The sequence below is a fragment of the Phacochoerus africanus genome, chromosome 13, assembly GCF_016906955.1.
Source record: "Phacochoerus africanus isolate WHEZ1 chromosome 13, ROS_Pafr_v1, whole genome shotgun sequence".
NCBI lineage: Eukaryota > Metazoa > Chordata > Mammalia > Artiodactyla > Suidae > Phacochoerus > Phacochoerus africanus.
Genome location: NC_062556.1, coordinates 1,285,641 through 1,417,893, shown reverse-complemented (window position 1 = coordinate 1,417,893; position 132,253 = coordinate 1,285,641). Strand labels below are relative to the sequence as shown.

The 132,253-nt window shown below is 47.5% G+C and overlaps 4 protein-coding genes across 7 annotated transcripts; 2 read left to right on the top strand and 2 right to left on the bottom strand.

The window, feature by feature from the left end:
- Window positions 1-14,515: 14,515 nt before the first annotated feature.
- On the top strand, window positions 14,516-87,522 carry ZDHHC20 (zinc finger DHHC-type palmitoyltransferase 20). 3 transcript variants are annotated; one of them, XM_047756367.1, is made up of 13 exons: window positions 14,516-14,742; window positions 43,400-43,426; window positions 48,045-48,148; window positions 54,632-54,752; window positions 61,088-61,157; window positions 62,256-62,288; window positions 63,153-63,273; window positions 73,129-73,261; window positions 77,310-77,436; window positions 82,585-82,674; window positions 84,506-84,621; window positions 85,665-85,742; window positions 87,033-87,522. In XM_047756367.1, the coding sequence occupies exons 1-12, from the start codon at window positions 14,625-14,627 to the stop codon at window positions 85,700-85,702; spliced, it is 1,098 nt and encodes a 365-aa protein (XP_047612323.1). In that variant the 5' UTR covers window positions 14,516-14,624; the 3' UTR covers window positions 85,703-85,742; window positions 87,033-87,522. The 3 variants fall into 3 exon arrangements, with proteins under 3 accessions (XP_047612323.1, XP_047612325.1, XP_047612324.1); XM_047756369.1 differs by lacking the exons at window positions 85,665-85,742; window positions 87,033-87,522 and adding an exon at window positions 84,118-84,162 and having other exon boundaries at window positions 14,546-14,742; window positions 84,506-84,549; XM_047756368.1 differs by lacking the exon at window positions 85,665-85,742 and having other exon boundaries at window positions 14,547-14,742.
- A 3,841-nt stretch (window positions 87,523-91,363) lies between these two features.
- Window positions 91,364-97,654, bottom strand: MRPL57 (mitochondrial ribosomal protein L57). Of its 2 annotated transcripts, none has more exons than XM_047755847.1 (3): window positions 97,571-97,654; window positions 96,979-97,456; window positions 91,364-91,860 (listed from the first exon to the last, which is right to left on the bottom strand). In XM_047755847.1, the coding sequence occupies exon 2, from the start codon at window positions 97,449-97,451 to the stop codon at window positions 97,143-97,145; it is 309 nt and encodes a 102-aa protein (XP_047611803.1). In that variant the 5' UTR covers window positions 97,452-97,456; window positions 97,571-97,654; the 3' UTR covers window positions 91,364-91,860; window positions 96,979-97,142. The 2 variants fall into 2 exon arrangements, with proteins under 2 accessions (XP_047611803.1, XP_047611804.1); XM_047755848.1 differs by lacking the exon at window positions 91,364-91,860 and adding an exon at window positions 91,868-92,027.
- On the top strand, window positions 97,451-113,183 carry SKA3 (spindle and kinetochore associated complex subunit 3). Its single transcript, XM_047755846.1, has 9 exons — window positions 97,451-97,881; window positions 100,826-100,887; window positions 100,978-101,143; window positions 102,905-103,283; window positions 104,153-104,238; window positions 107,584-107,669; window positions 109,636-109,842; window positions 111,651-111,789; window positions 111,928-113,183. The coding sequence occupies exons 1-8, from the start codon at window positions 97,767-97,769 to the stop codon at window positions 111,783-111,785; spliced, it is 1,236 nt and encodes a 411-aa protein (XP_047611802.1). The 5' UTR covers window positions 97,451-97,766; the 3' UTR covers window positions 111,786-111,789; window positions 111,928-113,183.
- Window positions 113,184-119,725: 6,542 nt separating this feature from the next.
- On the bottom strand, window positions 119,726-124,794 carry SAP18 (Sin3A associated protein 18). The gene is made up of 4 exons (XM_047755978.1): window positions 124,213-124,794; window positions 124,006-124,115; window positions 120,120-120,242; window positions 119,726-119,954 (listed from the first exon to the last, which is right to left on the bottom strand). Exons 1-4 carry the CDS (start codon window positions 124,339-124,341, stop codon window positions 119,798-119,800), a joined length of 519 nt encoding a protein of 172 aa, XP_047611934.1. The 5' UTR covers window positions 124,342-124,794; the 3' UTR covers window positions 119,726-119,797.
- Window positions 124,795-132,253: the final 7,459 nt, after the last annotated feature.

Below are 132,253 nucleotides of genomic sequence, written 5' to 3'. Positions count from 1 at the left end.
AATTTACATTAAACGTTGGATGGCATGTTTTAAACATGACACACAAAGATGATTTTTCATATGCTTCTCAAGTATATTGCATATATTTAATGCATGTTCTGCTCTCTGCATAAATAGCTGCTTCCAAGACGGGGGCAGAGGAAGTGCAAGAGGAGCCTGGAGCACCTCGTGCCTACAAGGATGGACAGGTGCTGAGAGGACCTGCCCAGTCTGGTACAGTGCGGGCGTCACAGCAGTTCACGTAGTGGTGGATTAATAAGGATTCATGAGCTTACACCACAGGCTGATTGATGAGGCAGAGGAAACCCTGCTTACTCCCCCCCACACTCTTGTTCAAGGACGAGGACGTGAGATGTGTTCATGCTGATGGACTAAATCGGAAGGTTCTCTTAAAATTGAATGGTTGAGATTGACAGGTGGTAAAACTTTTGTCCAGTTATTATTTAAAAAAAAAAAAAAGGCAGCATTTCTGGGGCAGTTCCCTTGTGCAGCAGATTCAATCCCTGGCCCAGCAACCTCCACATGCTTCAAGCATGGCCACACAAACAGAAGAATGACCATACAGTCCAGCCGTTCCACTCCTAGGACCGCAAGCAGATACTCACGTACCAGTGTTGATCACATCCTTTGACTTGGCCACAGGACACGCACCGTCCATCCGCATGGCAATGAAGAAACAAACCCGGTCCCTGCAAACAGTGGAATATTCCTGAGTCATAAAAGGAATGAAGTTCTGACACAGGCTGCAATGTGGGTGAACGCTGAATCCCGTGTGCGCAGCGAAATAAGGCAGATACAGCAGGACTGACATTGCACGATTCCCCTGGGGCGGATGCCTAGGACAGGCAACTTGTTAGTGACAGTGGCCTCAGGTCACCAGGGCCTGGGAAGGAGGGAGACGGGGAGGTTGTTGCTCATTGGATACAGGATTTGGGTTTGGGGGGTGGAAACTTACGGAAATGCACAGTGGACATGTTTGCACATTTGTGGATACAATTAATGCCACTGAATTGTACATTTAAATGGTAACTTTTATGTATATGTTTTATATCTACGTAAGCATATTTATGTGTGTATTGTGTATGTACACAAAATTTTTAGGTCAGTAATGTAATACATCAGTAAATGCTGAATTGTACCCCTTACAGGGGTAAACTGTCTAGTATATAAAGAAGCTGTTTAGAAAGCCAAGCTTAATCAGTGGGTAATAGGTTGAGAAAAAGCATTTGGAAATGTCAGAGCCAAGAAGGGTTTCATATCTAGATCTCTATTCTCCGCAGAGTGAGGCCTGATATCCTCTCCCACCACCACCTGTTAAAAACACTTCACAATGCCCTTTGACCACCCCAGAATGAAATTTATATGTAACATAACCTTACACACAAGTTTTTAATAACATCAAGCACTAAATTTTTAAAATCTATAACATGTAATCAACATGTACTACTATGCATGTTAAGTACTACTATACTAGAAGATTGAAAACCCACTGCATGGAAAAAAGACAGTCTTTTCAGCAAGTGGTGCTGGGAAAACTGGACAGCTGCATGTAAATCAAACTGGAACACACCCTCACGCCATGCACAAAAATAAATTCGAAATGGCTTAAAGACTTAAGACAATACACCATCAAACTCCTAGAAGAAAATATAAGCAAAACATTCTTTGAAATCAACCTTACAAGTGTTTTCTCAGGTCAGTCGCCCAAGGCAACAGAAATTAAAGCAAAAATAAACCAGTGGGACCTAACCAGACAAGACAAGCTTTTGCACAGCAAAGGAAACATGGGGGAAAAAAGACAACCTACAGAATGGGAGAAAATAGTTTCAAATGATGCAACTGACAAGGGCTTAATCTCTAAAATATTCGAACAACTTACACAACTCAACAGCAAAAAAAACCAACAACACAAATGAAAAATGGGCAAAAGACCTGAATTAGACATTTCTCCAAAGAAGATATACAGATAGCCAACAAGCACATGAAAAAATGCTCAACATCACTGATTATTAGAGAAATGCAAATCAAAAGCACCACGAGATACCACCTCACACCACTCAGAATGGCCATCAGTAATAAGTCCACAAATAACAAATACTACAGGGGGTGCGGAGAAAAGGGAACCGTCCTGCACTGTTGGTGGGAGTGGCAGCTGGTACAACCACTATGGAAAACAGTATGGAGGTTCCTCAGAAAACTATACATAGAACTACCATATGACCCAGCAGTCCCACTCGTGGGCATCTATCTAAACAAAACTTTCCTTGAAAAAGACACATGCACCCGCATGTTCACTGCAGCTCTGTTCACAATAGCCAAGACATGGGAACAACCTAAATGTCCATCGACAGATGACTGGATTAAGAAGATGTGGTGTATATACACAATGGAATACTACTCAGCCATAAAAAAGTACAAAATAATACCATTTGCAGCAACATGGATGCAACTAGAGACTCTCATACTAAGTGAGGTGAAGTCAGTCAGAAAGAGAAAGACAAATACCATATGATACCACTCATATCTGGAATCTAATGTATGGCACAAATGAACCTTTCCACAATAAAGAGACTCGTGGACGTGGAGAACAGACTTGTGGATGCCAAGGGGGAGGCAGAGGGAGGCGGATGGACTGGGAATTTGGGGTTGATAGACGCAAACTAGTGCCTTTGGAATGGATAAGCAATGAGATCCTGCTGTGTAGTACAGGGAACTATATCTAGTCACTTATGATGGAGCAGGATAATGTGAGAAAAAGGAATGTATACATGTACGTGTGACTGGGTCACCTTGCTGTACAGCAGAAAATTGACAGGACACCGTAAACCAACTATAATGGAAAAAATAATCATTTTAAAAAATAATCAAAATCACAAAAAAAAACCCGTTGTATATTCCTAAAATACCTCCTAAGTCAGTACTGTCCAGAAAATATGTAAAAACAAAGGAGGAACTCGGTAGAAAACCCAGCAGTTACTACAGGTTTGGTTCACTCACCAAGGGGAGTTGGAGGAGCAAGGGCTGGACCTGAGAGGCTCAGCAAACACGTTTGCCCACAGCAACCAGAGATGCAAATTCAAACACGGTACCAATGTGCAGGTGGCAGATGGGCGCAAAGTAGAAGTCTGGTAGTACCGGGTGCTGAGGTGAGACTCGGCCCAGCTGCTGGCTGGGGAACAGCCTGGCCGTCCTCAGGGAGACTGACCAGTGCGGTCACCTCTCAGGTAGGGGACAAGCTCTCATCTCCGCAATGCTCCCAGAGAGGGGAAGAGGAGCCAGTGTCCGTCCCCGGGACAGGTGTCGGCGTGTGCTGTGAGACACGGCAGGAACTGCAGCTGCAGCAACATGGACACAGCCTGGAAATGTCTGAGCTTAAAACACAGCAAGATCACAAGCAAATACAACGTATGTGCATTAAAAATACGTACATACCGAAACAGCACTCCCGGCAGAAGGAAGGAGGAAGGGAACAGCAACGGGAGGAGGACAGAAGGGGAAACAAACCATAAGGAGATGAGAGGCATCGCTCTGTGGTGGTCACCTCAAAGTCAGGACGGGCCTGAGGCCCAGCATCCGACACAGCAGCCGGAATCACACCTGAGGCCTGAACACCTAGCAGGCTCCACATCCCAGTGGAGTTGACTGCGTTAGTGTAGCCAAAGGAGGGTGTTTGAGGAGCTGTCGCTGCCCTTCTCCGAAACCACCCAAGCAAGGAGAGGGTGGAGTGAACCACTTAAAAGAGTCCAGAGGAAAAAACCACCAGCGTGGAATTCTGCACCCGCAAATTACTCTTCAAAAATGACGCGTGAGGAGTTCCCGTCATGGCTCAGTGGTTAACGAATCCGACTAGTATCCGTGAGAATGTGGGTTCAATCCCTGGCCTTGCTCAGTGGGTTAAGGATCCGGCCTTGCCACAAGCAGCGGTGTAGGTCACAGACTCGCCTCCGATCTGGTGTGGTGGAGGCCGGCAGCTGCAGCTCCAATTGGACCCCCAGCCTGGGAACCTACATGTGCCTCGCGTATAACCCTTAAAAGGAAAAAAAGAAAAGGGTATAGCTAAGAAACTTGGCTCAACACGAATGAAAGGAGAGCATTAGAGAAAGAATAAGTGAAGGTAAAATATTTTGTTTTCCCTGGGTTTTTTTTTCTTTTTTTTTTTTTTGGTCTTTTTGCTATTTCTTTGGGCCGCTCCCACGGCACATGGAGGTTCCCCGACTAGGGGTCTAATCGGAGCTGTAGCTTCCAGCCTATGCCAGAGCCACGGCAACGCAGGATCCAAGCCGCGTCTGCAACCTACACCACAGCTCACGGCAACGCCGGATTGTCAACACACTGAGCAAGGGCAGGGACCGAACCCGCAACCTCATGGTTCCTAGTCGGATTTGTCAACCACTGCTCCACGACGGGAACTCCTGTTTTTCCTGTTCTAAATTGATCTATGGGGAGTTCCCGTCGTGGCGCAGTGGTTAACGAATCCGACTAGGAACCATGAGGTTGCGCGTTCGGTCCCTGCCCTTGCTCAGTGTGTTGACAATCCGGCGTTGCCGTGAGCTGTGGTGTAGGTTGCAGACGCGGCTTGGATCTCGCATTGCTGTGGCTCTGGTGTAGGCCGGTGGCTACGGCTCCGATTGGACCCCTAGCCTGGGAACCTCCATATGCTGCGGGAGCGGCCCAAGAAACAGCAAAAAGACAAAAAAAATAAAAATAAATTTAAAAAATAAATTGATCTATTGGGTAGCAGTGTGTTCAAAATAATAATAGCAGCAACGTATTGGGCGAGTACAGCCAGCGGTTAAGTGGTCAGTGAAATGAACAGCAGCGGGGCTGTGAGGGACAGGAGGCAGGAACTGGGAGTAAATTCTCTGTTCCGAGAACTGCGCTCACGAACTGTGTATCGTATTACTTGAAAGAGGGTGTGGATGAGTGGTAAACGTACATTGCAAGCTCTAAGGCAGCCACTGCAGAAGTAAACAACCTATTGCGGCTGCTTCACAGGCTTCCCGTGACAATGACGTAGACACCCTTACCATGGCCTTGAGGTTCTTCCTGCCCCATCGCTGACACCCCAGCCCCACCCCTATCCCTGTGCTCGCTCAGCCACCGTGGTGGTCCTGCTTTTGCTGGCACCCCCGCAAGCTCGCTCCTGCCTCAGGATGCTTGCCTGGGACGTGCGTGCCCGCAGGTCCCCCTGGGCCTCACCCTCCCGCAGACACACTCTCCCGCCTGACTCTGCTCTGCTGAGTTACTCTGGGCCCAGAGACTGCCACAGGCCACTGTCCATCCCCTTGTGGCTGCCAGCCCCCCTCCGTCCTCTTGCTCAGTTTTGTTTTTCCTCATGGAGTTTTGTCACCCTCTCAAAAGTGCATATGAATATGGTTTTTTAACTCGGATTCTCTCTCCTACTAGCGTTTCAGTCCCCAAAGAGCAGGGAATTTTTCTTGCTCGCTCTTTTCTTAGTACTTGATACAACGGACACAGAACAGATGCTCAGTAAATATTTCTGCATCACAGTAAATGAGAAAGAGCCATGGGTCGCTCATGAAGACACTGAAGATAAACCACAGAAGCAGCCAGTGCAGAACTTCCCAGAGGAGGTTACCAGTGGAGTACTCTCCTGTCAGACATGTTCGTCCCTGTGAGACAGGCGCAGAGCCTGCTGCCACCACATCCTCTAGTCACGGAGTCCCTGCCCCTTGCTCTGGTGGTATGCTCGCCAAGCAACTTCAGATGATCTGGTTCCATAGCGTGTGCTCGCAGGGAGGGAACACTGGCCAACCGTGCTGACCACGCTGCCACCCTGATGTGGGCCTTCCCGTGTGCTTTCAGGAGGATCCTTGGACACAGCAGTGGGAAGCTACTCCAAAGCAGGCGAGACAAAGGAGGTCATTGGAAGAATAGAGAGCTGTGTCACACAAGCCCACCCTGGGAAGGAAAGGAAGGAGGAGCAGTTGGGAGTTAGGAAAGCTCCAGCCAAGGACTTGAAAACATCCAGAGCCTTCACCTCCGTTTTCTCTGCCTCTGTGCATCAACTCCGTCCGGTTTCACCGCCAGAGCTGGGGAAGAACTAACCCTGCTCCTCTGACAGCCCTCAACTCCTGGGGAAGCGCTGACTGGCTGCCTTCGGGATAATGTTCCATCCCTCACCTACCACGTGCGGCCGGGAGGGTGGGGTCAACAAGAACACAGGGCGGGCGTGGGGAGGAGCGTGTCTTTAAAAGGCGGGTTCTACTCCCAGAAAGGTGTGAGGGGGCTCCCTCCTCCCCACGTGGAGAGCCTAAGGCCAAGACCAGTTTGGGGGGTCTCCGGGGCACTCAGGGCTCTGAACGCAAGAGGATCAGGTCAGGTGACAGGTTTCAGGGGAACTTTGCAAGCGGTTGCTGCCCCGGGAAGAAGGGTACCACTGAGCGCTTGCTCCCAGAATCCCTTTGTAACCACGGCACTTGAGGGTGGGCAGCAAACCCACGGCCATGGAAAAGATGCATTTGGTTTGTGTATTTGGTTTTCTCCTCCGTTTCCTGGGCCGTGTTTTCGACTTTTATTTGGAGCCAAGCGGTGAGACGTGGGTCAGCGGAGAGGAGCCGGTGCCCGCCTTCCCTCCCTCCGCCCCGAGACGGCGAGCAGGGGGAGGAGAGGCAGAAGCCGGGCGCCCAGAACCCTCCTCTTAGGGACCGGGAGGCCGACCCCTCCGCCAGCATCGCGGGGAAGCAGCGCCCGCACCAGCTCGCGCACGTGGTGACCTGTGGACAGATGTCTCCACCTGGAGGGAGGTTCCTGACTCCGCAGGGCTGCTCAGCTCCACGCGCTCTCGGGTTTCCGCCCTAGTGGCAGCAACGTCCCTCTAAATTACAGGCTAAGTAGATTTCTAAAGAAATGTCCCCGGTCTTCCCTGGGGAACCGCAGGGCAAACACCAAAATCAGAGTTTGATGCTAATAAGGAAACAGACGTAGGCACGAGCAGCACAGAGCGGAGGCGGAGTAGGATGTATTTCATGGAAATGGCTCGTCCTCAAAAGCTGGGGACAAATTGACACCAATAGCATCCCAGTGCCATAGAACAAATGGCAGAAAATGGGAAGGTGCCAGGGAACAATCACACGGGGGAAAATGCAGAGACCCCTGCGCATCGTGTGTGGAAGCGGCTGCCGCTCCTCCAAAATAAAACGACTGCAACGCAGATGTTCCGCGAGATGGCGCTCTTGCTCTTCCGAAGCGTTTTCTCTTCCTTGGGCACCAGGCAGGATTTTTTTTAACAACAACAAAAAAAACAACTAGAAAACTGCAGAGGTGTTTTTTGGAGGTGGTTTTTTGTTTTGTTTTGTTTTTTAATGAATGGTTTTGTTTTCCGATTTTAGGGGATGGGTTTGTTTTTTTTCAATTTGAATTCTATTTTACATTGGAGTACAGCTGATTTACAATGTGTTAGTCTCGGGGGCACAGGAAAGTGATCTGTGCCCATTCTTCTTCAGATTCTCTTCCCATATAGGTGATTACAGAACACTGAGTGGAGTTCCCTGCGCTGCACAGGAGGGCCTTCTTGATTACCCAGAATATTTGAAAAATGACTTGGTTATTCAAAGAGGACCACAGGCGACTAGACTGATACCTCGGAGCTAAACATCCCCAGCTCTCAGAGAAATGAGCACAGGGCACGGCCACAGTCCCTGTTAACGTGGGACTTGTGTTCCGTTGCATTCAGTGAGGAGGGAAATGAATCCTGGAGCCGTCCAGGTGGCATGTTGTCGTGTGGGTAGGTGATTTCTTCAGCACTGTCAGTATCAAACCCCTGTGGAACCTCTTCTGACCGGTGCATTCCGCGGGGTGCTGGTCTTCCATGGACTCAGGCTTTCTTTCCCAGAGAATGAAATGGGAGAAAATATTTTGCTTAGAACCCACATAACATCTGGATCAACATAATATTTGGAATTCAATATTGAGAAAATAGTATCAATAACTCCTGGAGTTCCCACTGTGGCTCAGTGGGTTAAGAATTAATATCCAATTAATATCCATGAGGATGTGGGTTCGATCCCTGGCCTCGCTCAGTGGGCTAAGGATCTGGTGTTGCCATGACCTGTGGTATAGGTCACAGGCATGGCTCGGATCTGGTGTTGCTGTGGCTGTGGCGTAGGCCGGGAGCTACAGCTCCAATTGGATCCATGGCCTGGAAACTTCCATATGCCCAGGGCGTGGCCCCAAAAAGACAAAAAAAACCCAAAACACTTTATGGTTTGCAGGATGTCACACACCCTCTCCCCCACGACAGTTTGTCAATCCGGAGAGAATTAAAGGAATTTTCATTGCAGCATCATTTCCAATGATACAAATTCGGAACATCCAGCACCATGAAAGTGGATAAACAAGCTGTGCTAGAGCCACACAGTGCGTTCCAGGCAGCGGGTAGCATGAGGCATGTGTCACATTAAGTTCCGTGATTCTCTGCTTGCTAAGCTATTGTCTGTCTGTCCCACCCCCTCTCTCTCCCACTCACTCGGCTTTGTGATGCTGGGACAGACCGAGCTCCCACCCACTGCTGTCCTGCCAACATCCCCACAGCTGGCACCCTGGCAGCACTTGGTACCAGCCTCCCTCTGTTCTGGTTGTTGTGCAGTTTTGGCCTCCGGGAGCCAGCTCACTGTGTCCTCCTGGAGAGGCAGCACCGCTGGCAGGCGTCCCTCCCTGAGCGCCCTGGGCCTTCCCTTCGAGCTTCTGGATCCTGCCACTGGAACCCTCTTCTTTTTGTGTCCGGGCTCAGGGCCGGGCTCTTCCTGCAGGTGCTTCCTCTGCAGGACCTCAGTGACCTTTTCCGTTTCACCCTCTGATACCTGCGTAACCAAATCGTTGTACTCCGCTTTCTCTGTGGAAATACTTAACATGGACCCTGACTGATAAAATGACCATTGGCCGGGAACTGTAGGTACACGAGACGGAGACAGACAGATGAGAGACGATAAAATAAACACACAGGTATTCACACCAGAATATGTATACACACACACACACACACACACACGTAGGTGTAGGTTGCATATGTACACACAGGGACAGGCATACACACTTTTACACATACTACCTATATACCTGCATGTACATCCCTTGTACATAAAATCTCATCTCATCCTCCCAACAAGTGCTAAGAGATTGATGCTATTTTCTGTTAGACAGAAGGAGAAGCTGAGTCTCAGGGAAGTTAGAGAAATCCTGCAATATCACGTAGCGGATAAGTGAGGAAGCTGGAGCTCGAGTCCAAATACTATTGACGGCACAATCTGTCTTTTTTCCTCCAGGTCCAAAGTCAATTTCCCCTTAAGAGCATCTCCCACATCGTGGTCCCGTCCCCACGCTAGTTCACGGTGCTTTTCATTTCATGATAGAAATAAGCCCTGACGAAGACTGTGACCACTGCACACAAGACGGCGTCTGTGATCAAAGTTACGGGGAACTCAGAGTTCCCACTGTGGCTCGCAGTAACGGACCCGACTAGGATCCATAAAGGATGCAGGTTTGACCCCTTGTCTCGCTCAGTGGGTTAAGGATCCAGCATCGCCGTGAGCTGTGGTATCGATCACAGATGCTGCTCAGATCCCGCGTTGCTGTGGCTGTGGTGCAGGCCGGCGCCTGCAGCTCTGATTCCACCCCTAGCCTGGGAACCTCCATATGCCACGGGTGCAGCCCTGAAAAGACAAAAAAACAAAAAACAAAACAAAACAAAAAACCTGTGGGAAAAGCATGGACACCTCTAATTCCAGGTCACTTGTCATTCATGTATCCAGTTCATATGATTCAGAGCCTGTTACGTGCCTGGCCAGGTAACAACGGAAGCGAAAGAGACCTAGTCCCTCCTTCCGAAAGTTCACAGTCCAGGGAGATTTGCTTTAATCAAATAGTCGTACACAGGAGAGGTACGTGAGTGTATACACAGAGATGTAGCTTAACCGCCTGAGCCCGTCACACACACACACACACACACGCACAGTCAAGAGCTTGGCCTGTGCCCCTCTCCTGTCTGGAACAGCTCGTTCACTCTGCCTTTGTCGGTCTCAGTCCACAGGGATCATACAGAAGACACAGCAGAGGCACAGCTGAGCTCTGTGATGTCTCCTCAAAGCCCTCTCTTTTCAAGCCAGGAGTCAGTTAATGTTTCCGGCAGCAGCAGCCAAGCCCAGACTCCCCCTGAAGCCCAAGTGTGATCAGTGACACACGCCTGGACTGAGCAGCAAACAGGAGGCCAGGAAGCTTTCCCGGGACAGCTTCCAGATGTGCAAACCCAAGTCAAAGGAACCCAGACCCTCCTGCAACCTTCAGGGTCAGCGGTCCACACACCAGCACACCTCGACAGCTGCATCTCGGGACTCCCTCTTCGGCTGCATTGCATCCGTCACCCAACAGATCATTAATCAGCCAGACAGCCCAAAGTTTTGCTGGAGCCAAGGGCCACTGATGGATGTTCAAATTAGTGGGAGAAACTCTACGGAACAGCAGGATATTTGCACAGCCTCAAGATACCTCCCCCCAAATACCTTCTCAATGCTATAGCATTTGAACCCCCGTCCCCAAGTTCTTTGACGCTCCTCTCCAGGACGCAAAATTGAACACCTTTCCCTCTGCATGTGGCTGGACTTAGGGACGGTTTTCTAAGGTGTGGTTTTCTAAGTGGAGGGAGAGGGAACTCGTGGCTTTACAGTGGACACGAGTCCACTTTTTTTTTTTTTGTCTTTTGTCTTTTCAGGGCTGCTCCTGTAGCATATGGAGGTTCCCAGGCTAGGGGTCAAATCGGAGCTGTAGCCACTGGCCTACGCCAGAGCCACAGCAACACCAGATCCGAGCCGCATCTGCGGCCTACACCACAGCTCAGGGCAACACCTGGATCCTTAACCCACTGAGCGAGGCCAGGGATTGAACCTGCAACCTCATGGTTCCTCGAAGGAGTCATTTCTGCTGCGCCACAATGGGAACTCCCCCTTACACGTAGATATTTTTCAGCAGTAAATTCTACGTTACCACCCGGTCCACTGTCTTTGTGTGCAAAGGACCCTCAGCTACGGAGGCGTGACTTTAGCTTACATGTGGATTAACCCCCTCATTGAACAAGGGTCAGCTGTGTTTGTCTTCTGGGGCCGGGCTTGTTTTACGGGCTTAACGTCTTTAAGATGCACCCCTATTGCCGCCTGCGATGGGATATCCTTCCTTCTTAAGGCCCAGTCACGTCCCATTGTGTGTGAAGGCCCCGTTGGTTTATCCGTCCTCGGACAATGCACACGTGGTTTGCTTCCACCTTTTGAAGGTCGTGAATAGTGCTGCAGACAACATGGTGAACAAACAGCACGTGAGTTCCTGCTTTCATTTCGTTTGGGTGGATACTAGCAGTATAACTGCTGGGTTGTGGGCTTGTTCTATGGTCAGTTTTGTGGGGGGACCGCCGTATGTTTTCCACAGCCGTCGAAGTTTTATATTCCTACCAGCAAGACACAAGGGTTTCAAATTTCTGGATTTCCCGTTGTGGCGCAGTGGAAACGAATCCGATGAGAACCATGAGGGTGGGGGTTCGACCCCTGGCCTCGCTCTGTGGGTTAAGGATCTGGTGTTGCTGTGAGCTGTGGTGTAGGTTGCAGACACCGCTCAGGTCCTTCATGGCTGTGGCTGTGGTGTAGGCTGGTGGCTGTAGCTCTGATTCCACCCCTAGCCTGGAAACCTCCATATGCCTCAGGTGCAGCCCTAAAAAGACAAAAAAGACACATTTCTCCATATCCTCAACGCTCGTTTTCTGCTTTGTTATTGTTTTATAGTAGCTGTCGTAATGGGTGTGATGTGTGCTTACTGCATTTTTTTCTTTGGGGCCACACCCACAGCATATGAAAGTTCCCAGGCCAGGGTCTGAATTGGAGGTATAGCCAACAGCCTGTGCCACAGCCACAGCAAGGCCCAGATCCCAGCCTTGTCTGCAAAAACAGCGCTGTCTTGGCAATGCCGGATCCTTAACCCGTGGAGTGAGGCCAGGGACTGAGCCTAGTCGGGTTCGTGACCCCCGAACCACACTGGGAACTCTCTCGCTGCCGTTTTGATGTGCGTTCCCTAATGGTCAGTGGTGTGGAGCATCTTTTCCTGTGCTTATTGCTCATTTACATATCTTTTTGGAGAAATGTATATTTTAAATCCTTTGCCCATTTTAATTTTTATTTGCTTTTTAGGGCCGCACTTGCAGAATATGGAGGTTCCCTGGCAAGGGGTCAAATCTGAGCTGTAGCTGTCGGCCTACACCACAGCTCATAGCAACGCCAGATGCTTGACCTGCTGAGCGAGGCGAGGGATTGAACCCACAACCTCATGGTTCCTAACTGCGCCGTGGTAGGAACTCCCTTGGCCCATTTTTAAAGAGTTGTTTGGGTTTTGTTGTTGAGTTGTAGGGATTCTTTATATATTCTGCATAGCAGTCCCTTACCAGCTATGGGATATGATCTGCAAATATCTCTCAATTCCATTGGTTGCCTTTGCTCTTAAGTGATCATTTCTCTAATAAAATTTAGGGGTATGAATTATTTTCTCTCAGCACTGAAAACACTACTTCCTTGTTTTCTGGCACCTGTTATTGCTGATAGGAAGTCAGCTGTCAGTCTAACTAATGTTCCTCTGGTAATCTGACTTCTAGCTCTGGAACCTGAAAACTCCTCAAGATTTTTCTCTTTATTCTAAATGTGTAATAGTTTCACTCCTTGTGTCTAGCTTTTAAGGACTTATGTCTTTCTTCAATTCTGTATTATGCTCATATTTTAATTTCTTCAAAAACTTTGGTTTTTTGGAGTCCCCCTCGTGGCTCAGTGGTTAACGAATCCAACTAAGAACCATGAGGTTGCGGGTTTGATCCCTGGCCTTGCTCAGTGGGTTAAGGATCTGGCATGGCCGTGAGCTGTGGTGTAGGTCGCAGACGCAGCTCAGATCTGGTGCTGCTGTGGCTGTGGTTTAGGCCGGTGGCTACAGCTCCGACTCGCCCCCTAGCCTGGGAACCTCCATATGCCACGGGAGCGGCCCAAGAATGGCAAAAAGACAAAAAACAAAAAACAAAAAAAACAAAAAAGGTGGGATCCAAGCTGTGTCTGTGACCTACACCACAGCTCAGGGCAACACCTGGATCCTTAACCCACTGATCAAGGCCAGGGATCCAACCCGCAACCTCATGGTTCCTAGTAGGATTCTTTTCCGCTGAGCCATGATGGGAACTCCTGCCATATATTGTTTTTATGTTTTTGTGAGATTGCTTCATAAAATTAATTTCAGTGAATTCAAGTCCTTATTGTTTTTATTGGCATCCTTTCTCGGTAGTAGATTCCACTGTGTTTTGGAATTGTGGTTTAATTCTAAATTTGTGAGTCTGTGGGTTTTTTCCTTCTTCGCTCTTTCCATATCCACAGCTACATGACTTCCGGAAGTGGAAACCTCGTCTGAAGTCTTCCCACCTACCTCTAGTGGCCTTTTTTCTCCCCCGGCTCTCAGCTGACAACCAGAACTTTTAAAAGGGCATTTTGAAGTTCCTGGCTGGCAGTAAAAATGGGGATTATGCAGCTCGAGGCCTCAGGCTGCCAGCACTGCTCCAGTACCAGGGTGGAGACCTGCCCCATGGTCTCCAGTCTCTGTTAAAAGCCACCATCCTGAAGGAAGAAATGTTCTCATACTGCAGTGGGGAAGCATTTGGGCTTACTCATGATTTGGCCAGTAACACATGATTTGGCACTGGAGCAGCCTGTTTTATGGCCTGTCACACATGTTGTCCACTGCGGTTTGCATGCTTTAACATGAAAGCATTATCCAGAGGCGGAGAATGTCCACTCCGAAGGTAGGGTAAATGCCTCCCCTTCCTGGGACACCAACACTTCAGCCGAGATAAGGCCCGTTCCAGATGCGGTCACGGACGCAATGTGTGCAGGCAATCTGTCGCTTCTGGAACCCGGAAAGGATACTTGTAGGTTCCTCCATGATTCCAGGCATTATTTATAAATGATTTTCCAGTTTAAACGAATTCTGGAAATTTCAGCCGTCTTGGGGGGGGGGGTGGTTAGGGAGAGGGTTGTTGCCCCATCACAATTCAATCCCAAATGTGGGTTTCACATCACATTGGCTAAAGGCTTCTATCTTCGAAAACGGAGGGGTTCCGCCTGAATCGCGAGCAAACGATTTCAAAGCGCGGGAGTCCTAATCGGAGAGGCACGTGCAAATCCCAGGGTTTGCAGCTCGCGCGGCTCGCGGGTCCCCGCCGGGAGCCTCCAAGCCTGAACCTCTGTTTACCTGGGCCTCGCCGGTCCCCGCGAGCGGCCAGGAGGCGGGGCGCACCACGCCTGCGCGCCCCCTCCGCCCACTTCCGCCGTCCCCTGCCCCGCCTCTTCCGCTGCAGACTCCCGCCCGCGCGGCCCCGCCTCCAGGCCGCGGCGCAGACGCAATGCGGAACTGGGGCGGGGCCGGGCGCGACGCGGCGAGGGGAGGGGTCGCGGCGGGGACGGGGGCGGGGCGCCGAGCAGGGCGCCGAGCCTCCGGGAGCGTCCAAGTCGCCGCCGCCACAGCCGCCGCCGCCGCCGCCGCCGGGGGCTTGGCGCGCCCCGCCACCCCGGGCCGCTGGGTGCCGCGGCCGCCGGCGGAACATGGCGCCCTGTACGCTGTGGCGCTGCTGCCAGCGCAGCGTGGGCTGGGTGCCGGTGCTCTTCATCACCTTCGTGGTCGTGTGGTCCTACTACGCGTACGTGGTGGAGCTCTGCGTGTGTGAGTACCCGGCGGGGCCCCGGAGTCGCCCCGGGCGTCGGCCCCGCAGGCGCGCTCGGTGGGCAGGGCGCTCTCAGCGTCCGCCGGGCCGTGTCCGCCCGAGCCCGGCGCACCCGCTTGCGACCCGTTTGTTCCGGGAGGCGGCGGGCCTGAGTGGCGGCAGCCGCGGCTCCTCCGCGCCGTCCTTCCTGGAAACCCATCGGGTCCCGGGACCCCGCGGGGACCAGTGTGGGCGACACCGAGGGCAGTTCTCTGGAGGGGAGGGGACGCTTGGGGAGACGCGCGCCGTCGGGGCGGAGGACGCGCCTACGCGGAAGTGCCGCGGCGGGACCCCCGTCCCGGGCCCGCGTGGGCGCAGCCCCCGGCGAGGGCTCCACGAGGAAGGGAATGCTTTGCTCAGGGTTGAGGGGACGTTTTCAGACGAGAATTTTTAAGAAAATTGTTTCGAACCTATGGAACATTTAATTTCGAAGAAAGCTATCCCTGCCAGAAGAAGTTAGTTGCGGAACACATTTTCACGTCAAAATGGGGCGTTAGTCTGTTGAAGATTGTTTACTTTCCTCCGTTTTGATACCAAAACATGCGTGAGAAATGTTTGAATCAGTTGAAGCTGGCTGGCTTTAGGTGTTTCTTAGTTTCTTAAAGCTGCTTCCAGAGATGGTCAGAGGAAGGTCCTCAGCTTGTGGTGATACTTATTTACTCGGAAGTCAGTGCCAGTCCTATTTAATTCTGTCAGGTTATTGTACCCTCCCTCTTCTGAGTCCGTAATGCTTTCGAAGTAAAGCCTCTGCAGGAACATTGCAGGGTGCACTTAGGTTGAAATCGCACGTTTAACCTGTAGATGGTCGTCGGAAGTATCAAAGGGAGACAGGGAATCGGATGGGAAAGGACCGTGAATGCGCTGGTGGGGACGGAGGGAGCATCTCGTCTTGCTCACGTCTCTGAGCAGATGTAGGAAATGAGTGTGACTAGGTCACACGGTTGTTGAGTGGCTACGGGAACATGACTCACGTCTTTCCACCCAGTGTTTACCTGTTACTGAGGCGGAGGGTCGGCGCAACTCATTGTTTGGTCCTTAATGGGGGGGGGGGCGTGGCTAAGCGGTTGTGCTCTTGGGAGGTTAGTCAGGCTTTAGGCCCAGCCTTTAGAGAGCACACCCCAGGATTTAAGTTAAAACAGTCTGCAGCAGTTAAGGCCCAGTGCTTGTCAGAATTTTAAAAACACAGTGGTGAAAGATCGTACACAGAGCCTTCATCTACTGTTTGTAAATTCTCAGACTTCAGGTCAAATTGGAAGGTCTGCAGTGTCACTGGACTGTATATTGGGGCATAAAAGCTCATTCACTCATATGAAAACTATTCTTTAAACTACTTATGTGTAATTTGTGTTTTCATAAGCACAGACCTTCCTACTGAGATATATCAATGTATATAACTTTATAGGGGCTTTAAATGAGTGAGGTGTGAATTTTTACTTAAAGTGCTGCTTCAATCGTTTTTATAGAATTTTCTTAGTTTCTTGTGTTTATCAAACTAGATCACTATTTGTATAAAGTAACTATTTATGCAAGGTAATATTCTCTTGAAAGGTAACAGCCGAAGGCTCCTACATATCTCAGACTGCAAAAATTCATGGCCCACCGTAGAACATTTGAAAAAACAAATTGTTTATGAGAGGCCCTTTATCCATCCCAGCATCTATGACTTCTCAGTTATTTAATTCCATACAAGCATGTGTGCAGAAATGCATATAATCAGCACTTCCTATTACTGGTAGGAGTAATATTGAAGACAAAATTGAGAAGTAATTTCATCTAAAACAGCTGTCTTGGGAGTTCCCGTCATGGCTCAGTGGAAACGAATCTGACTAGTATCCATGAGATTGCAGGTTTGATCCCTGGCCTCACTCAGTGGGTTAAGGATCCGGCGTTGCTGTGAGCTGTGGTGTAGGTAGAGGACGAGGCTTGGATCTGGTGTTGTTGTGGCTGTGGTGTAGACTGGCAGTTACAACTCTGATTTGACCCCTAACCTGGTAACTTCCATGTGCTGCGTTTGTGGCCCTAAAAAGACCAAAGTTGGGAGTTGCCTTTGTGGCTCAGTTGTTAACGAATCCAACTGGAAACCATGAGGTTTCAGGTTTGATCCCTGGCCTTGCTCAGTGGGTTAAGGATCTGGTGTTGCCGTGAAGTGTGGTGTAGGTCGCAGACACGGCTCGGATCTCGCATTGCTGTGGCTCTGGTGTAGGCCGGCTGCTACAGCTCCGATTGGACCCCTAGCCTGGGAACCTCCGTATGCCATCGGTGTGGCTCTAAAAAGACGGCCCAAGAAATGGCAAAAAACAAAAAAAAGGGGGGGGGGAGGGGGAGAGAATCAGACAGCGGCAGCTTGGGTCACTGTGAAGGCATGGGTTTGATCAACACCCAGCCTGGTACAGTGGGTGAAAGGATGTGGTATTGCTGCAGCTGTGGCTGGCATTCGATCCCTGGCCCAGGAACTTCTGTATGCCTTGGGTGCAGCCATAAAAATAAAAAATAAAATAAAATGGGGTGATAAGCACAGAAGTTAACAACTGAGTAATTAGTAATATTACTCCTTGATTTTACATTAAACTGAAATTCTTCCATTTCCCCTCAGAATTGGTATTTAAATGTATGCGTTTAGTTGTGGGTGGATTGCCCACCTTGTCCTCTTTGGTCGGGCTGGTTGTTTCGAGGGCGCGTGCCAGTGCAGGTTCCCAGGCATCTATTTACCAGGTCGTTTGGAGCTGTAGGTAGCAGATGTGTCCCTCTTATTTGGCCTTTAGAGGATGTGAGAGCTTGAAGGAGCTTTAGAGAAGATCTAATGCAATTCTTTGATTTTACTTCTGAGGAAACTAATACTTGGAAGAGCTCTGCGGCTTGTCCGGTGACTGATATATGTCTTTTAGCTTTTTTTCGGAGAGAGTTTGTAGGGTAGAACTGTAACCCGCGAGTCTGTATATCTAATCATTCCTGTGTCTCCTGCATCATTTATTCGTATTTAGAGACAAGATAAATAACTTAAACATCAGCACTGAACACAGTCCTGACACATTTGATTCCTATATGTTTTATTGATTTCAAAAGAACCAGTTTTTGATTTCACTTACTTTTTCTCTTTTTCTGTTTTCTATTTCACTGATTTCTTGTCTGATATTTTGTCCCTTTTACTTTGGGTTTAACTTGCTCTTTTTCTGGTTCTTTAAGGTGGAAACGAAAGTAATTGATGTGGTGTTTTCTTTCTTAGGTGTTTGCTCCTGTTTTTACCCCTAAATACCACTTTGTTCACATCCCGTGAATTTTGATATGAGGTGTTTTCATTCAGTTCAAGTTATTTTCTAATTTTGTTCTTCCTTTCATCTGTGACCCATGGGTTATTTTCTAAGTATGCTGTTTCGTTTGCAGTCACTTGGGGGTTTTTTTAGATCTCCTTTTGCCACTGGCTTCAAATTTAATTCCATGTGGTCCCAGAGCACGCCTTGTCTGACTCGTCCTTTAAAATGTGTTCAGGCTTGTTTCATGGCCCCGAATGTGGTCTCTCTTGGGACTATCCCATGTGCGTTTGAGAAAGTGTATTCTGTTTTCAGCAGTGTGTTTTGGTGTTTGTTGTTGGGTATTCTGTTACGTCATAATGCTCCATAAGTGTCAGTTCCGGCGGGTTGGTTGATAGTGTTGACGGAGTCTGTGTTCTTGCTGATTTCCTGTTTGTCCTGGTAGTTAATTACTGAGAGGTGTCTAACAGTAGTTGCGGATTTGTCTGCAGCTCCTTGTCGTTCTCTCCGTTTCTGTGTCGTGTGTTTCTCAGCTCTGTCATTAGGGACGCAAGGTGTTTTAGGATTGTTGTGTCCTCTTCAGGAACGGGCCCTTTTTTCTTACAGAGTTACCTGCCTAACCTTGGTACTGGCATTTGCTTTGAAATCTAAATCTACTTTGGCAGATGTTAACATGACCACTATCCTTCCTTCTTTCTTTCTTTCTTTTTTTTTTTTGGCCTCATCTGCAGCATGTGGAAGTTCCCGGGCTAGGGGTTGAACCTGTGCCACCGCAGTAGCCCAAGCGCTGAAGTGGCAACCCTGGATCCTTAACCCACTGTGCCACAAGGAAAGTCCCATGTCCTCTGGTCTTCCTTTGGATGAGATTAGCGCAGCGTGTCCTTTAACTTGTTTACTTTAACCTTTGTATTTAAGCTGCTTTTCTTGTAAGCAGCAGATAGTCGGGTCTCGTTCTTTTAATCCAGTCTAAAGATACCTTTCCTTTTTTTAATTGAGATCTAATTGACATATACTCATTTCAGGTATACAGCATAATGATTCAGTATATGTATATATTGCAAAATGATTGCCACAAGAAAATCAGTTAACATCCGTTACCACACATAGTTACAGTGTTTTTTGCTTGTGATGTGAACTTTTAAAATTTACTCTCAGCAATTCTCTTTTTCTTTTTTCTTTTTTGTCTTTTTAGTGCTGTGCTTCTAGGTTCCCAGGCTAGGGGTCGAATCGGAGCTGTGGCCACCGGCCTACACCACAGCCACAGCAGTGCAGGATCCCAGCCGTGTCTGCTTTACAGTCTCTGCCTTTTATTTGGCATGTTTTGACCATTTGCATTTAATGTGATTGTTGATGCGTAGGTTTAAGTCTTAACATTTCCTTTTTTTTTTCTTGGCCTTTAAAGGTTCTCAGGCAAGGGGTCGAATTGGAGCTGTAGCTGCTGACCTGTGATGCTAGTCAGATTCGTTTCCACAGAGCTGACGACGGGAACTCCAACGTTTGCTTTTGGATGATTCTGTTTTTTCTCCTTTGTTGGCTTATTAGTTGCGACTCCATTGTTTTAGTGGTTGCTTTAAGGTTTATAGCATACATATTTATCATAACTTATCATAGTTCACATATAGTTCCCTACAAAAACATCGTTCAGTTTCTTCCCTCCTTGTTATTGCTGTTATGCATTTTATGTTATAAAGCTCAAATTACATTGGTGTTATTTTGTGGAAACAGTTTTTTAATATTCAAGTCATAAGTACACAGATATTTATGTACTTACCTATGGAGTTATCACTTCTGGTGTATGTCATTCTTTCCATAGATCTCTATTTCCATCTGGTATCGTTTTCTTCTTCCTGAGGCTTCATTTTAACGTTTATTTTAACGCAGGTCAGTCGGTAATGAATCCAGCTTTTGCATGTCTAAAAGTTTTTACTTTGCCTTTTTTTTTTTTTCCTAAAGCAACTTTAGAGAGTTCCCATTGTGGCTCAGCAAGTTAGGAATCTGACTAGTGTCCATGAGGATGTGGGTTCAGTCCCTGGGCCCACTCAGTGGGTTATGGATCTGGCATTGCTGCAAGCTGTGGTAGGTGGTAGGTAGCTGTGGTAGGTCGCAGACGCAGCTCAGATCTGACGTTGCTCTGGCTGTGGTGTAGGCCGGCAGCTGCGCTCTCATTCAGCCCCTAGCCTGGGAACTTCCATATGCTGCGGATGCAGCCCTAAAAAGCAAAAAAAAAAAAAAAAAAAAAAAAATTTAAGGCAAAATTACCGAGATATTATTTACATACCATAAAATTTATTCTTTGTGATGTACACTGCAGTGATTTTTGTAAACTTACCAAATTATGCAGTCGTTATGACTGTCCATTTTTAGAACACTTTTTATCACCCCAGTCAGATCCCTTGTACCAGTGTGTGGTTAATTCCTGTCGCCACCCCGTTCCCAGGCAACCACCAGGCTGCGTTCTGTGTGCCTTTTCTGGACATCTCATATGAATGAAGGCTTATAGTAAATAGTCTTCTGTGTCTGGTGTCTTTCGCATGTTTTTGAGGTTCATCTGTACTGTGGCATGTGTCGGGACTTCTCCCCTTATTCCCTACTTCACCTCTTAGTATGTATTTTTCTGTTTCTAAAATGCAGTTTTATTTAAGATTATGTTTCTAGAAAGCCTCCGTAAATCACCTGTGCATCGAATCAGGATATAAATAAACATTATACTGTACACTTTATTATAAGTATTTTAAAAATTCTGCTCTTTAGGTTTATAGTATGATTGGATTCATTTTTGTATCTACCAGAGAATCTAGTTACTGGTAGAAACTAATTAGTACTAGTTTCAGTAAATATATGTGGAATTGAATAGAATCATACTCCTGTAAACTCACTTGAATCATGTTTGAGTATGTTGAACATTTGTAGTAACCATTACATTATAACTACCAACATATGTTTCAGTTTTCTTTGGAGTTAAAGGCTGCATGATATTGCATATTGGTTCTGCAGTCTTTATTTTGGATAGAGATTCTTTTTTTTTTTTTTTTTGGTCTTTTTAGGGCTACACCTGCGGCATATGGAGATTCCCAGGCTGGGGTCAAATCAGAGCTGTAGCTGCCAGCCTACACCACAGCCACAGCAACGCCAGATTTAAGCCATGTCTGTGACCTATACCCCAGCTCAGGGCAACGCCAGATCCTTAACCCACTGAGCGAGGCCAGGGATCAAACCTGCATCGTCATGGATGCTAGTCAGATTTCATTTCCACTTATCCACGATGGGAACTTCTGAAATAATTATGCTTTTAAATAATGCAGGATAAAAAATCTGGCTCCTTAAATCTCATCCCCAATAGTTGATGTAATTTTAGAAGTTAAGACGAACTATTTCTTAAAAATCTTTTAATTTTGTTATTTCATATCTGTTTTTAAAGCTCAGGTGTAGTCATTTTCTCTATAACTTGCATTTTGAAAGCTGTAGGGTTGTGCAGACTTCATTGTTTGCATTCTGCAATTATCCTGCCTTACTTCCTTTCCTTCCTTCTTCCCTCCTTCCTTCCTCTCCCTTGCTTCTTTCTTTCTTGCTCCCACCCTCTCTCTTTCTTCACCCATGGCTTGCGCAGTTCCTAGGCCAGTGGCCACAGCAGTGACCACACTGAATCCTTAACCGCTAGGCTGCAAGGGAACTCCCTGGCCTCTTTCTTTTCCTTTTTGGGAGAACAGGTTTTTTTCCCCTTATGACTAATAGTGATGTAATCAGTTCTTGTGTCATTATCTGTTGATACCAGAAAGCAAATAGGTCTGTCTGCAAGAACTCTTTGGTCATATCCAGAAAAAACCAAAACCACATGAACAAAAAGAGCTTGTGTGTTTTCTTCCATATAAATTGGACCTTCTTTGGGCCTTTACTGCTTTCTTGCAGGACGAGAAATGTGGAAGAGGTGTTGGGCAACCACAGGTCAGGCCGTTTGGAAGCACAGCCTTTTGACCTAGTCACGCAGATAAAACCTTCCTCCTGCCCTGGTCCCTTCCCCTTTGCGCAAACGAGACTCCGCTCCGCTCCCGCCTCTGCTCTCTGTCCATTTGACACCTGCCCGGAGGTCTTACTGCGGTTCAGACTTAGCAGGTCCCAAACCGTACTCTTTTGAGTTTTTTTCCTCTCCTGGTCCTGCGCCTTCTAGCCTCGTGATGCCGCAAAGATGGTCCCGGAACCCGGGTTCTTGTTCACAAGCAAAGTCTTTATTAAAGGAAAGCAGATGGCTCCCAGGCTTGCTGGGAGGGGGGAGAAGAGCCCCCTTTCTCTATTGTCCTGTCGGGGTTTTTATTCCTTAAAGTCGGGGGGTGGGTATCAACGTGGGCTCCAGAGAGACGTGGTCTTGTCCCATGGGCCTTGCTCAGTTCCCATATCAGTCCTTGTCCAGTAGGGTCCGAGGGGTGGAGCTGTCCCGTAAGTCTCCGAGTTTCTTTGACCTTTTCCTCCTGTAAACTGAGTCACAGGGGATTAGGGATGAATGTCCATCTGGGCGAGGCCCACTCCCTACAGTCGACAAGGCCTGTGGGGATGTTACTCCCTGGAGCCCTTAAGCCACAAATGCTCATCGGTGGCCGTGTCAAGGACTGCATCGAGCCCCTGCTCCTCCACTGACGCCCTGCGTTGGTATTCGGCCTCACCAGCTCAGGTAGTGACAGTCTCATCCGTTCAGGTCCCTGGTTGAAGAGTCATTCTACATCCCGTTCATCAGCAAATCCTGTTGTCAAGTGTACCAAACTCCCCCCCACCACCACTGCAGCGTAGCCACTGTCCGCCTTGTGTCGTAAATTGAGAAACAGCCCACAGCTATTGGCACTTCCTTCCGAGAGGTGGAGTCAGTTTACCCCCCACTGACTCGGGGTTGGCCTTGTGCTTGTTTTGACCCATGAGCTTGGTGAGAGTGCTGTGTGCTCGAGATCTGGAGGCTAGACGTCAAGACAGCAGCTGTCTCCCCCCTTGGCTCCTGGGGAACCCTCTGTCGCCACGCACGGGAGCCACGCACGGGAGTCCAGGCTAGACCACGTGGAGAGAGGCCCAGCCAGGATGAGCTAAGCACCAAAGCCCCTGCGGTGGATGAGCCCATCTGAGACTCTCCTGCCCCAGGCGAGCTGCCTGTGGACTGCAGCTCATAGGAAACCAGCCCAGTGGATCCTAGCCTGATCTGCTGGCCCACACAGTCATAGAAATTAAAGACGGTGGCTTTTAAAGTCACTGGGTTTGGGATGGTTTGTTACGCCCCGTGATCACCTGTATCACTGCAGTACCTTGTGTCTTGTCTCTCCCTCCTCACGCCACCCTGTCTTTTCACCCTGTACCTTGTCTGCCATGAAGAGCCGGGATGGTGCCTTTAAAATGAATAGCAAGTTTGTCACTGGTGTTCTGGAAACCTCAGCTGGCTTCCTGTCCTGTGGAGCAGGCCCCTGTGGTCCTCAGTAGGATGTAACTTCCTTTCCATCTTCCTTTGAGCTGTTCCACGGCTGCCACACTGGCCTCCTTGCCGAACCTTTTACTTGATGAATGACCTTGGCACCTGACTTGGTGCCTCTGAGTGTGTTCCTCTGCTGTCAGTGGGGTGATAGCTGTCTTAAAGTCGGACGGGGTTCCTAGAGTACTCGTTCAGATGTGGGCATGGGGAGAAGGTGTAAACAGCCACTGGCATACTTTTTCCTGCCTTTGGCAAGGAGGGTTTTTTCCTAATGCCCTTTTTTTTTTTTTTTTTTTTGTCTTTTTAGGGCTGCACTCCCGGCATATGGAGGTTCCCAGGCTACGGGTCAAGTCAGAGCTACAGCTGCCAGCCTGCCCCACAGCCACAGCAACGCAGGATCTAAGCTGCGTCTGTGACCTCCACGACAGCTCATGGCATCCTTAACCCACTGCACAAGGCCTGGGATCGAACCGCAACCTCATGGTTCCTAGTCGGATTCACTTCTGCTGCACACCGCAGGAACTCCTTTTTTTTTAATCCTTAGAGTTGTATTCCCCTACCCCCACCCCCACACACCGCCTTCAGTGAGTGAAGGAGCACAGTCTTACACTTTTTAAAAAAATCAGCTGCATTTGAAGACATCACAGACATGGGTTCCTGTTTTACTGCGAGCTGCTGGTGGTGTTGGGAGCCTGCGTGCCATTGAGCTGTTATCTAAGGCGGGGAGCCGTCCACACCTCATCACGTGGGACTCTAAGACGATTACTACCTGATCCTGTCCCGAGGCCTGTCAGCTGGATTTAGGCAGTGCTGAAACATCCTCCTGAGCAGAAGCCACCTGTACTTCAGTACCGGAAGTAGTCACAAATAGTGGCGGCAAAGGGTTTATGGAGAAGAGATTTCTCTAGACAGAGCTCTCTAAGTCTTGATGATAGGATTTTTTTTAAACTTTTTAAAACATTTCTCTCCGAGCTTTCCCTCTTCCCAGTGCTTCGTCATACTACCTAATGTGAATTTGGGCCCACCTACTTGGAATCATAGGAGGAGTAATTTTTATTAATATACTAACTGAACAAACATGAACTTCTTTTCCTCTCTCTTTTTAGGGCCGCACCCACGACATAGGGAGGTTCCTAGGCTAGGGGTCGAATCGGAGCTACAGCTGCCAACCTACGCCACAGCCACAGCAACTCGGATCTAAGCCGAGTCTGTGACCTACACCACAGCTCACGGCAACACCGGATCCTTAACCCACTAAGCGAGGCCAGGGATGGAACCTGTGTCCTCACTGATACTGGTTGGGTTTGTTTCTGTTGTGCCATAGCGGGAACTTACTGGAAGTCTTCAGGGAAGCTTTTAAATGACTTAGTGAAAAGTCTATCGTCAGCACCGGAAGGGAAGAACACCAGCGTGTTAGCTGTGTGTGTCACTAGTGTGTTAAAAAGGGAACAGTGGGTGTAACTGGGTCACCTTGCTGTACAGTAGAAAATTGACAGAACACTGTAAATCAGCTATAATGGAAAAAGTAAAAATCATTATAAATTTAAAAAAATCGGGAGTTCCCGTTGTGGCTCAGTGGCTAACAAATCCGAGTAGGAACCAAGAGGTTGCGGGTTCGATCCCTGACCTTGCTCAGTGGGTTAAGGATCCAGCATTGTTGTGAGCTGGGGTGTAGGTCGCAGACGTGGCTCAGATCCCACGTTGCTGTGGCTCTGGCGTAGGCTGGTGGCTACAGCTCTGATTCGACCACTAGCCTGGGAACCTCCATATGCCACGGGAGGCGGCCCTAGAAAAGGCAAAAAGACAAAAAAAATTTAAAAAGAAAAAGGAACAGTTCGGGGAGTTCCTGTTGTGGCTTAATGAGTTAAGGGCCTGACATAGTGTCTGGGAGGATGCGGGTTCAGTCTCTGGTTTCCATCAGTGGTTCAGGGATCCGGTGTTGCTGGGAGCTGTGGTGTAGGTCACAGATGAGGCTCGGATCCTGAGTTGCTGTAGCTGTGATGTAGGCCCGCAGCTGCCCCTCCGACTCAACCCTTAGCCTGGGAATGCCCACATTGCCGCAGGTGTGGCCCTAAAAAGAAAAAAAACCAAAAAACCCAAAAACCCAAAAACAAAGCAGTGGGGGTCCCGGCTGTGGCAGGCATCACATACACCTGTGCCCTGGCCGCCCTAACAGTGCCCCCCCGCCCCCCACCCTCCAGAAAGCCGGAGTGAGTCTTCTAAAGCCCAAGCCAGGATCCTTCCTCCTCTGCGCAGGGTGCTCCAGGGGGTTCCTCCTCTGCTCGAGGCAAAATCCTCCGAGTCCCTCAGCGCCCTGGCCCACCCCTGCCTCTGGCTCATCTCTCCTGCGCTCCTTCTGCCTCAGCCACGAGGCCTCCTTGCTTGTCTCTGCCAGGCCTTCCTGGCCCCACCCGAGACCCTCTGTACCTGCGGTCCCTTCCCCCTGGAAGACCTTCCTCCCACCCACGTGTCCACATGTCTGCCTGGCTCTCACTTCGTCTGGATTTCTGCTCAGCTGCCTCCCTGGCAGAGAGGCTGCCCCAACTCCCTTTGAAAGAGCTTCCTCTTCTGCTTCCCCCTTACCCTGCTTTGTGTGTCCTCAGAGCACTCAGGACTGCCGGACAAGCCGTTACTGGTGCTTCTCTGCTGAGTAGTGGGTTTGCCAGCACCTCGAGCAGACACCGTGGGCTGCGTCCTGGTCCTCGGTGGATATCCACGAGGGAATGAATGGATTGTGTCGCTGCCGCTTCCCACCCTCGTCCTCTCGGGGAACTGGCCTGTGTTCACATGCTCACAATTTCAAATACAGATACTCTCCCGACCTTGGAAACGTCTCCGTGTCAGTCTTCCAGGTGCCGTATTCGACCCTGGGATTCGAAAATAAATGCACATCAGCAGATGCATTTGGACTTTATACAGTGGTCCCTGTTTTTACGATCACAGTGCTCATTTGCATATCACATGTTTTAAGAAGCCCTGCTGTAAGTATGTGACTTTATTTAATTTTTTTTTTTTTTGCCATAGAATTTCTTTTTTCATGAAACGTCTGCTTAAGAGCTCCCATCATGGTTCAGCAGAAACAAATCTAACTTGTATCCATGAGGACACAGGTTTGATCTCTGGCCTCACTTAGTGGATTAAGGATCTGATGTTGCCGTGAGCTGAGGTGTAGGCTGCATATGTGGCTCAGATCTGGCGTCGCTGTAGCTGTGGTGTAGGCCAGCAGCTGCAGCTCTGATTCAGTCCCTAGCCGGGAACCTCCATATGCTTTGGGTATGTCCCTAAAAGACAAAACAAAATAAAAACTATTTAAATCCTTTTATTTTATTTATTTATTTTTGGCCATGCCCAAGGCGTGTGGAAGTTTCCTGGCCAGGGGTGGAACCCATGCCATAGCAGTGACCCCATTTGTTGAAGTGACAACACAGGATCCTTAACCTGCTGCGCTACAAAAAAAAGAGCTAAATCCTTTACACTCAGACAGTTGTTGACCTTTGGGAGCAGAGCTCCATTAGCAGTGATGAGGGCAGGGTAGTCGGGCTGGTGAGAGACCAGGAGTACAGGGACTTGTGCCTCTGGGGGAAGTGGTGTGACCAGTAGGTATGAAGGGTGATAATTGCTTCCTTCTACTTTTGTTACTAAACTTACCATATGAATACATTTAGCACGAAAATTATTTTTATAGATGCCAAAAGAGGTATGTGAAAAATCCAACATTCATTCCTGATTCAGGAAAGAAAATGAGACAAAGAATAAAATAGAAATGAATGGATACTTTTCAAAGAAAACTGCACATACAAAACCAGCAGTAAAGTAAGATACTTATCACTGTGACTATTGCTCTGTAACATTGTATTGATAAAATCAGTTGCCACATTCAAGAGAAAATAATTAGAAACATTAGAAATTTAAAAGGGGAGTTCCCTTTGTGGCGTGGTGGAAATGAACTCAACTAGTATCCATGAGGATGTGGGTTTGATCCCTGGCCTCACTCAGTGGGCTAGGGATCTGGTGTTGCTGTGAGCTGTGGTGTAGGTCGCAGACATGGCTCAGATCCCATTTTGCTGTGGCTGTGGTGTAGCTCTGGCTCAATTCCTAGCCTGGGAACTTCCATGTGCCATGGGTGTGGCCCTAAAAAGCAAAAAAAAAAGAAAGAAATTGAAAAGGAAGAAGGAGGAGTTCCCGCTGTGGCAAAGTGGGTTCATGATCTGGCTCATCTCTGTGATGTTGCTGGTTCAATCTCCAGGCCAGCACCGTGGGTTAAAGGCTCTGGCATTGTTGCGGTTGTGGTGTGGGTCTCAGGTGCAGTTCAGGTTTGATCCCTGGCCTGGGAATTTCCGTATGCTGCAGGTGCCCCAGGAAGAAAGAAAGAAGCAAGAGGAGAAGCTGTTCCTGTGTGCAAGTGATGAGATGGTATATGTTGCAAAGCCGAGAAGACCCATAACAGCAGAACACCTAAACAAAAGGAATTGAGTTTAATGGCAGGATGTAAAACAGCAAACAAAAAGGAATACTTTATGTATCTAATAACAAAAATAATTTAAAATATGGTAGGAGTTTCTGTCGTGGTTTAGTGGTTAATGAATGTGACTAGTATTCATGAGGACCCAGGTTCGATCCCTGGCCTCGATCAGTGGTTTGAGGATCCAGTGTTGCTGTGAGGTGTGGTGTAGGTCGCAGCTGCGGCTGTGCATTGCTGTGGCTGTGGTGTAGACTGGCAGCTACAGCTCTGATTTGATCCCTAGCGTAGAAACCTCTATATGCCATGGGTGTGGCCCTAAAAAGCCAAAAAAAAAAATTTTAAATAATGGTAGAGAAGTCTCTATTTCCAATGCCATCAGAAAGATAAAGTAATTAAGAATAAACTGAAGAAATATGCCAGGAGGCGTATAGGAGGAAAACATTCCTGAAAAATGTAAAAATAGACTTGAACTGGAGTTCCTGCTGTGGTTTAGCAGTAGCAAACCCGACTAGTGTCCATGTGATTCGGATTGGATCCCTGGCCTTGCTTGCGGAGTGAAGGACCCAGCGCTGCTGTGAGCTGTGGTGTAGGTCACAGACGCGGCTCGGATCTCATGTTACTCTGGCTGTGGTGTAGGCCGGCAGCTGTAGCCCTGATTCGACCCCTAGCCTGGGAACTTCCATTGTGGCCCTAAAAAAAAAAATGAAAATAAAAAGAAAGACTTGAACAAATGGGAAGATATTTCATGTTTAACATTTATAAGTAGAGTAACTTGGCATTACACAGAGTTAAATTCTCCCCAAGTTAATGTATAATTCCAGTCCCAATAAAGGTTTTTTTGGCCACGCCCACAGCATGCAGAAGTTCCCAGGCCAAGGGTTGGACACATGCCACAACAGTGACAATGCTGGGTCCTTAACTACTGGGTTACCAGGGAACTCCCCAGTAAAGCCTTTTTTTTTTCCGATGGCAGTAGATCACAGGGGAAAAATGAAGAAAAATTTCAACCAGACTCCTGAAAGAAAGAGAAAAGTGATAAAGAGGGCAAAATGCTGCCTGATTTTAAACTACTAACTTCTCAATAAAACTGTGAGAGCAGGGAGTGTAAATGAGAACTCTTTGTTTTTGTTCAGTTTTGCTATGAACCTACAACTGCTCTAAAACACAGTCTTTTGTAAAAATAGCTGTATGGCATGATGTGTGGACAGACATGTTGGCTAATGGAACAGAGCAGAATGTCCAGAAATAGACATTATAGAATTTAGAATGAAGTAGCACCTCCAGTGATAAAGAAAAAGATGAGAGGACCGGACAGATCGTCGGATAGGAATAAAATCAGGTCCAGTTCTCACATGATGCTCTAAAATGAACTGCCAGTGGATACAATCTTATTTTTTCTATATTTTATACTTTTTATTTTAAAATAATTTCAGACCTGTGGAATGTAATTCAGAGAACTTTGATATATCCTTCACCTAGATTCCCTAAAGGTTATCATTTGCTGCTTGCTTTATCATTTAGTCATTTTTGTCTCTGAAATATTTGAGAGTAAGTTGTAGGCCTAATGTCTCTTTACCTATAAATACCTCTATTATGTTCTAAGGACAAGAAAGTCTTTTTTTTTTTTTTTTTGCTTTTTAAGGCTACGCCCGAGGCATTTGGAGGTTCCCAGGCTAGGGGTTGAATCGGAGCTGTAGCCGCAGGCCAGTGCTACAGCCACAGCAATGTGGGATCTGAGCCGCATCTGCAACCTACAGCACAACTCACAGCAAAGCCAGATCCTTAACCCACTGAGCAAGGCCAGGGATCGATCCTGTGTCCTCATGGATGCTAGTCAGATTCGTTTCTGAATGAGCCATGACAGGAACTCCAAGAATGTCTTAATCTGTTCAGGCTTCTGTAACAGAATACTGCAGACTAGGTGGCTTGTCAGTAGTAGAAATTTAGTTCTCACACTTCTGGAGGCTGGAAGTCCAAGGTCAAGGTGCTGGCAGGACTCTGGCGACGTCCCACTTCTTGGTTCGTAGGTGGCTGTCTTTTCACTTTATTATCACATGACAGAAGGGATGGGGGGTCTCTTTCTGGCAAGGGCACTTTACCCATTCAAGAGAGCCTCACCTCCTGCTGGAATCACTTCTCAAAGGCCCCACCTGCAAATACGATCACACCAGACGTGGAGAGTTGTTTGTTTTGTTTTGTTTTTGGATGCAGTGACAGTGCTGGATCCTTAACCCAGTGAGCCACATGGGAACACCTAGGCGTCAGGATTCACTGTAACTGGGGGAACATGAACACTTAGTCCACAGCCAAGAACACTTGTCTTATGCAGTCAGAGTGCGGTTCTCGAGAGCAGGAAATTAACATTGGTAAGTTCTCCTCTCTGATCTGTAAGCCTTTCTGGGACTTTCCCAGTGTCCCACTAAGCCCTGGTTCTGCTCCTCGGCCAGGCCAGGTTCCCGTATGACAGCTCAGGTCTCTGCACTGTGCTTTGGTCTGGCAGGGACTCCCAGTCGTGCTTTGTGTTCCGTGACCGTGACATGGGAAGAGTACTCAAAGCAGCAGGTCTGTCTGCTGTCTCCTCACGCGTGCTTTTAGCACGAACGCCTCGGAAGTCAAGCCTGTCATCGACTGCACTGCCGTAGGGGCCGTTTACGTTGATCACCACTTAAGGGGGCCTTTGCCAAGCATCTCCGTCTGCAAAGGGAGTAATTAATAAGTGTTGATGAGCATTCGGTAGACCCGGACAACCCACACAGATCCCTCTTTGGGGAAGGACCTGCTCAGTTGTGCAGGTGCAGCCAGAAGGCATGACTCAGCTCACCCAGGGTCGCACCCTTGCCAGGCGGTGGCACCGGTGCTGAGTAAGAAGGTGCGGACTGCTCCCAGCTCCCTGCCTGCAGCCGAAGCGCAGCTAGGCCTGTGCTGCAGTGAGACATCTTCCTCTGTCCAATTATGCCCCCCTTTCTTTTACAAGCGTTGATCCCTGGTTAGTTTCTTGCACCCCAGACTCTGTCTCAGCACCTGATTCTGGAGACCCCAACCTAAGAAATGTCTCTGTGGGAAATTACCTGGAGGCTGCAGATCTGTTCATGTTACTCACCCTTACTCCTTCCTGGCGTCTAGTAAGGATTCTTCTTCTTCTTCTTCTTTTTTTTTTTTTTGGTCTTTTCAGGGCCACACCTGCGGCATATGGAGGTTCCCAGGCCGGGGGTCTACTCGGAGCTGTAGCCGCCGGCCTATGCCAGAGCCACGGCCACACCGGATCTGAGCCTTCTCTGCAACCTACACCACAGCTCACGGCAACGCCGTATCCTTAACCCGCAACCTCCTGGTTCCCAGTTGGGTTTGTTAACCACTGAGCCACAACGGGAACGCCCTCATATCTTCTCCTTTTAATAGTTAGAGTTCTAATGAAAGGAAAAGCTTCCCCCCACTTCTTCATTAATTCATTCATTTACATTAATTTACTCATTCATTTACATTCTCTTATTTACATCAGCATGCTCTCATGGATACTTCTTTTAGGTTATAATCTATCATTTACCTTGTTGCTCAAACTATCCCAGACTTAGCCAGTGGGAGCCCTTTCGGTTTGGTTTCTGTGTCCTGTTGACATGTCCCTTCGTTTTCCTTTCTTGACTTTCCGGCACTTTGTGATTTTTGAGGCTTATCTGATGCTTTTCCTGCCCCTGGAATCTGTCTTTTCAAAGTGGACCAAACCTGAATGTGAAAAATAGAAACATTGCAATACTAAGAAAAAAACATGGATGGAGGATCTTATAACCAGAGAGTGGGGAAAGCCTGATAGAAGAAGATTTAGATGTGGCACAGGGCGGGAAGTGTGAAAATGGCTTATAAACATGAAAAGGTGCTTGCCCTCATTTATAAATGCAAAGTGAAATTACCATGCAATACCAAAAGTTTGAAAGTACTTTATTGTAGAGAAGCAGACAGCCTCATTCATTGCTGGTGGAAGTATAAAAATGGTACAGCGCCTAGAACAGGAGTCTTAGGGAAAGCAGATGGGTTCGCTCTGGGCCCAGTAATCCCACTGCTAGGAAGCTACACTGAAGATAAACTTCCACAAGGAAATAGTGCGTGCATAGGGTTATTCATCGCCGCGCTGTCTGTAACAGCAGAGGATAGGACACGGCCCAGATGGCTATAATAGAGGCCTGATTGTGTAACTGGAACACCCACACAATGGAATGCCATGCAGGACTTTAAAAAGCAAACAGTGCTAGTCTCTGTGTACTAATGTGTACCGATTTCTAGGGTGTAAGAGAAAAAAAGCAAAATACAGACCAGAGTATATAAAGGAAGAAGTTAGAAATACATACTTATTTGCTTACCTTGCTAAGAGAAATAGTGGAAGAATAAAACAGACACTGATAAAAATGATTACCTGGGGTGAGGGGGTCGGCAATGAAAGCCAGGCCTTTCTGTGTGCCTTCTTAAATATTAAATTTTAATTTTTTTTTTTTTGGTCTTTTTGCTATTTCTTGGGCCGCTCCCGCGGCATATGGAGGTTCCCAGGCTAGGGGTCGAATCGGAGCTGTAGCCACCGGCCTACGCCAGAGCCACAGCAACGCAGGATCCGAGCCGCGTCTGCAACCTACACCACAGCTCACGGCAACGCCGGATCGTTAACCCACTGAGCAAGGGCAGGGACCGAACCCGCAACCTCATGGTTCCTAGTTGGATTCGTTAACCACTGCGCCACGACGGGAACTCCAGCAACTAAGATTTTCAAATTTAGATACATACAAATATATCTATACAAAGTGCAAAGATACAAATATAATGCCAGAGAAATTAAGAAAAAACTGTATGATGTTCTATTTGAATTGGAAATATGAATATAAATATTAATGTATAATATTACTCTTGTAGCCCAAAGGGCCTTAAGCAATGAAAGTAGTAGCCGTGAGTACCCCTAGTATCAAAGCTTGGTTTCCAAATATCATTAAAAGAACTAGTCCTCCTGGAGAGATGGCTAATGTCAGGTCGGGGTCGGGGTTGGGTGGGATATAAAGTCAACCTGGGACAGCTTGTGCTCTGCAGGAGGTGCTCACAGACCAGTGGGCATGAGTCCAGAGGTTTCAGGAGTCACTTGGAAGAGGCATTAGCCAAGTTGAGACCATTATTTATTTATTTATTTTTGGTCTTTTTTCCTTTTTCTAGGGCCGCTTCCCACTACATATGGAGGTTCCCAGGCTAGGGGTCTAATCAGAGCTGTAGCCGCGGACCTACGCCAGAGCCACAGCAACGCGGGTTCCGAGCCGCGTCTGCGACCTACACCACAGCTCACGGCAACGCCGGATCGTTAACCCACTGAGCAAGGGCAGGGATTGAACCCGCAATCTCAGGGTTCCTAGTCGGATTCGTTAACCACTGCGCCACGACAGGAACTCCCAAATTGAGATAATTTAAACATAAGAAGTCACAAGTGTAGTTGATGATGACACATTAAGTAAATCCATAAGTTTCTTTTTAAAATTTATTTTTGATATTCAAAAAGAAAAACTAAACTTATGTGCTAACAGTGGAGGTAAATATTATACCAATATGTTATTCTGAAAATGGGTAAAGGGAAATAATTATATATTTTTTCTTTTTTTAATAATGATTGTATTTTGGTACTGCCTTTCTAGAATGACTCTAGTAATCTCCAGTGGGAAAGCTCCTTACAGAAGATTGCCAGCTTAAAAGTATGGAAATAAGTAACAGAGGGTTTTTAATGTGATTTTCTAATGCTGTAGATTTTACAGAAATAACAGATTCAGGCGAGGTTTATCAATGGATGCTCAGACCATTAGATGAAAAGTCTCAGGGGAAGAAAATATTCACGTACTCTTAACATTTTGCGCCACAAAGAATTTCATGATTGTCAGGTGAAAAATGAACTTTTACATAGGATTTGGTGATCCCTGCTCACCACGTGGGCAAAAGGTAGCGTCCCTGATGGTGGCAAGCTTACGTGACGCACCTCCCGAGATGGTGCGCTGGGCGGTACACAGATGAGTGTTTCTGTTCCCCCCCATTATGCTCATGCCACTGGATTTCGATTGCAGTGGCAGCGCAGGAGGAAGGGAGGGTAGAGGAGGAGTGGAGAACTCCAAGCAGCAGCAGGTTCAGAATGCGAGGAGTCCATCGCCCAAGACATCCGCCACCCGTCCTCAGACCGCCACCGGCGCTTGGGGTTCTGGGAAGGCGATGGTCATGGGGCATTGCTTTTGAGTCTCCCCCCATCACTGCTTAAAGAGAAAACAACTTGAGTTGTAGGCACCACAGCCCAGGGTGCCAGAGACTGGGGATGAGCTGGAGACGGAGACTCCCAGATGACTGCAGAGATGCCTTCTTACACTCCGAGGTGAACGTTAACTGTGTATGCTCTTAGTAGACCTAAGTGAGGCTGGTAAGGAAGAGAACACATAATTTGCAATGGATATTTGCTCTACCAAAGTAGATGTGGGGGAGGGGTCCCATCGTGGCGCAGCGGCCAACAAACCCAACTAGTATCTGTGAGGACGTAGGCCCCATCCCTGGCCTTGCTCACTGGGTTAAGGACCTGGCGTTGCCAGTTGCCTTGAGCTGTGGTGTAGGTCACATACACGGCTTGGATCCTGCATTGCTGTGCCTGTGGTGGAGGCCAGCAGCTGTAACTCCGATTCGACCCCTACCTGCGAACTTCCATGTACCGTGGATGTGGCCCTAAAAAGTTAAATGAGTAAATAAATGCTTTAAAAAAAAAGGTAGAAATGGTATACCTATTAGCGGATGGAGAACTTATGTGCCACAAATTGTTTAAACCTTTCAGTAATCATATTACTGGTAATACTTTTGGTCTTGTTGATTGAAATCACATCAAGCATCTTTTCTAACCACAACACTGTGAGACTAGGAATTGCCAGAAACTACAAGAAAAAAACATAACTGTGGAGGCTAAAAACTATGCTGCTGAATAACCAGTGGGTCACTGAAGAAATAAAAAAATATGTGGAGGACTATGCCAGACTAGGGAGGGAACCTTTGCCTCCACAGCAACCTGAGCCACTGCAGTCGGATTCTTGCCACTGCATTGCAGTGGGAACTCCTCTGTGGTACTTTAAGATAACAAAATCGTGGAAACGGAGAACGGGTGATAGTCTCCAAGGGTTGAAGGGAGCGAAGGGAGGTGGGTGTGGTTATAAAGTGGCACCAGCGAGCGGGAAGGATCTGAGCGGTGCTGGAAATGCTCTGTCTGTCGACTGCGGCGGACGGGAAACTCGCACACATGATGCAGCAGTAGAGACCGAACTGCACACACGCAGGAGCAGAACTGAGGAAATCCGCACAAGACAGGCAGGGTATGTCAGTGGAAGTTGCCTAACTGGCTTTGTGCTGTAGTTTCGTAAGATGTTACCATTGGGGGAAACTGGGCAAAGGGCACCTGGGATACCTCTGTATTATTTCTTACAACTGCATCTGTGATTATTATCTCAATAAAAATTTCAAGGAAACAAATAAAACACCTGGTGACAAATGAGAAAACACAATGATCCAAAACCTGGAGAGTGCAGCGGAAGCAGCGGTAGGAGGGGAGCCTGCAGGGATACAAGCCTACTTCAGGAAGCAAGGAAAACTCTCAAGAACTTAATCGTATGAGGAAGGATCAGAAAAAAGGAACAAAACCCAGTTAGGAGAGGAGAAGAAGTCATAAAAATCAGAACAGAAATAAATGAAATAATAGAGACTTAAAAAAATAGAAACTATCAGTGAAACTAAGGGCTGGTTCTTTGAAAAGGTTACCAAAATTGATAAACCTTTAGCCAGACTCATCAGGAAAAAAAAGGCCCTGAATCAGTAAAATCAGAAATGAGAAGTTAAAGCTGACACCACTGAAATACAAGGGCTCATAACAGATTACCTCAAACAACTGTATGCCAGTAAAGTGGATATCCTAGAAGAGGGAGACAGATTACTCGACGTGTGTGATCGCCCAAGGCTGAACCCAGGAGAAAGACAAAATATGAACAGGCCAGTTACTGTGATGAAATTGAATCAGTAATAAAAGAAATTCTCAACAAATAAGCAACCAGGACCAGATGGCTTCAGGTGAACTCTACCAAATTTGAGAAGAAGCGTACACTTTTCAGACTGTTCTAAAAAAATTGCAGAGGAGGGAGGGCTTCTATACTCATTCTGTGAGGCCAGCATTGCCCTGATACCAAAACCAGACAAAGATACCACACAAAAAAGAAAATTACAGGCCAGTATCACTGATGGACATAAGTGAAGAAAATCTTCAACAAAATAATAGCAAATTGAAATCAGTAATACACTGAAAGGATTGCTGTCCACAAATTAGCCGTTGCGATCCACTGCATTAACAGAAACTGCACGATCATCTCAGTAAATGCAGAAACACCTGACAAAACTCCGTATCCATTTATGATACTAAAAAAAACTCTCCAGAAAGTGGGTATTAGAGGGAACCTACCCCAATATAGTAAAGGCCACATGTGATAAGCCCACAGTTAACGTTGTACACAATGATGAAAAGCTGAAAGCATTTCTCTAAGGTCAGGAATAAGACAAGGATGCCCACGCTCAGTACTTTTATTAAACAGTACTGGAAGTCCTAGCCACAGCTACCAGATAAGAACAAGACAACACATCCAAATTGAAAAGGAAGAGTAGAATTATTACTGTTTGCAGCTGACGTGATAGTATACATAGAAAATCCTGAGGATGCAAGCAGAGAACTGCAAAAGCTCATCAATGAATTTAGCAAAGTTGCAGAATACAAAATTAATATTCAGAAATCTGTTGCGTTTCTATATACTAACAGCAAGCTAACTGAAAGAAATTAAGGAACCAGTTCCATTTACCATCACATCAAAAAGAACAACATGCTGGAAGTTCCCATTGTGGCTCAGTGGGTTAGGACCCAGTGTTGTCTCTGTGAGGATGTGAGTTCAATCCCTGGCCTGGCTCAGTGGGTTAAGGATCTGGGATTGCCATAAGCTGCAGTGGAGGTCACAGATGTGGATTGGATCCAGGTGACCGTGGCACAGGCCCTAGCTGCAGCTCCAGTTCAGCCCCTGGCCAGGTACTTCTGCAGGTGCAGCCATTAAAAAGAAGAAGAAGAAGAAGAAGAAAAAGAGAGAACTTGGAGATAGAACAATAAAAGTTACCCAGTGTGGGGGTTCCCGTCATGGCTCAGTGGTTAACAAATCCGACTAGGAACCATGAGGTTGTGGGTTCGGTCCCTGGCCTTGCTCAGTGGGTTGGGGATCTGGCGTTGCTGAGGCTCTGGCATAGGCCGGCAGCTGCAGCTCCGATTTGACCCCTAGCCTGGGAACCTCCATATGCCATGGGAGCGGCCCTGGAAAAGGCAAAAAGACAAAAAATTAAAAAAAATAAATTATCCAGTGTAAACAACAGAAGAAATTAGACCAAGAAGTAAATGAATAATCAGTGACTTGTGAGACTATTAAAAAAATTCAAATTTTGTGTCATCAGAGGTCTAGAAGGAGAGAAGAATGACAGTTGGGCTGAAATAGTATTTGAAGGAATTATACCTTAAAATTTTGCCGAGTTCCCATCGTGGCTCAGTGGTTAACGAATCTGACTAGGATCCATGAAGTTTCGAGTTCGATCCCTGGCCTTGCTTGGTGGTTTAAGGATCCGGCGTTGCCGTGAGCTGTGGTGCAGGTAACAGACATGGCTCGGATCCTGCGTTGCTGTGGCTCTGGAGTAGGCCAGAGGCTACAGCTCTGATTTGACCCCTAGCCTGGGAACCTCCATATGCCGTGGGAGCGGCCCTAGAAAAGGCAAAAACACCAAAAAAAAAAAAAAAAGCTTAAAATTTTGCAAATGTTACGAAAGACATAAACCTATAGGTTCTAGAAGCTGAGTGAACGCTAGACAAGATAAGTCACATTGTCCATTCCAAGACACATCATAACCAAACTTCTGAAATCTAAAGACAAAGACCAAATCTTGAAAGGAGTGACAAAGTAATACTTTACTTCTGGGGGAAATTAGAGTAACAGCAGATTTTTTTTTTCATCAGAAACCATAGGAGTTCCCGTGGTGGCGCAGTGGTTAACGGATCCGACTAGGAACCATGAGGTTGCGGGTTCGGTCCCTGCCCTTGCTCAGTGGGTTAACGATCTGGCGTTGCCGTGAGCTGTGGTGTAGGTTGCAGACTCGGCCCGGACCCCACGTTGCTGTGGCTCTGGCGTAGGCCGGTGGCTACAGCTCCGATTCAACCCCTAGCCTGGGAACCTCCATATGCCGTGGGAGCGGCCCAAGAAATAGCAAAAAGACCAAAAAAAAAAAAAAAGAGACCATAGAAGCCAAAAGGAAGTGCCATGGCATTTTTCAAGTGCTGAACAACAACAACAAAAAGAACTGTCAACCCACAATCCTATATCCAGCAGGTATTGTTCCGTCAAGGATGAAAGTTAGCAGATACAGATTCAGACAGCTGATTCGTACATTATAAATATCTGAAGCAAAAAACATGATAAAGGCAGTAATGCAGCTTTCTTCTCACATGCTTCTGACTTGTCAAGGAAGCACAGTTTTTTCCCTGTGACTTTACCAAAGATGTATCCGTTAGCCAGAACTGTATCACGAAGCTGCAGCAGATACAAGGACTGGTGGTAGAGTGAGGGTATCTGGGATTTCCCGTGGCAGGTAGTGGGAGATAGGGGAGAACGGGGGCAGTTAGGTGGAGAAAACTTAGGGACAGCTCTAATGTTCACAGAGCCGTGCATTTAGGTTAAAATCCTCTGTAAATGAGTACAAGGTCATTGATACTATTGGAAAAGCAACATTCATTGTATCTCTAAAAGTCACATGTAACCATTTAGTATGCACAATGTTTTTTTGTAGTCCTGGCCTTATCAAAGGGATTTTAAACTATATTGGGACCCTCAGAAAATGGAGTATTCCTCTCTGAGGCGAGGGGCTCTACAGACGGCCAGTTTCAGTGGGCCCTGAGGATCCTCTGTCCGTGTAATTGGAGGGGCAGCTAACAGATACTATGGGCTGATTCCACACCACCCTGTACCCGGTGCTGGTGAGTCCGTGTGTCCCTTCCCCCACGGAAACCTGCGAGGAACTGCAGATTAGAAACGGGTAATTGTGGCCCAGGGTCAGGAGTGTTAGGAAAAGGAAATTATAAAGTGCTGTGGGAATGTATGCTGCGGAGAGTTATTTAACCCATTCCTCTGGTGAGGAAAGCCCTCTGTGAATAAGTGGCTCTGGTCATTCTTGGTTTGCCTAGCTTTGTTTTTCTTATGAAACAGTTTTGTTGTTTCCTGTAATTGCGTCTGTTTTAGTGGGAAAAGGTGAAGAGGCGGCCACCAGAAACTGTTGCCCCAAATGCACTTTTAAGTCAGAATCCTCTGCTCTGAGAAGTGTGATCACAAAGTATGTTACCAACTTTTGACCTTTGCTAATAAGATTTTTTAAAATGATTATCTTTGTGTAGTTTTACTTTGGATTTCTCTTGTAAATGAAGTTGACCTTCTTTTTATGTTTGAGATTTTGTATTCCCTTTTCTGTGAAAAAGTGGGTTGTTTGTAAAAAACTCTTAGTGGAGTTCCCAGTTGGCTCAGCAGGTTAAGGATCTGGCGCTGGCGCTGCTGTCACTCGCATCACTGCTGTCACATGGGCTTGATCCGTGGCCAGGGAACTTCTGCATGCCATGGGTGCAGTCAAACATAAAAATTAAAATAAACTCTCACTGATTTGTAGGTACTTTCAAATATTAGAGAACTTAGTTTTTAGTCTGTGGGAGGAATTGTGAATATTTCTTCCTAGTTTTTTGTTGTCTTAGAGTAACTTTTTTTAAGCTATTTTATTTTTACTTTTATGCAGTCAGATGAATCAGTGTTTCCTGTGGCTTCTCTGTTTTGTGTCATAATCTGAAATACCTAGTCTGCTCCAAAAGTATATATATTTAACATTTTTCTTTGGTTCATCTAGTACATGCACAGTTTGGTTTGATTTTGTTTTGCATTTAAATCTTGGTTACATTTGGAGTTTATCCCGGTCTGTGTTGTGAATCCCAGTAATATCTTTTATCCACATGGCTACCCATTTGTCCTAATGCCTTCTGTTCCTCTGTCCACACTAATTTGAAATCCTGTATTGATACATAGGAGTCCATTTTGGAGCTTTCTGTTCTGTTCCATTGATTTGTTTATTCGTGAACTAGTATAACTGTTTTAATGATTAGTACATTTATAATATTTTTTAAACACCACAGTTTTATATTTGCCACCACTAGTGCGCTCCTTTCATTAGTCTTCTTTTTAAAAAAAATATATTTTAAAATTACAGTTGACTTAGTGTTCTGTCAGTTTCTGCTGTGCAGCAAAGTGACCCAGTTATACATATACGTACATTCTTCCTTTCACATTATCCTCCATCATGTTCCATCACAGGTGATCAGATGTAGTTCCTTGGGCTGTACAGCAGAATCTCATTGCGCATCCATTCCAAATGCAGTGGTTTGCTTCGACGAACCCCCGACTCCCAGTCCCCTCCCACTCCCTCCTGGCAACCCCAGGTCATTCTTCAAGTCCATGAGTTTGTTTCTTTTCTGTAGTTGGGTTCATTTGTGCCATGTGTTAGACCCCAGATAAAGTGATATCATAGGTTATTTGTCTTTCTCCTTCTGACTTACTTCACTTAGTACGAGTCTCTAGTTCCATCCATGTTGCTGCAAATGGCATTATTTTGTTCTTTTTTATGGCTGAGTAGTAGTCCATTGTGTATATGTACCACATCTTGTTAATCCAGTCATCTGATGATGGACCTTTAGGTTGTTTCCAAGTCTTGGCTATTGAATAGTGCTGCAGTGAACATAGGGGTGCATGTATCTCTATCAGTGAATGCTTTGTGTGGATATATGTGCAGGAGTGGGATTGCTGGATCATATGGTAGTTCTATATTTAGTTTTTTGAAGTACCTGCATAATGTTTTCTTAGTGGTTGTACCTATTATTATTCTCTTTCAAAATTTTCCTGTCCTGTCATGCAAGATTATTTTTCCACCAATAAACTCTGGAATCTGTCTAGTTAAAAAATAAAAGTATTTTTATTGAGATTTCAAAAAATTTGTAAATTAGTATAGGGAGAATTGCCATTTTAATGATGACTCTTCTGTATAAGAATATAAGCCTTTTCACTCGTTCAGATTTTTATTAGTGTCCCCAAGAAACAGTAAAATGTTTCTTTTATAGATACTGCTCAATTCCTGCACTTATTCCTAGGGACATGATCTTTTTAGAAGACTTTGTAAATAAAACTTTCTTTTATTATAACTTCTACGTAATGATTGCCTGTGTATTAGAAAGCTACTGATTTCTGTGTATCAGGATTTGTACACTGCCACCTCTTATTCGTAATAGTTTTTCAGTTTGTTTTCTTTGACTATGAAGGAATGTAGTCATGTAATCTACAAACGGTGACACATGTACCTTCGGTCTTTATACAACCAGTTTATTTCTCTTTTATAATTTTGTGGCTGTTGCAGTGCTTTCTAGTCATTTAATGTCATGGCTTATATGGAGGATTATATTTTTCATGTGCACTAGCGCAGTGGGGAAATGCTTTGATTAAAGGTTCGGCCATTTACTTAAATGTTTCAATTAAACTGCCCAGGGTTTAACTGCCCCAGACCATACCTGAATGACCTAAGATTGGCAAAAAGAAAACTTAGGGCTTTCCAGGGCAGCGTTAAAAAAAAAATAATAATAATGATCATGAACCTGTTTGTTTTGTTCCCAGCTTTAGTGGGATCACTTAGGTAGTGTTTTCTCATTGCATTGTGGTGGTTTCAGGACTGAGGTAGATGTATTTTAGTGTATTTAGGAGGTATCTCTGTTTTATCAGGAGACTTTAGGATACTGAATAAATAGTCATTTCTTAAGCATTGCTGCTGTACGCCAGGCTTTGGAACTAAAACACTGAATAAAATGAGAGATAGCACAGGAAAGGATACAAGTCTAAGTAGAGGTGAGTTCAGACCTTACCTGCCCTGCAGGTACTAGCTCTGTGATGTCAGGCAAGTCATTTGACTGTTCCGAGTCTTTGTTGATCTGTTAAATGGAGCTCTTGATAACTCCTGGGGTTGTCACTGTTCTGAGACAGGACTGCACACTGGTTCAGTGCGGCGGGGTGAGACGGACACAGCCTCAAGTAGTTACAAGCAATGAGGTGGTGCGGTAGAGATGGAAGAGCGAGCAGTCGTGACAGCAAGGGTGCCCGCTCGGCCTGCAGAGGGACCTGCAAGGCTCTGCAGAGGAGGCGTGGAGGCTGGGCCTGAAGGACGAGCGGGGGCTCACAGCACGCTTGCGACTGCCTGATGTATTTGGGGAACGGCGAGTTTTTTCGGGCGGATTAGACCATGGGTGTGGGCAGATGGCAGAGGGCCTGCAGGTCACAGGGGCCTGCAGTGTTGAAGAGTGTTTGCCCTTCCGAGTGGCTGGGGCGAGGCGTTCAGTGACCGCAGAGAGCTGCTTTAAGCTGTCACGTTGGAGAAGGTGCTGAAATGGCACTGGGGCGATGGGGCGGGGGGCAGATTTGAGGACACTTAGGCAGTAGAATCGACAGGACCTAGAGGCCACTGGGCTGTCCAGAGAGGAGGAGTGAAGAACCGTTTCTGGGGGTTTAGACTAGGGAGAAGAAGTGCTCTAGGAGTTCCCGTCGTGGCGCAGCGGAAACTAATCCAACTAGGAACCATAAGATTGCAGGTTCGATCCCTGGCCTCGACCAGTGGGTTAAGGATCAGGGGTTGCCGTGAGCTGTGGTGTAGGTTGTAGACATGGCTCGGATCTGGAGTTGCTGTGGCTGTGGCGTAGGCCAGCGGCTACAGCTCTGATTTGACCCCTAGCCTGGGAACCTCCATATGCCACAGGTGCAGCCCTAAAAGGACAAAAAGCCAAAAAAAAAAAAAAGTGCTCTAAAAATTGCAGGGGTAGGAGTTCCCATTAAGAAACCCTCATAGTGTCCATGAGGATGCTGGTTTGATCCCTGGCCTGGCCCAGTGGGTTAAGGATCCAGCGTTGCTGTGCCTGTGGTGTAGGCCTGCGGCTGCAGCTCCAGTTTAACCCCTAGCCTGGAAATTTCCATATGCTGCACCTGCGGCCCTGAAAGAGCAAAAAGAAAAAGAAGACAGCTAACGAAAGCATCATGACTATAATAACCATGTTGATTATACTTAAAATTAACAGAAGTCTCAAAACAATTTTCATGCAATTGCAATATTCATGATAAAGAATAATTTGAATCTTACTCTTTCCAGGGATTTTTGAGTGTGAAAATCTGAATTTGTGCTAGTGTTTACATTTTATAACTAAATTTTATTGTGAAAATGATATTAAGATGAATAGTTAACCTGAAATAAGCTTTGTATACAAGTGTTTAAAGTCTATTTATTCACTGTGTTTTCTTTTATTCTAGTTACTCTTTCCGGAAATGGAGAAAACGGTAAGGCATTTTCATTCTCACTGTAAGCAGACTACTAATGGTGTCTAATTGTAACCCTTATACTTTTTATTTAGTGATGACTGCATGTATTTTTGTTTTCAGAAAGAAAATACGTATTCTTTAAGTGATTAAAAAGATGTATTATTGGGTTTATTTCTGGACATTCAGTGCATTCTCTGTTGTGTTGTTTATATAAATTAGAGTTGCATTACTTTTTCAGGCGTCTGGTACCCAGACTTCTTTGACATATACAGGTTTCTGCCTTGTGCGTTCCTTAGGACGCTCCTCGCGGCAGAGGCGCGGAGATTTTAGCAGCACTTCCAGCTGTAGGTTTGAGGAGGAGGTTTCTTCCATGATGTCTGCACTTTATTGGTGGTTCTCTGTGCATGTGTTAAAAATAGTTCTTTACCACTTACAGTCTTTTAACTTTCTTTTTTTGGCGGCCCCTTGGCATGTGGAGCTCCCGGCCCAGGGATCAGATCTGAGCCACAGTCTTGACCTGAGCCACAGCCGCGGCAGTGCTGGAGCCTAACCCACTGTGCTGGGCCGGGGATCAAACCCACGTCCCGAGGCTCCCAAAATGCCGCCGATCCCATTGCACCACCGCGCCACAGCGGAGCTCCTCATTTTTAATTAAATAACCACACTCTGAATTTATAAATTGTATTACTAGTTCATTTTGAAATGGAATTAAAGTTTTTAGAATCACCAAAGAGGCAGAGCCTACCGAGAAAAACCATTGCTCAAAATTTCACTGAGACCGGAGTTCCCATCATGCCTCAGTGGAAACCAATCTGACAAATATCCATGAGGATGGGGGTTCGATCCCTGGCCTCACTCAGTGGGTTAAGGATCCAGTGTTGCCATGAGCTGTGGTGTAGGTTGCAGATGAGGCTTGGATCCTGTGCTGCTGTGGCTGTGGTGTAGGCTGGCAGCTGCAGCTCCTATTCAACTCCTGACCTGGGAACTTCCATATGTTGCAGGTGTGGCCCTAAAAAGCAAAAAAAGAAAAAAAGAAAATTTTGAGTCCTTTGATGTCAGATTTCAAAAATAAAATTTGATTCGAATTTAGAAATCCAGCAGATTTGTGAAACAGTCGAATAGTTAGAAATCATTGATAAATATTCTTCTTACTAGAAATACAGAGCATTAAGCATGTAAATCTCAAGTCAGCTTTGAATCTGTAATAAATATTACTGCAGAGTAAATGTAGCCTCAGTCTTGGTCGGCTAGTTTTTCTTCCTTAAAATTAAAACCGTCTCCTGTATGTTGAAAGCACAGATAGAGAAAGCAGAGAACTCCTAAAGTTCTTATGAAAGAACTTTTAACTTCCATCGTTATGTTTTGGGGCGGTCTTTCCCATGTCTTTCAGAGAGTCTTTCGGTGAAGTTTTTTGTTTGCTTATTTGTTTGTTTTTTTTATTCAGTTACAGGTGATTTTTGAATTAGACTTTTTGATTTGCAAGTTCAGTTTTTTCTTTCAGCTTTGATTTAACTTGCTAGTTAAGCTCTTAAGTATTACTTCTAATCAGTAGTTTATAGCCATATATGTGGGATTATTAGCAATCACATTAATTTGAATTTATTTAAAAATATTTCCTGTTGTTCTTCACATTATAATTTGATAATTACCGTGTGGTTAAGTGCTTCCTGTATTCCAGGCAATACAGAAAGATTTATTTTATCTTTTCTTTCTTTAACTGAGGTTACAATGTTTTAAGGCAAAAACCATTTTGTTTTTGTTCTTTTGGAGAGCAGAAATAGTCTAAAAATATATTAAATGTTTTTTTAAAAACTAAGAGTGTGTTTTAAAAACTTTGAGTTGTAAGTAACTAAATGATTAAGAAGTTTAAAATAAAGTGACCTCAAGGTTACCATTTACCTCAAAACTGCAGTAATGTGTAGAGGAGCATTGACAAGCTTGACTGGAAACTGGGGACAGGCAGTAATATGAGTAAGTGAAGGAGACCCTGCAGACTTGACAGCGGCCTCAGTGCTGGTGTGGCAGCAGGAGACCCAGCTCTAGCATGTTTTTCCAAAGGGTGAAAAATGAAGGAATACTATTGAATCCATTGTTTAGAACGTAAGGTTCACCCTGGAGGGAGCTGAAATGACAGAGAATGCACATCTTGAGAAATGAGAAGATTCAATGAGCATGACAGTCAGTTTTAGTGAAAGTGAAAAGAAAGCACACTTGAAAACAGAAGGACGTTGCGGTCAGTTAGACGATGTTGTCTCTAAAGTAGGTGTGTTCACTAAGACGATAATTAGAGAAGTGGAATAAACTAATTGTACATACGACATCTGAAAAGGACCTTGGATTTTTGTCAGGCTTCTATGGGTTTGAATTCTGGCTTTATTATTTAGAAACTGACACTGGGCAAGGTATTAAATTCTCCGAGCCTTGTTTTTACATTTATAAGCTGAAAGAATACCTGTGAGACCATTGTGAGAGCTGGAAATGAGTATAGGTACGTATCTCCTGGCAGACTCTGAGTTAAGCGCAGAAGGCGATTTGAGCAGCTGTAGTTAAATGCAGTTACTAGGAAGCCCCAGAGGTTCCAGTGCCTTCATTAATCATGCGGATGGAGCTGTTTCCTAGGAAATTCACAGCCAAAGGGGAAGAAACTGAGCCCCGTGTTTTGCGCTGGTCATTGGAATGGGTTAGAAGCCACAGAGGCTAGAGACTAAAGCCGGTTGGGTTTTGCGGTAACCCAAATGAGGCAGGCAGCAGTTTATGAACCATGGCACTAAGTGGGAAGAGAAGGCAACATCTACTTTGAAAGAGATTTGAGGAACTGGCAGTTGCAGTGCGTGCTTTGTGCTGAACGCGGTGCGGTGTGAGGGGTCACTGAGCCCCGGCTTCCCGCATAAGTCACCTGTGAGACTCAGGGGCCTGTTGTGTGAGACCAGGCACGGACCAGTTGTAATGGCAGAGAAAATGTCGGGTCCAGCACATTGTTGATTTTTTATCATTTTATTTAAAAACATTTTTTAAAAATCCCAAAACAGGGAAAAATAAGCTCAGGTCTTCAAGTTGAATGCAAGTGCACATACAGACCTCACTGCATCGTTCCTTTGTTTTTGAAGGGCCGCACCCATGGTGTATGGTAGTTCCTGGGCCAGAGATTGAATCCAAGCTGCAGCTTTGACCTACCCTGTAGCTGTAACAATGCAGATCCTTAACCCACTGACTGAGGCCAGGGATCGAACCCAAATCCTCATGGATACCATGCCAGGCTCTTAACCTGCTGGGCCACACTGGGAACTCCCCCTGTATTGTTCTTAATGTTTCTCATCTAACTGCCGACCAGTGAAAACTTTTATCACTCCAAAAATTTGGGCAACACTGAAACAGGGTAATATACAAAAAGAACCAGATTTTGAGAAGAAGGAGTTAGTATGCTTAGATAACAGTGATAATAATAGCCTGTATTTATTGAGGATGTATTATGTGTCGGACACTGTTCCAGGTGTTTTGCATTTATTAGTTCATTAGTATTAAGCAGCTAACTTACATGAAACACATTAAGTGCTTCAGCTACAGTCTAAACTTATTATTTGGGCCATATAGACTAAGAGGTATTAATTTCTGAAAGTAATGGAGAAAGGTTTTGTAGGAAAAGTAATATTTGGTCTGAACTTTTTTTTTTTTTTTTTTTTGTCTCTTTGTCTTTTTAGGGGCCACACCCCGTGGCATATGGAGGTTCCCAGGCTAGGCAGTCTAATTGGAGCTATAGCTGCTGGCCTGCGCCAGAGCCACAGCAACGTGGGATCTGAGCTGCATCTGCGACCTACACCACAGCTCACGGCAACGCCGGATCCTTAACCCACTGAGCGAGGCCAGGGATTGAACCAGCCACCTCATGGATACTAGTTGGGTCCATTACAGCTGAGCCACGATGGGAACTCCTGGCCTGAACTTTTAAAATGAGTGGAATCTTAGTCTTTTATGCTTGTCTGTACTTCCTTTTCTTTGATGAGTTTATGGTTCTGTATTCCAAACTGAACAAAAATTGATAGAAAGTCTTGCTTCTTACAGATAGAAAAAACAATTCTGCTTCTTACAGATAAAAACCAACTGCGGATCACAACAAAAACTTGTCTGCTGTGAGTTATATCAGCGAGTTAAGACTTGGAGATAAGGATGTTGGACCATTACACGAATTTACTTAGGAAACAGCGGCAGAAATTCAACATGGCTAAAATATTTTCATTACCGTGTGCTGAAAAGGACAGTGAAATTTAGGATGACTTTTCTGAATAATCCAAGAATTGAGTTCATGTGTAGTTCCCTGGTTTAATGTTCATGGTGATGGAATCTGTCTTACATAATTTCAGGTCATTTAAATTGTAGTTTTAGGAAGTGCTTCTCATCTCAGACTATAGTCCTTACTTAGGAACCAGGCCAGTAACCCTTAAATGTAGGAATAGAATGTTTTTTCATATGTGTAATGTTACATCATGCAGAGAGTGTATTTATTTGATGTTTTAGTGCATTTTACTTAAACTTTTTATTGGACTAAGCCTTCTGACCCTAAATATTATGGTTTAATATGTAATGCTTTTTCCTGTTTTCACCTGAATTCAATGAAATGTTATTTGTTTTTATTTACCAGGAAAGGCCGTTGTTTACCTTGTGGCTTTCCATCTGTTCTTTGTTATGTTTGTGTGGTCCTATTGGATGACAATTTTCACATCTCCCGCTTCCCCCTCCAAAGAGGTAAATTTAATGTTGGTAAATTTCAGTAATTATGGAATTGTTTTCCCTGTGTTACCTTTGTTAAAACTTGATTACGTGATGCATTTGTTCCATCTCCATCCGTAAATTGCTCGGTACCTGCACTGTGAAAGGGAGCCACCAGCAGCTCCTCTGACACAGCCCCCTGAGGTCGTGTCCTTGAAGATGGGTCCTCCTGCTAAGGTTTAGCTGTGCTCGCATTCCTCTGCCCTGCGGTGTTTTCTTAAAGATGTACTTTATACCGCTGGAGTACAAAATCTTAAGGGACAGAAGTGAGTTAGCAAAGTAGAGTTTATTTTTAGACTCTCTCTTAACATTTGTATCTTCTCAGGCTAAACAAGCTGCAGCTAAATACATAAACTAAACAAACAGTTTCGACTGTGGGAGAGAATTTCTTTGGGCTCTTGCTTGTCACGCCCCGAGTAGTGGAGGTTCCCCTGGGAAACAGCGTGGGGACGCACAGCCCCGCGGGGGCAGCTTCGGGCCGCGTGTCTGCCCGATGGAGCCGGCCGAGTCCTTCCGCACCGCGGGGTTAGTGCCGCTACGGAGTGAGGGCCACGTTCTCTAGAGTCAGGACCCTCTGAATGTGCCTTTCTCGATGCGTCTGCGCCTCAGCTCTCTGTTTGGGAAATGCAGCTGACAGGCCCGCCTGGGTGCGTAGGGCGTCTGAGGACTGAGTGAGATTCGTTCGTGTAAAGCTTTTAACCAGGACCTGCCCTGTGGGAGATGACACTAATGACGTCATTATTCCCCTTCACCCATTGAAAACGACAGGCTCGCATTTAAAGATCTCAGCTTCCTTTACCTTTTCGTGAAAGAACACGGAGGCAGGAAAGCGTCCACGCCGCAGCCGTAGGCTCGAGGCGTTTTCACGAACCGCACACACGCGAGGAGCCCGCTCCCAGCTTGGGGCGAGCGCCCCTCCGGCCTCCTCCGGCTGCCCGGTCCCTGCTGCTGCCCTCCAAGGGCCTGGCCTGGGCGGACTCACACCGGCCGTGTGCTGGCGGGTCGGCCTCCTGCCACGGACGGTCTCCGAGGGCGGTTCACCCGTGTGGCGCGGGGTTGCGGCTCCCTCCCTCCCTGCTGTGTTCCACAACACGCGCCACTTCCGTGGGCTCCCGCGGATGGGCCGCGCCCGGCGCCGGTGCCCGGGCCGGTCTGCTGTGGACGCTGCCGGGCTTGTACGCTGGGCTTGGGTCCCACTCTGTCCTTCGCCCGTCTGGCTCCTGAAATACCCAGTGAATCCCACGACGTTTAGAGTGGTGCCACCGCCACCCCGCCCACTTTTGTAGCATTTCCATCCCCGACCGCGGGGCACCCCCAGCCGCCAGCCTGCCGGGCGTTTCTGCGGGGGCCTGCATTCGGAGGGACGATGTGAACCGTTAGTCAGACGTAGTGTTTCCTCACGTGTGTTTTTCAAACCCTGGTAATGATTAGCCAGTCCTCAGAGTCGCCCGACAGAGTGGCATCCACGTCGCCCTCTCTTAGGCTGCACACGACCTCATTCTCGCTCATCAGTTACGGGGGGTGACGCCCACAGCCAAACGTGTGCGAAGTAGAGAGTTTGTCTCACGGGAAGTAGTTGGGAAAAGGAAGGCAAGCGATTGGGAAGAGAAAGGAAAGCAGCTGCGAAGCGGTGGAGCAGCGAGGTTCAGCGCAGAGACGGGCTCGCGCCCCGGGCGCCGTCCCCGCCCTGCGCCGCCGGCTTCCCGGAGCTGCCGGCGCCGCAGGCCTCCGTGGGAACCGGTAGCTCCTCGGCCGTGTTCGGCCGCCGGCCTTTACTTTTTAAGGATGTGGGGCAAAAGATGGATGATACTGTCGTCATAAAAACGATGGCAGAAGGGCTTATTAAATAAAGTTTCACTAGAAAAACCTGCCAGCTTACTGCATTGTTGTGTGGGTTGAATAAGTTCATGGTGCACCTATGTGATGAATTCTGTTTATGCTGTTACATAATGAATGCCGGATGTACAGTGCGGAAAAGAAAGCCATTGGAATGGTATTTTTTTCTTCTGTGGTTGTTGCTTTGGCAGTATTGCACCCAGTTAGCACTCTGCCCAGGGCTGAAGCCTTTACACCCACCCCCGTTCCTGTCAGTCCAGCTGGCCGCCCAGCCTGTGCCCAGTGGCCCTACTGCATGCGTTCTGCCCTCGCCCTCCCCGTCCTGGGCTTGTCACCTCTGTCGTGGTTCTGCTTCCCTGGGCACGTCGCCCTCTGACGTGTCGGTTGTTGGGGGCGGGGGCCACTTCTGTCAGGCGCTCCTCTCTCCCTCTCTCACTGTCGAGTACATAGCGGGTGTGCAGATGAGAGTGGAAGGGATTACTTCTACGTCGTGACACTCAGGGGCCAGCTGAGCCAAGCTGCAGTGACAGCCAAGAACAGGAACTTAAGATTCTTCTCCTAAACGAGCCTAGAGCATGCTGCCCCAGCAGCCGTCGGTAGGAAGTTATGCGGTTGTGAGACCAGTCTCGTGGCTGTGTCAGCAGGACCCTGAACACAGGAGCTTGAGCAGCGCTGGGGGTCGGATCAGGGGAATTGGTTGGATCTAAAAAGCAAAAACTGTCTATTTTAGGGAAGTTATCCATGTATAAATGCAGGCATCTTCCCCCCATTCTTTAGGTCAGCAAGTATGCTGAGCACCTGCTGTCCGGCTCTGGGGGCTCTGGGAATAAACAGAAAACCACGATCAGCAAATGAGATGTTTCGAATGGTGACACGGTTGGAAAAAGACCACGGTGGGGTGGTAGAGTGTGACCCTGTAGGCTGTTAAGAAAACAGCTACTTCAGGTGGTGTGCGCGGGGGACTCTGAGGAAGTAGTCTCTAAACGGAGACCTTTGCAGGCGTCTCTTCCACGAAGGGGCGGGTTTGGCAAAGGAAGGCTCCTCGCTGTCTGTTGCTGTAGCTCCATCGCCTGGACTCAGACCTGGTGTGTGGCCGACTGATGAGCACCTGAACGAACGAAGGGCGAGGAGGAGGCAGCGTGTGAGAAGCGGGTGGGCCTCTTCCATCGCCAGCTGTCATCTCCCAAAAGGAAGACACGGCCCCATCGCTCCTCCGGCCTCAGTTCCTACAGAGGTTGCCAGTGGGCCGTGGTTTTTTTTTAAAAGATTTTTATTTTTTCCATTATAGTTGATTTACAGCGTTCTGTCCGTTTCTATTGTACAGCAGACCGACCCAGTCACACGTAGATACCTTCTTTTTCTCACACTCTCCTCCATCACGTTCCATCACAAGTGACTGGGTGGAGTGCCCTGTGCTGCACAGCAGGACCTCATGGCTCATCGCCTGTTTTCCAAACCCCTGAGTTTCTTTTGTGTGGAAAGCTTCATTTGTGCCGTATATTAGATTCCACATGTAAGTGCTGTCATATGGTGTTTGTCTTTCTCTTTCTGACTTCACTTCCCTTAGTGTGAGAGTCCCTGGTTGCATCCGCGTTGCTGCAAATGGCATTATCTTGGTTTCCGATGGCTGAGTAACGTTCCATTGTGTATATGGACCACATCTTCTTAATCCCTTCATCTGTCCATGGACATGTAGGTTGTTTCCAGGTCCTGGCTGTTGTGAATAGTGCTGCCATGAACATGCGGGTACCTGGATGTTTTGAATGACAGTGTTGTCCGGATAGATGCCCCGGGGCGCAATTGCCGGGTCATTTGGTACCTGTGTATTTCGTTTTCTGAGGAGCCTCCGTGCTGCTCTCCACAGTGGCTGCACCAACTTACATTCCTGCCAGTGGGGCAGGAGGGCTCCCTTTCTCCCTGACACCCTCTCCCGTGCATGTCACTTGCTGACTTGCTGATGACAGCTGTGCGGACTGATGTGAGCTGCTACCTCATGGGCTGTGTCCGTTCGAATGATGCACAGACCTTTCCGGAGACTTCGTCCCCCTTGCTTCTTCCTGGGCCTCTGAACTTGAGGAATGGGCTGCCCTGAGTTTGGTGCTTTCACACCTTTGTGCTTCTGATTTGCTGTTTCTTTTGCTAAAGTTCTCTCTCCGGCTTTGTCTTCCCAGAAGATTCCTGTTTATCTTTCCAAACCCAGTTTAAGTACCACTTCTTCCCGGAAACTTTCATTGACACCCCACCCCTCCCAGGGGAGCTTCGGTTCCACCTGATGAAGAGTTGCTGATTTGTGATGTGTGATTCCTTGTTTACGTGGCTAACTTTTGTACTGGGAAACGGGACTGTGTCTTTGAAAGCAAAGGCTATATTTTTATTCATCTTTGGATCCCTGGTACCTCAGACAGTGCCACGCTTTTAACTGGTGTTTAACATATATTTAAGTGCAACCGTTTGTACCATTTGTATTGAAGATAACGGCAGGTCATAGTTTGAATTCTTCTCAGTGGTAGTGAATGAAAAATAGTAATAACTTCAAAAATCTAAGTTATTTTAGTTTTGTTCCATTCCTGTCTGAAATTCTAGTGTCTCTGGAGAGTTTCGTTTGGTTTAAGATTTTCGTAATTTATAGCCGCAATTCTTAAGGAAAAGTAAAGATTTTGAGGCCTGGCCCAGGGGAATCTGTTTAGCTTTTACAAGGAAGCCGTAAGTTTTGATTAGAGCATCTCTTACCCAAATAGGTATTTAACATTTTATGGTATGATCTTTATTCTCTACCATGAATGTTTCAGAGATGCCTAAGGTCAGGGAAGTGACAGTTCTGCTAAAAGCAAATGGGTCATCTTGCAAACTAGGGGAGTGTTTCTGTCCCTGAAATCATTCAAGAGGGGCGGATCTCAGACACAGCTAAGATTTCAGCCAACCTGGGAGTTCAGACAAGTGACCTCCAGAACCTCAGCTTTAAAACTATGTGATTTTTTTCCAACTTCCTCCTGTCCTGTTCGTGTGGCCATGTGACTTCTCGTCCCTTATACGTAATCTGGAGATTTCTTGTGCCATCGAGACTGGGCTGTGTGAGCCAGGCCAGGCAGTCTGCATGGACTCTTCTGCTTGCTGAGCATCGTCTTTCAGTCAAGTTAGAGAACAAGTCTGTCCAAAGCAGGCATGTTTACCGTGCGTGAGCAGCACAGAGGGAAACGAAGAGAGTCGTATTTTATACCAGCTCCGCCAGTGACGTATGCGGTTTTGGGAAATGCTCTGAGCCGGGGGCTCGGTCTCCTGACCCCGGAGCTCTTCATACGTGCCCCACGGTCCCCTGTTAAAAGAAGAGGCTGCATCCGGAAGGTGATGAGGCCGTGGGAGGGTGGGAGGTGGGCGGTTGCCCTGGCGAGTAGACCACATGCACGCAGTTTAAAAGAGCAAGTTCCAGTCAGGGCTCCACGGGCCTTTTCAAGCAAAACCCTGTAAGTAAATAAAAACCGAGGAGCAGTGTTGTCAAAATACAGAAATGTGATCCAGAGCATGTTTCAGGCCTTTTTTTTTTTTTTTTAATCTGTGAAATTAAGACCAATAGAAACATGAGAAAAGCTCCTGGTTGCATGAAATAGGGGCATAAAACTGAGGTCCTTGAGCTGTTGGGGGCGACATGAACAGACGAGCAGCTGAGCAAGTCCTTTGTAGGGAAGACGCCCTAAAGAAAGAGGCTAGAGGCGGCCCTGCTGTGGGAATAAAAGCTTAAGAGATGGAAGCTAGAACCAGTTCTGTAGAGGAGTCCCTCCTTAAGCACAGGAGACTCTGCTTGCCTTGATAGTCCTTAATAATTCTGGAGAGGAGTTCCCGTCGTGGCACAGTGGTTAATGAATCCGACTAGGAACCAGGAGGTTGCAGGTTCAATCCCTGGCCTTGCTCAGTGGGTTAAGGATCCAGCGTTGCCATGAGCTGTGGTGCAGGTCACAGACGTGGCTCGGATCCCGAGTTGCTGTGGCGTAGGCCGGCAGGTACAGTTCCGATTCGACCCCTGGCCTGGGAACCTCCATATGCCTCGGGAGCGGCCCAAGAAATGGCAAAAAGACAAAAAAAAATTTTTTTTGGAGAAAGTGCCCTAATGGGTTAGCTTTTTAAGAGGAAAGGAAGGAAGAAAGAAAGAAAGAAAGAATCAAAAGAAGATCTTGTCCTTAGTGAGAATTTAGCCAGAAACATAGTAGGACCCCAGTGACTTCACCTGTTATCCAAAGCCAGTGACTCTTGGAACATCCTCCCAACATTAAAGATCTCTTGACACTGACGTTTAAACACCGAACTTTTTACTGACAGAAAATACATATGAAGCCCTTTTTGATGGGAAAGTGAATTTTCTCTGTAAAAAGCAAAGACGCCGAAGTGTTTAGTTCATGTTCCTTTTCTGTCATTAGCATGGAGGGCAGATGTTTTTTAATGTGTGCAGGTGTGTGGTTTTGTTCAAATGTGCTTGACTTGGCTTCCTAAAGTAAAGAAATTTGAAGGCAAGTTTTGCCTTCATAGAAGAAAAAAAGTTTTATTTTCCTGTTCTGGATAAAACTTCCTCTGCGCGTGATAGTGAATAATGATGAAATTTAAGAGGACGAGTCATTATTTCTCCTCTTCTAGTTCTACTTGTCCAGTTCCGAGAAGGAACGTTACGAGAAGGAGTTCAGCCAGGAAAGACAACAGGAGATTTTGAGAAGAGCGGCGAGGGGCTTGCCTGTCTACACCACGTCGGCGACACAGAGTAAGAAACACACGGCCAAAGCGTCCCTCCCAGAGAATTCTCAAAACGCGGTCTCTTCTGCCAGCGTGTATTTGCGTCATGTGACTCCTCAGTGGCTGTCATGCCCAAGTCACGTCTGCAGGAGCGGAGTTTGCCCGTGGCCGTATCTTGTAGGCTACTTCAAATACAGACACATGCATGTATTGGGATAGGTTTTCTTAAGGGGCTCCTTTTAATGTGCATCTATTTTTTCTGCATTTCTTTTTTTTTTTTTTTTTTCCCTCAACTCAGCCTTTATGGCTAAAAATGTCAGTTGTAATTCCTTTGGGAATTCTGGTTTAAATTTGAATATCGTGGGTCTTCTCTGAGTAATTTTTATTTTTTGATTTTCATTTTTATTTTTTGCTTTTTAGGGCCGCACATTCTGCATATGGAGGTTCCCAGGCTAGGGGTCCAATCAGAGATATAGCTGCCAGCCTCCACCACAGCTTCAGCGACGCCAGATCCAAGCCGCATCTGCGACCTACACCACAGCTCATGGCAACGCCGGATCCTTAACCCACTGAGCAAGGCCAGGGATGGAACCTGCAACCTCAAGGTTCCTAGTCGGGCCTGTCTCTGCTGCGCCACGATAGGAACTCCTCTGAGTAATTTTTAAAAATCAGGAATGTGCTCAATTAAAGGGGAGAAATAAAAGACACAAAGGGGAAGAAACTTGTTCAAGGATAAAGCCAAACTGTCACTCAAATACAGGAGAGTGTTTTAAATCACGTGTTAGGTACCTCATGAACTCGTTCAGACGATGATGATAGCTAACGGTTATTCTGATCTGAGTTCAAGTGCACACGTGTGAACTCATTTGAACTCCGCAACACAACAACAACAAAAGGAGTTTCCCCAAAGGGAGCCAGCGGAAACGAATCTGACTATCTCCATGAGGATGCGGGTTCCATCTGGTCTGGCATTGCCGTGAGCTGTGGTGTAGGTCGCGGATGAGGCTCGGATCCCGCGTTGCTGTGGCTGTGCTGTAGGCTAACAGCCGTAGCTCCATTTCAACCTCTATAGGCCCCAGGTGCGGCCCTAAAAAGCAAAAAAAAAAAAACAAAAAAAAAACAAACCCTCCACAACCACCCCGAGGGAGATGGTGCCCTTTTACAGATGAGGAAGCTGAGACACAGAGCAGCTTGTTTGAGGCGCGTAGATAGTGTGCAAACAGATGCAGCTGCGGGTAGGTGCCCTGGCACCAGAGCCCACCCCGCTTCCCAGTTCCACGGGAAATAAAAGGAACTTTACCTTTTTATAATTATGGACACAGTCTCACGTCAGAGAGCTTAAAAGTTTGTGTAAGATTTTAGGAGGAGATACTTGGCGTGTTGGTTTTTCACGCATTTAAAGCAGGCCCTCCTTGGAGATGCTGCGGGTCTGCTTCCAGAGCACCGCAGTGGAGTCTCTGTCCCAGCAGCGCGAGGCACATGGGCTGTGTGATTTCCTGGGACAGAAGAGCAGTGTTTACACTGCGTTGTAGCCCGTGAAGTGTGCAGTAGCACTACGTCAGGAAACAGACTCGCCTTAACTCAGTGTTCACCATCCCCGAGCCCTCAGCAAGTCATAGCCCTCGCATCAAAGATCACTGATCCCAGGTCACCCCGACCAAAATAATAGCAATGAAAGCCTTTGAAATATTGTGAAAAGTACCAGAAAGGGACACAGAGACACAAAGTGAGCAAATGCTGTTGGGAAAATGGCTTGTTCACCGCAAGATTGTTAAAAATGCAACCTCTGGTGTTCCCGTCTTAGCTCAGCAGAAATGAATCTAACCAGTGTCCATGGGGATGGAAGTTCAATCCCTGGCCTCGCTCAGTGGGTTAAGGATCCGGCGTTGCTGTGGCTGTGGCTGTGGTGTGGGGTGGCAGCTGCAGCTCCAATTAGACCCCTAGCTTGGGAACCTCCATGTGCCACAGGTGCCGCCCTAAAAAGACAAAAATAAAATTAAAAAAAATTCAGTATCTGTGAAGCACAATAAAATGAGGTGTGTCTTACTGTCCTTTTGCATAACCAGTACATTGCCATATGGAATGAAAATGTGGACTTCAGATCAGACTCAACCTTTTCCATTACGAGTACAAAAAGAGTCATTTAAACTTTCTAACCCCTGTTTTCCTCGTTTGAAAAAGAGGGTAATCGTGGCGTTCCCTGGTGGCTCAGTAGTTAAGGACCTGGCACTGTGACTGCTGTGGCACAGATCGCTGCTGCAGCACGGCTTCCATCCCTGGCCTGGGAACTTCTCTGTGCCTCGGGCATGGCCAAAAAACAAGTGAGGATAAACAGTAACCACATTTCTGGAAGTATGTGTAAGTGAGCTGTGCACTTAGTGTAGATCTCTGTATATAAAACCAATTTTCAGGAGTTCCCGTCGTGGCGCAGTGGTTAACGCATCCGACTAGGAACCATGAGGTTGCGGGTTCCATCCCTGGCCTCGCTCAGTGGGTTAAGGATCCAGTGTTGCCGTGAGCTGTGGTGTAGGTTGCAGACGTGGCTCAGATCCTGAGTTGCTGTGGCTCTGGTGTAGGTCGGCAGCTACAGCTCTGATTTGACCCCTAGCCTGGGAACCTCCAGATGCCATGGGAGTGGCCCTAGAAAAGGCAAAAAGACAAAGAAAAATTAAAAAAATAAAATAACAGATTTTCAGTCAATGAGGGCTACCTTAAAATAATCCCTTATTATATGTAATTATGAAAGATCTATTAGCAGCAGTTGTTTAGTAGTTACAGTTCTGTAGATTTTATGTTTTTAACCCAGAGTCCAAGATTTCAGAAAGTTTATGAAGCCCTTATTTTTTTTTTTTAACAGAGAAAGTAAAATTTATTTAAATACTATAACAGTTACCTTGTATGCTGCTGGCATACTCACATTCAGTTTATGAAGTAAAAAAACTAAACTTTTACAGTCAGTGACTGGATCCTCAGAACCACTCTGAGATGGACGCAGCGCTCGTCCCCACTCCAGAGACAAAGAAGAGAGACGGTGAGGTCCCACAGCCCCCAAGGGACACGGTCTGGGGTTGACACTGCGTCTCGGACTGAGACGGAGCTCCTGGTCTAGGGCACCACTTACCCTGCATCCCTGCTGCCTAGATGCCAGACCTGGGGGTTTCCTTCTTTTTCTTATTATACACATAACGTCCTTCATAAGTTAAAAATCGCAGAACTGCATGTTCTAGAAAGTGGACCTTTCTTCGACCAGAGTTAGTGACGTGGTGGGGATGCCTTCCCAAGGGTGGGACTGTCACTGAGTTCCTTTTTGTGCTTTTGTGACCTCGTGAACGTATTGTCTATGAAGGAAATAAAACGAGCCTTCCTTTTTTTTTCTTTTTTTAAGGCTGCACCCGCGGCATACGGAGGTTCCCAGGCGAGGGGTCGAATCGGAGCGACAGCTGCTGGCTTCCACCACAGCCACAGCAACACAGGATCCGAGCCTCGTCTGCGACCTACACCACAGCTCACGGCATTGCCGGATCCTTAACCCACTTGAGGCCAGGGATCGAACCCACATCCTCATGGATCCTAGTTGGGTTCTTTACCACTGAGCCACAACGGGAATTCCTTTCTTATTTTTTTTTCTTTTGTCTTTTTGGCTTTTCTAGGGCCGCTTCCTGCGGCATATGGAGGTTCCCTCCTTTCTTAGTTTTTTAAGGGCACCAAATGAGAAGTGTCTGCCCCTTACCCTGGCACTCCCCCACCGCCTAAAGGTTACTGCCCTTCTTTTATATCTTGCAGAAATGTTTTATGCATAACGGAATATTCCAGAACTTATATGCAGTCAAATAACAAATTTTGACAATTAGAGTGGGTGGGTATTTGCAAATACAAATTAGGTCACCTGGTTGGCACCTTCCAGCAGGTGTAACTTCTAATCACTTCAAAATGACATTTTGTGGGAGTTCCCACTGTGGCTCAGTGGATTAAGAACCCGACCAGTGTCCATGAAGATGCAGGTTTGATCCCTAGCCTTGCTTAATGGGTTAAGGATCCAGTGTTGCATGAGCTGTGGGGTAGGCCGGCAGCTGCAGCTCCGATTCAACCCTTAGCCTGGAACCTTCCATATACTGCAGGTGTGGCCCTAAAAAGACAAAAAAAAATACAAAAAAACCCCAAAGTAACACTTTGTGTCTCTCATATCTGTGTAAATCCAAACCTGAAGGTGGATGCCTTTTACTTGGATATATAAAGAGAAAAATATATGTTCTTTTCCCACTTAGAGCTATGAAACATGCTGTAAATTCAAGCATTGTGCAGTTTGCTTTTGTCCATGTAATGTGTTTGCACTTTTCCAGTTTAGGTACATGTCTCTTTTGTATGGAAACTGTTGAAGTCCGTATCGTAAAATGCTCATCGGCTCTTTTCACTGTCTCTCAGCCCTAGTGCTTTGTTATTACAACAGTGTTGGGGCGAACATGTCTGCAGACCACATTTTCCAGAAGGAGACGTCCTGGGTCAGAGAGTGGACAGATCTTACATGTTTAGGGATGTTGCTAAATCTCCTTCCAAAAAGACCTAGCACATGACCTGGTCCCTCTCCTTTTCAGAGGATGTGTTTAATTCACCTTCTTCTTCGAACCTATTTTCTGTGCTTCTACTCTCTTAGGAGTAGGGACCACAAGTAACAGACAATACGTGGGCTTTTTAACTGCCCTCCCCCAGAACATCTCCCCCAGCACAGGGGGTGGCGTGAGGAAGCGGTGGTGCCGCCGGGCCCTGAGGACAGGCCTCCGCAGATGAGGTTTCATTTCTCGTCCCTTCCGGCGGGGAAACGGGGCTCCCACAGGTGACTCGGGCCAGTGACATGCAGGTTCAGCTCGCTCCCTCTGCCCCCGCGCCGAGTTCTGGGCTGAGCTGGCGGCCCAGCAGGGAGGCCGGTTCCCGTCCCAGAGAGGGAGTGGCCCGCAGGCAGGCGGCCGCGCGGCCGCTCGTCCCCTTGTTGCCAAGACACGTTGGCTTGTTTCGGGGGCCATCGTGTCCCACTGGAATTTTACTACTCTCTGTTCATCCCCAGCCGTGGTTGTAGAGAATGTGTTGACTTGTCATGTGTTGGGACATTCCCCTCGTGAGTCTCAAAGATGTATTTTGTCACTTACTTGAATTTCACAAACCGAGAGCCCAGCTCTGAACGTTGGCAGACCCTGACTGCACCGGGTCACTCCACGTCCTTCCCATCGGAGGTCCTGAACCGAGAGCCCGATTCGGCTCCCTGGACGCCGACCTGTCCCCTTCCTACACCCTGCCAGGCCTCCGGCCCTCACTGTCCTTGGACGAACGGGCACCCCGGGCTGTGTCCACACCCCTTCCTGACTTAGAGCTCGCTTCTTTCACCTGGATCTCTGCACACGTCTGTCCGGTGGCCCCACCGCTGTCCCCTCCCCTGCCTTCTTCCTGTCGGCGCCTGTGTCACTAACCTACCGGGCATCTGCTTATTCTTCCCCGGCTTTTCCCCTCGCTCGCTCGCGGGTTCCGTGAAGGCGGGGATTCGTGCCTAGAGCGTAGCTGCCCCTGGCAGGTGCTCATTATGTTTTGAATGAAATCGTGAACACGTAAACCGCCTGTGTTACAGTCTAGTGGGAAGAAGTTTAGGGTTTTTGTTTTTTGTGTTTTTCAATCTTATGTTTGCAATTTAGCTCTTTATCTGGGATGGGGTGGGAGATAATCGATGACATTTTTTCTCATACTTTGCCACAGATGTCGTGGTGCAGCAGGAGAAAACACTTGATTCGGGTCTGAGCCCTGCCCCTAAACTGGGTGTTTGACCTAGTATCAGTACTTTATTTTTTATTAAAGTATAGTTGGTTTACAATGTGAATCTACTTTTTCATTTTTTTTCCTTTTTTTCTTTTCTTTTGTCTCTTTAGGGTCACACCTGCAGCACACGGAGGTGGTCCCAGGCTAGGGGTCGAATCGGAGCCTTAGCCGCCGGCCTATAGCACAGACAAGGCAATGTGGGATCCGAACGGCATCTGCGACCTACACCACAGGTCACGGCAACGCCAGATCCTTAACCCACTGAGGGAGGCCAGGGATCAAACCTGAGTCCTCATGGTTCCTGGTTGGATTCCTTAACCACTGGGCCACGACAGGAACTCCATGGATCTACTTTTTCATCTTAACATTTCCGGGCCAACTACATTTCTAAGGTTCCTTTCTGTCTCTTGACATTTGATTTCAGAAGCTCTTTAATTCATTTTGGTATTAAAATTAAGTTTCCCAGAGTTGTTTGTAAGAAATGAAAGTAGATCTTATAGTCAGATTAATTCAACTCTAAGCTTGTACGTGCTTCAACTACTTTCTTCTAATTCTTCAATGCAGCCATCAGATACTGTGAGAGATGTCAGCTGATTAAGCCCGACCGCGCGCATCACTGCTCAGCATGTGACATGTAAGTGCTACTGCGGTGCTGGGACGGGTGACGGCGGAACAGAAGGGAAGGGACTTCCCAAAAATACCGCATCCTCTCCCACCATTTGCTGTGTGTGCCGAGCTAACATGAGTATGTATATGGGCTGGAATGTGTTTTGAGGTCATCTTTGGTGAGAGTTCCTTTACCAGCCGTTGGAAAGTTCTCTACGTATGTGTACGTCCTGTGCTTGTGCTTAAAATTACTGTCGTGCTGATGAGCAAGGGAGGGATACCCCCCTTGAGAAAGATGACTCTCTGTCCCGGATTAAAATTGAATGACAGTTTTGTTTCTATTCTTGTTTTATTGATAGTAAAACCTAACAAACCACAGAAATAGTACTTCCAGTTACCACCTGGATGATGGACCCAGGAAAACCCGAAAGACTTTATCCCTTAGGCTCTGTGATGGGTAGTGTGTTGCAGAAAAGACCCCGTATGGGAAGCCCGGGGCGTCCCTGGACTTCAGTTAATCAAGCTGTTTACCCTTCTGGGCGTCAGTTTACTTCCTTGTTGTGTTATTCGAGATGGTGTTTGGTCTGACTTTATATAAATCTAGGCTACACTGGTGGGGAGGCAAATTGGGTTTTTTTTTTTTTCTGATTATAAAAGTACAGTCATTCTTATCCATGGGATAGAGTGTTATAAAATGTGTGGAAAAATAACCACCTGCAGGCCCATCATTGTTAATATTGTAGCAATATTTGCTTCTAAAGTTCTGTTGTGACTTGCCCATGTTCAAAATAACTTCGTATCTTCTTCAAGTGATTTCGTAGGCTAGACCTACCTCATACCAAGTGCGCTATGAGCCGTATCTAAAGTGTTAGTTCACGGGGCCCAAGGCATCTGGCGGCGCTCAGCTGAGCTGCCACTGTAGCAGTCATTACCTCTTTCCTATGAAAGTATTTGCAGAAGTAGCAGAAATTATCTCTAGCCTAGTGTTTACTGGGTTGGTTTTTCTAAGCTGTGTTGGCCAAAGGGGGAATTTTAAGTCCAAAAAAAACAAAAAGAGGAAATTATCAGGAGTTGGAATCAGGGGGATTTTTCTCTGTGGATTTTCTTATTCTTATTTCTTCCTTAGATGTATTCTGAAGATGGATCATCACTGTCCTTGGTACGTATGAAATAGCGGGAACGGCGTGGGGCGAAGAGGTGTGCAGGAGTGTTCGCAGTGGTTTTCCTCGGCGTCCCTAAAGTTTAAAAGTCAATTTAATTTCTCCCAGGTGTCAAGATTGATCTAGTTTTATGTTTCTGTTACGTGTTTCCCTTTACAAATATATTCTGATGTTATTAACCCAGATAATTGTATGCTAAGAATTGACGTTGAAATTCCAGATTCCTTATAGAATTTGTTAAAAACACACATCCAGCAGTTCCCGTCATGGCTCAGCGGAAACGAATCTGACTCGTATCCATGAGGACGCAGGTTCGATCCCTGGCCTCGCTCACTGGGTTCAGAATCTGGCGCTGCCATTAACTGTGGTGTAGGTCGCAGATGTGGCTCAGATCTGGCGTTGCTGTGGCTGTGGTGTAGGTCAGTGGCTACAGCTCCAATTCAGCCCCTGGCTTGGGGACCTCCATGTGCTGCAGGTGCGGCCCTTAAAAAAATAAAAATAAAAACATCAAACACTCCATAATTGAGACACTGCCCCCTACTTCCCAAGTGACCCATTACCAGGTAGTAATGATTTGTAAGTGTTTTGATCTGTCCTGTTTGTTGTTATTATGGGGGGGGGAACCCATCAAATTTCTGGCCTTTACCGTTTGTAAGGACACAGTTCAGTGGGGTGAAGTATGTTCACTTTGTTGTGCAACCGGGTCCAGAGCTTTTCGTCTTGCCAAACCGAAACTCTGCACCCGTTAAACAGCTTGCCATCCCCTCGTCCCCCACCCCAGGCCCTGGCCACCACCATGTGAGTTTTGGCTTCTGTGAGTTTGTCTTTTTTTTTTTACAGTGTGATTTTCTTTGTTCTTCCAGGGTGAACAACTGTGTGGGATTTTCTAATTACAAATTCTTCCTGCTGTTTTTACTGTACTCTCTACTGTACTGCCTTTTTGTGGCTACAACAGTTTTACAGTACTTTATAAAATTTTGGACGGTAAGTCTTTTTTCTATCTTAAAACATGTATTTCATACTTTTTAAGGTGCTGTGTCCCTAAAGAATTCCTTCATTCTTTATCATAAGTAGATACACTTAATTTTAATTTCGGTTGGAATTTATCACGGCTCAGACGACAGATGGAGTTTAAATTGACCTTCATATATCCATATTTATGTGTAAACAAATGAATATTAAACAGAATGTAGTGAGCTTCTTTTCATCATCCAAACTCTAGTCAGCCACACTCCAACAGCTGGCTCTCAGTGTCGGGGAAGTAACTGCTTCTGTGTGAGTTGGTGAGCGTTACTATAGTTTTGCAGTAATTGAAGTGAAATCTCCAGGCCCAAGTACCTGCTCCTCTGGTTCCTCTCTCCTTGGCTATCGATGCCGTTTCTCTTGTGGGTTGGACATGTTTTTCCATAATTGTGATCGATATTTTATAGCCCTGTTTTTCCTTATGTTAAAATTTTACGTTTTTATTTTCTTTTTCGTTTTTTAATTTTTTTGTCTTTTTAAGGCTTCCCCCGTAGCCCGTGGAGGTTTCCGGGTCAGAGGTCCAATTGGGTTGTAGGCATCAGCCCCTGCAACAGCCACAGCAATGCGAGATCCGAGCCGTGTCCACGACCTACACCACAGCTCACGGCAGCTCTGGATCCTTAACCCACTGAGCGAGGACAGGGATCAAACCCCAATCCTCATGGATACTAGTCGGGTTCGTTAACCACTGAGCTATGACGGGAACTCCAAAATTTTCAGTTTTTAAAGCAATGCTGTTGAATTATGATTTCTGGCTTTAGTCTGTTCACTGTGAATTTATACAGATACTCACCCAGCTTTCCTTCTGGCGTTTTCATTGTGGGTTTTTTCTCCTCCATTTAAACCTTTGATTTTGAGGGTGGGGGTTATTGTAACGGTTAAAAGGTACTTTTGTATCAGCTCTTCCTAAACACCCGGGGAAGGTGTTCTGCAGTGTAGGCTTTATCATCATTCGGCTGTGGCGAAGCTAACAAGTCAGGGGATGAAAACCACTGGAAAGAGAGTTTGTGGCTCACAGTCCCCAGGAGGGGTCACACCACACCGTCCAGGGCCGCACAGGGAGGCACCAGGGCTGCTCAGGACGCAGAAGGTGCAGGGGCCAGAGTCTTTACTGTGGTGTCCGTGGGAAGGCAGGGCGAGGCGGGCTACGTGCTGCAGGATCAGCTGGTTGGATGAGGGTCAGTGGTCTCTGGGGTAGAGGCTACCCTGGCTGTCGAGTGTGACTAGGGCAGGGCGATACTGCCCCTGGAGTGTACGAGCCAGGTGAAGGGGGTGTTTGGAGTATGGGCTCTGGATCGGTTAGCCAATAGAGAGCTTCGTTCCTTGCCATCTTTTTAGGAATTATATAGCCCAGGAGTTCCCGTTGTGGCTCAGTGGTTAACAGATCCGGTTAGGAATCATGAGGTTGCGGGTTCCATCCTTGGGCCTCGCTCAGGGATCCCGTGCTGCCATGAGCTGTGGTGTAGGTCAGAGCCACAGCTCGGGTCCCGCGTTGCTGCGGCTGTGGCCTAGACTGGCGGCTCCGATTCTACCCCTAGCCTGGGAACCTCCATATGCCACGGGTGCCACCCTAAAAAGACCAAAAAAAAAAAAAAAGAGAGAGAATTACCCCATGGACTTCCTGCTGTGGCGCAGTGGGTCAGCAGTGTCTTGGGAACACTGGAATGTAGGTTGGATCCCTGGCCTGGCACAGTGGGTTAAGGATCTGGTGTTGCCACAGCCGTACCTTAGGTCACAGCTATATAGCTGGGGTCAGAACCCTGGTCTGGGAACTCTGTATGGCATGGGGCATCCAAAAAAGAAGAAAGAAAGAAAGAAAGAATTGGCTAGGGAGTTCCCCTCGTGGCGCAGTGGTTAACGAATCCGACTAGGAACCACGAGGTTGCCGGTTGGATCCCTGGCCTTGCTCAGTGGGTTAAGGATCCGGCGTTGCCGTGAGCTGTGGTGTAGGTTGCAGACGCGGCTCGGATCCCGCGTTGCTGTGGCTCTGGTGTAGGCTGGTGGCTACAGCTCCGATTAGACCCCTAGCCTGGGAACCTCCATATGCCGCGGAAGCGGCTCAAGAAATAGCAACAACAACAACAACAAAAAGAGAAAAAGACAAAAAAAAAAAAAGAATTGGCTAACCCTGGGAGAAGCACTCTCTCTCCAGTTATCAAGGCTCCAGACACCAGAGCACCAACAACACAGAAGAGGGAGTGCCCGTCATGGCTCAGTGGGTTAAGTACCCAGTGGGTTAAAGATCCAACATCGTTGGAGGCTGCAGCATAGGTCACAGATGTGGCTCAGAGCTGCTGTTGCGCTGACTGCAACACCAACACCCCTATAGCCCCAGGAACTTTCACATGCTGCAGGTGTAGGCCCTCCCCACCGCCAAAAAAAAAAAATATATATACAGAAAAGAAAATGTAGTTAATGCAGAGGAGCTATTATCATACCAGTTTTTTGTTTGTTTTCTTGCTTTTTAGGGCTGCATATGTGGCATGTAGATGTTGCCAGGTTAGGAGTCAAATCAGAACCACAGCTGCAGGCCTACCCCACAGCTACAGCCACGCCAGATATGAGCCACATCTGCAACTTATAGCGGAGCTCATGGCAATGCCAGATCCTTAACCCACTGAGCAAAACCAGGTATCCAACCCACAACCTCACGGATGCTCGTCAGATTCGTGTCCACTACACCACAGTGGGAACTCCCAAAAAATAAGTATTTTATTTTATTTTATTTTATTTTGTCTTTTTGTCCTTTTTTTTTTTTTAAGGCCACACCCATGGCATGTGGAGGTTCCCAGGCTAGGGGTCGAATCAGAGCTGTAGCCGCCGGCCTACGCCAGAGCTACAGCAACGCCAGATCCAAGCCGCGTCTGTGACCTACACCACAGCTCACAGCAGTGCCAGATCCTTAACCCACTGAGCAAGGCCAGAGATTGAACCCACAGCCTCATGGTTCCTAGTCAGAGTTGTTTCCGCTGTGCCATGGTGGGAACTCCAAAAAATAAGTATTTTGAAACTTTTAGATGCGGAGTTCCCGTCATGGCGCAGTGGTTAACGAATCTAAGAACCATGAGGTTGCAGGTTCGATCCCTGGCCTTGCTCAGTGGGTTAAGGATCCGGCATTGCCGTGAGCTGTGGTGTAGGTTGCAGACGGGGCTCGGATTCCGAGTTGCCCAGGCTCTGGCGTAGGCCGGTGGCTACAGCTCCAATTGGACTCCTAGCCTGGGAACCTCCATATGCCTCGGGAGCGGCCCTAGAAAAGGCAAAAAGACAAAAAATTAAAAAATAAATACATAAATAAATAAAAATAAAACTTTTAGATTCATCAAGAGTAAGGAAAAACTAATAAACTATAATCTGCCTTTTTCTTTATTCTTCAGTAATTACTATGTGCCAGTGTTCTAGGCACTTGGGATATAACAGTGAGCAGAACAGACAGAGAGTCCTGTCTTTGTAGAATTTATTTTTGAGAAGGGAGAAACAAATAATAAACATGATAAATGAGTAAGTTATATTGTATATTTGAAAGTAAATACAGGAGTTACCCGATGGCCTAGCAGTTAAGGATTTGGCGTTGTCACTGCTGTGGCTCAAGTGTGATCCCTGGCCTGGGAACTTCTGCATGTTGTGGGCACAGCCCCAAAAAAATAGAGAAAGTAAATGCTATGAAAAGAAAATGTAGAGCAGGGTAAGGCATTTAGCAAGTGTTTGGGAAAAGTGGGTATGAGAAAGTGGCCACGGCAGACCTGAGTAAGAAGATAAGATTTTTGGGCAAGACCTGAAAGGAGTTAGTGAATATCTGAGAGAAGAACATTTGTGCCCCCACCAAAGGAGCAAGTAAATATATGAAGCACGTATTCACAGACGGAAAGGGAGAACTAGACAGGAATAGTACGGGCTTGTGGTACCCCGCCTGTGTCAGTGACCTTGAGCGATGCTTTAGTCCAGGTGGACTTCACAGATTTATACAGAACACTCCCTCCCAGAGGAGCACCGGCCTCCCGTTCTTCTCAAGTGCACGTGGGACATCCTCCGCGACAGGCCACGTGTTAGGTTACATGTCTTGTAAGTTTGAGAATGCTGAAATTATAGCAGGCGCCTTTTTAACCACGATAGTATGAAACTGTAAGTTAATTTCAGGAAAAAACTGGAGAATTCACAAGTACGTTTAGGCTAAACAACATGCAGCTGAACAACCAATTGGTCAAAGAAGGAATCAAAAAATATCTTGAGACAGGAGTTCCCTTCATGGCTCAGTGGTTAACGAATCTGACTAGGAACCATGAGGTTGTGGGTTCGATCCCTGGCCTTGCTTAGTGGGTTAAGGATCCAGCGTTGCCGTGAGCTGTGGTGTAGGTCACAGACAAAGCTCGGATCCTGTGTTGATGTGGCTCTGGTGTACACCGGAGGCTGCAGCTCCAATTAGACCCCTAGCCTGGGAAGCTCCATATGCTGCAGGAGCAGCCCTAGAAAAGGCAAAAAGACCAAATAAATGAAAATGAAAATACAGCATAGTGGGAGTTCCCCTTGTGGCACAGCGGAAATGAATCCAGCTAGTACCTGTGAAGATGAGGGTTTGATCCCTGGACTCGATCAGTGAGTCAGGGATCCAGTGTTGCCATCTGCTGTAGTATAGGTCGCAGACACAGCTCGGATCCCGAGTTGCTGTGGCAGCTGTAGCTCTGATTCAGTCTCTAGCCTGGGAACTTCCATATGCCACTGGTGCGGCCCTAAAAAGCAAAAAAAAAAAAAAAAAAAAAAAAATTGAATGAAAAGAAAAAAAATACAACATACCAAAAGTTATGGGAAGCATCAGAAGCTGTTAGTGATAGAGGAAGTTGATAGTGATGAACCTATGTTAAGCAGTAAGAAAGGTCTCAATAACCTAACTTTATATCTTAAAAGGAGCTAGAAAAATAAATAAAGCCCAAAGTTAGTAGAAGAAAGGAAATAGCAGAGATCAGAGTGGAAAAAATAAATGGAATATAAACTAAAAAATAATAAAAAAGATGAGTGAAACTAAGAGGCTTTTTTTTTGTAAAGGTAAAGAGAATTGACAGACCTTTTCCTAAACTCAACAAGAACAAGAGAGGACTCAAATAAATAAAATCAGAAATCAGAGAAGACATTACACCTGATAAATACAACAGATCAAAGAGACTTCTGTGAACGTATGGCAAATAATTGGACCACCTAGAAAAAAATGGATAAATTCCTAGAAACATGCAACCTACCAAGATTGAATCATGAAGAAGTAGAAAATCTGAACAGGCCAGTTAATAGTAAGGAAATTGAATAAATAATCAAAAAACCTCTCAACAACCAGAAGTCCAGGACCAGGTGGCTTCTTGGAGAAAGTTAACCACTCTTCTCAAACTCTTCCCCAAAAGCAAAGACATACAGTTCCAGACTCATTTTATGAGGTATCAGTTACCCTGATACCAAAACCAGAGAAAGTCCCCCCAAGAAAAGAAAATTATGGACCATTATCCCTAATGGACATAGATTTTAAAATCCTTAGCAAAATATTAACAAACTGAATCCAACAATACATTAAAAGGTCCACCGCCATGATCCAGTGGCATTTATTCCAGGGATACCAGGACGGTTCAACATGTGCGGATGAGTCGGTTTGGTGCAGTCTGTCAGCCAAGAAGAACGAGAAACATAAGATCGTCTCAGTAGATGTGGGGAAAGCATGTGACTAAATGCAGCCTCCACTGATGGTTAAAAACTGTCACCACAATGGGTGTAGAGAGAATGTACCTCAGCTTAATAAGGGCCGTGTGTTGACAAGCTCACCCTGAGCATCATACTCGGTGGCGCAGAGCCGAAGGGAACAAGACAGGGATGCCCACTCTTGCCACTTTTATTCAACGTAGGGTTGAAAGTCTTAGCAGGAGCAGTTAGGCAGGAAAAGGAAGTAAAACGCATCCAGATAGGGAAGGAAGAAGTACAGCGGTCTCTGTTTGCAGATGGCATATTAGAAAATCCTAAAGACCACCAAAAAACTGTCGTAACTAACAGATTCCGTGAAGTTCCAGGATATACAGTCAATATACAGAAGTCGGTTGCTGTATATAACTAATAACACATTATCAGAAAGAGAAATTAAGAAAACAGTCCCAGTTACAACTCGTCGAAAAGAACAAACTATGGAGAACTACCTTTAACCAAGGCGATGAAAAGATCTGCAAAGTGTAGGACACTGATGACGGCAGGGGAGACAAGTGGAAGATAATCTGGGCCCGTGGGTTGGGAGGGTTAGTATTGTTTAAACTGTCCATACCACCCAAGGCAACCTCCAGAGTCAGTGCAGCTCCCCTCAGAATTCCAGGGACATCTTTCACGGAAATAGAGCAATCCTTAAATTTGTTTGGAACCACAAAAGACCCCAAATCACCAAAGCAGTCTTGAGACACAAGAACAAAGCTAGAGGTGGCGTGTTTCCTGATTTCAAATTAGATTACACAGCAGTGGCAACCATCTAAACAGTATGTTATTGGCATAAGAACATGGAACGGAATAAGAGAGCCCAGAAATCAACCCACGCAGGATTCATTTATGACGAGGAGCCAAGAATACACAGTGAGCAAAGTACAGTTTCTTTAGTAAGTGGTGCTGGGAAACCTGGACCTCAATCCTACATCATAGACAGCTCAACTACAAATGGATTAAAGACTCGAACTGAGGGGAGTTCCCTGGCGGCTCAGTGGGTTAAAGATCTGGCATTGTCACTGCAGCAGCTTGGGTTGCTGCTGTGACACAGGTTCAGTTCCTGACCTGGGAACCTCCCCTTGCCATGGGCAGGGCCAAGAAAAGAAAAAAAGAAAAAAAAAAACTTGAACATGAGACCTGAGATCATAAATTCCCTAAAAGAAAATGGAGATCATAAGCTCCTTGACATCAGCTTTGGCAATGATTTTTTAGATTTCACACCAAATACAAAAGCAGGAACAAACAGGCAGGACCACATCAAACTAAGACGCTTCTAGACGGCAAAGCAAACTATCAACAAGATGAAACGTCACCCTACTGAATGGAAGAAAATACTTGCAAATTAGGTGTCTGATAAGGAGTAATATCCAAAATATATAAAGAACTTAATAGCAGAAACAAAACAACAATTGGATTAAAAAATGGCCAGAGGATCTAAATAGACATTTTTCCAGTTAAGACATGCTGATAGGAGTTCGTACTGTGGCTGAGCGGTCGCAGTGATGAACCCGACTAGTATCCCGTGAGGTTGTGGGTTTGATCCCTGGTCCCGCTCAGTGGGTTAAGGATCCGGCGTTGCCGTGAGCTGTGGTGTAGGTCGTAGATGAGGCTCTCAGGTCTGGTGTTATCACGGCTGTAGTGTCAGCCGGCAGCTGCAGCTCTCATTTGATCCCTGGCCTGGGAACTTCCACACGCCACTGGTGCAGCCCTAAAAAGAGATGCCAGTAGCCAACAGGCACATGAAAAGATGCTCAGTATGACTCATTATCAGGGAAACGCAAAGCAAAACCACAGTGAGATAGCACCTCACAGAAGATAAGCGGTAACAAGTTGTGCCAAGGACATGGAGAAAAAGGAACCTTAGTGTGTTCTTGGGAACGTCAATTAGTGCAGCCATTATGGGAAACAGTACGAGGCTTTCTCCAAAAATTAAAAGTAGAAGTGCCATGTGATCCAGCAGTTCCGCTTCTGGGAATACATCCAAAGGAAATGAAAACACTGACTCAAAAAGCTCTCTGCACCCATATGTTCATTGCAGCATTGTTTATTCATAACAGCCACAGCATGAAAGCACTCCTACGTCTCCATTGGTGGATGAGAAATTGTCGCATAAATAGGCGATGCAATATTCCTCCCTCAAACAAGAAGGAGATCTTGCCGTTTCTGACACCTCCGGCGGCCCTTGAGGGAAACGTGCTAAGTCAGGAAAGTCAGAGAAAGACACATTATCATCCGATTCGCTTATATGTAGAATTAAAAAAACAAAGCCACCTCCGATACCAAGAACCTTTTGGTGGTTGTCAGGTATGGAAGTTGGTAAAGCGAGTGAAGGGGGTCGAAATAAAATAAGTTTGGGGAGGTGATGTGCAGCGTGGTGACTCCAGTTAATAGGTGTGTTTGAGCGTCTCTACGGGTTCGTGCTCACAAGTCCTCATCGCAGGGAAGAGGCTGGCGACTGTGATGACAGTTCACTAGACTTACTGTGATCCCTTTGCCGTCCTGCCGCTGAGACTCCCGCAGGCTTATGTGTCCGTCGTAGCTCCGTTTTGCGGAGCGTGGTCCCAGGGGCCTCAGCAGGGAGGTGGTTGGTGATCCAGGACCTGAGGGGACTGCCGGGGTGTCCCAGCGAACGCCTCTTGCGGAGGGAGCATCTTGACTTTGCCATAAAGGCCCAGATGGAGGAGCGTGGTGCCTGGAGGCTCATGAGGCCGGATGAGCCGGAGGGGGCCAGGAGGGGGCCGTCCCGGGGGCCTTTGCGAGTGTTGCAGGGATGAGTGAGATGGGAGCCCAGGGGTCACGGGTTCTGACTTGGAAAGGGTCCCCTGGTTGCTGGCCTGAAACCAGACCCACGAGGGCCGGGCCTGCGCCGTGCCCGCGAGGCCTCGTGGTACCAGTGAGGGGGCAGGACCTGCCCGATCCAGCCTTGAGCAACTGCTCCTCAAGGGGTTTAAGAAGCTGTTTCCTAAGGAGATTGTGGTTTTATTCTTGCCTGGATACAAAGCTCTGTTTTTAAAACGTTGTGGGAAATGTGCCCTAAAGGAGCTTGCAGAGCGTGCCATTCTGTTGTGTGTTTGAGAAGCTGTTGACCTTCGGAGAGCCACGTGGGAGACGAGCACGCCAGCACGCAGGATGATTTTGTTTAAAACGTGGTTTCTTAACACATTGTCTCTGTTTGTACAAGCTTTGCCGCAGGGAATCTGCAGAGTTGTCCAAAGGTAAAAACACGTTATTGCCATGGCATCCTTGCCATCTTTTGTGTGACATTTGTAGTGAATGTTTAAAAGGCCTCGTGGTGACTCTGGAGGAAAGCGGTAAAGCTCGGGGTCAGAGTTGCCACAATAAACCCTTCGGTAGCCTGTGAGCCGCGTGTAGATCAGGCAGGAGCCGCTGGCGCTCGTGGAGCTGCGGGCCGGCCTGCGCCTGCTGGGCTGCGGGCTGCGCTGTGAGAGCGGCTTCCTCCTCCTGCTGCTCTCACTAGGTGCGCGTTCCTGCCCGGTCGAGACTTGGCTTCTCTCGGGATGAACAGAGCCACTGGGATGCGTAACAGAAGCTGTTTTTGTCCATTATCACCTCGTGGCCAATGGATATACCAAGTTGGCAGTTAGCAGACAGGGCTCTGCAGGAACAGAAGCGGCTGAGGGGATGGGTGTGTTTGCAGTGGGGTTCCAGAAACAGAGGTCAGGGAAGGGCAAAAATCCGTCACGTTTTTAGTTAGCAGCGTATGTAATTAAAACAAGCAGGTATTTTAGCATGGATCGGTAAAAAGCCCCATTTGTCCTGGTTATTGGGGGAAGTTTGAATATGTGCAGACAGTCCAAAAAAAGAATGTTGGGTAGAAAAGGCTCTTTTTCTCTTACTGCTGAAAGTGTTGCTAAAATTTAAGAGCAGTTTCTGAAGTGTCTCTTTCTGACATGTTAGGGAAGCACGCCTCTCTGATGACACCAGTTCTCTGCTTTGAGAAATGTTGCTTTTGGATGTATTACCTCAATTGAATGTATTATTCCTTATATCTGGTGGGTTTTCTTAGTGAATTCAGCAGTCTTTAGGAGGAACCAAATACTAAGAGGCTGCCTGTCCTCAAAACCATCCTTCTTCTTTCCTCAGAACGAGCTCTCAGATACACGCGCAAAATTCCACGTGCTTTTTCTGTTCTTTGTGTCTACAATGTTCTTCATCAGCGTATTGTCACTTCTCAGCTACCACTGCTGGCTTGTTGGAAAGAACAGAACAACCATAGGTAAGTAGGTTAAAATAAATGGTGACTATTTAGGAAGATACCTGCAAGTGAACATCAAGTCTAGAGGATGCCGGGTGATAAAGATGAAATAATTCTGTACTGAGATTCACTGTGATTGGATAAGCTGGCCAGTGAATGTTCCTTATTTTTAGAAGGTTGAGAAAGTGAGAGTGACTTTTACATGTTTTTTCAGTAGTTTGTTGTATGGAGTTCGCGTCATGGCTCAGTGGTTAAGAAATCCGACTAGAAACCATGAGGTTTTGGGTTCCATCCCTGGCCTTGCTCAGCGGGTTAAGGATCCAGCGTTGCTGTGAGCTGTGGCTCTGGCGTAGGCCAGTGGCTGCAGCTCCGATTGGACCCCTGGCCTGGGAACCTCCATATGCCGTGGGAGCGGCCCAAGAAATGGCAAAAAGACAAAAAATAAAATAAAATAGAAGTAGTGTATTGTATGTAAAAGTACAGAACTAACTATATTTTATTTTATTTTCTGTCTTTTTGCCTTTTCTAAGGGCCGCTTCCTGCGGCATATGGAGGTTCCCAGGCTAAGCTCTGATCGGAGCTGTTGCCGCCAGCCTACACCAGAGCCACAGCAACACGGGATCCGAGCCTCGTCTACAACCTACACCACAGCTCACGGCAACGCCGGATCCTTAACCCGCTGAGCAAGGCCAGGGATCGAACCCTTGACCTCATGGTTCCTAGTCAGATTCGTTAACCACTGTGCCATGACGGGAACTCCTATATTTTATGTTTTAATAAACGCTATTCCCTACATTTATAATGTCTTTTTTAAAAAATCAATGAAAGATACATAGGAGATTTACAAGTTATAAGGAAGCCCGTTCTCACATTACAAAAAATAGTTTAAGTCCTTAATTACAGCTTCTTTTTTAGCTAATCCCCTTTCTCCCCCCCAGCCCCCGCCACGATCAGGTGCACAGCTGACCACCTGAGGCTCAGTTCTTTCCAGCCTGTGTCAGTGACAGTGAAACGTCTGTGTGGTGTCACTAATATTAGCACTCATGTCCCCTTTGGCCCTTTTTTTAAAGAGAAAATACAGGGACGGGTTCAGTGAGCCACGTGAGTCAACACGCACCTGCCCCAGCCGGCAGGTGGCAGTGCTGTCATCAGGGCCTGCCATCCACAGCCTTGCATCCTCCAGGAGAGGTGGCGGGGCCTGTGTCCCTGGGAAGGAGGCAGCTGTTTCAGGCGACTCTTAGCTACTGCTGTGTTTGGATCGTTTAGATCTTGTGTCCTCCTGAGCCCCGTGACATGGGAGGGGCTCCCGGGTAAGCGCCAGCACCGTTGCCCTCTGCGGTGTCTGCCCTCCTCCGGTTCTCACGTCCTCGTCCTTTCCCCACGGATCCGCTTCCTCACGTCAGGGAGTGTACCCTCTCATCCCCTGGCCTTTAAGCAGAGGGGCAGGAGGCACCCGCAGTCCAGCTCCTAGGACGGCCCAGCAGCTCAGCACCGAGAGGGAGGTTTCTTCTGTTCAGCACTGACCACAGGCGGCGTGAGCATTGAGTGGGCCCCGGTCCTCAGCTGCTTCGCCTGCTTCCCGCAAACCCTGTAGCTGTCTGAGAGATGAGTGCTCTCCGGGAAACACAGGGGTCTCCTAAAAACAGTCTTTTTCAGACTTTCTTGCCAGTGACTACAGTAAGAAATGCATCATTTTATATCATGACCTAGTGCGTGCACACATATCCATGAAATTATGTAAATGAAACAAGCAGGATTTTTTTAAAGCATCAGTAATGTCACCTGCGTCCAGTGTGCTCTAATATTTTCTGTTGTAGTTTTTTGAAAAGAAAAGCTGACTGCAAAGCACTGAATTGATGAGCAGCAAAGCCTTCCCCGACAGCACTCCCTCCCGGGCGCACCTCCCACGCTCTGGTGACAGCCCCCCCCCCAGAGGCTGTGCTGCTGGCATCACGTCTGCCCCCACACAGCCCTCCCCCCACCACCACCTTGAATCATTCGTCACCTCTAAGAGCTCACACAGTCAGACTGCTGCTGTGGCCCAGACACGCCAGGCTCTGATCCCGATAGCTGCTCTTCCTGTGACTGAGCCACGAACCTTTTTGTCCGTTGGAACGGAGGAGGCCCTGTCCTGTAGTCTCTGCCCACAGCCTTTACCCGTTCAGCTCTCCCGAGCACCCTGCCTCGGGTTACTGCTCCTTGGGGCTCAGCCCCCCAAGTGTTTCTTTTCCTTCTTGTTTCACTTCTCCCCCTTTCCCGTTCTAGACCCTGTGATAAATGACCAAGCTGCTCCCAGCAGCACCCGCCCTGCACCTGCCCCCAGGCTTCCTCCTGCAGTCCGCTTGCCAGTCCATGGCCGCCCGTCTTACCTGCGTGTGTGATGGGGCTGGAGAGAGCCGTCACGGCCGTCTCACGCCCACAGAGGTGGTCTCAGCTGCAGGTGCAAAGTCTCAGACGTCACTGAGGCCCTCACCTCCCTTGGCAGTAGTGTCCTGTGTTTCTGATGAGGTTTGCCGCCTTGTAAGCCACAGCCGTGCTGCTGTCCAGACTCCCATGAGTCTCCTTACTCCCTCACCTGTTCCGTGAACCCTCCGTGGAGAAATGAGAAGTCGTCACAGGAAGTTCTTAGCCTCCCACCTTTGTAACCTCACCCAGACATTTCCGCTTCCGGATCCATCGCTGCCCTCCTCCTGACTTCCTTCCTGGTGTCTGTGGTGACTCTTAAGGACCTTTCCAAAGGCTGCCCGTTTCTTCCAGAATTTTCTTCTGTCAGTTTTTTCTTTCTTACATCATCAGCCTTTTCCAATCAGTCTCTCCCTAGCGTCTTATCCTGAGCTTATAAAACAGGCTGAAATGCGTTCTGTTCTTAAATAAAGAGGAAAAAGTCTTTTCATGTGAAATGAGCTCTTTCTCCAGCCCCACTGTACATCCTTCACAACCAGGCTGGAGGAGGGGCTCTGATCACCATCAGCTTCCTCAACCTGTTGTTCGTGGTTGACCCTGGTGCTCAAGCATCACCTCCTCGTATCTCACCTTCCTCCCCCACCCACCCCCCACGTGTCTCTGTCCCATCGTAATTTTGTTAGACTTTATAGACTGTGGCTTCTGTGGTCAGAATTTCATCTAACTTATCTTCGGATCCCAACACCTGGTCCTGTGCCCTAAGGCACACAGTCGGGTGTTCATAAATAATGGATGAGTGAAATTGCAAGAGACAGGATGTCTTAAAAAAAAAAAGGCAGAGTAAGGTATATTGAACATACTTGTAGATTTTCCATAATACTGCATAATTATTTTGACATTCTCTTTTATAGGGATGATGAAACATTCAGAGGTTATATTTTTTCCCCAAATAAGTTTCAGAAGTTCATTTTTTAAATGTTACAAATACAGTATTTATTTTATATTTATTTATATTTATAACTCTTCTTTTTTTTTTTTTTGTCTTTTCTAGGGCCACACCTGCAGCATATGGAGGTTCCCAGGCTAGGGGTCGAATCGGAGCTGTGGCCGCTGGCCTACACCACAGCCACAGCAACGCGGGATCCAAGCCATGTCTACAATCTACACCACTGCCCACAGCAACGCTGGATCCTTAACCCAATGAGCAAGGCCAAGGATCGAACCTGCAGCCTCATGGTTCCTGGTCTAGTTCGTTAACCACTGCGCCACAACAGGAATTCCTATATTTATAACTTTTGATATCAAAGATATAAAGCAAGAAAAGTAATACTTTCCTTCCTTCCTATAATATTCTTTTTTTGGTCTTTTTGCCTTTTCTTGGGCCGCTCCCGCCGCATATGGAGGTTCCCAGGCTAGGGGTCGAATCGGAGCTGTAGCCACCGGCCTACGCCAGAGCCACAGCAAAGCGGGATCCGAGCCGCGTCTGCAACCTACACCACAGCTCACGGCAACGCTAGATCGTTAACCCACTGAGCAAGGGCAGGGACCGAACCCGCAACCTCATGGTTCCTAGTCGGATTCGTTAACCACTGCGCCACGACGGGAACTCCCCTTCCTATAATTTTCAAACAGATTAATTACCTCTTCTTTAATGTATATGTGACAGAATCGTTCCGTGCTCCCACATTTTCATATGGACCTGATGGAAATGGCTTCTCTCTTGGATGCAGTAAAAATTGGAGACAAGTCTTTGGTGATGAAAAGAAATATTGGCTACTACCAGTATTTTCAAGGTAATTTATAAAATGCACGCCTCAGAAATGATGGGATCAGTGGTTTAAGGACCCAGCTTTGTCACCGTGGGGCTCGGGGCGCTGCCAGGGCACAGGTTCCATCTGTGACCCGGGATTTCGTTTGCTGTGGGTGCAGCCTAAGTAAAAATGAACGCGTGGAATCTGTGCTGGTCTGTCTCCCTGGTTGAATGTCTTGGGTTCAGAGGATGTGGTATATGATGACATGGTTATGAGCCTTAAGACTGGGAAAGCTCAGAATATCTCATATGGTATTTTATTTTTCGTGTTTTATAGGGGTAGAAAGAGAGTTTGGGCATATATTTGAATGGGGATGAGGGAGAAAAAAGATGGTTCATAGAAAATACAAATTTCTCTTTTTCCTCCTAAATGAAAATAAGCTGTTTGAAGTAAAGAATTGTAAGAATTTTTTTAATGGCCGCACCTACAGCATATGGAAGTTCCTGGGCCAGGGGTTGAATCCAAACCACAGTTGCAGATTGGCCGTAGCTTCAAAGATTTCCAGTTCAGGTTATGTGGTCTCTTGTGTCTTAAGTCAAAAGAAGAACTAGTTATTAATGCAGTTTTTACCTCAAATTTAAATGAGAATATATGCTTAAGATGATTCATGATTTTACTTTCTCTCAAATTCTCAGCCATCCTAAGCCATCTATATACCAAAGGTTACTATAGAAAAGGAAAAAAATATGTGAAATTCACGTATCAAATTTGTAAGTGTTGTGGGGGTTTTCCTTATTACTTAACTATATTGCTTATTATTTTGTCTGAAAATGACATATTTTCCTTAATTTCTGAGTGACACTCTTGCTTGGTATGGAATTATGGATGTTGCTTGCATTATTCCTGATGGGTAGTTTATTATCGTTTTTACTCTTTCTGTCCTATCTCTTTTTTCTCTGGCCGCTTTTCTGTTTTGTTTTGTTTTTGGGTTTTTTTTTTTTTTTTTGTCTTTTTGCCTTTTCTAGGGCCACTCCCGGGGCTTATGGAGGTTCCCAGGCTAGGGGTCAAATCAAAGCTGTAGCCACAGGCCTACGCCAGAGCCACAGCAACATGGGATCTGAGCCGTGTCTGTGACCTACATCACAGCTCACGGCAACGCCAGATCCTTAACCCACTGAGCGAGGCCAAGGATCGAACCTACAACTTCATGGTTCCTAGTCAGATTCGTTAACCACTGCGCCACGACAGGAACTCCGCTAAGGAGAATTTTTAAGATCTATTCTTGGGGGTCCTGTTGTGGCTCCGCAGGTTAAAAATGAGACATGGCATGGGTGCAGCAAGGAAAAAACAATAAGAAAGAAAAGTCAGGAGGCTATTTCTTGTCACAAACAACACAACCCAGAAGACAGTGGAATACGTTTTAGGAAGAGAAACAAACACACACAAGAACCCACTGACAACACTGAAAGTTCTGTTTAGAAAAAACAACCTTAAAGAACAACGTTCTGTGTTCCAACCAGTCAGAATGGAGAAACCTCAATATAAGAGACAGTGGGTGAAGGGCACGGAAGAGACTCCTGCACCTGAAGATACAGCAACGGGATCGACCCACGGCAGACACAGCAAAGACTGGACAAAAGGGCAGCAGCCCATCAGGGGGCCGGGCAGGCCTCAGGCGGAGTCGCAGACATGCAGCTTCAGGTCCTGCCACAATGTGGGGAGGGGCTGCAGAGAGTATAAAAAGCACAGAGGCTGGAGTTCCCGTTGTGGCTCAGTGGTTAACGAATCCAACCAGGAACCATGAGATTACAGGGATCAAATCTGTGCCACAGTTGTGATCTGTGCTGCAGCTTTGGCAGTGCCGGGTCCTTAACCTGCTAGGCCACAGGGGAAGTTTCCCTCTCTTACATTTATCCCACTGTTTGTCAGCAGACCTCAGAGATGTTGCGGGTTCTGCTCCAGCTGACCGCAATAAAGCAAATAACACCATAAAGTGAGTCACACAATTTTATTCCCCAGCGCATATAAAAATTACATTTACACTACCTGTAAACTGTTAAGTTTTCAGTACCATTATGTCTAAAAAACAACATACAGGAGTTCCCCATTGTGGCTCAGCAGTTAAGATCTCAGCTAGTATTCATGAGGATGCGGGCTCGATCCCTGGCCTCACTCAGTGGGTTAAGGATCTGGTATTGCTGTAAGGTGTGGCATGGGTTGTGGTTGTGGCCCAGATCTGGAGTTGCTGTGGCTGTGGCTCTGATTCAGCCACTGTAGCCTGGGAACCTCCATATGCTGTACATGGGGCCCTAAAAAGAAGAAAAAAAATAAAAAATAAAAAACAGGAGTTCCTGTTGTGGCTCAGTGGTTAACGAATCCAACTAGGAACGATGAGATTACAGGTTCAATCCCTGGCCTTGCTCAGTGGGTTAAGGATCCGGCGTTGCCATGAGCTGTGGTGTAGGTCGAATATGTGGCTCAGATCTGGTGTTGCTGTGGCTGTGGTGTAGGCCAGCAGCTACAGCTCCGATTCAACCCCTGGCCTGGGAACCTCCATATGCCATAGGTGTGACCCTAGAAAAGGCAAAAAAGACCAAAAAAAAGAAAAGTACTAATAATGAGAAGTTATTAGTTTGAGGAAGTTCCCTTTGTGGCTCAGTGGTAACAAGCCAAACTAGGATCCATGAGGATACAGGTTTGATCCCTGGCCTCACTCAGTGGGTTAAGGATCCAGCATTGCCATGAGCTGTGGTGTAGGTCGCAGATGCAGCTCAGATCCCAAGTGGTGTTAGCCGGCCACTGTAGTTCCTAATCGACCCCTAGCCTGGGAACTTCCACGTGCCACAGGGTGCAGTCCTTAAAAGTAAAGCCAAAAAAAAAAAAGAAAGAAATATTCCGGGAATTATGCGCATGTGACACAGAGACATGAAATGTGTGAATGCTGTTGGGAAAATGGCACCAGTAGAAGACTTGCTCAATGCAGGATTGCCTCAAACTTTTAATTTTTAAAAACCACAGTATCTGTGAAACACAGTAAAACGAGGTGTGCCTTTAAATTACTATGTCTTTTTGCCCCTCTTGATGTTTTAGGGTTTGATCTCTATCACTGGTTTTAAGTAGTTTGATGATGCTCCTCAGTACGGTTTTCCTTGTGTTCGTCCTCCCTGGAGTTCATTAGGCTCTTTGGATCTATGAATTTATACTTCGGTCAAATCCAAGTAATTTTCAGTTGTTTTTCTGTCTGCTCCCCTCTTCCTGTGCCCCCCCACTGGCTTTTCTCTTAGATGTGGTCGTGACCCACAGTCATTGCTCTTGTCCCTCCCACCCCCTCATCTTTTCTCTCGTGACCTCATGTTGGGTGGTTTCTGTTGTTACGTCTGTAAGTTCACTCGTCTCTTCTTCTGTGATGTCTAGTGTTAAGCTCATCCAGTGAATTTTTTATTTCAGATATCATATATCCACTTTTTCCTGTTAATTCATGGACATATTTATAGTCCCTGTTTTTCAATATTTTTATCTTCTGGTCACCCTGCCACATATGGAGTTACCATATCAGGGATCAGACCAAGCCACTGTTGCAACCTGAGCCACAGCTGGGGCAACGCCTGATCGTTAACCCACTGTGCTGGGCCAGGGATCAAACCTGTTTCCTAGCGCACCCAAGTGTTGGCGGATCTTGTTGCACCACAGTGTGAATTCCTATAACCCTGTAATCACTATTTTAAAGTCTTTGTTTCAGGTTTTCATGGTCATTTCTAAATCTTTTCTGTCGACATTTTTTCCTTCTTAGTTGTGTCACATTTTCCTGCTGTTTTTTATGCTAGTAATTTTTGATCGGATGCTGGGCATTTTGAATTCTGAGTAAATGTTATTCTCTCCCTTTAGAACACGCTGAATTTTGTTTCGACAGCCCATTAGGTTACTTGCATTTCCTGAGGCTCGTTTGAAGCCTCGTTAGGCTGAGGGTAAAGCTGCATTTTCTCTGGGGGCAAATCGAATCCTACGGCAAAGGCGAGAGCCTGCTGGGGCCTCAGGGGATCCAGCTGTTCACTGGGATGGCTCTTGGCTGGCGGTCCGGTTTGAATGGCTTTCGGGGCTCTGCAGGCTCTGGTCTGTTCAGCTTGCCCTCTCCAGGTGCTCTTTTCGCGAGTTTGCACACGCAGCTTAGTATGCCTCACGAGACTCAGGTAAAACCCTGGGCAGGTCTCCGTAGCCCCTCCTCTGCGTGTCCCTCTTCCCCAGTTCTGTCTGATAGGCAGGCCTCCTTGAGTTCCCGAAACCCAGGGACAGAGCACCACCTTGCTCTGCTCATTTCGTGCCCCCTCCTGGTGCTCAAGTTCAGCAGACGCTGCACCTCCTTGTGTGGCGTTGCTCTATTCAGACACCACGCTCTGTGCTGCCTGTTTTGAAAACAGCTGTTGTGCGTGCTGTTCGGCAGGAGGTCGAGCTTAGCAGTTAATCCGCCTGGGCTGCAAGTGCATGTCCCTGCGGTGCTCAGTTTCGATGATTTCGGAACGTGCGGAGTGCCCGTTACAGACCCAGCCTAGTCCGCGAAGCTGTGGGGCCGATCCCTGGCCTCGCTCAGTGGGTTAGGGATCTGGCGCAGCTGTAGCTCCAGATTGAGCCCTTAGCCGGGAACTTCCGTCTGCTGCGGGTTCAGCCCTTGGAAGAAAAGAACGTGTGAGAGAGGCGTGGCTGGCCGCGTGGGTTGTGGACTTCTTCAGGGCAGAGGTGTCCTTTTCATTCTGTTCTCCGACATAGCTTAGCACCCGAAATGGCCCCCAGAACATCTTAGGCTTCTAGGAAGTATTTGTTTAATGAATATTGTTGAATGAATAAATGTGTGGAATTTACATCTTACATTTCAACCTGAGACTCCATGACGTCCGAAGTGATTGTGATAAGCAGGTCAATTACCCAAATATTTGAACATGGATGTTTGAGGTGTCGTAGCCTTAACAGATATATTTTTAATAATTATGGAAGATACTGTTTTAAACTATGTGTAAATTATAAAAGAAAGACTGTTTCCTCAGTGGAGTCTAATGACCCTCTAAATTAGGGGTCTTAGGAATTAGTCTCTGAAGTGACAAATTTCGATAATTTCTTTATACCATGCCTCGGAAAGATACATGTTAAATTTGACCACTTTGAATTAACATGATTAAATTGATATTCTTCATTCCGCAGTCAGGGGGACGGCTGCAGTTTTCCGACTCGCCTTGTGGGGACGGATCCAGAACAAGCTTCCGTTTCAAACCAAAGTGAAAGTGGCAGAAGGTGTGTTTCTTGTCATTACGTTTGTCAGAATTCATTATAAAGCGAAGTGTGTGTGTGTTGCAGAGAGGATTGCGGGGGAGGGATGCAGCGAGCCAGCGTAAGTAAAGTTCCGTGGAGTTTTCCCGGAGGGTCTGTATCTGCATTCACTGGGCGAGCTGAGGACCACCGTGTTTCTAATCGGTCAGAGCAGAACGCTTTGGGGAGGGGGATAAAGGGATTAAACGTTGCGGTTAGTAGTGATCCAGGACAGCCCCAGGTCACGGAGGTGTCCCGACAGAGTAGGAAGCAGGCCACCCATCCTATGCCGTGTCTTCCCAGAAACCAAGACTCTTGTAAGGTTTGATTATGTTGGTTTGTATCAGTTATATTTTTTCAGAGAAGTTAGTCTTTGTACTATTCATCTTTTTTTTTTTTCTTTTTATATGTTTTTTGGTCTTATTGCCTTTTCTAGGGCTGCTCCCAGGCAGATGGAGGTTCCCAGGCTAGGGGTCTGATCAGAGCTGCAGCTGCCGGCCTACACCACAGCCACAGCAACACGGGATCCGTAACCCACTGAGCAAGGCCAGGGATCAAACCCACAACCTCTTGGTTCCTAGTCAGATCCGTTAACCACTGCGCCACAACGGGAACTCCTCACCACTTTATTTTGGTAAATAGATTTTTACTGCACGTGTGACAATAATGGTAATGAGAATTCAGAAATAAAAATACAAAATCTTATTCATTCATCTTAGAGGATATTTTCTCAGTGTTTGTGTGGCAAGCAAATTGACTTATAAACTCAGAGAAATTGTTCATTTTATTTATTTTATTTTTATTTTTTGCTTTTTAGGGCCGCACCTGCAGCATATGGAGGTTCCCAGGCTAGGGGTCAAATCGTAAGTACAGCTGCCAGCTGACACCACAGCCACAGCAATGCCAGATTCTTAACCCACTGAACGAGGCCAGGGATCGAACCTGCGTCCTTATGGGTGCTAGTCAGATTTTGTTAACCACTGAGCTACGGCAGGAACTCTGAGAAATAGTTCACTTTAAATGAAATGTGAAAGAAGGTAGATACTTCTGCCAAAGTGAAACCCTTGAAACGTATTTATTCCAGAACTAAATTATAGGGAGGCGGGATTATAAATTCCTAGGTGGTGGATTACTTTCAGAAGCACATAGGCCTTTAGGACCCTTGGGGCCTCGGCCTGCTCACATCTTGTGGGTCTGAGCAAGTTGCTGAAACTCTCTGAGCCTCAGCCTGCAGTTCTGGAAAAGGCGGCTTCCTCCCCCCCCAGGGGTTTGTACAGGTGGCGACCGTGTGCCCGGAGCCCCTGGCGCAGCGTCGGGCCCCAAGTAGATCCCTTTCCTGCTCCTTGTGCTGCTCCTTCCCTCCTTCCCTGGGTCTCTGAGCTAGAAAATAAGTCTACGCTGAATCACTAAATCATTTTTTCCCCTTAGATCTATACTGCAGAGGTAGAAAGCAGAAAACTTGGGAAATGACAGGTAATTTTTTTGTCCTGGCCACAGACGTAGACCTCACCTGTCCTGTGCTACCTACGGCTCTTGATTAACACGTTGAGTATGTTTCAGACTGGCCTCTGGAGTTCTTTTCCTTTTGCCTAATTGTTTTCATTGGCAGTGCTGAGTAGAGATTCTTGGGTCTAGAGAGTCATTTACGGGGGGGTTGGGGGCATATTTTTCTTTTGAAGATGGAGTTTTTTCAGAGCGCTGAGACCTCCTGAGTTGCCCTCACATACTTAGGAGAAGGAATACTAATTTGCTGCTTATTAATTATCTTTCCATTGGGCATTAAACTATTTACTAAGTTACCTGCTCCTCTTTTCAGTATTGGCTCAAATCAACCCTTTCCTATCAAGCCGCTTAGCGAATCAAAAAACCGCTTGTTGGACAGTGAATCTCAGTGGCTGGAAGATGGATCTGAAGAAGGCGTGGTCAGGCCAGGTAATTCTTGTCATCTGAGAACATGGCTTCGTCTGGTTAAAATGAAAGTCATCGGATCTAATAAATGCGGAAAAACCGTAATGTGATATTTTAAAATACCAAAATAGGTGGGACTTTTTAATAAAATACCTTAGATGCGGGGAGTTCGTGTTTCCTGGCCACTTTCATGGAGCCAGAGGTGCGGGAGGAAGGTCAGCAGCTGCTTCTGTGTTTTGTTCTGTTCTGTTCACGGTTGTCTCCGTTGCTGTTCCCCAGCCGTGTTCCCGCAGAGGCGGCGACGTTCTTGGGCATCATACTGTGAATGATGCTTAAACAAGGTTATTCTTTAGGGTCATAGCTTTTGCATATTTGCAAAATAATGTTGAAAGGCCTTCTGCTCTTCGGCTGTTTGTCTTAGTCTAAAAAGAGGGCACTGGACATACTCTAACCTTTTCGTGATGCCTCTTGACCAGTTCCTGAATTACGGATACAGGGGCAACAGGTGACACGATGGACGTGGGCTCTGGGCAGACCTGGGTTTCTAGTGTAGTCTGACCCCTTATAGCGTCCACAGCCCACAGCCTACCCATGGTTCTTATCGCTTCTAGTAAGAACGTCCTCCTTGTGCTGTGGGAAGGGGGTTTGGACACTCAGATGGATTTGCACTAACGCAGGGAAATACCCTACAACTTGGGAACTTGCTGCCAGAATTTCTGACGTGTCACCATTTTGGCTTTTCAGCAGCAGTTCAATTCTCTTCAATTAGTGTCATTACGACCTTCGTTCAGGTCGTTGGAGTCTCCGTATAAGATCAAGGGAAGATTGGTCTGGTGCACGTGAAATTCTTGCTGCTGAACGTTTTTTAGAGCCCGTGGAGTTTTTCGCAAAGAGAAGCACAAAACCAGCTTTCAGCCCTTAGCTCGGCTTCCCTTTCTTCTGGTGGCACCAGAAGGCCATTTAGTGTTTACATAAAACTTGCGTTTACTGTAATCGTCAATTTGACCGTTTAGCCAGAAAATTGGTACTTGTTTTTTGTCATGTCGTATATAATTATGTGCTTGCAGGGACAAATAATCATGTTACAGTGGCCGTAGAAAATTGAGTACCACTTGTTCATAACTAACCAATTGACTAAGAGCAAGGTAAGACAGTATAAAGGTAATTTCTTCAAACAAGTGCCGTTTGTTTGCATGTCATCTCAAAACAGCTTGTAGTTCAGTCTTTTTTTTACTCTATTATATCAGCAAAATCAAGTAGTTCCGGAGAGATCTACATAAATCCCATATTCTTACCATTCCTAGCACAGACTTAGTGACTATTTATTGATGGGTTAATGAAAATAATAAAAATCCTTTAGAATTGATACATGGACAGCTCACCTTTTCAGCACATGGTACCTTATTTATTAGTTTGAGGGAAAAGGGTGGCCTTTGCCCACAACTGAAGAAATCCGATGCAGAGAAGAGAGAGTCAGACGGAAGAAAGCCTTAAGAAGTTCGTTGATGTTATTTACTTGGTAAAAGATACAGCAGAGTAGCAGTTTACGGCAGCCGCATGCCCGGATCGGCGGTGCCCAGTCTGTGTGCCCAGAGGCAGTAGCCAGAGGAGGTTCACTGAAGGGGGAGGAGGCCTTCCGCTGGACCAGTGGAACCAGTGAGCGAGCGCTTGATACCCACACTGAACCACAGAGAGGCAGTGAACTCTCTCCTGATGCTTAAAACCAAGAGGACAGCGACTGCCTTTGTGTGGGCAGCTAAGCTCAGTGGCTCGGCAGCGTCACACGCAGCTGTTGGAGTTTGAAAACCTCTGTGTGGTGCTTCTTGCTTCTATTGCTACCTGACAAATTACCACAAACCTAGCAGCTTAAGACGACACACCCGTGTTCCCTCCGTTTCTCCTTGCTCATCCTTTGTGTCAGCCGGGGCACGTCTGTTCCCTTGCGTGGTGTTTGTCTTAGCACTCAGTCCCCTTCCAAGGACCTGGAGCCCGAGTCCCAGGTACCGCCAGAGCCTCAGACCCAGAGAGCATCGGAACCCGCCGGGTGGGGTCCCGCCGGGCAGGAGCCGTCCTCGGGGCGCCCGGCCCGGGCTCTGCGCGTCCTCTCCCCGTAGACGGAGAAGCGGCTGAGGCTCGTGGTGAGATTCCCACCGACATCCTCTAGCGTCTCCTCAGAGTGTGTCCAGGCCCGTGGAAGGGAGCCGTGTAAGCGCCTGCTGCCGTTAAAACGCACTCGATGGCTTCAGGGATCCGGGCACAGTGTCTAGAAAGCCCCTTTATCGTCAGCAGCGTGGTCGTAGGCTTCCAGTAGAGCTCTCCTGTCTTATCCTGTTAGCAGCTTTCTGCCTTAGCCTGAAGAACTGTTGCATAAATCTTATTTTCAGAAGTATAAAATCACATTTTAATCAATAATTCAATTGTTTCTGGTTTTATAGGTTTATAAAAAAAACATTATCGACTGATATTTTCAGTTTTATGTGCAAAAAATGATCCATGGAATGAAGTGATTGAAGTATAACAGAAGATAGATGTTTTGAAAAAGGAGCCCTTTGTACAGAGTTGCTGGATCCACAGAAGCACTGCTCCAGCGCGGGAAGATGCCTTAACCTTAAAGGAGCCCATTTGTTCAGCATTGACTGAACAGCTACAAACATGACCTAACTTACTTACCGCTAGGAATTGCTGTAATATCAGGTCACACGTTAACATGGCATATGTATTTTTTTGATACTTGAGCTACATTATTAGAGCTGTTTCTTAGTATCTGTATAAATTTTCACTCCAGAAACACAAGCTAAAAACATGTCTTGGCGTTGCTGTTATGGCTCTGTGGAAACGAATCTGACTAGTATCCATGAGGACGCAGCTTCGATCCTTGGCCTCCATCAGTGGGTTAAGGATCCAGCGTTGCCGTGAGCTGTGGAATAGGTCGCAGACGTGGCTCAGATCTGGCGTTGCTGTGGCCGTGGCATAGGCCAGCAGCTACAGCTCAGATTCGACCCCCCTATGCCATGAGTGCAGCCCTAAAAAGACAAAAAAAACAAAAACCAACAAACAAACAAGCATGTCTTAAGTGAACAGCTAGGTCAGTATGGTGGCTGAAAGGGAATAATAATAATCAAATTACTGTTGCCTGTACTGCGTAAGAAAAAGAAAACAATTGCTTTTTTAAAAAAAATTGGTGATTGCTGATTTATAGTTACCGTTTTATACTTTTCAACATTTTTAATAAAGATTTTTTTATTGTTGGCTATAAAATAACACTCAGAAGGGTTTAGATACCTAATATAGTCATTTAAAATATGGGACACATTTGTATAACTCATTGAAGGCTTAGATCTGAGCATTAATTAAACTACATGTGGTGGTGTGCCCAAGGCTTAAAGGAAATTTGGCAGCATAAGAAATTTTTTCTCTTTGCTTAAAAAAACTACTTCTTTTGTGGAATTTCCAAGGGTACTTAATACAGTAGGGAATCGTAGGTTACATGTGCTATAGAAATACTGGACACAGCAGGATTGCAGGAGTGGCCAGAACAGGACAGAGAGAGTCAGCCAAGCTCGAGGTCGCACACGTTTTCAGAGCGCTGCCCGCTGCTGAGTCAGCTCTCGCATTACAGTCCGAGTCATGACTGAAGTTGCTTTGAAACTTCCTGTAGTAATCTTATAACAGCTTCAACAGTGACTTAAAATGCAGTTTGAACCAGGCCAAAACTGTTTAGCACAGCACTGCTCTCCAGAAAGCAGTTCTCATCCGAGTAGTCATTCAAAGCTTCAGTTTTTTGAGAGAGAGATTCCACTCTTACATGCAGGATTTTAAACCTAATCCCTTTCTGCCTTGACATGTATCCACTTTTTCCTTTTGAAATCCAATCCAGGTGACAGGAATTGCTGCATTAGCTCTAGAGAAAAGTGGGGCTGGGGGGTGTCTCGGGTGATCCGGACTGGACGCTGGCTGACTCCACGTTCTGCAGTTTCTGATTTTGCACAGCACATTCATCCGGCAGGCATTTCGGAGTTCCTTCTGGATGCCAAACAATGTACTAGGGAGAGCTCTGTGATGTCCTAGCGTAGCACACCTTTTACAGCCAGCGAGTCCAGGTTTACGGTTTACAGGGTCTGCGTGCTTCCCTGGGCCGTGTTAACAGTAGATTTTTAGAGGCAGTAATGCTTTTCCCTTTGAACTAGAGGAATGAGTTGGCGTTGGAAATACGGTTTGGAACGCTGTCGTGCAGCTTCTCTGTGTCCACTCTGTAGTCTTGTGTGAGGGGTAAGGGGTCTCACTCATCAGCCGAGAAACATCACATCACTTGGATAGTTTGCATAGATCACACAGGCGTCGTAACTGTTAAATGACTGCCTTCAGAAGTCACTTCTTAGGGACTTTTCTATATTCAGGTCAGAGGAGTTGCGTGTAACTGATCGACAACTGAGCAAACGTTGTTTTCCCCTTAACCTGCTCGGCGGCTCTTGCAGTGTTCTCCTGTTTCCAGTCCTTTCCGTTTCTTCTGCTCGTCAGCGTCACCCGCCTCATAGCATCGTAAGCACCTGCTCGTTTCTCTTCTTCTTTTAATTGTTACCATAAGCACCTTTTCGTAACTCTTCAGCTAAAGCCCTTCACCTTGGTTACCTTTGCCCTCGTTCACGGGTGGCCAGCATTGGCCAGGTTCTGAAAAACCGCCGACTGAGTCTGCTCGTACGTGTGGATGGCCCCTCGGCGGGACCCACACGTTCCCTGGAACTCGGGGACCGGCGCCTCTTTGGTGTGTCGGCTGGTGGTGACAAGGGCTGTCAACTCGGGGGAGAAGCGGTCACAGCAAAGCCCTGCCGGGATGTGTTGGTACTGTCTTCATTCCTTCAGAGGCGTGAACGCTGGCAGTGGTGTCTAAGGAAGAGCGAGTTGAATTTCAGGTCTTGCCATTGCCATTAACAACAAGTGAGACAACTGGGCACAGACTTACTTGAATGCTCAGTACCTGAGGCGTCTGACCACGGTCACTGTGCCAAACCAAAGAGCAGCTGCAGCTTAGTGGTCACTAAACATTCACCGCTTACCGAGTTTAGCTTTGTCTTTGCATGTGGGTGATTTTTTTTTTTTTTAATCCTTACACATATTTAGTGGTGATGCTCCAGTGTATCCTAAGTTAATTTAACTCTAAGTTTCAGTTTAAATCAAATAGGCAGTGTTTACTTGAATTTTGTTTCTATTAGAAAGCAGATTTTGACTGTAGGATTGTTTAAATTACAGGTTTTCAGCTATGTCATCTCTAAAGCAGATGCATATTAAAGGGCTAAGTATTAGGATCTGCATAATTGGGGCACTGAAAAGACAAATGACTTACAAATATGTTTTGCTAATATTTTGTTCTAGGACTAGTACCGCTATCAGTGGAAAGTATTTTTAACTAATCTATTATTGAGAAATTAATTCTATTTTTGCACTTCAGCCCAAATAAAGACCATATCTAATATTCTGTAAGATACAGCTAGTGTGTAAACCTGAAATTCATGTGTTTCATATGATCTGAACTGTATTTTCCAACATAAATTAAAAATGCCGTATAGATTCAGAAAGGTTCGTATTTTTCTAATGACTTCACTTTATATTATTTTGTTGCATTGCATAAAGAAGTAAGGAATTGTATTTGTATTAAAAGCTTCTGAAAGGTATTAGTTGAGTCTGTTGTATTTGTACACAATTGCAGATGGGTCTATGCCTCTTAAAGGAAAGACGAACACTATTTTAAAGTGATCTTTAATATGTTTTTATATAAACAAATTTGAAAGAGTTCGGTTGTCTTCACTTACCCAGTCCCACAGTAAGCCTTGTCTTTGTCTAAGTGTAACCCTGGGCCATGACTTCATGCTACCTTTGCTTTGTCGTTTGGGTGGCTAACCCACATTAACATGAAGGCTGAACATTTTTAAACTTTTTTTTTTTCAAAAATCGTAATGATGACTTACTTGATTAATAAAGTTCTGTATTTGAACTGTTTTGGTTGTTGTTGTTATAAAGTTGTATTTACCACGTGAGAGAATAACCTGAAAACCCGGCGACGTCGTATTTGGTTAGAAAAGAGATGTGGCTGATGCCTCGGGTGGGCACAGGTGTCCCTGCGCGCAGCCATGCTCTGGTTTACCTAGGCCGGAGGGTACCTTGCTTTATCAAGAAGGCGTCATTTCAGCTTGCATTAAACAGAATTTCCAATTCAGAGGTCACTTTAGGATTCTAAGTACCTTGGACCACTGTGAAAATTGTTGAACTGTGGTTGTCGTGATGTTGAATAATAGATTTCGTCTTGAGTGTGATTTTTTTCCTGGCATTCCTGTTCCAGTTCCTTCCAAAGGGACAACGTTGTGATAGTTTAAGGCAGCCGAATGAAACGAGAAGGCCCTAAGATAGTTAATGATTCGTAGTTCGTTTGCAAGATAAAGCAGCTATTTCCCCCCCTAATCCAGAGCACTGTTTGGGGTAGGGAAAATGATTAACTACTACAAATGGCCACCAAAAGGCCATTTGGCACACAAAGGGTAGAACTGATGACATCACACTGGCCATGTTTCTTATTTTATTTATTGTCTTTTTAGGGCTGCACCCACCGCAATGTGGAGGTTCCCAGGCTAGGGGTCGAATCGGGGCCATAGCTGCCAGCCTCCACCACAGCCACAGCAACATGGGATCTGAGCCACGTCTGCAATCTGCACCACAGCTCACAGCAACACCTGACCCTTAAGCCACTGAGCGAGGCCAGGGATGGAGCCCGTGTCCTCGTGGATACTGGTCGGGTTCGTTACCACTGAGCCATGACGGGAACCCCGGGTTGTATTTTCTCATTTCGCAGAAACTAGCTCTTGGAAGCTCTCTGGAGAAAGTTTAGTGACGCTGGTCTCTGTTAACTTGTTTTCCGGTCACATGCCCACAGTCTGTAGGGATGAGAACTGACATGTAGTTTCTTCTGTGTAACAGGTTTTTAGGAGTTGTGAAGCTAACGTCATTGCCTTTTAACTGCTCCATGTCACTTCCCTCCATCTGACACAGAGGAGGTAAGTGCTGTCTCTCCGCATTAGTTCATCGCATGCTGTTCTCCACGTAAAAGGTAATTCTTTCATCCCGGATCTCCAAGCCCATCACGTGCCCCCGGCCTCCAAGCTGTTACCATCTCTGCTGCCTGGAGTGCATCCTTCTGTACCTCGTCAGTCACGTGACTACTTTCAAGTCGACTCATTAGATCACACATTGAGGACTTTTCTCTGGTGCCGCCACCTGCGCAGGGAACACTGAGGTTGAGGGGATAGGTTGATGCGGAGGCAGTGGGATGGGCGGGGAGCTTGGGGTTGGTGGATGTAAACCGCTGCATTTAGAAGGGAGAAGCAATGAGCTCCTGTCGTGCAGCACAGGGAATCGTATCCGGCCTCTCGGGGTAAAACATGCTGGAAGATAATATGAGAAAAGGAGTGTGCGTGCGCGTGCGTGCGTGCGCGTCTGTGTGTGTACACGACTGGGTCATTTTGCTGTACAGCAGAAATTGACACAACATTGTAAGTCAACTAGACTTGAATAAAATAGAAAACATCCCTAGTATACCAAAAGAAGAAAAAAGGACAGGGGAGAGATATTTCACATCCATTAGATTGGGGATCTGTTGTGTTGCTTAAGTTTTCAAAGAAAACTGGGTAGAGAGCCTATAAAATCCCAAGCTTGAGAATAAAAGTCGGTCTCACATGTTTCAGTGGAAGTATAGATTTAAGGTGCAGTATCTTTGGAGAGCATTTGGACAGTATCTAGTCTTTAAATGTCCATATTCTTTACCTATCAGATTCTACTTTTAGAAATTTTAGAGATTTACTTACACAATATGAGCAATCTATAAAGATATTTGTTGCCATTTGTTTGAAGCAACAAAAGACTAGAAACAGTATAAACGAGTCACCTGGCTATGATGGAAAAAATGAAAATCATTAAAAAAAAGAAAAAGTGGGAGTTCCCATCGTGGTGCAGTGGAAATGAATCCAAGTAGGAATCATGAGGTTTCGGGTCCAATCCCTGGCCTCACTCCGTAGGTTAAGGAGCCAGCATTGCCATGAGCTGTGGTATAGGTCGCAGACGCGGCTTGGATCCTGCTTTGCTGTGGCTGTGGTGGAGGCCGGTGGCTACAGCTCCGATTTGACCCCTAGCCTGGGAACCTCCATATGTCACGTGTGCAGCTCTAAAAAGACAAAAGATTTTTTTTAAAAAAGACATTTAAATACGTAAATGTTTAAGAAAACCAGTACACGGGAAATAACGGAGATGGAACAGGATGAGATTCACCAAAAACTTGGCAAGATGTTTCAAGTTTCTGTGCACATATGCTCAGTACTGCAGTCCCACTCAGGAATTTGTACACATACAAGGTGTATTGGTTTCTGCCCCTCATGCCTGACGTGCCTGTCACTGCCTCGGTGACACAAACACCAGGGGCAGCTCTTGCTCTGATACTTGTCTTTGACATGGTTCCTGGCTCAGAGCTCTAAAACCTGGTAAATTCCGAAGTGATGAGAGCATTTTCTTTCTACTGAGAAGACTCAAGATGGGCTCCTGGATGGGGGCAGGACATCAGGAAGACCTCGATTAGAAGCTTGGAATTTTTCAGTTCCCTGCCCCTCCTTCTCCAGAGAGGAGAGAGGGCTTGGAGATGGAGTTAACAACTGACCAGGCCTCATGAGGCAGCCTCCATAAAACCCCAAAGGAAAGGGAGCTTCCAGATTGGCAGACACCCACACATTGGGGGGGTGACATGCCTCAACCCCCCGGGACAGAAACTCCTGTGCCCAGAACCCCCTAAACCACATGCTCTGTGTCTCTGCATCCTGCCCGTCATCTGCATCCTGCACCACAGCCTTTCACAGGCCTGTGCAGCGTTTCCCAGAGTTCTGTGAGCTGTTCTGGCAAAGTAACCCCAAGGAGAGGGTCCTGGGAACTTCCTGATTTGTAGCCAAAGTGGACCAAAGGTGTGGGTATGATGGGGACCCCACCTTGCAACTAGCATCTCTTCAAAGTGGGGGCAGTCTGGTGGGTGGGAGCCCTCGACCTGTCCTGTCTGACACTCCCGGGAAACAGTGCTTGAATTTTTTTTTTCTTTTTACAGTTGTACCTGCGGCATATGGGAGTTCCCAGGCTGGGGGTCGAATCGGAGCTACAGTGCTGGCCTACACCACAGCCACAGCAATGCAGCATCTGAGCTGTGTCCATGACCTACACCACAGCTCACGGCAACACCGGATCTTTAACCCTCTGAGCGAGGCCAGAATCAAACCTACGTTCTCATGGATATCAGCCAGGTTCTTGGTCCGCTGAGCCGCAGCAGGAACTCCCAGTGTTAGAACTGAGTTGAACTGTAGGACAGCCACCTGTTGTCACAGTATTTGGTGTGGGAAAACCACACACACATCTGGTGACAGGAAGTTTGAGCAGTGAGGTATCTGGAATTCCCACTCTGGCGAAGTGGGTTAAGAATCCAACTACAGGGAGTTCCCGTGGTGGCGCAGTGGTTAACGAATCCGACTAGGAACCATGAGGTTTCGGGTTCGGTCCCTGCCCTTGCTCAGTGGGTTAACGATCCGGCGTTGCCGTGAGCTGTGGTGTAGGTTGCAGACTCGGCTCGGATCCTGTGTTGCTGTGGCTCTGGCGTAGGCCGGTGGCTACAGCTCCGATTCAACCCCTAGCCTGGGAACCTCCATATGCTGCAGGAGCGGCCCAAGAAATAGCAACAACAACAACAACACAAAAGACAAAAAGACCAAAAAAAAAAAAAAAGAATCCAACTGCAGGAATTCTCGTAGTGGCTCAGCAGTAAACTCACCTAGTATCCATAAGCACTTGGGTTCGATCCCTGGCCTTGCTCAGTGGATTAAGGATCCAGCGTTGCCATGAGCTGTGGTGTAGGTTGCAGACATGGCTCAGAGCCCAAGTTGCTGTGGCTGTGGTGTAGGCCAGCAGCTGCAGCTCCAATTAGACCCCTAGCCTGGAACCTTCCTCATGCCAAGGGTTCAGCCCTAAAAAGACAAAAAAAAAAAAAAAAAAGAATCCAATTGCAGCGGCTCAAATGGCTGCTGAGTCTTGTGTTCAATCCCCAGCCCAGCAGTGGGTTAAAAGGATCTGGCCTTTCTTTCAGTCTCATTTCAGTCTGGCTCACATTCAGTCCCCGGCCTAGAAACTTCTGCATGCCACAGGTGCAATCCAAAAAAAAAAAAAATTAAGTATCTGTGCGACTAAAGGAAAGAAACATGTTTATCCATTCATAAGTTGAAAGTTACTTGTTTCTGGTTTTTCGCTATTACAAATAGAGCTGATGTGAACATTTAGGTACCAGTCTTTATCATGAACAGTTTCATTTGTCATAGTTAAATATCCACGAATATAATGGCTGAATTGTGTGATAATTGTGTCTGTCTCTTTTTTTTTCTTTTCTTTTCTTGTCTTTTGTCTTTTTAGGGCCACAACCACGGCATATGGAGGTTCCCAGGCTAGGGGTCAAATCAGAGCTGTAGCCGCCAGCCTACACCACAGCCACAGCAATGCCAGACCTGAGCTGCATCTGCGACCTACACCACAGCTCAGGGCAATGCCGGATCCTCAACCCACTGAGCGAGGCCAGGGACCAAACCCGAAACCTCGTGGTTCCTAGTCAGATTTGTTTCTGCTGCGCCATGACGGGAACTCTGTGTCTGTATCTCTAAGGAATTTCAAAGTGGTTCCACCATTTTACATTCCCACCAGGGGCGTGTGAGCGTTCCCAGTGCTCTGGAAGGTCCCAGGTGGCATAGCCAGTTAAGAATCCGGCATTGCCACAACTGTGGCGGGCGTTCAGTCCCTGGCCTCGGAACTTCTACAAGCTGTGGATGCAGCTAAAGACAAAAGATGGCTCCTAGTGCCCTATTCCCTTGATAACTCTTGGTGGTGTTGGTCCCCCCCCCCCCCGTTATTTACTTAAGGATCTTTGGCTGCACCTGTGGCATGCAGAAATTCCAGGGCAAGGAGCAAACCCATAGCACAGCTGCGACCTAAGCCACAGCAGTGACAATGATGGATCTTAACCACTGAGCTACCAAGAAGTCATTTTTTTTTCCCCAGCTTTTTAGGGCCCCACCCACAGCATATGAAGGTTCCCAGGCTAGGGGTCAAATCGGAGCTGCAGCTGCTGTTCTATGCCACAGCCACAGCCTACGCCACAGCAGATCCTAACCCCATCTTCAACCCACACCACAGCTCATGGCATCACCCAATCCTTAACCCACTGAGCCAGGCCAGGCCAGGGATCAAACCCACAACCCCATGGTTCCTAGACACATTCATTTCTGCTGCCCCACGGTGGGAACTCCAACAGTCTTCTAGACATTTTAATGGGTGTTTAGTGGTATCTCATGGTGGTTTTAATTTGTATTTCCCTATGACAAATGGTGTTAGTATTTTTATTTTCTTTTTGGCAATCCACTTATTTTAATGAAATCTGTTCAAATATTTTATCTATTTTTAACAATTCCGCTGTTACCTTATTACTGAATTTTAAGAGTAATTTATACATTTTGGATATGAGTCCTTCTAGTATTTTGTCTTTTCATTCTTTTAACTGAAGTTTTTCCAATTTGATGAAGTGTAATTTGTCAAATTTTGGTTTTATGATTATGATCTTGGTACATACTTAAGTAATCTTTGCCTAAACCAAGGTCATGGTTTTCCATGAGAAGTTTTGTAAGTTTTAGGTTTTATATTTAGTCCATGATGTTTTGAGCTAATTTTGGTATATGACATGAGATGTAGATCAGTTAAAATTTTTTCGTATGAATACTCATTTGTTCCAGCACCATGTGTTGAAAAAGATACTTTCTCCACTGAATTACCTATGTTTCTGTTGAAAATTTTTTGTTGTTGAAAATTAACATAGTGTACTATGTATGTGTGTGGGTCTGTTTAAAAACTCTCCAGTGTATTCCACTGATATACCTATTTTTATGGCAACACCACTCATGTGATACTTTAGCATAACTCTTGAAATTTACAATTGTTTTGGCAATTCTAGGTCCTTTGAATTTTTCTTCTTCTTAGATCCACACCCACAGCATATGAAGTTCCCAGGCTAGGGGTCAAATCAGAGCCACGGCTGCCAGTCTACACCACAGCCACAGCCACCGCAGGTTGCAGCGACACGGGATCCATAACCTAGTGAGTGAGGCTAGGGACTGAACCCGAATCCTCATGGATGCTAGTCAGGTTCTTAACCAACTGAGCCACAACGGGAACGCTTTGACTATTTTTATTACATTCAGAAGAAGGCTGAAAAACGTGAACATCTTCAACTGGAGAACTGATTAACTGTATCCCAACTTTTTTCTTTAAACACACCTTTTCATCTTAACGTCCGCTTCGACTAGCGCATCTCCGAAGAAAAGGCCGCTTTTAGGAGGAGGCTTAACCGGAAAGGCGCCCTTCCTCGGCCACGCGGGGCAGGGACGCTGACGGGCGGGGGCACCGCGCCGCAGCGGGACTCGCCGGCGGCCAGCCTCGCGTCACGACCACTTCCGGGTCACGAGCAGGTGGCCGAGCTGGTCCTCCAGCCGCCTGTGCGCGGGGAAGCGCGCCGCCTGCGCCGCCTTGAGGGCCTGGAAGGCGGCCGCCCTGCGCACCGCGGAGTGGCCGCGCTCCTGCTCGGCCGTGAGGAAGGGCCGGCTCAGCCAGTAGTGGTTCTCCGCCTCGGTCTCCAGGCGGCGGATCATGTTCTGCTTCGCCTGAGCGGAGACGGGCCGCGGCCGCCGGTGCTTCCCGATCCACTGCCGGCCGGGGATGCGGTTGCGGCACAGGAGCGCGGTCAGGAACATGGTGCCTGCGGAGGGAACGGAAGCGGGGAGCTGGCGGAGCGCCGCCGAGGAAAGAGGGGCGCCCCGCCGCCGCCGCCGCCCAGAGCCCCAGTCCGAGCGCGACCGCGCGCCCCACTCACCAGCCGCGCGCCTCGGAGACGCCCTCCGCACAGGGGCCGGCACGACGCCGGAAGCCGGAAGCGCGACGCCGGAAGCGCGCCGTCCGCTTCCTCGCGCGAATCCTCCGCTCTCGCGAGAGGAACCTTGCGCGACTCGCGGAGCCAACGGCGCTTCGGGAGCGGGGATTCAAACGGGTGCGGGCGCTAAGGCCGAGTGATGGGGACGTCCGTGGACCTGATCCGAGGCTTCTGCGGAAAGCTGCGGTGTCTGGCCGTCACCCTGGACGGCGAGACGGCCCGGCTGCAGCGAGCGCTGGACGGAGAGGACAGCGGTGAGTGAGGCTGCGGGAGGAACCCTGTTGACTCGGAAGAGCGCTCTGCGGCGGAGGCTGCGGCGGCGGCGCGGAAGCGGCCGCGTGCTCCCCTCGGTTATCCGCGAGGCAGTCCAGCGCGCTTGCGCAGCCTCTGCCCCACCCGGAACGCGGCGCTGTGTTTTGTGGAGACGAAAAAAGCAATGGCGCTTAGGCACCAAAGTCGGAATTGAGCAAGCAGGTTGAGCTTATGATGCCCATGCTCATTTACACGTTGTTCGCTTTCAAGTCACTTAGGGTGTATGCTCATCCATAGAAACAGAGGCGAGGACGAAATGTTTCTTTTGCAGCGGCTCTTCAGCGTTGTTGTCTCGTCCAAATGGTCCACAGCTGCTGTGAATGTCAGTATTTTTCCCAACAAATCTTATTGCCAACCCGAACACTAGTACTCCATACGGCTTTTTAAAATATGAGTAAAGCAAAATTTTCCACCACTAACGTTGTATTAGAGACTTTTTTTTTTGTCTTTTTGCCATTTTTTGGGCCGCTTCCGTAGCATATGGAGGTTCTCAGGCCAGGGGTCCATCGGAGCTCTAGCCGCCAGCCTACACCAGAGCCACAGCAACGCTGGATCCGAGCCGCGTCCGCGACCTACACCACAGCTCACGGCAACGCTGGATCGCCAGCCCAATGAGCAAGGGCAGGGATCGAACCCGCAACCTCATGGTTCCTAGTCGGATTCATTCACCACTGCGCCATGACGGGAACTCCCTGTATTAGAGGCTTTTAAAAAAGTTGTTGCGAGAGTAGTTCACATTTTGGAGTTCCCGTCGTGGCGCAGTGGTTAACGAATCCGACTAGGAACCAGGAGGTTGTGGATTCGGTCCCTGCCCTTTCTCAGTGGGTTAAGGATCCAGTGTTGCTGTGAGCTGTGGTGTAGGTTGCAGATGCGGCTCGGATCCCGCGTTGCTGTGGCTCTGGCGTAGGCCGGTGGCTACAGCTCCGATTAGACCCCTAGCCTGGGAACCTCCCTATGCCACGGGAGCAGCCCAAGAAATAGCAAAAAGACAAAAAAAAAAAAAGAGTAGTTCACATTTTGAGATTATTTTGTGTCATCATTGCTTTAAAATATTGCATCCTGTAAATACAGACTCCTTTTACTATAATTATGAAGACTTTTCCAGCCATTTAAAAATATTTACACTGTGACCTAAAGACAATATATGTCTAATAGGCTTTGAAAACAAATTTAGGATTACCAAAGGGGACAGGTGGGTTGGGGGTTTGGGACTGGCAGATGCACACTGAGGTATTTGGAATGATTGGCCAACAGAGACCTGCTCTATAGCTCAGGGAACTCTACCCAATATTCTGAGATAATCTATGTGGGAAAAGATCCCGCGTTGCTGTGGCTCTGGCGTAGGCGGGCAGCTACAGCTCTGATTAGACCCCTAGCCTGGGACCCTCCATATGCTCCCAGTGCAGCCCTAAAAATACAAAGGACCCCCCCCCCAATCACTCTTTATGATCACAGTGGTGAATCTCACAAAAGTCCCCATGAAAGGATACAATTCAGTTCACAGTTTTGCAGCCACCATCACAATAAGTTTAAATTTTCACTCCTCCCCAGAAGCAACCTCTGGTAACAGGCACGCCCCCAAAATCCTGCCCACCTGCCACACTGCGTTATGCAACCACTGATTTACTTTCTCTCTGCATAGATTTGCCTATTCTGGACATTTGCTAGAAAAGAAATTGTACAGCTTACAGTCTTTCACGACTGACTTCTTTTAGAGTAACGCTGCAAGGTTTATTCATGTCCTAGAAGCATATTTCAGTATTTCATTACATGGTACTGTTGAATAATATGTTATTGTTTGGTTTTACCAGTTTGTTTATCTAGTCATCAGTTGAACATTTTGAGTTGTCTCTACGTTGGCTGTTGTGGATAATGCTGCTGTAAACATTCATGTGTAAGGTTTGGTGTGAACGTAATATTTTCGATTCTCTTTGGTATACTCGTAGAAGTGCAACTGCTGGGTCGTATGGTAAACCTGTGTTTAACTTTTTGAGAAACCACCAAAACCACCACTGTGGATGCACCATTGTACATTTGCACCAGCAATGAGTGAGAGTTGGAATTTCTCCACCTCTTTATCAACATTTGTTATTGTTTGCCTTTTTTTTTTTTTTTTTTTTAAGGGGCATACCTGTGGCATATGGAGGTTCCCAGTTAGGGTCGAATAGGATTTGTAGCTGCCGGCCTACACCACAGCCACAGCAACGCAGGATCCTAACCCACGGAGCGAGGCCAGGGGTCAAACGCTCGTCCTCATGGATGCTACTCCGATTCATTTCTGCTGAGCCACGACAGGGACTCCTTGTTTGTCTTTCACATTATAGTCATTCCAGTGGGTGTGAAGTACAATGTCATTGTGGCGTCGATTTGCATTTGCCCCATGAAGACAGGTCAGCTTTTAATAAGATCTTGAAAGGAGGCATGTTTTAGGGAATTAAAAAAAAAAAAAAAACTTCTTTTATTAGAGAAATCCTTTTATCAAAAAAACTGCTTTTACGTGGTATATGTGACCAACTGATTAGTAAGGAAGGTGCTGGCGCAGTGTGTAAAGGGTGCCTTTTCCATGCCAGGAATAGGAACCGCAAGCATTTACCATAAGCAGAAAACACTCTCTCCCCTCCCTCCCTCCCTCCCTTCCTCCCCGAGCGGAGTGCTGAGTGCCAGGTGTGTTCACTCTGAAAGTTTATCCAACTCTGTGCTTCTCTATATGCATGTTAGAGTTTAATAAAAAAAACTTAAAGAAAGGCCTTACCATTTCTTTGCCAATGACAGGATATAAATAAGTGTCTACAAGAATTTTGTAATTCTAAGAAAGTATGCTAAATTACATTTTCTATTTTTTTTCCTCCTTTATTATACTTTTTCCCTGCACCGTACCTGTGGAAGACTTTGAAGATTACCCACTGAGAGTTTTACATGCTCTTCATTCCGAAGTCCGGACCCTAAAGGTATCACTGCTGCAGTATTAATTTATCATCTTTATGTGGTAAATACTTAGTCAGAGGTAGATTAAAATGTGCTTTCTTTCCTCATAAAAGGACGATGTCAGCACTCTTCTTGAAAAAGCAAGTTTGGGAAGTCAAGACAGCATTGGTTTCATAAAGGCAACAAAAGTACTGATGAAAAAAACTTCAGTGGATATCATGAAAATAAGAGAGGTTTTCCGGAAGTATGGATATACTCCACGGGCCAGGAGCAATTCAGGTGTGGATAACCTGCATTCTGTCTTAACTGTTTCGGTATTACCCGGAGGAGGCAGCGTGGCTAGACTGCTGTAGCTTGGCCATGGTTTCCAGCTCCGGCTCTGCTGTCATGTGACTGTCCTTGTATCACTGTTTATTCAGCAATCGCTGTGTACCGGATGCGGTGCTGCTCAGTGGGGCCAGGTACAGTCTTTGCTTTCATTAGCAAAATGCTAGATGAGAGAAGGGTAGAAGCTACGTCTATGAGACTTTAGGGTAACTGGTTTCTGGTCCGCTCTGCCAATAACTAGTTGAGAGGCCAACCTGAAGGCATGCTATTTCATTTTTCTCATTCTCAATTTCTTCTGTAGAATGAGAGGTTTCGGGCTATATAAACTGATAGTCCTTTTTAGTTCTAAAATTCTGATGAAGGCTAAGATACGGTTTAGAATTTGGAGTCAAGGAGTTCCCGTGGTGGCTCAGTGGTTAACGAATCCGACTAGGAACCATGAGGTTGTGGGTTCGATCCCTGCCCTTGCTCAGTGGGTTAAGGATCTGGCGTTGCTGTGAGCTGTGGTGTAGGTCGCAGACGCGGCTCGGATCCTGAGCTGCTGTGGCTCTGGCGTAGGCTGGTGGCTACAGCTCTGATTCGACCCCTAGCCTGCGAACCTCCATATGCCTCGGGAGCGGCTCAAAGAAATAGCAAAAAGACGAAAAAAAAAAAAAAAAAAAGCCTATGGGTCTGAAGGCCGATGAGCCTGTTCAATGTTGAGAAACTCCTCGTCTCACCCATTTCTCCTGTTCTTTCTCTCAAGTAGGCTTTTGATACAGGTGTTCCAGACTGACTCAGGGTAAAGGTTTTTATTTGCGTAACAGTCTGTCCTGTTTACCTCAGGCAGCTGTAAGTTAGAATCTAAAGTGATGTCATTAAGCTTTGTGTGAAATCTAGATTGTCATCAATTCCACACTGTGATCAGTGTCATTAGTTGATAAGAGAATTCCGCAGTCTGTTACGAAAGAGGCAAATCGTATTAACTGAGAAATTAAGAAAATGGTACTTTTATTTGTGGATATTGACTGTTTTTTCACCGTTTCTTAACATTTTAGTTTAATTCGCTTCTCTAATAAACCATCAAAACAAGATATGGGTAGGCAAGCAGTACCCATCAGAAATTTATTAAAGGAACAATTGAAATAAAATTTTAGAGGAGTTCCCATTGTGGCTCAGCAGGTTAAGGACCTGATGTCGTTTCCGTGAGGTTGCGGGTTCAGTGCCTGGCCTCGCTCAGTGGTTTAAGGATCTAGCATTGCTGCCAGCTGTGGTGTAAGCCATACCCACAGCTCTGGTTCAACCTCTGTCCAGCCCAGGAACATCCATATGCCGCAGGTGTGGCCCTATAAGAAAAAAGATAGACCAAGAAGGAAAACCTTAGAAAATAAGGAGACGGAGTTCCCGTCGTGGCCCGGTGGTTAATGAGTCCCACTAGGAACCATGAGGTTGTGGGTGTGATCCCGGGCCTTGCTCAGGGGGTTAAGGATCCAGCGTTGCCGTGAGCTGTGGTGCAGGCTGGCGGCTTCAGCTCTGAGTAGACCCCTAGCCTGGGAACCTCCATATGCTGCGAGTGCAGCCCTAGAAAAGGCAAAAAGACCAAAAAAAGAGAAAGAAATGAGAGACTCGGGACTGACTGGGACACTGCAGGTGGAGCCACCTCATGTGGTCCGAGGTAAGAGATGTTCGCGTCTGCTGTGTGACCAGAACATGACCTTTGATCGTTTCCCTCAGCGGATGAGCCAGGAGCCACGGACTCCAAACCAGAGGCCACGGGACAAGACGATCCTGAGAGGCCTGATGCTGCGGTTCCAGGCCCTTCTGTTTCTGAGCCGTCTCCACGTAGCCCACAGCTTTCTGACTTTGGCCTTGAGCGGTACATGATCTCTCCAGTTCTGCCAAACCCTCCACGGTCCACAAACAACGCTCAGGAAGAGCCCGAAATTTTAAGTCCATTTTCGAAACAGGCGCTAGCACAAAGCCCACGATGTGCGCTTAAGATGGATGATTTCGAGTGTGTCACTCCTAAGTTAGAGCACTTTGGCGTCTCTGAATACACCATGTGTCTAAATGAAGACCACACAGTGGCGCGTAAACACGTGAAGAGTACCAGGTAAGCCGCTTTCTTAAGATACGCAGTTTAGCTAACGTTCGAAATCATGTGTACTGAGTGGTTTTTCCCCAGAAGAAGCTGTTCAGACGGCTTTCCTTCAGCGTTTTTCGGGCCCTTCCTGTTTCAAGCTTCCGAATCAGCGGTTGCATCAGACGTCACCAGTTCCACCAGGGAGCTGTCAGTGGCCTGGGGTTCGAGGACATCGAAGGAACGATGAGAGTAAAGACAGATGGTGTTCTGTGGCTCAGAGAAGAGGGATAGAAAAGAGTAACATTACTAAACCCTTGTGGTGGCAGGTTGGGAAGGAAGAGGATCGAGGTAGATCACAGATGTCTTTGGCGGGTTTTTTTTTTGTGTGTGTGTGGTCTTTTTGGCTTTTCTAGGGCCGCTCCCATGGCACATGGAGGTTCCCAGGCTTGGGGTCTAATCGGAGCTGCAGCTGCCAGCCTACACAACAGCCACAGCAACGCCGGATCCTTAACCCCCTGAGCGAGGCCAGGGATCGAACCTGCAACCTCATGATTCCTAGTCGGGTTTGTTAACCACTGAGCCACGACGGGAACTTGGGTTTGATCCCTGGCTTTGCTCAGTGCGTGAAGGATCGATCCGGTGTTGCCGTGAGCTGTGGTGGAGGTCGCAGACACGGCTCGGATCCTGCGTTGCTGTGGCCGTGGTGGAGGCCGGCGGCTACAGCTCTGATTAGAACCTTAGCCATGGGAGCAGCTCTGGAAAAGACAAATAATAATAATAATTTTTAAAAAATAAAAATGAAACCATGTTTATCCCGACTTGATGATATATGGCAAGATTTTTTTTCCAGAGTTTTAATGCTAACTTTTAACCTCATGTTCCCCCATGAATCTCATCAGTGAGGAGGCCAAAGAAACAAAGCCAGTGACCCACGATCACTTCTTTGCCGCTCCTGGCCTCACAACCCAGCCACCGGAGCAAAACGGTAAGTGTGAAAACCAAGCTCCTTTTCGGCAGTCCTCTTTCCAGGCTGTCTTTAGACCAAGAAAGATTCTGTCCCTCAGACCTTCTAGGAGCTTTTTGCGTCTTCTCGGTTCATGACACTGCATTATAGGAAGGACCATTTCACTCAGGTCCAGCACGCTGTCGTGGGAGGGAAACATAAGTCTCTGGTATGTTGTCCAGACTCTTCCTGATTATATTCCGTACCTGTCAGTCTGTTTGCTTTTTACATTCTAACTTAAAACGTATTTACTCATTCATCGGTCTTTGGATTTAGAGCCACCGGTACCTGTTTTTGTTATAATTCAGCTTCAGCCTGTGGGTTGACGAGCAGTCTCCGTTGTCTTCCTTACATAAGCCACACCCAGAATATAACAGCTGCCATTTCAGATTTGGGGTTTTTTACAAGAACTTAAAATTATTTTCGTGTAGTATTTTTATATTTATCCCAGCAAACATGAGAACTTCATGCAAATATAAAAATAAAAATCTCAAGAGTTTTATGATTTCTTTGAATAATCGTTTATAATTGCCTGATCTATACCAACTTTATTGGCAAATTTTTTTAAAGTAACTTGTCTCGAGTTTGGGGGGTTTTTTGAGCCGAGCTACCTGTTCTTGTCTGGCCCCCTGCAATAAACCCTTCTCTGCAGTCAATCAATCTTGTCTATCAGGCTTTCTAAAGTTTTGGATATATTTTCAGAAAAATTATTGTTATGCGAATTTCAGTGACGTTATTAAATTGGCAAGTCCCTCTGACAGGAACAGATTTTTGCAATAGAGCTGACTCATGGTGAGCTTAGAGCTCACTTTATAATTGCGTGATTGTATTGAATAGAGGATTGTTAAAAGAGAAAGACTGAGCCATTGCCTCCCACCATACGCACAAGTCACTTCCCAAAGGACGATAAACTTCGCAGAGAAGGGTCAAGGCGAATGTGGGGATGCCTTCTGGAGGGGATGGATTTTCCAAGGGGGGGCTTAGGAGATCTTTCATTATATGCCGTCAGCAGCGCACGGAGTGGACGCTTCTCAAGAGAGTTTCTATTGTATTTCAGTTTGACCCTTTTTTTTTATGCCTCAGAAGCATCATTATTATAAATTTATAGTCTCTCCTTATTAAAACTTAGTCATATGTTGATCATTGCTTCCTATATAGCCCATTCATTCCTTCTGGATTTGGTTTTCCGTTTTTTGTTGCTCATTCTTTTTTTTTTCGTTTTTGGTTTTTTGTTTTTTGTTTTGTTTTGTCTTTTTTTTTCGTTTTTTGTTTTTTGTTTTTTGTTTTGTTTTGTCTTTTTTTTTTCAGGGCCTCACTCTTGGTATATGGAAGTTCCCAGGCTAGGGGTTGAATTAGAGCTGTAGCTGCTGGCCTACGCCACAGCCACAGCCACAGCAGCGTGGGATCTGAGCCGCATCTGCGACCTACACCACAGTTAACGGCAGCACCAGATCCTTAACCCAATGAGCGAGGCCAGGGATCGAGCCTGTGTCCTTACGGATGCTAGTCAGGTTCGTTTCCACTGAGCCAGGACAGGAACCCCTGTTGCTCATTCTTGCTGACAACTTAGCTGCATACAGACCAGTGCACTGACAGCTTGGTCGGTTTAAAGAGAGCGTTCCTCCTGCTCTGGCGTCTGTCGCTGCTGTGAGCAGCGTGCTGTCATCCTGTCCCCCTGGAGCTAGTGCTGGTGGGCTGGCATTTTCTGGTCCCTGGTCCACAGACCTCTCGGCTCCTCCCGGCTCTGCCCTCACACAGCAGGGCCTGTGTCTGGGCTCGTGGCTGAGCTCGTCGGGACCCAGGTGCTTAGGTGTGTGCTTGGGAGCGCCAGGTTAAGTGCATGTTGACCTCTTGTGCCATTTGCTTCAAATCTTTCCTTTTCAGTTAAAGTTATACATGAAGCGAAAGCCCCAGCCCCTCTCCATTGTTCTCCTTCCCTTTCCACGAAAAGTAACAATTATTCTAAAGCGTAGGCGCTCCCGCTGCGGCACAACTGTATTGGCAGTGTCTGGAGCACTGGGACACAAGTTTGATCCCTGGCCTGCACAGTGGGCTAGGGAACCAGCACTGCCACAGCTGTGGCATGGGTCGCCACTGTGACTCCCGTCTGATCCCTGGCCCCAGGAACTCCACATGCCTCTTGGCAGCCAAAATAAATAAATAAATTGCAGTTGTGTTTTAAAATTTCACATAAATGGAAAATTGGATTCATAGTCTTTTTGCCACTTTTTTTTTCACTCAACAGTATGTTTTCTGTATTAATCCATGTAAATTCATTTCTTCCATTTTCATTGTTAAGTACTATTCCATTATATGAATAAGCCATATTTTATTCACTTGCTTATTAAGGGATAAATTCTTATCTTCCTTTTTTTAAAAAAAACTATTACAAGCCATATTCTAGTTAAATTGTCCCTCATTAAAAAAAAAAAAAAAAAATGGAGTTCCCATCATGGCACAGTGGTTAACGAATCCGACTAGGAACCATGAGGTTGCAGGTTTGATCTCTGGTCTTGCTCAGTGGGTTAGGGATCCGGCGTTGCCGTGAGCTGTGGCGTGGGTTGCCGACACGACTCAGATCTGGCGCTGCTGGGGCTGTGGGCTAGGCTGGATTCGACCCCTCGCCTGGGAACCTCCATATGCCACAGGTGCGGCCCTAAAAAAAGAAACGGTAAATAAAAAGCAAACTCGCCTCGTACAGATGTGTTTCTCGTATCCTGGAGTAAAATTTCGAGGTCAAATTGGATGCACATCTTCACTTATTCTAGAAAATGCAAAATTGCCACCATGGAGTGGCTGTTCTGATTGTGTTCTCACAACAGTGTTGGAGTTCCTATTGCTCCATCTTTTCCAGCACTTGAGTTTTATTTTTAGACTTAATAAAATTTGGCCGGTTTGATCATTTTAGAACAGATGTTAGAAAGTGACCTTCCCCACCCTCTTCATTTTTCTCTTCAGAAATTTTATTTTCTCATCAGTCTTAGCAGGTTTTATTAGATTCATATACAGGTACATCTTTGTTGCTCTTGTGAATAATACTAGTTTTCAAATGTTTCTTATAGTTTATCGGTCTTATACTAGAACTATTCATTTTTTTGTGTTGCACTTGCAACCTTGCTGAACTTCTATTAGCACTACTGATAATTAATTATGAATAAGACAGTTTTGTTTCGTCCTGTCCATTCAGTCACACGTTGTAATTATACTTTAAATTATTAACAAAATAAAATATACAAATTATATGGACAGATTATAACATAAAAGTTAGAAGCTCTATTTCACCCTTGTTTTCAGATGTTTATTTTCACCGCTGTCTGTGTCTTCTAGATGCTGACTGTACACACTCCCCCTTGGCACCTACGTTCTGCACTCCTGGTCTGAAAATCCCTTCTACAAACAACAGCACAGCTCTGGTAAACTTCCGTCAAGTTGAAGGCACTAATCTTTTTCCCACCGAATCACATATACTATTTCCAGATTGAGTTCATTTAAAAAACAGAGACTTGGGAGTTCCCATCGTGGCTGGGTGGTAACACATTTGATTAGCATCCATGAGGTCACAGGCTGATCTCTGGCCTTGCTCACTGGGTTAAGGATCCGGCGTTGCCATGAGCTGTGGTGTAGGTCGCAGATGAGGCTCGGATCCCTGTGGCCGTGGCTATGGTGTAGGCCAGCAGCTTCAACTCCGATTCCACCCCTCGCCTGGGAACTTCCATGTGCTGTGGGTAAATTTTTTTTTAAGTACAAAAGGCAGAGTGCTGCAGCCTTTGGGAGTGGACTTGTGCTATCCCCAGAGGGTTGTTAGCAGCATATATCAAGAACGTCATGTGTTTTTCATAGCTTTTAAGCAGACCGTATTCTAAGGCACACTGGGACCAAGACTTCTAAGAAGAGAGTTAGAAGGGAAGGAATAGCAGAACGTGCTTACAGCTAAAGGAGAACTAAAACATTACGGTAAATCACAAGGTCTGGTGTCTGTGATGAGCAGGTTTTGATAAACGGATAAGAACATGGAGAAAGAATGTTTTCAAAAAATACTTAATGTGGAAATGATAATGTATGGATATGTACACACATACACACACATACACATACTTATATTTTAGGGAAAAAGAATGGCTAGAAACACACCAAAATGTTATCTTTGGGTGTTTTACTAGGTAATCAAAATTGCATCCCCTTTTAAAGTTGTTAAGAAAACTTACGGCAACCAGTCTGGCAGCTCCGGCCATCCGGTAGAAGCGCCAACAGTGACAGAAACGTTCTGTCACCTGCTGTGCATTGTGGTGGCCAGCTCACTACCGAGCACCGAAAACTGTGGCTAGTGCGTCTGAGAAACGTTCGATTTTTAAAATTTGATTCGTGTATCATGAAATTTGGGTGGTGGAGGGACTGGGATGGACGGGGATTTTGGGGTCGGTCGATGCAAACTATTCCATCTGAATGCATAAGCAGCGCGGTGCGTCCTGCTGTGCAGCACAGGGAACTAGAGCCCGTCTCCGGGACCGAGCACGATGGAGAATATTAAGAAAAGCGTGCGAGTGTGCGTGTGTGTGTGTGTGTGTGTGTGTGCGCGCACGCGCGCACGCATAACAGAGTTACTTTGCTGTGCAGCAGGAATTGGCACACCCCTGTAAGTCAAATATACTTTAATCCAAAAAAATGTAAGTGGCACCTGGGACTCCGGTAATCCGCGGTCTCTGTTCCGTGCCTGTGGGAGGCACGCCCTTGTCACCCATCCCGCTGCGAGGGAGACGGACCAGGGCAGTGGGAGTGAGCGGCCGTCTCCCAGGCAGGTGTTGGGGCAGAGCACAGCCTTGCTCTGACCCTTTTCTGGCCCAGGGTAGGTGCCTGCGTCTGGGTGATGGGTCCGTCTAAATCTGGGCTTCAGTCAACAAGTCCGTTTAGATTTCACATTAAGCCCGAGCTCAGCCTTAGGTAATGAGGGTGGCAGTGTACCATCCAGGTGCCATTTCTTTGTGTTCTTGATTTTCCTTAGGACTCGGTCAGGGAAGAGGGGGTCATTTGGCGGCCTTAGAGACCCCCCAGAACTAACAGTTGACCAAGGAGGAGTTCCTCCCATTGTGGCTCAGCGGGTTAGGAACCCGAATAGTATCCAAGAGGATGCAGGTTCGATCCCTGGCCTCAGTGGGTTAAAGATCCAACATTGGCACAGCTCCAGTGTAGGTTGCAGAGGCACTCAGACCCAGTCTTGGCTGTGGTGTAGACCGGCAGATGCGGCTCCAGTTCAACCCCTAGCCTGGGAACTACCTTATGCCATGAATGTGGCTATAAAAAAAAAAGGAAATAATTGACTGACTTTAACTTACTAGATTACTTTACACCACAATAACTGAATGCTTTATTTTTACTCGACAGGTATCTGCAGATCATCCCTCATCAAAAGCAAACCGTTCATCACGTCGTGATTTGGAAATGAAAGAGCGTGCGTCGTTAGCTGCACACTCAGAAGAGAGCTTTGAGAATTTTGCAGACCCCTCTTCTCCTACTATCTCCGCTTATGAGAATCTGCTCAGAACACCGACGCCTCCAGAAGTAACTGCAATTCCAGAAGATATTCGCCAGGTGAGTCTTCCAGCTGCTGTTTGTTTTCCTGAAAAAAGACCTGAAACTGATAGAGGATATAGTATTTACCATCGGACTAACGTGCTGGTTTGGATCAGAAGCTAAATTCCGGGCTGTTAGGACCACCTGGCTGAGGCTCTTCAGAGCTGAGGACAAGCCGGTGAGGTCATCACACTTTGGTGCCCTCGTGAGGCGTTTTCCGTCTTCCCGTCGTGTTCTAAAATGTATTCTTAAAATATTTTTTAATCACTGTTGGACTGTGATCCCCGTGTTGACTGTGGTTTCCGGGGGTGCGTCTGGCAAAGTCAGAACTGCCATTCAGGAGTTGAGCTCTGGGGCAGCGGGTTAGGGACCCGGTGGTGTTGCTGCAGCAGTTGGGGTGGCTGCTGCGGCGTGGGTCTGACCCATGGCCTGGGACCGTCGGTGTGCCGCGGACAAGGCCAAAAAAGGAGGAGTGTCACTGACCCAACGTTTCTCCAGAGCTGAACTTCGCAAATTCCTGGTATCAGTGTTTCTTAAAGGTGAGACGTCTTGGACCTCAATTTGAGAAACACTTGTTTAAATACATTAGAATATCTGAATCTTTTTTTTTTTTTTTTTTTTTTTGCTACACCTGAGGCATATGTAAGTTCTCGGGCCAGGGATCAAATCTGAGCCGTAGCTGCAACCTGTGCCACAGCTGCAGCAATGCCAAATTCCGGATCCTTAACCCATGCTCTGGAGCTGGGGCTCACACCTGCACCTCTGAAGCTACCAGAGCCGCTGCATTAAGATCCTTAACCCACTGCACCCCAGTGGGAACTCCCTAGAATATCTGATTCCTTCGTACAGTGTAACTTCTCTATAGTCCGCTGCTGATTCATAACCACTACCAACTCTACTAAGTAACCACCAGCCTGGCTCTGAGCAGCCCCCTTAATGCAGGTTCGCGTCGGGCAGTCCGTTGCGTAGGCACATGGGATTCTTCCTGACCGTTCTAGGGGCCATCCCAGCTTGTGTGCCGTTGCAGTGGACTCGCCCTCAGGTTCCACTTAACTGTTTGTCATCCTCCTTCCCGCCTTGGCTGCTTCCCTGGCATCACGACAGACGGAGGGAGGAAGGTGCGTCTGGGCGCTGCAGCCTTTACGCAGCGTGTCCGGAGGCCACAGTGATCCTTCTCTTCTCATTTCCGTGTTAGAGGAGGGAAGGCTTGTATGTAATGTTTCACTTCTTTACGGAAAAATCATGGCTGATGTTTCAGATTCCTTTCATAATCTTTATAGCTGATGGTCTTTCTTTTGAGCCTTTATTTCACCTCTTTCTTATACATATTTTCCCCAGCATCTCTGTAAAGACTTGATTTGCTTTTTTTTTGGAGGGGGGGTCTTTTTGCCTTTTCTAGGGCCACTCCTGCAGCATATGGAAGTTCCCGGGCTAGGGGTGAAATCAGAGCTACAGCTACCGGCCTACACCACAGCCACAGCAACGCCAGATCCAAGGCGTGTCTGCACCCTACACCACAGCTCACAGCAATGCCGGATCCTTAACCCACTGAGCAAGGCCAGGGATTGAACCCGAAACCTCATGGCTCCTAGTCGGATTCGTTAACCACTGAGCCACGACAGGAACTCCCCAGAAATCACACTTCTGCAAGCTAAACTTCTAATATCTCCGTCTTTTTTGTGCTGGTAAACATGTGTCCGTGCTATTAAAAATTCTGTTTCATATCTTCCAGTTTTCCTTGGCTTTTCTTCAGTGTTTCATAACAACTTCCAAATGTATGTTCTGTTGTTCATATGACTTAATAAAAAGGAGTTTGCTTTTTTTAGATTCTGTCAAAGTACAACTCAAACCTCGCCACTCCAACAGCAGTGAAACCGGTGCCACCTGGCAAAGTGTTCCTTCCCCGACGTGAAGGGCAGAACACCCGAGACGCTGGCAACAAAGAAAACCGCCGAGAGTGAGAGCGTGAGTGGCCAGAGCACACTCCCTGCCTGTCACTCCCACACTGGCCCATGTGGTGATGGCTCCTGTGTTGGGTCATTTGTTTTGTTGATGGCTTTTAATTATACTTAGTTGCTATTTTCTCTTTGTATCTTTGTACAGACTTGTAGTGGATCCATCCTTCCATTGTAGAAACTGAACAGGCGGGATCTGCGTTCTTCACAGCCCCCGGCGCCTCCCCCCTCTGTCAGCCCAGCCCATGTTCAAGATGAGCGTGGACCCTGATGTCACAAAATGCTTTCTCTTAAGGCCGATGCTGTCCAACCTCTGTCTTACTGACGTGTCGTTCAGCTCACCCCTTTCGAAAGATGATTTCAGATTTACTCTGCTTGATGGGACAGAGTGGCTTCAGGAGTATTAGGAAGCAGGAGTAACCATTTTCGAAATTTACATGTTACCGTTTGCTACTCAGATAAGGCCAGTGGCTGTCCCCTTGGGAAGGGGTGGTGTGGCTGGAGCCGGGCTTCGTCCTCGGTCTGCTCTCCTGTCTCCGGACTGGCCCAGAGCTTTTACACCTTTTATTCCCGTATTGTCTACGGGCCTGGGTCGTGATGCCAGAGGAGGTGTCTCGGGTGCGGTTATGGACCCGCCCGCTGTCAGGACAGGTTTTTTGACTTGGGATCGTTTTGCCTTCAAATCCACTCTTGGCAGCCCCGGCTGAGACCTCGCCAAGTCCCCTCTCCAGCTTGGCGGCCCAGCGGAGCCCAAGCGCGCCCCTGCCCCCCACCCTGAAGGTCATGAGGACGCCTCCCGGCCAGGTGCCCTTCCCTGGGCTGTGGGCTGTGCCTCCAGAACTGTCCCGTAGCTTCCGAGGGCCCTGGGCAGGGAGCCGAAGACCCTTCCATCTAAGTGCAGCTGTGGACTCCTTGTATCTAAGTCAGTTTGTGAACAGCCAGTGGGGAAAGAAGGACCTAAGATGCTGTGGCGCCCAGTTAAAAATCTGAGGAGCTCCCACGGTGGCACAACGGAATCTGCAGTGTCTGAGGAGCGCTGGGACGCGGGTTCGATCCCCAGCCCGGCGCAGTGGGTTAAGGATGTGGCTTTGGTTGCCACGGCAGCTCAGATCTGAGTCCTACTCCATGAGCTCCGTGTGCTGCATGGCAGTGAGAAATGGGGTGGGGGATGGAGAAGGAACAATGGACAGGTGTGAGAAGGGGCCTCGGAGGCGCAGCTCTGGGGAAGGGGACATGAAGATGATCCTTTTATGGTTGTGCCTTGAACGTCCAATGTGAAGACCCGTCACCATGTGTCTCTTCATTTTATCAGAAATTATCCCTAAAGCAAGACGCCTTGTTTCTTCTGGGAACGACTGTGTTGTCGTCATTTAAGTTTTGCTAAATACAGCGTAACACTCAAGATACTGAGCTTTGTTCCTCCAGGTAAATGAGCTCTGGCCCGCCCTGGGTATGGCGGCGACTCCCAAGGTGACATCAGCCTTTTGCCTGCTTTACCACCGCTCCGGGGCCGCGGGTCCAGGGGCCGCTTGGGTGGGAGGGAGCGCGCGCCAAGTGCGCCAAGGACCCAGTCCTGGAGTTCTAACACTGGAAGCAGGAGAGGGGCAGGAGACCCTCGCAGAGGAGGTGGGGAAGAGCCAGTGGGGCAGGAAGAAGACGTTTCAGAGAGTGACGGGTCCCATCCACGAGGCTGCGAACGCAAGGCCGCAGACGCAGACCCCAGCCTGCAGCTGCGTCTTCCCGGCAGCGCTGATGGGCTCGTGCTCGGCCGGGCGGGGAGCAGACCCCAGGGGGCTGCCGAGGAAGCGAAGGCCACAGACCGAGACGGACCCGGCAGGGGGGAGGGGACGTGCAGCAGCAGCAGCAGCAGCAGCAGGGGTGAGAGGAAGGCTCTCAAAAGACGCGAATGAACTTACCTGCGGCAGTGCCGAGGGCCTGCCCGTGTCTGCCGTCTTTCCTGACCCTACGCGCCGCTCCCCTCCTGCGATCCGACTCTGTTCCTCACAGCGCCTCAGGCCGTCGGAGGCTGTGCAGCGCATCTCGCACGGCTCCTAAGATGCACCCAGCCCCCAGCCCCAGAGTCCTGGACCTTCCCTCGGGCCCCAGCCGCAGCCGCCCTGCCCTTCCCTTCCCTGGAGCTGCTCCCTGCCCAGCTGACTCCGTGCCCACCACTCCTGCCCCTTCACGGAAAACCACAGTCCGTCTTCCCCGGAAGGAGCCGCAGCCCAGCTCCCAGCCAGCTCTGGGCCTTGGGGACCGACTGGGCAGAGCAGCACGCTTTTGTGGACGCGTGGAGACACCACCAGGAGCCTGCGGGGGGAGCTGCCTGAGGACGGAGCTCCAGTGGGACAGGTGAGCGCTGGGGGACAGCGATCCGGCCCAGCCTGAGGCCAACCAGCTGGCACCCAACGTTTCAGGTGAGAGACTCAGATACTTGTTACGTGAGACTCTTAAAAGGCCGGGCTCACTCTGTCTTAAGATTTTACTGGAGTTCCCACTGTGGCGCAGCAGTAATGAGCCCAACTAGCATCCATGAGGACATGGGTCCCACCCCCGGCCTCGCTCAGTGGGTTAAGGACCCGGTGTTGCCGTGAGCGGTGGTGTAGGTCACAGATATGACTCGGACCCCAAGGCGGCAGCTGCAGCTCCAACTCGACCCCCAGCCTGGGAACTTCCATAGGCCGCAGGTGCAGCCCTAAAAGGGAAAACAAAGGTTTTACCGGTTTTCTCACTCAGCACCCTCTTCTCATCCTTTCTAGCACTTGTCAGAACGTGTGACAGAGTATTCGAGTGTACACTTGGTATTTCCCGCCCCGCTGGACCATAAGCTCAGTGAGGACAGGATCTCACTGGCTCGCTCTGTTCCTTATTCCACTGGGACCTGCCGACTTAAAATGCTCACCGAAGGGCCTAGTGAGAACCTCAGCCCCCGCGGGGTCCCCTTACGCTAGGCGTGGTTCTAAGTGTGTTGATTAACCCATTTAATCCTTAAAATAACTCACCCAGTCGTGGGTAGAGTATCACTCCAACTCTTCCAATGGGGAAACGGAAGCTTTCAGGATGGCTTCTTTCCGTGTCCAGTTTCCCGCCCCAGACCTTGCTGCGGCCTCTGGGGGTGCGGTCCCCCCCTCCACTCCCTGCCACCCCCCACGACTCGCCTGACTGCCTCCGGCAGTCCGCTTTCTCCTCAGCTCCAGCCAGACTCCCGCTGAGTGCTGCCTGATCCCGAGCTCTGCCGTGTCCTCTGATGCCTTTCAATCACCCGTGTCCACAGCTTCTACTACCAGACCAAGGCTTTCTGAGGAGGCAGCTGGGGCGGGGGGGTTGACTGCCCCCCAGGCCCACAGTCTCTGGTCCACAGGAGGACTGCATCCAGGTATTTATTCCCTGGATGTGTGGACGGAGGTCAGGTAGTCAGAAGTACCACAAATTCTGAGTTTCCAGTAATTCTCTAGGACTGAAGCAGATTTTGAAATTGTCTCGGGTGGTTCACCTCATTCATAATTGAAACTGCTTTCGCTTCATCCTGGGTGTGAACTGTTCTCAGAGTTGGTTAGAGCTGGGGTTAGAGCTGGGATGACCTGCTGGCCCAGGTAGGGTAGGAAATTCTGGCAGCTCCAGACACATGAGGGGCTACCGACGCCTTTTTTCTTTGGTTTTAAAAAGCTCTTTAGTGGCCATTGCCATCCAGCAGGCCCTTCTCTGGGCGCCTCTCATTGGCTCCTCCCAACAATACCTGAGGTAGGCGTGTAATTATCACACTTTCATATAATAAATTATGCACAACATTCCCAGGCTGACAAATTTTGCTTATTAAAGTTATCCCAGGTTTAGTTTATTCCTCCTATGGATTACGGGGTAGGGGATCAATGACTTGTCTTCATAGAATAGATTAAATTTTGCATGCTTGTTCCCTTAAAACTCCAAGAAACACAGCAATTTGCAAGAACAGCCTCTGATACAATTCACAACAGAACAGAGCCCTCAGCTGGCTGCCCTGACACTCCACCTGGAAACCATGACCACACCATTTCCTTGAGAGACGGGTGTTTTGGTTTGTACAAAAACTGAAACGGGTCATCCTGTAGAAGACTGAATGTAAAATGCAGAAGACACTTCACGGGGGCGGTACCAGCAGAGCTGGCGGAAGCCGACTCGCAGTGTATTGAGGACAAAAGAAACCACGAGGAAACATGTCTCAGCTCCTCTGCGGTTTGCTACTTAGCTTCACAGCCCGTGTAGGAGCTGCTGCTGAACTCCCTGGAAGCTCAGTCACTGCTCGTCAGTGGCGACGGCGCAGGGAGAGCAGGCAGGGCAGAGCCGCTCAGCACAGCTGAGCACTCGAATTTTAAGTCGCTCAGTTTCCCAAACATTAAGTTTGAACATCATATTCGAATAGAAGTAGGAATGCCGAGTTCAGCTGTATTTAATACCTGTACACAAAAATAAACTCAAAATGGATTAAAGACCTAAATATAAGGCCAGATACTATCAAACTCCTAGAGGAAAACATAAGCAAAACACTCTAACACAAATCCCAGCAACATCTTGTTGGTCCACCTCCTAGAATAATGACAACAAAGACAAACCAGTGGGGCCTAATTCAACTCAAAAGCTTTTGCACAGCAGAGGAAACCATTAAAAAACGAAAAGACGGAGGTCCCTTCGTGGCTCAGCGGTTAACGAATCCGACGAAGAACCATGTGGTTGCGGGTTCGATCCCTGCCCTTGCTCAGTGGGTGAAGGATCCAGCGTTGCCATGAGCTGTGGTGTAGGCTGCAGACACAGCTCGGATCCCATGTTGCTGTGGCTGTGGTATAGGCTGGTGGCTACAGCTCCGATTCGCCCCCTAGCCTGGGAACCTCCATGTGCCACGGGTGCAGCCCTAGAAAAGGCAAAAAAAAAAAAAATGAAAAGACAACCCACAGAATGGAAGAACGTATTTGCAAACAATGCAATAGACAAGGGCCTAATAGCCAACATATACAAATGCATACAACTCAACAACCCAACTGAAAAATGGGCAGAAGACCTGAGTAGACATTTCTCCAAAGACGACACACTGAATGGCCAACAGGCACGTGAAAAAATGCTCAACATCACTAATTGTTAGAGAAATGCAAATCAAAACTACAATGAGGGACCACCTAATACAGGTCAGAATACTGGAGGGGGTGTGGAGAAAAGGGAGCCCTCCTCCACTGTTGGTGGGAATGTCAGCTGGCACAACCACTATGGAGAACAGTGTGGAGGTTCCTCAGAAAACTAAATACAAACTACCCTATGACCCAGCAACCCCACTCCTGGGCATAAATCCAGACAAAACTTTCACTGGCAAAGATATATGCACTCCTTTGCTCATCACAGTACCATCATCACAGTACCCAAGACATGGGGACAACCTAAATGTCCATCAGCAGGTGAACAGATAAGGAAATGTGGGGCATGTACACAGTGGAATACTGCTCAGCCATAAAAAAGGTAAGCGAGGCGCTCCCGTCTTGGCTCCATGGAAACCGACTTAACTAGTGTCCTTGAGGACCCAGGTTCAATCGCTGGCCTCGCTGAGTAGGTCAAGGATCTGGCGTTGCCATGAGCTGTGGTGTAGGTTGCAAACGCAGCTCAGATCCCACATTGCCGTGGCTGTGGCGTAGGCCGGCACTTGTAGCTCTGATTTGACCCCTATCCTGGGAACTTCCAGATGCTGCCAGTATGACTCTCAAAGGAAATACCAAGTTTCCGGATGCTGTGAAAAAACGGGAAATATGCCACAGGCAATGCATGTGCTAACTCCTACTCCAAAGGGAAAACACCTCAAGAGCAGGCGAGGCAGGTGAGGCAGGCAGGGCACTGAAGGCTGAGCGTGGTGCTGGCTCCACCACCATTTACTTCGATTTGAGGAAACAGCTCGGTCTCAAGGCTACACTTGCCACAGCCAGAGGGAGGGGAGGACTAAGTACCCGTCTTTGGTTTGTTGGCATCAGGTTCAGCGATAAATTCACTACTTAATCTTTACTTTTGGTGGAAGATGGCAATCCTCAAAGGAAAAAATTCCAGCTGGGACACACACGAGGCCAGCAGGGACATGAGCAAGGGCTCGGCCTCCCTCATCAGGGAAGGACAACCCGAAACCAGAGCTAACACCTCACACCTGTCGGAACGACGACCCTCCGACAGCAGTGTCAGTGCCGGCGAGGATGTGGAGAAAGCGTCCTGCACCCCCTGTTACAGCAGCCCCAAGTGTCCACGGGTGGAGGAGTGAGGAAAAGAACTTGGGAGGTGCACATACGCTTGCACCCACACGCACACACAGTCCGCCGTCAAGAGAGAAATGTTGCCGTTAACAACATGGATGGATGCATCATCTCACACATATGTAGACTCTAAAAACAAAACCACCAAACTCAGACACAGGGAACAGACTGGTGGTTTTCAACAGGGCGACTGAGGGTGGCGGGAAGGATGAAGGGGTCGGCTGTATGGTGACAGAGGACTTGTGATCAGTTTGTAGTGTATACACATATCGAATCACACATGAACCTAACAGTTATGTACCAGTTTTACCTAAAAAAAAAAAATCACGTTGGAACCAAATAAAGCACTTTATTTTCAACTAGTGGGAGAATGACCTGGAATGAGAGGAGAGCTCCATGGTAGTTGACAATCTGCTTAGAAAGTCCTCTGCTAGGTTTCTGCTGTCTTGATCTGCATAGCACAGCTCCACGAACAGGAAGCTAGCCATGCCCCGTCTTTTCAAAAAGAAAAAGAAAAAGTTTTGATGTTCGCAGTTCCAGAGCTGAGGCCTGCAGGCAGACCCCCAGGAAGCGGGCCCACTGCCTGACTACACCAGGGACCCCACGCCACGGGCCCTGGACTCTAAACGGCTGCCCTGTCTGTCCTTTGCCCACACATACTCGCCAGCACTTGCGTTTTCATTTTGGAATAAATGCACCTTCACACCGTCCCCCTGCAGCGGCCAACAGCGAACTGGGCTCAGCACCCTCTGCGCGCTGCCTGTGACACTGCTCGTGACCTTCGAGGCGAGGCTGACGGGGCTGCGGCAGGGACGACCCCCGTCCCGCTTACCGCGACCCTGTAGCCAGGGCTGCTCCTTCCACAGCAGCGCTGCTCTCAGCCCTCTGCAAACGTCATCTTGACAATCCTATGGGTTGTTACCGCCACTTTAGAAAATTTTAAACAAACCGAAAAAAGCTTCAAGAAACAACGCGTCCAGATTGCCGGCGTAACCAGGAGTTAACCGGCGTGCACGCGGCCCCTCCCAACAGCCAGCCAGACACCCGGCAGCCCGGCCCCGCAGGACGCGGCACCCCTTCCTCGGCCTCAACCCTGACCCTTGCCCTTGGTCGCAGGATTCCGCTTTCATATCTTCAAAGGAACCCTTTCCGACGTCTCCCAAGCTCTGACCCCTGTTCTTCGATGCTTCCTGCCCTCAAAAGGCCTGATTTTCCCCATTTTTAAAGCATAAAAAGACTAACTTGTCACTGCACTTGATCCGGGCAGGAAAAAGTCTCTTCAAACACAGCTTCTTCAACCTGCCTCTCAGCACCAGGGATACTCCAAAAAGCTTCAGCTGCCCCCGGCCCCACAGCCCAGGCCACAAACTTGTGCTGTTTCATTTAATCCCATGGCTTTTGTGTTCTTACCCCCACTCGGGCTTAAACGTACCAAACCCCTCCCTCAGCAGACACCCCCAATACTGCATTAAGCCCCGTGCCCACCCCAACTACCTCTCGCACTCAGTGGACCGCGGCAGAGCTAACACACGGTTTTACACAGAATGCTAAGAGCACTTCTCTACACACCTTACAGAAGGACTTGAAACGCAAGGACTTCGTACGCACAGTCACACCACAGCAAAGCCAAATCTAACTCCCCAGGAGATGCATCACGATTTGTTCAGAGTTCAAAGGCTTCATGGCAATAAGGAGGGAGGAAAAAGTGGACGTTTATTTTACACAACTGCATGAAAAATAAACTCAGGCAACAGGAAGGCAAGTTTAATAGGGCCTCATGCGCCCGGAGGCCGGCGGGGCCCGGTTGGGAGGCGTGATGGCTATGTCCAGGTAGTCCCCGATCTGGAACTTCTGCGACTGCAGCGTCATGGAGTCGTCGGTGCCCTTCCTCCCGGACATGGTGCTGCCGATCTCCTTCACTCTGCGCGGGAGAGCGACACGTGAGCCACCACACCGCCAACACAGTCCCGAAGCTGAGCGCTGCCCTCATCTCCAGCGGGCAGAGGAGAACGTAAATCTGCCCCCATCGGGTGAGACGCCACCCTCAGGAAGAGACTACAGGAATTACAGATGAAAAGCTACCTACCGATAGCCAGGCCTCTTAAGATCCGTAAAAACAATTGCAAAATTGAAGTGTGTGCCCTTCTTTCTGGCTTCTGGGTAGACTTCTTTTACTAAACTAGTCAATTCTTTCAAGGTCGCATCCATCCTGAATTTTTTTAGGGAAAAGACATTACATGTGATTAACCAGCAGTAACAACAAGGACAGTGACATAACAATGAATGAATTTACATGTGTCTCAACTGCAACTTACACTACAAACTGTCACGGTCTCAGGACTGAAGTAATTTTAAAGCGCCTAATAATACTATTTGCCTCCAGATATCCCCCTTACCAGCCTCAATGTTTGAAATTTCGAAGAATTAAGGTCAGAATGGTAGTGTGCTAACAGAGACTTCAAAACGGCGCGCGCCCCTGTGTTTCTGTGGAACGCTGGCCTCGCGCTTTACCCACCGAAGGAGGAAGAGGTCCACGTTAACCCAGGCGCCTTTCATTCTTTGTCATTCTTTCTAAGACGCACTTCAACATCTCTGAAACTGGAAGGCATCTTAGGATCAAGGTGACAGGAAAGCATGTCATAGAGACGGGCAGTGTTTTCCTTTCTAAGAGCGAATGTTCTGGTGAGTCTTACCGGAGATGGACTCGCGCAGAGCAGGACCCAAATGCCCGAGACGCACGTAGCTGCACCTCTGCGGGCTGCCCACAGCCTCTCCACCACGGCACCCTCGAGGCGCGCACGAGAGCAGGAGCGCCCGCGATGACCGCCTCCCTTCCATCCTCCTCTGCTGCCCGATCCTGCTCAACAGCCTCAGACCTCAGCAGTGACCCCTAAAACCATGCCCTTCCAAGTATCACACCACCCAAACCCCTGTCACCCACTTAGCTGCCCAGGTCACACACCTCCCTAAGACAGGTCAAATCTGTTGTTCTCCATGCCCACTGCCACACTTTATTCCAGCCTCGAGTTACTTAGATCTGCGTGCTGCTCTCAGCTTCTCCCAGCTCCTCCCAGGGAGAAGATCCTGGGGAACTCTTCTTCTCTGGTGCAGGCACACACTTAGGGGCGACGTGCACCGGGAAGGACTCTTCCTCCCTCGCCCACAGCATTTTCCACCTGTCATCCTGCGCATGCTGCACCCAGGGACCGTGGCTCACCCCTTTTACCGCATCTACCAAGCTTCCCACCTGCAAGGACCACCCCAGCCCAACAGCTGGGGCGCCGAGGGGTGCTTTCTGACCATCAGTCCAAAGTGCACACGTGGGTGAAGAACGCAGACACTCCCTCTCCCTGGAATCTTTGCTGCGTGAATGTGAGGGTCAATTTCAGGCGTCATTTTCAAAAAGCAAAAACAGCCCCCTTATCTCATCAAGCACTGAGGCAGGTGTTCTGTACTGTTGTGTAGGTGGGATCAGTCTACAATCAGTGATTATCCTAATTAGTCTGGGTAAACTTCATCCATCAATCTGAGTGGGCCTGATTCAATCAGATGAAAAGGCCCGCCAAGCAGCGCCGAGCCTTCCTGAAGGAACTGCAGCAGCTTGTGCAGAGCGGCAGCCCGCCCCTCAGAAGCCGTGGGGCCAGTGCAGCGCCACGATGGTGCGCGCCAGTTCTTTCAACACGTGGCTCCCACTGGCCTGTTCCGACCTCTTCCACCGGCCTCTTTTTAAGGCCCAGCCAAGCATAAGGTCCCCGCTCCTCCCCACACTGTCCCCAGCCCCACACAGTGCCTGGACTTGGGCCAACTCCTCCGCCACCTCTGCTGGCCTCCTCTGGACTCCACTGCCTTCCCCTGACAGGTAGGACCGCCGACTTTAGTTCCTCGGTCCACTTGTACAACTGAGAATTTCCAGACTTCGTGACTCATCTTCCCTCACGACCACTCTGGGAGTGGCAGCAGGCTCTGGGCTACCCACCGACCCTCCAGCCCGTCTCTGCACCCGTCTGAGGTAGGACACAGGCTGTCCTCCCTTGCTGGGCTGCAGCTCAGGACAAGGGGCCTCTAGTCGTTTCATTCCTGACTGAGGAGAGGATGGACGAACCATCTCGCCTGCCGTCTCCACCCCAAGTTCTACTTAGCACTTACATCTGCTTCCCCCCCAAGACCGAGTTCATTCTAGAAAAGAGCAGGACCTCTTTATACCCTCAGGGTCTAAGCAAATCACCTGGCAAACAGGAAATCCTAATGTGTTGGAGAAAATCCACACTAATCTCTGGAGAGAGATTCATCAACATATTCAATGTATTCTGCATGTACGTTTGGCTCTGCCCTATAAATCAAATCAACATTTCTGAGTTTTTATCCTGGAATACTAAACTAGACTCATACCACTACATAAATTTAACAGATACCCCAAAAAGACAAATAAGGTTCCAATCTTTAAAGAACTGAGTTCTAGTATTCTGGGCTTAGTTTAAAATTACACACCTTTTTAGGAACGTGATGAAACATTGTGTGAAAAAGTTTAGTGATTCCTCAAAAAGGTACACACTGAATGACCAGATGACCCAGCAATTCCACTCCTGAGCATAAACCCAAAAGAACTGAAAGCAGGGGCTCAATACCATGTATACACACTCACGTTCTCAAGAGCTCTATTTGCAAGTGCTGAAATGAGGAAACAACCCCCAAGTGTTCATCAACAGACAAATGGACAAAATGTAGCATATCCTTCCAGTGAAATAGTACTCAGCCACAAAAAAAGAATGAAGTTCTATTACATGCTCTACGGTGGATAATCCATGAAAACATAAGGGAAATAAAATAAGCCAGACATAAAAGGTCAAATGTGACATGAGAGCACTTACATGAAATGCCTAGAATAGGCAAATACCTACAGACATAAAAGAGCATCTACCAGGGAGTTCCCGTTGTGGCGCAGCGGAAATGAATCCGACTACGAACCATGAGGTTCGTAGGCCAGGATCGATCCCTGGCCTCGCTCAGTGGGTTAGGAATCCGGTGTTGTCTGATGTTGTCGTGAGCTACGGTGTAGGTCGAAGACGCGGCACGGATCTGGCAATGCTGTGGCTCTGGCTAGCTCTGATTGGACCCCTAGCCTGGGAACCTCCATGTGCCACGGGTGCGGCCCTAAAAAAGAGACAAAAGACAAAAAAAAAAAAAGCATCTACAAGAAACTGGGGGAAGGCTTACTGGGTACAGAATTTTTGTGGAGGAATTTTAACGTTCTGGAAATAGACAATGGTAACGGCTGCAAAATATGAACATATTTAATGACACCAAACTGTACATTCAAAACGGCAAATGCCAAATATATTTTACAAGAGACATGTTTTGAGAAATCACCCATCTTTTACTGCCACTAAAAAGCCACTCTACTGCGAAACCAAGGAACGGCATGAGGCTTGTTGTATGTGAAGGTCCTAATCAGACGTGGGGTAGGGAAGGTACAGCTAAGAGAGGCCTTCAGGAGCAGGTAAACACATCAAAGGCTTCTCCATTAAGCACCACATCAGAAACCACCAGCTTTTGTATTTTTGGTTTTCTGATGCTAAGGCTTAATACCGCGTGGAAATGCTCTCAGAGGACGACAAATATCACCCAGCAGCACCACTCCCCCGCGCCGCGCCACTCCAGCACCAAGTTCGCGACCGAGAGCCCCCCGGGGCGGCTACCGCAATTTAACGGCCTGCGTGTCATTTCCGTGCCCAGCAACCCCAACAGGGACGGCAAGCTCAGGCCAATCCTTCACACTCCGAAGTTTCAGCACTAAACATGAAACAGCCACAAGACGGGCAAACACCCTTCCTTCCCAACTCTGCGCCTGCTGCTCAGAGGCCGCGAGCTGGGAGGGGCTGAAACCGGGGAGGACAGGCGCCCGGCGCCCGGAACACCCGCGCGCGGCCTCCCGGCCTTCGCCCCCCCGCCCGAGTCCCCAAGCCCCGCCTCACCAAGTGTAGATCTGCAGCTCGCTGGACGGCACGTTTCCGCGGGAGAACTCGTCCATGCGGTGGTGGCGGCCGTTGTTGGTGGTGAAGACGCGCAGCAGCAGCGGGCAGGTCTGGGGGCGGCGGGCGGGAGTCAGGAGGCGGCCCCTTCCCTCCCCGCCCCGCCGCCTGGGCACGCCCCGAGGCCCCTCCACCTCTCCCGACGCTCACCTTCTCCCGGTCGATGGGTTTCTCCGGCTCCTTCTTAATTTCCTCCTGGGTGACGCGCGATTCTACCGCCATCTTCCTCCTGCGGCCGGCAAGACGCTCGCTCTGACCTCCGACCCCCGCAGCGAGCATAAGAACCGAACCTCTCGCGAGGAGATGCTCGCGAGTTTATAGACGACACGGAGAGGCGGGGGGAGGGGTGCGCTCGCGCAGGCCCTCAGCGCAGGCGCACTACGCCGCTCGTAGCGGGAGCCCCCACCTCCCCCCTCCCAATCCCCGGGCGCGCCTGCGCACTGCGTGCCGGGAGAGGACGGCGTCGCGGGCGGGGCACGAAGGCAGGGTGAGGGATGCGGACGCCCAGTGTGGGAAGGTAGGCGTGGCGGGCGCTCGGGATGACGGCGGGGTGCCTTCAGGACCCGGCAGGAATGCACGGAACGACGCGCGCTAACCGGAGAAGGATGATAAATTTGATTAGGTTAAAATAGAAAAGGTGCCGGGAGAGAGAAGCGGGCCGCGGCCGGAGGGCTTGACCCCAGGCGCTGGGAAAGCCGGGGTCCCGGGGGTTCCGGGCATCCCTGGAAGAGGCCAGATGGCCTGCAGGTGCTGTAAAGGAAATCGACGTGTAGGGGGCTCGCGCTTGTCGCGCTGCCCTGGGGACGCGGTGGTACCGCGGCGACTGGTTTTAAGCGGCTGCTTTTCGCGAAACGTGCAGAGCGCAGCGCGGGATTCGGCAGGCGGGCGGCACCCCGGTCCCTGGCTGCTCGGGGCTGTTTGGTGGAAGGACGGGCCGTGTGCCCTACATCCACGTTCCGTCCCCGTGGGCCACACCCTGGAGAGAACCTCGCTGAGCTGTACCCAGGGACGTCGCGGAGACGCGAGAACAGGTGTCCTAGGGTTGATGCTCGACGCCTTGCAAAGACAATGCAGGGGATGCTATGCGTTGCCTGGTGAACAAACTGTAACTTCGAGAAACCCAAGGGCACAACGTAATGCTGAGTGCAGGAACCCGGAAACAAGGGACATTTTCTATGTGAATACATCTTTATAGGATGCAAAAACAGGCAGCGCTAAAGTCTTGTTCGGGACGCATTCCCAGGTGATATAACTATAAGGAGAAAAGCAATGAAGTAATTACTACAAAGGGCAGAATGGTAGTTACTTGTGAAAAAAGGGGACTGTGACCAGGGAGGGGCAAAGCGGGTGCTTCTAGAGTGTTGGCAACGTCTGTTTGGGGACCTAGGTGATAGTTACATGATTGTTTGATTCTGAATTATTATTTGAACAGTACATTGATATTTTACATACACTTCTCTATGAATATTTCTTTCTGTTTAAAAAAAAATAGTACCTTAAAGAAAAAAAGAGGAGTTGGTGGTTAGCAGGTTAAAGATCCAGCTTTGTCACTGCAGTGGTTCAGGTCGCTGCTGTGGCTTGGGTTTGATCTCTGGCCTGGGAAATGTGGCATGCTGCAGGCTCAGCCAAAAAAAAAAGAAATGGAGGAGTTCCTGTCATGGCTCAGTGGAAAACGAATCCGACCAGCATCCATGAGGACGAAGGTTTGATCCCTGGCCTTGCTCAGCGGGTTGAGGATCCAGTGTTGCCGTGAGCTGTGGTGTGGGTCACAGGCTAGGGCTCAAGCATCCGGGAGCTGGCATTGCTGTGACTGTGGCATAGGCAGGCAGCCACAGCACTAATTCAACCCCTAGCCTGGGAACGTCCATGTGCCTCAGGTGCAGGCCTAAAAAGACCAAAAAAAAGAATGCCTAGGAATCAGTAAGGAAAAGAGAATTCAGTAGGATCCAACAGGACATCAAAGGGTGTGACAGGCATTTCCTAGGAGAGAAAAAACACAAATTACATGTAAACATGTAATAATCATGAGTAACCATCATGCACACTTAAGCCACAGTGAGATGACATTTCACTCTGCTGGACTGGCCAGAGTGCAGAAGTCTGACGACCAAGGGCTGGCAAGGATGTGCAGAAAAGGGGGTTATCATGGACTTGTCTCTTCCACTTGGGCAACACCGACGTTACCTAGAAAGATTGAGCAGATGCTCGCCTTAAGACTCTAGAGACACTGTTACACGTGAACACCAGGTCACCTGTTGAAGAATGTTCTAACGTCTTGAGTCATAGTAACTAGAGAATCTGAAAGTCTACCAAGAGTATTTATAAGGCGGGAGACCGTAAAGCCTTGAAAGTGAATGAATGAATCAATGTTCCTTTTTTTTTTTTTTTTTGTCTTTTTGCCATTTCTAGGGCCACTCCCGAGGCATATGGAGCTTCCCAGGCCAGGGGTCTAATCGGAGCTGCAGCCACCGGCCTACGCCAGAGCCATAGCAACGCTGGATCCAAGCCAAACCCGCCACCTACACCCCAGCTCACGGAAACGCTGGATCATCGACCCACTGAGCAAGGCCCCCGGGATCGAACGTGAACCCTCATGGTTCCTAGTCGGATTCGTTACCCACTGCGCCTCGACGGGAACTCCTCAATGTGTTTTTTAAAAAGAAAAAATCAGGGAGTTCCCACTGTGGCACAGTGGGTTAATGATCCCCATCGTCTCTGTGGAGGCAGCGGTTCAGTCCCTGGCCCAGCCCAGTGGATTAAGGATCCAGTAGTTGCTACAGCCGTGGCATAGCTCGCAGCTTTGGCTTGGACGCAATCCCTGGGCCTGCAATTTCCACATGCCACAGTTGCAGCCAAAAAATTAAAATAAATGGTAAAATTAAAAGAGCAAATCACAGAACAATATGTACAATAGGATTCAATTTATGAAAAGTTCAGAGGAAACCCCCCCCCAAAAAAATACTATTTAGGGAAACAAACACAACTGTTAAAACTATAAAGAGAAACAAGGAGTTGAAAACACTAAATTCAGGGTCGTGTTACCTCTGGGAGTAAAAGCTGATGTGATGCAGCTCCTGACAGGCACCCAGGCAGTCGTAGTGGACTCTTTCTCACTAAGACAGGTGTGATTTTTTTATTCTTCACATCATAATTGTATGTTTTAGGTAGTCGTTTGTGTGTGTGATGTAGGTCACTGTTTAAAAAAATTTTTTTAGCTGTGCTTTTATATTCCTTTTTCTTTCTTGGCCTTACTTGCAGCATGTGGAAGTTCCCAGGCCAGGGACTAAACCCATGCCACAGCAGCAAGCAAGCCACAGCAGTGACAGCACTGGGTCCTTAGCCTCCCGAGCCATAGGAGGAACTCCTTGTAACTGTGCTTTGTGGTGGGACCTTGCATGTAGTCAATATTCAGTTTTTTAAAAGGTGATACTTAAATTTCCTCCCCAGTTCTTTGATTCCAATATTAAGTCTTTTTCAAAATCTTCATGGTATAAAAATACAGACACAAGAGCACTCTAACAATCAATGAAGAGAAAACAGTGAAACCAAAAATAAAGAACCTCACAGCCTTTTATCAGTGATATTGGGGAAGTTTGAGCTATTTTTAGATATAAGCTCTCATTTTGGACATTTGCATGTAACAAGCTCTCAACAAAACAGAATTTCCCAGAGTTCCTGTTGTTACTCAGGGTTAAGAATTTGACTACGGGAGTGCCCGTCGTGGTGCAGCAGAAACAAATCTGACCAGGGACCATGAGGTTGCGGGTTCGATCCCCGGCCTCGCTCAGTGGGTTAAGGATCCGGTGTTGCTGTGAGCTGTGGTCACAGACACGGTTCAGATCCTATGTTGCTGTGTGGTGGCATAGGCCAGCAGCTGTAGCTCCGATTGGACCCCCAGGCTGGGAACCTCCATATGCCTCGAGTGCAGCCCTACCAAAAAAAAAAAAAAAAAGGAACCTGGCTAGTATCCGTGAGGATGTGTATTCAATCCCTGGGCTTGCTCAGTTCAGTGGGTTAAGGATTCAGCATTGCCATAAGCTGCAGTGTAGGTTACACATGCGACTCAGACCTGGTGTTGCTGTGGCTGTAGCAGCTGCAGCTCCAATTCGACCCCTAGCCCAGGAAGTTTCATATGCTCCAGGTCCAGCCCTGAAAAGAAAAAAAAATAAAAATAAAAACAGTTTCCCAATACTTTGAGGCAGTGGAACTGCAGCTGTATTATGGGACAGTTCAGGTAGCTTTTCAAGCATCCCTCAATCCTCTTAACCTAGCCTTTGAGGTCCAGCTCTGAACACACATTATGAAATTTAAGTATATGCCTCCTTTCTCTTTCAGGTTTACACAAATGAGCATTCCACTTCTAGGGATATACCCCCAAAAAATTGAAAGGAGGGACTGAAGCAGATGATTTTTTTAAATTTGTTTAAAACATTGTGTTAATTTCTACCATACAGCAAAATGATTCAGTTATATACACATATATGTTATTTTTCATATTCTTTTCCATTCTGATTTTTCCCGGAATATTAAATATGGTTCCCTGTGCTATACAATTCTGTATACAGTAGTTTATCCATCCTGTATATAATCCATTCTATATATAATAGTTTGCGTCTGCTAACCCCAGACTCCCCGTCCCTCCTTCTCCCTCCCCCTTGGCAACCACAGGTCCGTTCTCCATGTCTGTGAGTCTGTTTCTGTTCTGTAGACAGGTTCATCAGTACTGTGTTTTAGATTCCACATATGAGTGATAACGTATGGTATTTGTCTTTCTCTTTCTGATTGACTTCACTTAGTATGAGACTCTCTAGGTCCATCCACATTGTTTCAGATGGCATGATTTCATTCTTTTTTAGGGCCGAGTAATATTCCATTGGATATATGTACTATGTCTTCCTTATCCATTCATCTATGGATGGACATATAGTTGCTTCAATGTTGTAGCTATTGTAAATAGTGCTACAGTGAACACTGGGGTGCATGTATCTTTTGAGGTTTCTCTGGGTACATGCCCAGGAGTGGGATTGCGGGGTCATATGGCACATCGATTTTTAGCTTTTTGAGGAACCTCCATACTGTTCTCCATAGTGGCTGCACCAATTTACATTCCCTCCAGCAGGTGAACACCAGTGGTCATAGCAGCATTGTTCACAAGAATCCAAAAGTGGAGGAGTTCCCACATGGCACAGCAGGTTAAGGATCCGGCTGCTGTGGCTCAGGTTCGATCTCTGGCCCAGGAATTTCTGCGTGCCACAGATGAGGGCGGGTCTGGGCCACGGGGCTGGAAGGGGAGGGGGGTGGGGGCTGGTGTCTGTGGGGAGCCTCAGTTGGGCTGTCCCTCCTGAAAGGTCTAACAGCGGTGGCCTCTGCACTGTCCTTTTTCTTCTTCAAAATATATGTTCGTGTCCCATGGAATGACAAGCAGCTTCCCACTGCACGGAGCAGAAGGAATGGTTACTCTGCTTTTGCATCAGAAAACCTGGAATTTTTCTGTCAATGGCTTAGCCATTGTCACACTGTTCTCCCCAGTTCTTTTGACGCCCGTTTTGTCCTGAGCCTGTGGGTTTCCGTGGCCCTGTGGTTCCCACACTCGGCCTGCTCCCCTGGCCGGGAGAAGAGGGGGCCTCCACCCTGTCCCCCATCTCTGTCTGCTGTGCTGCCCACCAGGTGGGCCGAAGACCCCCCTCCAACCTTTCCCATCATCTTGGCTCCTGATCTTCCAGGAGACCTGCCCGGGAGGTGGGGGCGAGGCCGAGAAGGGGAGAAAGGCTGGCACTGGAGTGGCTGCGGACCTGCAGGCAAGCTTGCGGGAGCGGTGCGGGCTGGGCTCTCCAGGGCGAGCCGGGGCCGTGGGCGCCCAGGCGCTCTGCCCTCCCCGCCCTCAGCGCCTGGCGGCTAGGCAGCCACCGGGGTTGGTGGCCAAGTTCCAGTCATCTGTTCACATGTCGGTTTTCTGCAGCAGCAGCAGCAACATGGCATTAACGAGGGTCCCCTGAGCCAGCTCAGCATGTCGCATGAATTATTCCATAGAAGGCTCACGAAAACCTTGCCAAGTAAATACGATGCTTTTTCTTTCATGTGCGGAGACCCTGAGGCCCGGCTCAAGGTGGCCTTGCTGGGCGCCCTTGTCCCTGCAGCGCATGGGGCTGCCCCTGTGCCCACAAGGCAGGTCCCAGCCTGGCCCTAAGCAGAACTCCCCCCGGGCACCCTCGGACCCCAGCAAGGACCTCGTGCCCCACTGAGGGCTGTGCTGTGCTCAGCAGAACCCGAGAGGCCCAGAAACATTTTATTTCTCCAGCCTTTAGAAGATGCTTTCACCTTTATATATATGTATACACACATGTATTTTATATGTGAAAATATATAAACACATTCAGATGCCTGCCTTGAACCTCATCCACGCACATTAACATGCTCCTTTGTTTTTTGGGTTTTTTTTTTTTTTTGGCTTTTTGCCATTTCTTGGGCTGCTCCCACGGCATATGGAGGTTCCCAGGCTAAGGGTCTAATCGAAGCTGCAGCCGTCGGCCTACGCCAGAGCCACAGCATCGCAGGATCTGAGCTGCGTCTGCGACCTACACCACAGCTCACGGCAACGCCGGATCCTTAACCCACTGAGCAAGGCCAGGGATCAAGCCCTCAAGCTCACGGTTCCTACTCAGATTCGTTAACCACTGAGCCACGACGGGACCTCCAACGTTCTCCATCTTAATCAGAGAAAACGGGCTTTGGGTGCAGCACCACCTGCGTATTAAATCCGCACCTGTGCGGAGTTCCCTTGCGGCGCAGCAGAAACAATCTCAGCACCTCCCTCATTGGTGACCTGGCATGAGGTGCTTGGCCGCAAAACAGTGCCAATGGACAGAAGCTCCTTTAAGGAGCTCCCGGCCTGAAAGAGGACCAGACAGATCCACCTTCTCTGTTTGGCACTGAATGAGCAAGATCAGTGAATGCTGCTCATTTGTCATCCAAGTGAGAAAACAAGCTTTTTAAAAAAAAAAAAAAAAAAAAAAACTACTGGAGTTCCTGTCATGGCTCAGCGGTTAACGAACCCGACCAGCATCCATGAGCACGGGGGTTCCATCCCTGGCCTTGCTCAGTGGGTTAAGGATCCGGCGTTGCCTTGAGCTGTGGCGTAGGTCTCAGACGCAGTTCAGATCCCACGTTTTGGTGGCTGTGGTGTAGGCCGGCGGCTGTAGCTCTGATCGGACCCCTGGCCTGGGAACCTCCATATGCCATGGGTGCAGCCCTGGAAAAAGCAAAAAGTAAATTTAAAAAACTACCAAATGTAATATTTTCCTAAGACCTCATGTATAGAAAGAAGTGATTACTAGTTGAACTGACCTTTCAAGACTTTTGAGTAGTTATTTTCCTACATTTTTAAAATTTCTTATTAAAATAGCATGTGTTAATTACACAAAATTCAGAAGAAAATATCAAGGTGAAAGAAGGAAATTTTAAAGTTATCCAGAAGTCTGTCAAGTATAGTGATAACTGCCGGGGCCAGCTCAGCAGGATGGAGCTGGAGAACGGGTGCTGTGGAACTTAAGGAAAAATAGTTAACATAAAACAAGACACAGACACATTTATCTTAAGTAAAGGTGGGAGCCAGGGAACTCAAGGTCTCAGGGACCAAGAGCGCGCTGCCTCAAGAAACCACACTGCTTTTATTGTGAGATCAAGTGAGGAGTGGCTATGGGTGGATGATACAGGGTTTGTTTACTATATATAAGTTCTTTTATTATTTAAAAAGCCACTTAGGTGGTAAAGGGTTAAGCTCTTACTCTGACCTCTAGGCACTTAACAGTTCTTAAGCTTAAGTCACTTATGCCTTTAGGTCTTTGCTCTTAAGCTTAAGTCATTTACCACCACTGCGACTGTTTTTCAAAGCAGGAAGATGGGATAAAGTAAGACAAGAAGATGGGATAAAGTAAAGAAGGACAAGATGGAGTTTTCAAGGAAACATGTCCTGCAACAGATAACTGTCGATATTTGGGTGTTTTTCATTCATTTTGTGTGGATACACATAAAAATGTATATAGATAAATATGTGCAAATATGCAATGACATGGCGACATTCCTGCTGCCATGCAGGCATTCCGGAGTTGCCTGAGGTCAAGCAACTTTCTGATATGAATTTCATGACTTCAAAATATCCATATTTGAGGGGAGTTCCCATCATGGCACAGTG

Coding starts and splice junctions, on each gene's coding strand:
- ZDHHC20 (XM_047756367.1), top strand. CDS start 14,625: ATGGCGCCCTGTACGCTGTGGCGCTGCTGCCAGCGCAGCGTGGGCTGG. Junction 62,289..63,152: donor ATGGATCATCACTGTCCTTG/GTACGTATGAAA, acceptor TTGTTCTTCCAG/GGTGAACAACTGTGTGGGAT. Junction 82,675..84,505: donor CAAAGTGAAAGTGGCAGAAG/GTGTGTTTCTTG, acceptor TCCTCTTTTCAG/TATTGGCTCAAATCAACCCT.
- MRPL57 (XM_047755847.1), bottom strand. CDS start 97,451: ATGTTCCTGACCGCGCTCCTGTGCCGCAACCGCATCCCCGGCCGGCAG.
- SKA3 (XM_047755846.1), top strand. CDS start 97,767: ATGGGGACGTCCGTGGACCTGATCCGAGGCTTCTGCGGAAAGCTGCGG. Junction 103,284..104,152: donor AAACACGTGAAGAGTACCAG/GTAAGCCGCTTT, acceptor GAATCTCATCAG/TGAGGAGGCCAAAGAAACAA. Junction 104,239..107,583: donor CCAGCCACCGGAGCAAAACG/GTAAGTGTGAAA, acceptor TGTGTCTTCTAG/ATGCTGACTGTACACACTCC.
- SAP18 (XM_047755978.1), bottom strand. CDS start 124,341: ATGCTCGCTGCGGGGGTCGGAGGTCAGAGCGAGCGTCTTGCCGGCCGC. Junction 120,243..124,005: donor GAGCTGCAGATCTACACTTG/GTGAGGCGGGGC, acceptor AAAAAAATTCAG/GATGGATGCGACCTTGAAAG. Junction 119,955..120,119: donor CTTAAGAGGCCTGGCTATCG/GTAGGTAGCTTT, acceptor TCTCCCGCGCAG/AGTGAAGGAGATCGGCAGCA.